We start from the raw sequence: 142,080 nt of genomic DNA on the forward strand, positions 1-142,080 counted from the left end.
GTTCGAGCTACCCACATCTCGGAACAAACATGGCTGCCTCCATGAACACGTTGCTGTGTGTTGTTGCTTTATATTTTAGCAGATTTGGAGTTTTCCAAATGAAGAAAATGGAGAAATTTAGATTTTTCCGAGAGACAAACAAGAAACACGAACTAGTCAAACCACATTAAAAGCTTTATAAAATATTTTAGTACATTCATAGCGATATTCTTTTTTCGAACAGTAAATAAACTACAAACAAACCAAGTCGCCATGTTGAAATTACGTCACAAGGGCAACTCGGGCAACAAAATCTTATCCGACTTCAACGTCATAAAAGGGGCGTGTTTCCGACGGGAAGTGATGTTTTTCGTGACGTATCGTGACGTTTTCATCCGAGTTCCGACTTGGAGAGAAATAATCGAACGCACCAAAAATCTTCTCCGACTTTAACGTCATAAAAGGGGCGTGTTTCCGACGGGAAGTGATGTTTTTCGTGACGTATCGTGACGTTTTCATCCGAGTTCCAACTTGGAGAGAAATAATCGAACGCACCATTAACCCTAACCCTAACCGGAGCTCCACTTTACGTCCTTAATGATCACGTGTTTCCTGTGGAGGTGACGTATTTCCACTTTACAGGCGTCTGCAGCTAGACCCTCTTGGTCCGAGTTGCCCCAGTGACGTAATTTCAACATGGCGGCTTACACACTCAACAGTAATTCAAATTCAAATTTTATTTGTCACATACACAGTCATATACAATACGATATGCAGTGAAATGCTTGGACGACTGCCCGTGACCTTAAAGAGACTAGTAATAAGAGAATAATAATAAAAAAGAGAGATTAGTAATAGGAAATAAATATGAAAAAGAAAATAGAAAGCAAAATTGACTAAGAGAGAATAAAGTATCTGTACAAATACAAAATGTACAATATAAGAAAAATATATAAAAAATCTTTGTGTGGGAATGAAGTGAATATAAATAGAACATAGAAATGTCTAGGGGGTGTGCAAATATGCCTGAAACAGTGCAAGAAGCATATGTGTGGATGTGCAAAATGGATCAGTACTGTGTGTTGTACTGATTTAGAGACCGTATCGCCTGCGGGAAGAAGCTCCTCCTCAGTCTTTCTGTATTGGTCTTCAGGGAGCGGAATCGCTTTCCACACCTCAACATAGAGAACAGTCCATTGCTGGGGTGGCTGAGGTCCTTCACGACCTTCCTGGCCCTGGTCCAGCACCGCTTGCTGTAGATTGAGTGCAGGTCAGGGAGCTTGGTGCGGATGATGCGCTCAGCTGATCGCACCACCCTCTGTAGAGCTCGTCTGTCATGCATGGTGCTATTTCCGAACCAGGTCGTGATGTTTCTATTTTATAAATCTTTAAAATTTTTATTTTGTTAAATGTATTGTTATAAGTGTAATTGCACGTGTTCGATTTAGAGCAGGGGTAGCCAATCTTATCCGCAAAGGGCCGGTGTGTATGCAGGTTTTTGGGATAACCTGTAGGTCAGCTGTTCAAACCCAGGTGTGAGGACTCTTTCAGCCAATCAGTCCTCTAATTAGGGAGTTGCAGCGAAAACCCGCATACACACTGCCCCTTTGCGGATAAGATTGGCTACCCCTGATTTAGAGAATATCATATCATAACAGTATCCTAGCATGAAATATCAGATTTTTACCAGACTTGTTAGTGTCTTTGGTTTGTTTGTAGTTTGTTTGCCTCTCGAAAAAAGAATATCGCTATGAATGTACTAAAATACTTTATAAAGCTTTTAATGCGGTTTGACTAGTTCGTGTTTCTTGTTTGTTTGTTTTCTTGTTTGAAAAAAATAATCTCACTCCAAATCTGCTAAAATATATAGCAACAACACACAGCAGCATGTTCATGGAGGCAGCCATGTTTGTTCCGAGATGTGGGTAGCTCGAACTGGAGATTGTCGGACGTGATGTCACTAAACTCGGAATTTCCGAGTTCCGAGAGAAAAACGAATGCACCAAAACAAAGTCGCAGGTGTGAAACGTATGTGCAATGATCGACTGCTGATGATATACAGTAAGCGAGTGGTGTCCCGATCCTTAGGTAAAGATTTCAAGCCCTACCCCTTGTGGCTACGATCTGTGAAGTCAACTTTGGAAGGGAGGGCCCTCGAAATCTAGTGGTAGGGCTAAGGGAGGTGGGCAGCTGCTACACCTGCTGCCCACCTGCCCGCTGCCGCCGCTACGCCCATGGTGGTCCCTGCTGCAGCCCTGCCTGCTGCGATGCCTGCAGCTCTGTCTGCCGCGGCGCCCGAGGTACCGGCACCACCCGAGCTCGCTGCTGCACCGGCCGCACCGCCCGAGCTCCCTGCTGCGGCTCCACTCACACCCGAGGTCCCGGTGCTGTCTACAGCCCCGCCTCCGCCTGCAGCTATACCCGAGGCCCCTGTGCCAGCCTCACCTCCGGCTGCGCCCGAGGCTTTTAGGCCTCCGCTGCCTGCTCTGCCCATCTCAGCTCCGCCTCCTGCTTTAGCGGAGGTCCAGGCTCCTCCAATAGCTCCGAGGGGGGTCCTGGTTGCACCTCCGTCTCCTGCTTCACCCGTCTCTGCTCCTTCCATGCCCGACGTCCCAGTCTCCGAGGAAGTCCCAGACTGTGGGATCATCGCTCCCTGTTATGTGCCGTAAGTTCCAGGGGGCGCCCTGCAGAATCTCCGGACCTGCCTCCTTCGTCATTCGCCGGCTGCATCTTGACTCTGCCTCCTTGACTGGACCCCGCCCACATATCCCCTGATGTATCACGCGTCACTTCCTAGTTCCGGGAGCTGAAAAGCCGACAGGAAGACACCTCAGGAGCTCTGCTCGTTTTGGTTTTTCTGTGATTGGTTTGCTTATTGGTTTGATTATATGTGTATGACTGGTTTTGGCTTCTGGACTACGACTTTCGCTTCTTCCCTCCCTGGTACTGTTGCTTTGATTTGTTTGATTTTCTGGTTTTCGAACTCTTGCTTGGCTCCTGACTATTCTCTTTGCCTCGCCCTTTTGGATACTGTGTTTTGGCTTGTGTGTTTTTTTGTACACGTCTGTTAGGTGCGTAAGGAGTGACTGCCTTGTTTTTGCGAACGTGGTTTATTGTGTGTTTTGGATAGGAAGTCAGGTGTAGACTTTGTCGTTTTGTTTGTTGGTTTTTCACTTAGAGTTAGCTTAGTTTGGGACGTGTTCGTTAGCTGTTTTGGTTGTTGTTTTGGCCTGGGTCACTCCTGAAGTTTGTTGCACCTTGTGTTTGTAACCGTCTCTGTGAATAAATATAAAAAAATTACAAAAAAAGATCCCTGTGTTTCCTGTGTTCCCCTTTCCCGTTCCCTGCTTATCTCGTCTTCCCCTCTCCCTCTCCTCTACCTTTCTGGCGATTCCCAACCCTAGACTGGGGATCGTAACACTCCCCCTCCCTTATTAGAAGGAGTGGAGGAGCTTGAATGGGACCCTTTGGGGATCTCCCTCATGGCCCCAAGGAACTCCTCCGGGAGGAGTACTCCCTTGCCATCGCCACAGCAGGGACTACCCAAGCCTAAGTCCCGCCTTTCAGTGTCCTGTAGAGGGAGGGTACACAGGCGCTGGGGCCGGGTTCCTCCCTTGCTGCCTTCTGGTTCACCCTCGCTCTCCCCGGCTGTAGTTCCGGGGCTGCATGCGGGTCCTCTAACTCCGGTTGGGCTGTCGCCTGCGGGTCCCCCTCCAAGGACTCGTCGGTCGCCTGCGGGTGCCCCCTTAGCGGCTCGTCATCTGCCGGTGGTCCCTCCTCTGACCCCTCGGCAACGGCCTCTGAGTTTCCCTTGGCTCATCGGCCGCCTGCGGGTCCCCCCACTGTGGCTTGGCGTCAGACGGTGCCTTCCCTGGCTCTGGCTGTCCCGTTGCCTGCTGCGGCTTCCCCCTCCTTCTCACCTGTGCCAGGGCCCCCTCTGCCTTCCTCTTCCCCTCTCCTGGTGCCCCCTCCGTCTTCCTCCTCGTTTCCTCCATTTTTCCCTCGGCTTGTCTCCTTGCCCCCTTCGTGGTCCCCTCCTGCTCCTGCCTCCCTGTCACCTGCGGCCCCTCTGGCCGCTGCCCGTCGTCCGCCTTGGCTCCCTCGGGCTCCCCTTTGTCCCCCGTCCATTCCTGTCTGGCCTTCCTTGTCTGCTCCTTGTCCCTTTGTTCCTCCTGTCTCATCCCCCTCTGGTTCCTTCGTTCACTACTGGCCCTTCTGTTTCGCCAGTCGGTGTTCCCTCTGTGTCTCCCTTCCTGGTCTGTCTGTCTGCATTTCCCGTTCTGTGTCAGATCTTGTCGTGGTTTCTGCCCCTGTGCCAGTTCTGTGTCTCTGTTTTGTTCCCTGTTCTTCGTTGATGCGTTTTGCTCTTGTTTTCCAGGTCCCGTGTCCCCGGTCTAGTTTCGTCCGTCATCTCCCCTGAGGCGCGCCTGGAGTGCGTGCCTTTGGGGGGGGGGGGGGGAAGGGGGTTCTGTCATGACCTGCTCGTCCGATCCTCCTGTGTGCCACACCTCCTTGTTACCTCCAGATTGTAATCACCTGTTGCCCGTTACGTTCAGTCTATCCTGTGTATTTAGTCCGCGTCTGAGTTAGTTTCCTCAGATCCGTCACTGATGTTTAATCACCATCTGCCCCGTGTTTTCCCAATAAACCGGTTTCATTTTGGATCCCCATCTGGATCCATTGTATTACTAAGTACAAGGCATTTTATTACCAAATATAATTTGACAGGTCACAGATAGCTAAGTTCACTTCTGCCAAATCAGTACAATAGATCATCACAATAACCTGAGTTTAATGAACTTAATGTACTGTAGGCCCCCACAATAATAATAATAATAATAATAACAATAATAATAATAGACATTTATACATTTTTCCATCATAGTTGCAAATAATCTGTTCAAAAATGAAATGTTATGAAGCAATTTATAAGCATGTATTAAAATACAAAATTAACTAACTTCGAGAAATTATAGAAATAACTCACTGGCAATTCAGTATTTCAGGGACATTAAACATACATGAATGCATAAATGCAACAAATAAAAGGCAAACTAAATGTTTAATTTAGAAATACACGTGTAATAATTATAAATGCCAGAAAATCAAAGTAACGTCAAATGAAAACTTTTGTTCTGACATGTTGAATGGATATAAAAATGCCCAGACATACTGTATGCATACTGCTCACTAATAAATCATGCTGTACAAAACAATCTAAATGAGCATCATCTAGTTAAAAGAGAACATTTATATTACCTTCATTAATTTAGCAGAGTAACAAGTTCATGCACAATACACAGCAACTGGAATACAAATAAGAGGACAGGCAATGCTAAGCTGGTTCAGAATTTTTAAAATTTCAGTTCATGTCGTTACCAAAAAGTTTCGATTCCCAGCTGCAGGGTGACACCTTTTGATGTATTCAAAATCCAGAGACTCTGGGCTGCTCACGGTCTGGGGATTTAGCGGTAGCGTGGTGGGAGCGGCATTAGCAGGGTTGGACTGGGAGTTCTTTTCAGAGCGCTTATACTGGTATAGCTTGTCGATTAATAGTACCAGCACCACGACACAGACAGCTTAAGGATGCGAGCTGAGTCACAAAAAAAGGAAAAATACACCAACAGGGAATGTTTACTGATGGTTGACAGTGGCCTGAAATAGTAGAAAGAGTCCGCGTTAAGTTTGTTTCCCCAGTCCGGTCATTGAAGTCTAACGTCGGTCCTTTTCATGGTGTGCCATGGTCCTTGTTGTCTTATAATTCAGATCCTTCGTTAGCCCGATTTCCCGGCTCCTGTGCTGCTTCCCCGCTCCGTGTTCGAGCACAATCAGAACACGAGCGATTTAGTGATACCTTGGCATCATCAGAGTTGGACTGGGAGTTCTTATCTTCAGAGCAGGTAAACTGGTATATCTTGTAGATTAATAGCGGCAGAATCACGACACAAAGACAGCTTAAGGATGTGATCTGAGGCACAAAAAAAGAAAAAATACACCAACAGGGAATGTTTACTGATGGTTGACAGTGTCCTGAAATAGTAGGAGTCTTTCTATGATGCCAAAGAATAGTCTGTATATGTGCACACTATTCAAATAAAGTAGAATGTAGCAAATATGGTACACGCTGTGCAGATGGTGCAGTGAGAGTCGGGATAGGGTTAATGCATGACAAGCCGTGCCTTAGCCAGGCAGCCCCTAGTTACGGACAAGATCCGTTCCCTAAATCTGTCTAAGTCGAATTTGTGGTGTGACAGTACAAATTAATAATAATTATACAGTAATACTAAAAGTACATGCGGTTCTGTACTGTACCTCGAGCTGACGAGTCGCGCAATGTTTACATGAGCATCACAAAGTATAGCCTAGTGTTTGTTCGTTATTACGAATCACTGTAGTTAACCCGAATATTTAATATAATAGGCTTTATGGCAGTCCGTTCTAAGTACGGCTTGTCCATAAGTTGGACGTTCTTAACCCGGGGGCTGCCAGTACACTAGTGGCCAAAATTATGGAAACGCCCGTCATTTCTGGCATTACGCTTTAAAAATTACTACACCAGTATTGACGGTAATGTTTATAAACAATCAAAGAATGTTACAAACAGCATACATTGGACAATTAAGTAACTGGAGCAACAGTTGAAAAGGTTCTGCAATCAATAAAAATTGTGTTTCCGCAATTTTGGCCACTAGATTACATTTACGCATGGCTGCGGAGGCGAAGAGTTATTTTACCTGTATGTGTATGTTTATGTGTAGGTCTTACCTGAGAATATGCAAAATATTTCTGAGTCTTAATCATCAGTTCCGTGGAATCATATCCCTTTGCATCAAGTGGTTCACACCATTTCTGATTACTTTTGTCCATTAAGACATACGATCCTTCCCAGTACGTAAGTGCACAAGACACATATCTTCCATCATATAACAACACGATCGCCCACGCAACTGGAAGATAAAAGCTTTGAATTGTCAAGCCAGTATTTCTCTTGCTTGTTTTAATCGTGATTAAGAATAATACGACGGCTGGAAATATAAAAATGAAACATCCCACATAGCAGACAGGTCTGGCCCGGATCTGGCGTCAAACCGGCACTGCTGGCTGAGTTCTGGCATGGCAAGTGGTATGTCAACCAGATATGGGCCAAGTCTGGCAATGATGGCACTGTTTACATTATGGCATGCCAGATGTGGCCCGATTGTGGTTTGGTCTATGTGGCCCAGGCACATAGAAGACAGGTCTGGCCCGGATCTGGCGTCAAACCGGCACTGCTGGCTGAGTTCTGGCATGGCAAGTGGTATGTCAACCAGATATGGGCCAAGTCTGGCAATGATGGCACTGTTTACATTATGGCATGCCAGATGTGGCCCGATTGTGGTTTGGTCTATGTGGCCCAGGCACATAGAAGACAGGTCTGGCCCGGATCTGGCGTCAAACCGGCACTGCTGGCTGAGTTCTGGCATGGCAAGTGGTATGTCAACCAGATATGGGCCAAGTCTGGCAATGATGGCACTGTTTACATTATGGCATGCCAGATGTGGCCCGATTGTGGTTTGGTCTATGTGGCCCAGGCACATAGAAGACAGGTCTGGCCCGGATCTGGCGTCAAACCGGCACTGCTGGCTGAGTTCTGGCATGGCAAGTGGTATGTCAACCAGATATGGGCCAAGTCTGGCAATGATGGCACTGTTTACATTATGGCATGCCAGATGTGGCCCGATTGTGGTTTGGTCTATGTGGCCCAGGCACATAGAAGACAGGTCTGGCCCGGATCTGGCGTCAAACCGGCACTGCTGGCTGAGTTCTGGCATGGCAAGTGGTATGTCAACCAGATATGGGCCAAGTCTGGCAATGATGGCACTGTTTACATTATGGCATGCCAGATGTGGCCCGATTGTGGTTTGGTCTATGTGGCCCAGGCACATAGAAGACAGGTCTGGCCCAGATCTGGCGTCAAGCCGGCGCTGCACGCTGAGTTCTGGTATAGCAAGTGGTATGTCAACCAGATATGGGCCAGGTCTGGCAATGATGGCACTGTTCCCAGTTACGCGCGGTGAGCGATTCTGGCTGACATTTGGCATTTTTCATCTGGGCCAGAACCGTTCTGGGCACGGCGAGCGATTCTGGCTGACTATCGCCATTTTCCGTGTGGGCCAGAACCGTTATAAGCACGGCGAGCGATTCTGGCTAACAGTCGGCACTTTTCGTGTGGGCCAGAACGGTTCTGAGCACGGTAAGGGATTCTGGCTGACAGTCGGCATTTTTCGTGTCGGACGACTTTGGCTGACAGTCATCCATTTCAGCATTGGTAACATGCTTTGTGCCGTACCTAGCCCTCACCTGCCGTAAAATTCTGGCCTGATGTCAGATAAATATTCCTAAAAAAATTCCAACCAGAACTAGTCTTAACATGGAAGATCATTCTGACTACAGTCTATATAGGAGGGGTCACCAACATGGTGCCCCCAAGGACCACATGAGTCACCCGCGGACCTGTTCTAAAAATACAGTAGCACAACTCACCATTGAGCAGTGTCTGAAATGTAATTTTATCCTGTTGCTATTCTTCTTTAATCACATTTGCATTTATATAGATTTGAAAATGGCAATATCTAAAAGAAAGCATTTAAAACATGTTTATTATACATGATTTAAGGAGAGTGTATCAAACTGGTAGCCCTTCGTATGGCTCAGTACCCGTGAAGTAGCTCCCAGTTTCAAAAAGGTTGGTGACCCCTGGTCTATGGCCTATATGAGAGTACCAGGTTCACATTTCACTATGTTGTATATGTAAATCTGCAAGATGTCACCTGGGTCTGCAAGATGTCATTCTGGGTCCCATACCTGACCCTCATCTGGCGTAAAATTATGGCTGAAGGGTCTGCTCTCAACTATATATTAAGCACTGTCTGCTTGGGATAAAACCTGTACTGAAGAGCACGAGAAACACAATAAAGAGCCAATGGCTGACATACAAAAAGACTCCAAGCTCCAGCTGCTGAAATAGTACAGTCCCACTGATATGATAATTTTTTGTTTAACATTGTAAACCCATTAAAACATATTGGATATTTTTGTTAACTATATCAACATTCAATATTTTTCTTCTGACTTATATGTTTACTTAAAAAAGGAAAAGTAAAAACAAATGAAAGCATTAGTTTATCTTCTCTAAAGTCTTGTCTTTTACAAATATAAATCCATTTGGAATACTTTGTGTATAGGGCTTTTTCTATTGAAAAATATTTATAGCGTATTTGATCGTCTACGCTGAACGGCCAATCCTGAAACATTCCAGTTTAAACCAATCAAAGTCCGTTAGGCGTCACTTCACCTCACTGTACTCCGTTTGAGGTTGTTGAATGTATCGGCTGTCGATTGCTGAAAAATAACGAGAGGTTTGTGGTAAGTAAAATACTTAAGTTAATGTTAAAGTTCCATTTAGCCGTTGTAGTCAGAGATTTTAGTTTAAGATTCTGGCGGGAATAGCTGGAATGGTGTGTTGGGATTTATCGTTCATTTTTAAAATCTAGTTAAGAGAGGTGGCTAACTGCCGTTAACATTAGCCGGTTCAAACAAGTCACACGCCTTGACATAACAAAACACCTACAGTGCTCTCAAGTTTAATGAGATGTTTAACATTAGATTACATCTGCATAGCTCTTAAGTAGGGGTGGAGCCGAACCCGAATACGGTATTCGGAAAAGCACAAATAATGTGTTTTTTACGAATACTTATTTCGAACAAATACTTTAAAAAATATTTGTATTCGGGAACAAGAAAAACTTTATATCAAAAAGCTGCGTTTCCTCTTGAGACCGCAGTGCATGCCCGGATGAGTGAGTGAGTGAGTTCAGGAGTCGGGGGGAAGTAAAAGAGGTGACTGACACAGGCTGCTCCACACAGTAACAGAGAAGGCTCGGCTGAGCGAAAAAAGACTTAACTGTATCACTGTTTTTGTTGAATAGATTTTTGTACCTTAACTGGGTTCCGGAGGCAGTTTATAACTTTCGGGAAGCGGAGTTTGATCGGGAGATTATTCCATTACGCTGCATTATTGACGTCTGCAGTCAGGTGCTCTCATGTTCGCTCTGTTTACGTAGCTCTGTTAGCTCGGTAATTTAGACAATAGGCTGTTGACAGAGTAACGTTAACGTTTGGTTAAAAAGGTTAAAACAATGCTTGTGTAGTTGTGTCGAATTGTATGCACTTGTAGGAGTTATATGGTACGTTTAAGTTACTCTGTCTACTGCATATCCATAATTATTATAATGGATATAATTAAAGAATACTTACACTATAACGTAAATTAGAAGTGCAACGCAAAAAAACTGGATTTTTACGCCTATTTTGAATTTTACTCGAATACGAATACAAATACAAATACTTTTCCCCCCTCAACAAATACAAATACAGATACAAATACCGGCTGCTTTGCACACCCCTACTCTTAAGTCTCACGTATTGACCGTGGGACGCGCATTTAGCACAACAATATCAAGCGTAACACGACATGATTTTTCATCCCGCTCCCGCGACTTACTTTCCCGCTCCCGCAGAAATGTGTAATATTTCGACCCGCTCCCGTATATGGTGGGCCAAAAATACCGAACACATTTTAAATGCTATATCTTGGCTTATAAAAATTAAATAAGGTACCAAATTTATTTGTTGCCTAACTAACTGAATTTATGAAAAATAGGATATATTATGTGGGCACGACTCCGTCTGCGAATTAAAGATGTCTTTTATATAAGGGTAGATTTGGCTAACCAGTTTTCCACAAAAATACAACCAACAACGTTTCTAATTAGGCTACAGACCTGAATTAAAAAATATCTAAACAGTCTCAATAGAAACATTTCAGTCAAAATGAGAGAAATATAGGGTAACATTTAAATTTTTGGCGCGGCTCTGCGTTTATTCCAACTAGAGTTCTGCGCGGGACTGATTTTTCATCCCGCTCCCGCCCCGCTCCGCTATAGACCTCTACCACACGACATTTATCTCTCAGAAGTGATAAAGCTTGCGCCACTGAAATTAACAGGCGAAGGCTGTGACAGATCGCACCTGAAACTGATGATCAGACTTGCGCGACAACTGGAAATGCTATTTTCTGATTGGCTTAAATTTCAATTTCAAAAGTCAGTTCCAATGCCTGAATGAATGGAATTACAAAAGCACAGACAACACCCAAAGGCCAAAACAGTGCACAATCTTTGACATTTAATTGTCATTTTGATCTATTAAAATAATATTTTATATTTGATACATATTATTTGTGGAATAGTTAATGAAGTAATGGTAATGTGGGCAGTGGTGGCTTAATGGTTAGGGAAGCACACTTGTAATCAAAAGATTGCATGTTCGAATCCTTGACTAGCAAGGCACCACTAAGGTACCCTGAGCAAGGTACTGCCCCAAAGCACTACTTCTCTGGGGCTGAATTAGTTCCCCCTCTTATGTCACATGTGGATTAAATGCAGAGGACACATTTTGCTGTGGTGTGTCACCAATGACAATTGATCACAATTGACAATTCTAAGTAAGTGATGACTGACAGTTCATATACATTAATTCAGTATTGAAATGAAAAAATGTGGCTTATTTGATGTATGAATGACGTGTTTTTGGTTTTATTGAATGACTGCTTTTTTTTTTTTTTTGCAGGGCAGTGTTGACATTTTTTGAGGTGGCAGAACTAGTCCCAGGTATTTATGGAGGGTGCATGGACCTACAATGAACGCAGCAATGCAAGAAAGCGAGCCAAAAAAAAAGTAGATATATTATTATAGAGTCAATACAAAACAAGCAAAGTAATACCACATTTGCAATAAACATGGAGGAAAGCTTGCCGGGTAAAGCTTCTGGTGGATATGACCATATGCTGATTGCTAGTGATGGGGAGCATGAGCTGGGTGCTGATGAGGAAGGAGAACATAGTTTTTATGACAACTGGTTTGATGAGTCTGATGAGGATGATATGGGACATGGAAACTCTAGTGATAGTGTTTCTGACTTAAGAAATTCTTTGGTGGACTGGGCTATTGAGTTTGGTATCTCCTTAATGGCTTTATCAGCTCTTCTGTCCATTCTGAAATGTTACCATCCTCTTTTGCCAAAAGATGGACGGACATTGCTCAAAACAAAAACAGTCTTTAAGGTTGAGACTTTAGCAGGTGGAGTTTTCTACTATTTTGGAATACTGAATTCATTTCAAAGGATACTTACTAAATTGTGTTCTGTTGTGCCAGACAGACATGTCTTTAGACTGCAGTTGAATTTTGATGGTCTGCCTCTCTTTAAAAGTACAAAGACTCAGTTTTGGCCAATTCTTGGTATGTTACAAGAGCATAGCATGAAACCGGTGGTAATTGGTCTTTTCTGTGGAACTTCTAAACCAAATTCTGTGTCTGAGTATTTGCAGCAGTTGGTGAATGAATTGAAAACAGTGAGTAATGGATTTGTTTTCATGGGAAAAACATTACTTTTGAATATTGCCTCTGTTATGTGTGACACTCCAGCTCGAGCTTTTATCAAAGGTGTTAAATCACATACTGCATATCATGGTTGTGATAAATGCCATCAAACTGGTGTACGAATAGGCAGCCGGATGACATTCCCAGAGGTCAATGCACCACTAAGGACTGATCAGGATTTTAGACAAAAAATAGATGAAGAACACCACCATGAGCACTCTCCATTATCTGATGTCAATATTGACATGGTTGCTACATTTCCTCTTGATTACATGCACTTGGTATGTTTAGGGGTAATGAGGCGTCTTCTTGACCTGTGGATGGGTCCACCTGGCCCTATTCGTTGCCGAGTATCCTCTAGTCAAGCTTCCTTGATTTCAAGTAGGCTAGTTGGGTTAAAGGATTACATTCCAGTAGAGTTTGCTAGAAGACCACGTGCATTGGCTGAGAGAAATAGATGGAAAGCAACAGAACTGCGTCAGTTTTTGTTATATACTGGGCCAGTTGTTCTTAAGGATGTTTTGAAATCTGCAGTTTATGACAACTTCATGTTATTGTCAGTTGGTATTTACATTTTAGCCAGCCCAGAATACTGTTTCATTATGAATGACCTTGCACATTCTCTTCTTGTTGGGTTTGTTGAACACTTTAGCAGTTTATATGGACCAGAATTTTTAGTTTATAATGTGCATGGTCTGATACATCTTAGTCAGGATGTAAAACAACATGGAAATTTGGATTTGATTTCTGGTTTCCCTTTTGAAAAATTTTTGGGACAGCTGAAAAAAATGGTTAGGGGGCCAAACAATCCATTGACTCAAGCAATCCGGAGATTATCTGAAATTGATGCCAGTAGTATTGGTGAGGTATCTGTCCAAGTACATACAGCATGTAAGCATGAACACACTGATGGGCCTGTGCCAAAGTCATTTACAAGGAAAATATGTCAGTTCAAGGAACTGACCAAGAATGGTGTGACTTTGAGTATCTCTAAAAGAGATTGCTGTGTCAGAATGAAAAGTAAAATAGTTTTAGTTGAAAATATAATTGTTGATGGACAGGAAGTATTTATTGTAGGGAAAGAATACAGAACCCAGGAACCATTTTATGGATATCCATTTGACTCTAGAGAGTTGGGGATTTACCTTGTTTCAGACTTGTCCATGACTAACAAATGCTTCAGATTAGAAATAGGATTGCAGAAATATGTCAGACTACCGTTCTATGATAAATTTGTTGTTGCACCTCTTCTACATTCAAAAGGAGAAAGTTACAAGAAGCATTGATTCCCTTTAGTTGCTATTTGGATGTTTTTGTAAAGCTCAGGTCTCATTATTTCCAGGAAATGTATCATATAGTTGTATTTGAAGCCACAAATGAAGTGGAACTGGTGCCTTCAACCTGGGTCAGAGATGGACAGTGTTTTTGGCCTCCAAACACTGTAGATATTGTTAAGTCCACAAAAGCTCAAGATAGCCCTGGTGATGGATGGACTCCATACAGTGTCAAAGTTATATTCACATCAGGTAAGTTCAGTTTTGTTAAATATATTTTAAAATGTTTGTTTTTGGGAACAGTATTTGTACGTAAAATGTATGAATATGGTCAGTTCTCCAACAAATTTGCCACTTTTACTTAATATTGGACTTATGAAAAATGATGAGTTGGTGGTATAGTGTGAGGGTGTGTATGTGTGTGTGTGTGTGCTCCTCTACTTACGAACTGTCAACTTACAAACTTTCAGACATACGAACAAAAAGGACTGTAAGTCCAAATTGTGTTCGTTGGGCTCCCATTTCCAGTCCGTAACATCATTTTTTTTTTAAGATTGCCATGTGAGAAGGTTCAGGAATATGAAGTGATTGGCTATTCTGTATATTGTATTTTGACATTCTGGCACTGTTCACACTAGGAATGAAAATTTATTTTGACAAACCAAACAATGTTTTTTTTTTTTCTTTCCTACAGCCACCTTTTAGAGATAGTTTGAGACTCATTTGGTCCATGTGCTTAGATGTAAGCAGAACCCATTTTACTAATTTGCATACAGAACTGCAAGATTCTGTGCTTTCCTGCGCCAACCATCATAACCTGAATGTAAAAAGTAGTATAATGTATACAAGGCATATGTCAAAATTGCTCAAACAAAAACAGGGAGAAGGCTCATTAATTCATCTTTTTAGATGACTACAATGAGGCACGTTTGAAACTTCCTGAAGCTGTTGTCAACACAGACCTTGATACAGATGGTGAGGATTCGCCAGTTAAATACAAACGAAGAAGGAGGTAAGATATTATTTTTCCATTTGATTATGTTGACAAAGTGACAATTGCGCCTTGTAACAATGACTGGTTCTTAAGACAAAAGCCTGTGTGCTTACCTGGAGAAGAAGATGATATGGAAGAACCCTTGCCAAAAGTGAAGGGAAGGAACAAGTATGTATATTCTTCTAATATTCATTTGACTTGCAAATCTTGACTACCTGTGTATGTTTAAAATGCTTGTGCTGTGTTTGGTATGTTGCTACAGACTAGGTTTGCTGCCTACTGCACCAAAAATTTTGCATTCTCTTGGCTCTAAAGGGATTGTCTCTTCCAAAGCAAAATCAAGGTTTGTATCCGCATTTTTATGTTTCTGTAACGGGATAACAGCTAAATTCTTTTTCACTCACTTTTTGTGAAAGTTAAGAATTACTCCATTTCAAAACCAATACGATTAAATTTTATAAATGAATTTCATGATAATTCAGTCCAGAGCAGTTAATGATCCAAACCAATACAGGCAAGGCAGTGCATCCCCATACCAGATCCCCAGAAGGCAAAAGCATGTCCACAGACATGCGTCCAAAGACCAGGCCCACAGAGGCGTGTTCCAAGAACAGGGACATAGCTTTTCTCCGGACCATGATCACAGAGCCAGCATGTCTCCGGACCAGGCCCACAGAGACGGTACTTCCGTAGACGAACGTTGTGAAGGGTTCATGTCTCCCCAATGCACTTTGCCAGACCAACACCAAAGAGATTGTGTCTTTGGACCAGCACCACTTACTCTGACAATACACTGTTTCTGCAGATCAGCACCAGAGAGGTCATGTGTCATCAAGCGCCAATCAGCAACAGTGTGATCTCTTCATTTGTAAGTATATAAAAATATAAATGGTGATTGAGTGTCATGCATTGCAATTCATATTACCAAGACTGCAAATGTTTACTTTTTTTCTCCCAGCACTACTTCGTGCTATCCTGACAAATCAGGAAATCATGCTGGAACAAATGAAATCTATATTCAAGACGGTTCAGGGTCTAAAATCCATAGCTGAAGAAGAAACTGGTATTGAACAGGATCTGCTACCAGTTGCTGATGTGCACGCCCTTGAGAACTTAGAAGAGAGACTAGGAAATAACGACTTCAAAAATCAATTGGTAAGTGTATCAATCAAATAATATTTAAATATTACTTGCCAGGAAAGTGAGCCGTAGAAGAAAAAACAAAACAGTAAAAAACAACATTCCTTGCGTTTTAGCAGGTGCCAATATTTTGAGACAATGTTTTTGAGACCACTGTTGTCAGAAAATGCTGCACATTTTTCCTCATTAGAGTCATATAATACAATCAAATTGTATTCCCTATCAGACTTTATTTTTAAACTTGTAAAACCCATGAAGATACAAAATGGGTCATAATTTAAATCGTCCTGTCTATTTATAATGTTTACCTCTGTAGATAGACTAAACTGTAGAGAAGCCAGTTAAATGGTTTTCTGCCTTTTCATTTAAAGATCCATTACCTGGCTCTGAAAGGAGGGTCAAATGTAAGGGAGAGTGTGTGGCGGATAATGAACGCACTCATCACAAACACACTGGCAAAGAGCATCAACATGCGAGGGATTAATGGAAAGATTGGCTTCCAGCGTTTGATGTTGAAAGAAGTTGTGATAGGTAAGTTGTTTCTAATCCAAACTGGCACCTTGTCTATTTTTTTCTGTTCATGCGGGACATCAGTTCAGTCCGTTGCTCCTTTGTTACTGGTGATATCTGAAACTCTTAAAAATGAGTCCTGCAAGTTCCAGTTTATGACTTTGTGTATTTAATTTCAAGTGCTAGAAATATCTTATTGTTATATATATAAAAATGAAATCCTGTGCGGTATTCGATATAGCAGCCTTCTGGACAGTTACAGTTCAAATGAGTGTGGTTTTTTTTTCCCCCAGACCAGAACAGAGATTAGACCAGATTGCATACCTACATGCATACAATTACTTTGACTTGTTATTGTGAATAAAACGGTGAAATGAATAACCCTGTTTAAAAATTGTTTACTTGTTTATATTCTGTCATGGATATAATGATTCATATCTCCTTATTTGTGTACTACTGTATGTGTTTTGGAATTGTTTTATCCTAAACTCCGGGTGCTGTCTTGATCTTGAAGGTATGATTTAATTTCAATGCCTTAGAACCAGGTGGCATTAATAGTGTTGTGTGTTTTAGCTGCTGTTAGAAAAAATTCTTTGACGAGGACTGCAACGGACCAGGAGGCGGAGAAAAACATCCAGAAGTGGCTTCAGTTGGCACCTGACAGGGATGGAGGAAGGAAGGAACGGGCAAGAAGGGCAAATGAGACTTGATTCACATTGTTTTGTTTTTGGATTTTCTTTGTGTCTGTTTTCGACCACCCAATTTTCAAATTTTATTAATCAGTTTTACAGGGCCATATTTTTTGATATTTTGTATGTTGTAAAGTGTTTTAAATGCCTCATCTGTGTGTTCAAGTTAAACTGAAGTGTAATTAAATATAATTATAGTAAAAATAAACTATTGAAATCAATTGTGTAGCCATTGTGGTTTATGACATCACTGGGCCTGTTATGGCCCAAATCAGGTAGAACCATGTCTGGGCCATCACTGGGCCCGTTGTGGCCCAAATCAGAAAATCCACGTCTGGGCCGTCACTGGGCCCGTTGTGGCCCAAATCAGAAAATCCACGTCTGGGCCGTCACTGGGCCCGTTGTGGCCCAAATCAGAAAATCCACGTCTGGGCCATCACTGGGCCTGTTGTGGCCCAAATCAGAAAATCCACGTCTGGGCCGTCACTGGGCCCGTTGTGGCCCAAATCAGAAAATCCACGTCTGGGCCGTCACTGGGCCCGTTGTGGCCCAAATCAGAAAATCCACGTCTGGGCCGTCACTGGGCCCGTTGTGGCCCAAATCAGAAAATCCACGTCTGGGCCGTCACTGGGCCTGTTGTGGCCCAAATCAGAAAATCCACGTCTGGGCCGTCACAGGGCCGTCATTCTTTGCGGTATCTGGGCCAGAGGAAAATGTTTAAGCATCCCAGATAGCAAAATTCTTCTGGGCCAGATCTGGCCCACAGTATTCATTTTCCTCTGGCCCAGATACCGCAAAGAATGACGGCCCAGACGTGGACTTTCTGATTTGGGCCACAACCCACATAGCAGACAGGTCTGGCCCGGATCTGGCGTCAAACCGGCACTGCTGGATGAGTTCTGGCATGGCAAGTGGTATGTCAACCAGATATGGGCCAAGTCTGGCAATGATGGCACTGTTTACATTATGGCATGCCAGATGTGGCCCGATTGTGGTTTGGTCTATGTGGCCCAGGCACATAGAAGACAGGTCTGGCCCAGATCTGGCGTCAAGCCGGCGCTGCACGCTGAGTTCTGGTATAGCAAGTGGTATGTCAACCAGATATGGGCCAGGTCTGGCAATGATGGCACTGTTCCCAGTTACGCGCGGTGAGCGATTCTGGCTGACATTTGGCATTTTTCATCTGGGCCAGAACCGTTCTGGGCACGGCGAGCGATTCTGGCTGACTATCGCCATTTTCCGTGTGGGCCAGAACCGTTATAAGCACGGCGAGCCATTCTGGCTAACAGTCGGCACTTTTCGTGTGGGCCAGAACGGTTCTGAGCACGGTAAGGGATTCTGGCTGACAGTCGGCATTTTTCGTGTCGGACGACTTTGGCTGACAGTCATCCATTTCAGCATTGGTAACATGCTTTGTGCCGTACCTAGCCCTCACCTGCCGTAAAATTCTGGCCTGATGTCAGATAAATATTCCTAAAAAAATTCCAACCAGAACTAGTCTTAACATGGAAGATCATTCTGACTACAGTCTATAGGACCACATGAGTCACCCGCGGACCTGTTCTAAAAATACAGTAGCACAACTCACCATTGAGCAGTGTCTGAAATGTAATTTTATCCTGTTGCTATTCTTCTTTAATCACATTTGCATTTATATAGATTTGAAAATGGCAATATCTAAAAGAAAGCATTTAAAACATGTTTATTATACATGATTTAAGGAGAGTGTATCAAACTGGTAGCCCTTCGTATGGCTCAGTACCCGTGAAGTAGCTCCCAGTTTCAAAAAGGTTGGTGACCCCTGGTCTATGGCCTATATGAGAGTACCAGGTTCACATTTCACTATGTTGTATATGTAAATCTGCAAGATGTCACCTGGGTCTGCAAGATGTCATTCTGGGTCCCATACCTGACCCTCATCTGGCGTAAAATTATGGCTGAAGGGTCTGCTCTCAACTATATATTAAGCACTGTCTGCTTGGGATAAAACCTGTACTGAAGAGCACGAGAAACACAATAAAGAGCCAATGGCTGACATACAAAAAGACTCCAAGCTCCAGCTGCTGAAATAGTACAGTCCCACTGATATGATAATTTTTTGTTTAACATTGTAAACCCATTAAAACATATTGGATATTTTTGTTAACTATATCAACATTCAATATTTTTCTTCTGACTTATATGTTTACTTAAAAAAGGAAAAGTAAAAACAAATGAAAGCATTAGTTTATCTTCTCTAAAGTCTTGTCTTTTACAAATATAAATCCATTTGGAATACTTTGTGTATAGGGCTTTTTCTATTGAAAAATATTTATAGCGTATTTGATCGTCTACGCTGAACGGCCAATCCTGAAACATTCCAGTTTAAACCAATCAAAGTCCGTTAGGCGTCACTTCACCTCACTGTACTCCGTTTGAGGTTGTTGAATGTATCGGCTGTCGATTGCTGAAAAATAACGAGAGGTTTGTGGTAAGTAAAATACTTAAGTTAATGTTAAAGTTCCATTTAGCCGTTGTAGTCAGAGATTTTAGTTTAAGATTCTGGCGGGAATAGCTGGAATGGTGTGTTGGGATTTATCGTTCATTTTTAAAATCTAGTTAAGAGAGGTGGCTAACTGCCGTTAACATTAGCCGGTTCAAACAAGTCACACGCCTTGACATAACAAAACACCTACAGTGCTCTCAAGTTTAATGAGATGTTTAACATTAGATTACATCTGCATAGCTCTTAAGTAGGGGTGGAGCCGAACCCGAATACGGTATTCGGAAAAGCACAAATAATGTGTTTTTTACGAATACTTATTTCGAACAAATACTTTAAAAAATATTTGTATTCGGGAACAAGAAAAACTTTATATCAAAAAGCTGCGTTTCCTCTTGAGACCGCAGTGCATGCCCGGATGAGTGAGTGAGTGAGTTCAGGAGTCGGGGGGAAGTAAAAGAGGTGACTGACACAGGCTGCTCCACACAGTAACAGAGAAGGCTCGGCTGAGCGAAAAAAGACTTAACTGTATCACTGTTTTTGTTGAATAGATTTTTGTACCTTAACTGGGTTCCGGAGGCAGTTTATAACTTTCGGGAAGCGGAGTTTGATCGGGAGATTATTCCATTACGCTGCATTATTGACGTCTGCAGTCAGGTGCTCTCATGTTCGCTCTGTTTACGTAGCTCTGTTAGCTCGGTAATTTAGACAATAGGCTGTTGACAGAGTAACGTTAACGTTTGGTTAAAAAGGTTAAAACAATGCTTGTGTAGTTGTGTCGAATTGTATGCACTTGTAGGAGTTATATGGTACGTTTAAGTTACTCTGTCTACTGCATATCCATAATTATTATAATGGATATAATTAAAGAATACTTACACTATAACGTAAATTAGAAGTGCAACGCAAAAAAACTGGATTTTTACGCCTATTTTGAATTTTACTCGAATACGAATACAAATACAAATACTTTTCCCCCCTCAACAAATACAAATACAGATACAAATACCGGCTGCTTTGCACACCCCTACTCTTAAGTCTCACGTATTGACCGTGGGACGCGCATTTAGCACAACAATATCAAGCGTAACACGACATGATTTTTCATCCCGCTCCCGCGACTTACTTTCCCGCTCCCGCAGAAATGTGTAATATTTCGACCCGCTCCCGTATATGGTGGGCCAAAAATACCGAACACATTTTAAATGCTATATCTTGGCTTATAAAAATTAAATAAGGTACCAAATTTATTTGTTGCCTAACTAACTGAATTTATGAAAAATAGGATATACCCAGTGGGCACACACTCATGGAATCCACGTGGAAAAGATGTGTTTTCACCACGTGGAAAAGATGGGTAATTTAGGCGTAAAAGGCAAGTTGAATTCCACGTGGATGTTGACACATGGAATCCACGTGTTTTCACCACGTGGAAAAGACGTGGAATTTAGGTGTAAAGGCAAGTTGAATTCACGTGGATGTTGGCCCGTGGAAAATACATGTTGTGTTCAACGTAAATTCCACAAAGTTCAAAATGTCTACAAAGCAGACACAAATCACATAAAAGTTTTGTCATATTTTTATCAATTATTTAGTCATATTTCAAAACAAACAATACAAAATGCACATAAAAACTGGGTGTAGTGCATAATACTGACATAACTTATAAAAATGCCAATACTAATTAAGACTAATGAAACAAACAGAACAGCTAAGACAAGATAGACAACTGTCTAAAACACCAAAATAAACAAAAATACAATAACATTTACACTGTGTCCAGTCTTTCTTTCCTCTTAGGTGCATTTCTCAACCGGTTGGCAATGATGCTGAGGGCAAAGGCTTCTGTAACATCATGGGCCTTTACTACACTGTCTGTCAATCAAAGGACAAAAATGTTTAGTATAATTCAGATGCATGGACTTCAATGTATCAATACAATCATTATGTCGATATAAAAAAAGACACGACCACATAAGGCACTGTTCAATTACTTACCAGTTATTAATTTGCACAGCGCTGTCTTCTCAAATGATATTTTATCCCCTCGTGATCCCTTCATGTTTAGTTGACGCATAAGTGAATTGGTAAAGAATCTAGAAGAGAACAGAACTATTTCACATGATTAACAAAAGGCAAATAAGATCTACCTGGTATTCAAACTATGATCTAAGGAAATTATTGTATCAATTAATGTCTGACACAATTGTTGTAGATACGAGTGTGATTTCATATTATAAGCAGATATTTTAGTGAGGGATACAAGATAACATCAAAATCACATCAGAATCGACCGAAATTGCTTATTTTTAAAATGTAATATTATGCGCTAGTCACTTTTATAAGTGATTTTAGCTGAAATTTAAAATAAGAAAATTCAATAAAAAACAGTCTTGAAAATTACTAAAATCTGAATTACTCACATGGGAAAACCTGATAATCGCTCAGGAGGTAACAGCAGACAGGAGAAACCAGCGCGTAAGACTACTTTCAGGGATGCAGTTTGCGTACGTTAAAACTAGTTAATACCGGTTCAAAATTGGATGGCGTCAAACGTTTGCGACGCTTATACGACGAAATGTATAAGCCCCGCCCCCACCAGTCTCCTGCTTGTTAATGCTTACCGTTTGCCAGCTTATGATGTCAATCCAAAAAAAAAAAAACTGTTAAACAGTGATTAGAATATCAAATAAAAATAATTGAACTAAATGAATGTTTAATATGTAGAACAAAGTATTATATTATATTGTTTGTAGGATATTGACTTCCATGTTCAGAGGGTGAAGGAAATGGATCTAAATGGATTTCACGTGGATTGCACATGGATTCCACATGAATTCCACGTTAATTTAGAACATGCTGCATGTCTATAACATCACGTGGAATCTACGTGGATAAAATCACTTGGATCCGCCACTTCACCAAATATCCACCAAAAATCCACGGGTTGCCAGCTTGAGTTTAAGCTGTCCAGGGCAAGTAAAGCCTATCTGTATTATTTGTATTAGCACAAAAATACAAAAAGTTAAAAACTAGATATTTCAGATGTTAATATATTTTGCAAAAGAGGGGATGTGTTCTAGTCTTTTAATTTACTGAATTACATTATACAATCACACACACAAAACACACAAAATGTTTGACATTTATGAATTTTCTAATTCTCTGTTCTCTGATTTTCTTTTCACAGATTTACAATTAGGATTGAATGTGCAATTGCAATGGTAAATATTCTATAATTATACCCAAATACACAAGAAATGAATAGATGTATATGCAATTAATACATCTATTAATACTTATGAACACTAAGTTTGCTTTATTCCATCAGTGTGCACCAGCTAGGGCTTTGGACAATTTTGGTAGTGAGATGTTTAATGTTTAATTAATGATTGCCACATTTATGTAAAACATACAAAAATTCTTGTTTGAACTGAGATTATACCACAAATTAGGTCAATCAACCATCAACAGGATGAGTACGAGAATGGTTCCTTATTTTCCACGTGATATCTACGTGAGTTCCACGTACAGTGGAATGAGATGTAAAACTCCACATGTATTCCACGTTAATTTAGAACAGGTTTTCCACGTGCCTAAAATCACATGGAATCTACGTGGATATCAGGTGAAAACTGGTGGATCCACCACTTCACCAAATATCCACCAAAAATCCACGTGGATTACACATGTTGTGCCCACTGGGTATTATGTGGGCACGACTCCGTCTGCGAATTAAAGATGTCTTTTATATAAGGGTAGATTTGGCTAACCAGTTTTCCACAAAAATACAACCAACAACGTTTCTAATTAGGCTACAGACCTGAATTAAAAAATATCTAAACAGTCTCAATAGAAACATTTCAGTCAAAATGAGAGAAATATAGGGTAACATTTAAATTTTTGGCGCGGCTCTGCGTTTATTCCAACTAGAGTTCTGCGCGGGACTGATTTTTCATCCCGCTCCCGCCCCGCTCCGCTATAGACCTCTACCACACGACATTTATCTCTCAGAAGTGATAAAGCTTGCGCCACTGAAATTAACAGGCGAAGGCTGTGACAGATCGCACCTGAAACTGATGATCAGACTTGCGCGACAACTGGAAATGCTATTTTCTGATTGGCTTAAATTTCAATTTCAAAAGTCAGTTCCAATGCCTGAATGAATGGAATTACAAAAGCACAGACAACACCCAAAGGCCAAAACAGTGCACAATCTTTGACATTTAATTGTCATTTTGATCTATTAAAATAATATTTTATATTTGATACATATTATTTGTGGAATAGTTAATGAAGTAATGGTAATGTGGGCAGTGGTGGCTTAATGGTTAGGGAAGCACACTTGTAATCAAAAGATTGCATGTTCGAATCCTTGACTAGCAAGGCACCACTAAGGTACCCTGAGCAAGGTACTGCCCCAAAGCACTACTTCTCTGGGGCTGAATTAGTTCCCCCTCTTATGTCACATGTGGATTAAATGCAGAGGACACATTTTGCTGTGGTGTGTCACCAATGACAATTGATCACAATTGACAATTCTAAGTAAGTGATGACTGACAGTTCATATACATTAATTCAGTATTGAAATGAAAAAATGTGGCTTATTTGATGTATGAATGACGTGTTTTTGGTTTTATTGAATGACTGCTTTTTTTTTTTTTTTGCAGGGCAGTGTTGACATTTTTTGAGGTGGCAGAACTAGTCCCAGGTATTTATGGAGGGTGCATGGACCTACAATGAACGCAGCAATGCAAGAAAGCGAGCCAAAAAAAAAGTAGATATTATTATAGAGTCAATACAAAACAAGCAAAGTAATACCACATTTGCAATAAACATGGAGGAAAGCTTGCCGGGTAAAGCTTCTGGTGGATATGACCATATGCTGATTGCTAGTGATGGGGAGCATGAGCTGGGTGCTGATGAGGAAGGAGAACATAGTTTTTATGACAACTGGTTTGATGAGTCTGATGAGGATGATATGGGACATGGAAACTCTAGTGATAGTGTTTCTGACTTAAGAAATTCTTTGGTGGACTGGGCTATTGAGTTTGGTATCTCCTTAATGGCTTTATCAGCTCTTCTGTCCATTCTGAAATGTTACCATCCTCTTTTGCCAAAAGATGGACGGACATTGCTCAAAACAAAAACAGTCTTTAAGGTTGAGACTTTAGCAGGTGGAGTTTTCTACTATTTTGGAATACTGAATTCATTTCAAAGGATACTTACTAAATTGTGTTCTGTTGTGCCAGACAGACATGTCTTTAGACTGCAGTTGAATTTTGATGGTCTGCCTCTCTTTAAAAGTACAAAGACTCAGTTTTGGCCAATTCTTGGTATGTTACAAGAGCATAGCATGAAACCGGTGGTAATTGGTCTTTTCTGTGGAACTTCTAAACCAAATTCTGTGTCTGAGTATTTGCAGCAGTTGGTGAATGAATTGAAAACAGTGAGTAATGGATTTGTTTTCATGGGAAAAACATTACTTTTGAATATTGCCTCTGTTATGTGTGACACTCCAGCTCGAGCTTTTATCAAAGGTGTTAAATCACATACTGCATATCATGGTTGTGATAAATGCCATCAAACTGGTGTACGAATAGGCAGCCGGATGACATTCCCAGAGGTCAATGCACCACTAAGGACTGATCAGGATTTTAGACAAAAAATAGATGAAGAACACCACCATGAGCACTCTCCATTATCTGATGTCAATATTGACATGGTTGCTACATTTCCTCTTGATTACATGCACTTGGTATGTTTAGGGGTAATGAGGCGTCTTCTTGACCTGTGGATGGGTCCACCTGGCCCTATTCGTTGCCGAGTATCCTCTAGTCAAGCTTCCTTGATTTCAAGTAGGCTAGTTGGGTTAAAGGATTACATTCCAGTAGAGTTTGCTAGAAGACCACGTGCATTGGCTGAGAGAAATAGATGGAAAGCAACAGAACTGCGTCAGTTTTTGTTATATACTGGGCCAGTTGTTCTTAAGGATGTTTTGAAATCTGCAGTTTATGACAACTTCATGTTATTGTCAGTTGGTATTTACATTTTAGCCAGCCCAGAATACTGTTTCATTATGAATGACCTTGCACATTCTCTTCTTGTTGGGTTTGTTGAACACTTTAGCAGTTTATATGGACCAGAATTTTTAGTTTATAATGTGCATGGTCTGATACATCTTAGTCAGGATGTAAAACAACATGGAAATTTGGATTTGATTTCTGGTTTCCCTTTTGAAAAATTTTTGGGACAGCTGAAAAAAATGGTTAGGGGGCCAAACAATCCATTGACTCAAGCAATCCGGAGATTATCTGAAATTGATGCCAGTAGTATTGGTGAGGTATCTGTCCAAGTACATACAGCATGTAAGCATGAACACACTGATGGGCCTGTGCCAAAGTCATTTACAAGGAAAATATGTCAGTTCAAGGAACTGACCAAGAATGGTGTGACTTTGAGTATCTCTAAAAGAGATTGCTGTGTCAGAATGAAAAGTAAAATAGTTTTAGTTGAAAATATAATTGTTGATGGACAGGAAGTATTTATTGTAGGGAAAGAATACAGAACCCAGGAACCATTTTATGGATATCCATTTGACTCTAGAGAGTTGGGGATTTACCTTGTTTCAGACTTGTCCATGACTAACAAATGCTTCAGATTAGAAATAGGATTGCAGAAATATGTCAGACTACCGTTCTATGATAAATTTGTTGTTGCACCTCTTCTACATTCAAAAGGAGAAAGTTACAAGAAGCATTGATTCCCTTTAGTTGCTATTTGGATGTTTTTGTAAAGCTCAGGTCTCATTATTTCCAGGAAATGTATCATATAGTTGTATTTGAAGCCACAAATGAAGTGGAACTGGTGCCTTCAACCTGGGTCAGAGATGGACAGTGTTTTTGGCCTCCAAACACTGTAGATATTGTTAAGTCCACAAAAGCTCAAGATAGCCCTGGTGATGGATGGACTCCATACAGTGTCAAAGTTATATTCACATCAGGTAAGTTCAGTTTTGTTAAATATATTTTAAAATGTTTGTTTTTGGGAACAGTATTTGTACGTAAAATGTATGAATATGGTCAGTTCTCCAACAAATTTGCCACTTTTACTTAATATTGGACTTATGAAAAATGATGAGTTGGTGGTATAGTGTGAGGGTGTGTATGTGTGTGTGTGTGTGCTCCTCTACTTACGAACTGTCAACTTACAAACTTTCAGACATACGAACAAAAAGGACTGTAAGTCCAAATTGTGTTCGTTGGGCTCCCATTTCCAGTCCGTAACATCATTTTTTTTTTAAGATTGCCATGTGAGAAGGTTCAGGAATATGAAGTGATTGGCTATTCTGTATATTGTATTTTGACATTCTGGCACTGTTCACACTAGGAATGAAAATTTATTTTGACAAACCAAACAATGTTTTTTTTTTTTCTTTCCTACAGCCACCTTTTAGAGATAGTTTGAGACTCATTTGGTCCATGTGCTTAGATGTAAGCAGAACCCATTTTACTAATTTGCATACAGAACTGCAAGATTCTGTGCTTTCCTGCGCCAACCATCATAACCTGAATGTAAAAAGTAGTATAATGTATACAAGGCATATGTCAAAATTGCTCAAACAAAAACAGGGAGAAGGCTCATTAATTCATCTTTTTAGATGACTACAATGAGGCACGTTTGAAACTTCCTGAAGCTGTTGTCAACACAGACCTTGATACAGATGGTGAGGATTCGCCAGTTAAATACAAACGAAGAAGGAGGTAAGATATTATTTTTCCATTTGATTATGTTGACAAAGTGACAATTGCGCCTTGTAACAATGACTGGTTCTTAAGACAAAAGCCTGTGTGCTTACCTGGAGAAGAAGATGATATGGAAGAACCCTTGCCAAAAGTGAAGGGAAGGAACAAGTATGTATATTCTTCTAATATTCATTTGACTTGCAAATCTTGACTACCTGTGTATGTTTAAAATGCTTGTGCTGTGTTTGGTATGTTGCTACAGACTAGGTTTGCTGCCTACTGCACCAAAAATTTTGCATTCTCTTGGCTCTAAAGGGATTGTCTCTTCCAAAGCAAAATCAAGGTTTGTATCCGCATTTTTATGTTTCTGTAACGGGATAACAGCTAAATTCTTTTTCACTCACTTTTTGTGAAAGTTAAGAATTACTCCATTTCAAAACCAATACGATTAAATTTTATAAATGAATTTCATGATAATTCAGTCCAGAGCAGTTAATGATCCAAACCAATACAGGCAAGGCAGTGCATCCCCATACCAGATCCCCAGAAGGCAAAAGCATGTCCACAGACATGCGTCCAAAGACCAGGCCCACAGAGGCGTGTTCCAAGAACAGGGACATAGCTTTTCTCCGGACCATGATCACAGAGCCAGCATGTCTCCGGACCAGGCCCACAGAGACGGTACTTCCGTAGACGAACGTTGTGAAGGGTTCATGTCTCCCCAATGCACTTTGCCAGACCAACACCAAAGAGATTGTGTCTTTGGACCAGCACCACTTACTCTGACAATACACTGTTTCTGCAGATCAGCACCAGAGAGGTCATGTGTCATCAAGCGCCAATCAGCAACAGTGTGATCTCTTCATTTGTAAGTATATAAAAATATAAATGGTGATTGAGTGTCATGCATTGCAATTCATATTACCAAGACTGCAAATGTTTACTTTTTTTCTCCCAGCACTACTTCGTGCTATCCTGACAAATCAGGAAATCATGCTGGAACAAATGAAATCTATATTCAAGACGGTTCAGGGTCTAAAATCCATAGCTGAAGAAGAAACTGGTATTGAACAGGATCTGCTACCAGTTGCTGATGTGCACGCCCTTGAGAACTTAGAAGAGAGACTAGGAAATAACGACTTCAAAAATCAATTGGTAAGTGTATCAATCAAATAATATTTAAATATTACTTGCCAGGAAAGTGAGCCGTAGAAGAAAAAACAAAACAGTAAAAAACAACATTCCTTGCGTTTTAGCAGGTGCCAATATTTTGAGACAATGTTTTTGAGACCACTGTTGTCAGAAAATGCTGCACATTTTTCCTCATTAGAGTCATATAATACAATCAAATTGTATTCCCTATCAGACTTTATTTTTAAACTTGTAAAACCCATGAAGATACAAAATGGGTCATAATTTAAATCGTCCTGTCTATTTATAATGTTTACCTCTGTAGATAGACTAAACTGTAGAGAAGCCAGTTAAATGGTTTTCTGCCTTTTCATTTAAAGATCCATTACCTGGCTCTGAAAGGAGGGTCAAATGTAAGGGAGAGTGTGTGGCGGATAATGAACGCACTCATCACAAACACACTGGCAAAGAGCATCAACATGCGAGGGATTAATGGAAAGATTGGCTTCCAGCGTTTGATGTTGAAAGAAGTTGTGATAGGTAAGTTGTTTCTAATCCAAACTGGCACCTTGTCTATTTTTTTCTGTTCATGCGGGACATCAGTTCAGTCCGTTGCTCCTTTGTTACTGGTGATATCTGAAACTCTTAAAAATGAGTCCTGCAAGTTCCAGTTTATGACTTTGTGTATTTAATTTCAAGTGCTAGAAATATCTTATTGTTATATATATATATATATATATATATATATATATATATAAAAAAATGAAATCCTGTGCGGTATTCGATATAGCAGCCTTCTGGACAGTTACAGTTCAAATGAGTGTGTTTTTTTTTTCCCCCAGACCAGAACAGAGATTAGACCAGATTGCATACCTACATGCATACAATTACTTTGACTTGTTATTGTGAATAAAACGGTGAAATGAATAACCCTGTTTAAAAATTGTTTACTTGTTTATATTCTGTCATGGATATAATGATTCATATCTCCTTATTTGTGTACTACTGTATGTGTTTTGGAATTGTTTTATCCTAAACTCCGGGTGCTGTCTTGATCTTGAAGGTATGATTTAATTTCAATGCCTTAGAACCAGGTGGCATTAATAGTGTTGTGTGTTTTAGCTGCTGTTAGAAAAAATTCTTTGACGAGGACTGCAACGGACCAGGAGGCGGAGAAAAACATCCAGAAGTGGCTTCAGTTGGCACCTGACAGGGATGGAGGAAGGAAGGAACGGGCAAGAAGGGCAAATGAGACTTGATTCACATTGTTTTGTTTTTGGATTTTCTTTGTGTCTGTTTTCGACCACCCAATTTTCAAATTTTATTAATCAGTTTTACAGGGCCATATTTTTTGATATTTTGTATGTTGTAAAGTGTTTTAAATGCCTCATCTGTGTGTTCAAGTTAAACTGAAGTGTAATTAAATATAATTATAGTAAAAATAAACTATTGAAATCAATTGTGTAGCCATTGTGGTTTATGACATCACTGGGCCTGTTATGGCCCAAATCAGGTAGAACCATGTCTGGGCCATCACTGGGCCCGTTGTGGCCCAAATCAGAAAATCCACGTCTGGGCCGTCACTGGGCCCGTTGTGGCCCAAATCAGAAAATCCACGTCTGGGCCGTCACTGGGCCCGTTGTGGCCCAAATCAGAAAATCCACGTCTGGGCCGTCACTGGGCCCGTTGTGGCCCAAATCAGAAAATCCACGTCTGGGCCGTCACTGGGCCCGTTGTGGCCCAAATCAGAAAATCCACGTCTGGGCCGTCACTGGGCCTGTTGTGGCCCAAATCAGAAAATCCACGTCTGGGCCGTCACTGGGCCTGTTGTGGCCCAAATCAGAAAATCCACGTCTGGGCCGTCACAGGGCCGTCATTCTTTGCGGTATCTGGGCCAGAGGAAAATGTTTAAGCATCCCAGATAGCAAAATTCTTCTGGGCCAGATCTGGCCCACAGTATTCATTTTCCTCTGGCCCAGATACCGCAAAGAATGACGGCCCTGTGACGGCCCAGACGTGGACTTTCTGATTTGGGCCACAACCCACATAGCAGACAGGTCTGGCCCGGATCTGGCGTCAAACCGGCACTGCTGGATGAGTTCTGGCATGGCAAGTGGTATGTCAACCAGATATGGGCCAAGTCTGGCAATGATGGCACTGTTTACATTATGGCATGCCAGATGTGGCCCGATTGTGGTTTGGTCTATGTGGCCCAGGCACATAGAAGACAGGTCTGGCCCAGATCTGGCGTCAAGCCGGCGCTGCACGCTGAGTTCTGGTATAGCAAGTGGTATGTCAACCAGATATGGGCCAGGTCTGGCAATGATGGCACTGTTCCCAGTTACGCGCGGTGAGCGATTCTGGCTGACATTTGGCATTTTTCATCTGGGCCAGAACCGTTCTGGGCACGGCGAGCGATTCTGGCTGACTATCGCCATTTTCCGTGTGGGCCAGAACCGTTATAAGCACGGCGAGCGATTCTGGCTAACAGTCGGCACTTTTCGTGTGGGCCAGAACGGTTCTGAGCACGGTAAGGGATTCTGGCTGACAGTCGGCATTTTTCGTGTCGGACGACTTTGGCTGACAGTCATCCATTTCAGCATTGGTAACATGCTTTGTGCCGTACCTAGCCCTCACCTGCCGTAAAATTCTGGCCTGATGTCAGATAAATATTCCTAAAAAAATTCCAACCAGAACTAGTCTTAACATGGAAGATCATTCTGACTACAGTCTATATAGGAGGGGTCACCAACATGGTGCCCCCAAGGACCACATGAGTCACCCGCGGACCTGTTCTAAAAATACAGTAGCACAACTCACCATTGAGCAGTGTCTGAAATGTAATTTTATCCTGTTGCTATTCTTCTTTAATCACATTTGCATTTATATAGATTTGAAAATGGCAATATCTAAAAGAAAGCATTTAAAACATGTTTATTATACATGATTTAAGGAGAGTGTATCAAACTGGTAGCCCTTCGTATGGCTCAGTACCCGTGAAGTAGCTCCCAGTTTCAAAAAGGTTGGTGACCCCTGGTCTATGGCCTATATGAGAGTACCAGGTTCACATTTCACTATGTTGTATATGTAAATCTGCAAGATGTCACCTGGGTCTGCAAGATGTCATTCTGGGTCCCATACCTGACCCTCATCTGGCGTAAAATTATGGCTGAAGGGTCTGCTCTCAACTATATATTAAGCACTGTCTGCTTGGGATAAAACCTGTACTGAAGAGCACGAGAAACACAATAAAGAGCCAATGGCTGACATACAAAAAGACTCCAAGCTCCAGCTGCTGAAATAGTACAGTCCCACTGATATGATAATTTTTTGTTTAACATTGTAAACCCATTAAAACATATTGGATATTTTTGTTAACTATATCAACATTCAATATTTTTCTTCTGACTTATATGTTTACTTAAAAAAGGAAAAGTAAAAACAAATGAAAGCATTAGTTTATCTTCTCTAAAGTCTTGTCTTTTACAAATATAAATCCATTTGGAATACTTTGTGTATAGGGCTTTTTCTATTGAAAAATATTTATAGCGTATTTGATCGTCTACGCTGAACGGCCAATCCTGAAACATTCCAGTTTAAACCAATCAAAGTCCGTTAGGCGTCACTTCACCTCACTGTACTCCGTTTGAGGTTGTTGAATGTATCGGCTGTCGATTGCTGAAAAATAACGAGAGGTTTGTGGTAAGTAAAATACTTAAGTTAATGTTAAAGTTCCATTTAGCCGTTGTAGTCAGAGATTTTAGTTTAAGATTCTGGCGGGAATAGCTGGAATGGTGTGTTGGGATTTATCGTTCATTTTTAAAATCTAGTTAAGAGAGGTGGCTAACTGCCGTTAACATTAGCCGGTTCAAACAAGTCACACGCCTTGACATAACAAAACACCTACAGTGCTCTCAAGTTTAATGAGATGTTTAACATTAGATTACATCTGCATAGCTCTTAAGTAGGGGTGGAGCCGAACCCGAATACGGTATTCGGAAAAGCACAAATAATGTGTTTTTTACGAATACTTATTTCGAACAAATACTTTAAAAAATATTTGTATTCGGGAACAAGAAAAACTTTATATCAAAAAGCTGCGTTTCCTCTTGAGACCGCAGTGCATGCCCGGATGAGTGAGTGAGTGAGTTCAGGAGTCGGGGGGAAGTAAAAGAGGTGACTGACACAGGCTGCTCCACACAGTAACAGAGAAGGCTCGGCTGAGCGAAAAAAGACTTAACTGTATCACTGTTTTTGTTGAATAGATTTTTGTACCTTAACTGGGTTCCGGAGGCAGTTTATAACTTTCGGGAAGCGGAGTTTGATCGGGAGATTATTCCATTACGCTGCATTATTGACGTCTGCAGTCAGGTGCTCTCATGTTCGCTCTGTTTACGTAGCTCTGTTAGCTCGGTAATTTAGACAATAGGCTGTTGACAGAGTAACGTTAACGTTTGGTTAAAAAGGTTAAAACAATGCTTGTGTAGTTGTGTCGAATTGTATGCACTTGTAGGAGTTATATGGTACGTTTAAGTTACTCTGTCTACTGCATATCCATAATTATTATAATGGATATAATTAAAGAATACTTACACTATAACGTAAATTAGAAGTGCAACGCAAAAAAACTGGATTTTTACGCCTATTTTGAATTTTACTCGAATACGAATACAAATACAAATACTTTTCCCCCCTCAACAAATACAAATACAGATACAAATACCGGCTGCTTTGCACACCCCTACTCTTAAGTCTCACGTATTGACCGTGGGACGCGCATTTAGCACAACAATATCAAGCGTAACACGACATGATTTTTCATCCCGCTCCCGCGACTTACTTTCCCGCTCCCGCAGAAATGTGTAATATTTCGACCCGCTCCCGTATATGGTGGGCCAAAAATACCGAACACATTTTAAATGCTATATCTTGGCTTATAAAAATTAAATAAGGTACCAAATTTATTTGTTGCCTAACTAACTGAATTTATGAAAAATAGGATATATTATGTGGGCACGACTCCGTCTGCGAATTAAAGATGTCTTTTATATAAGGGTAGATTTGGCTAACCAGTTTTCCACAAAAATACAACCAACAACGTTTCTAATTAGGCTACAGACCTGAATTAAAAAATATCTAAACAGTCTCAATAGAAACATTTCACAGTCAAAATGAGAGAAATATAGGGTAACATTTAAATTTTTGGCGCGGCTCTGCGTTTATTCCAACTAGAGTTCTGCGCGGGACTGATTTTTCATCCCGCTCCCGCCCCGCCCCGCTCCGCTATAGACCTCTACCACACGACATTTATCTCTCAGAAGTGATAAAGCTTGCGCCACTGAAATTAACAGGCGAAGGCTGTGACAGATCGCACCTGAAACTGATGATCAGACTTGCGCGACAACTGGAAATGCTATTTTCTGATTGGCTTAAATTTCAATTTCAAAAGTCAGTTCCAATGCCTGAATGAATGGAATTACAAAAGCACAGACAACACCCAAAGGCCAAAACAGTGCACAATCTTTGACATTTAATTGTCATTTTGATCTATTAAAATAATATTTTATATTTGATACATATTATTTGTGGAATAGTTAATGAAGTAATGGTAATGTGGGCAGTGGTGGCTTAATGGTTAGGGAAGCACACTTGTAATCAAAAGATTGCATGTTCGAATCCTTGACTAGCAAGGCACCACTAAGGTACCCTGAGCAAGGTACTGCCCCAAAGCACTACTTCTCTGGGGCTGAATTAGTTCCCCCTCTTATGTCACATGTGGATTAAATGCAGAGGACACATTTTGCTGTGGTGTGTCACCAATGACAATTGATCACAATTGACAATTCTAAGTAAGTGATGACTGACAGTTCATATACATTAATTCAGTATTGAAATGAAAAAATGTGGCTTATTTGATGTATGAATGACGTGTTTTTGGTTTTATTGAATGACTGCTTTTTTTTTTTTTTTGCAGGGCAGTGTTGACATTTTTTGAGGTGGCAGAACTAGTCCCAGGTATTTATGGAGGGTGCATGGACCTACAATGAACGCAGCAATGCAAGAAAGCGAGCCAAAAAAAAAGTAGATATTATTATAGAGTCAATACAAAACAAGCAAAGTAATACCACATTTGCAATAAACATGGAGGAAAGCTTGCCGGGTAAAGCTTCTGGTGGATATGACCATATGCTGATTGCTAGTGATGGGGAGCATGAGCTGGGTGCTGATGAGGAAGGAGAACATAGTTTTTATGACAACTGGTTTGATGAGTCTGATGAGGATGATATGGGACATGGAAACTCTAGTGATAGTGTTTCTGACTTAAGAAATTCTTTGGTGGACTGGGCTATTGAGTTTGGTATCTCCTTAATGGCTTTATCAGCTCTTCTGTCCATTCTGAAATGTTACCATCCTCTTTTGCCAAAAGATGGACGGACATTGCTCAAAACAAAAACAGTCTTTAAGGTTGAGACTTTAGCAGGTGGAGTTTTCTACTATTTTGGAATACTGAATTCATTTCAAAGGATACTTACTAAATTGTGTTCTGTTGTGCCAGACAGACATGTCTTTAGACTGCAGTTGAATTTTGATGGTCTGCCTCTCTTTAAAAGTACAAAGACTCAGTTTTGGCCAATTCTTGGTATGTTACAAGAGCATAGCATGAAACCGGTGGTAATTGGTCTTTTCTGTGGAACTTCTAAACCAAATTCTGTGTCTGAGTATTTGCAGCAGTTGGTGAATGAATTGAAAACAGTGAGTAATGGATTTGTTTTCATGGGAAAAACATTACTTTTGAATATTGCCTCTGTTATGTGTGACACTCCAGCTCGAGCTTTTATCAAAGGTGTTAAATCACATACTGCATATCATGGTTGTGATAAATGCCATCAAACTGGTGTACGAATAGGCAGCCGGATGACATTCCCAGAGGTCAATGCACCACTAAGGACTGATCAGGATTTTAGACAAAAAATAGATGAAGAACACCACCATGAGCACTCTCCATTATCTGATGTCAATATTGACATGGTTGCTACATTTCCTCTTGATTACATGCACTTGGTATGTTTAGGGGTAATGAGGCGTCTTCTTGACCTGTGGATGGGTCCACCTGGCCCTATTCGTTGCCGAGTATCCTCTAGTCAAGCTTCCTTGATTTCAAGTAGGCTAGTTGGGTTAAAGGATTACATTCCAGTAGAGTTTGCTAGAAGACCACGTGCATTGGCTGAGAGAAATAGATGGAAAGCAACAGAACTGCGTCAGTTTTTGTTATATACTGGGCCAGTTGTTCTTAAGGATGTTTTGAAATCTGCAGTTTATGACAACTTCATGTTATTGTCAGTTGGTATTTACATTTTAGCCAGCCCAGAATACTGTTTCATTATGAATGACCTTGCACATTCTCTTCTTGTTGGGTTTGTTGAACACTTTAGCAGTTTATATGGACCAGAATTTTTAGTTTATAATGTGCATGGTCTGATACATCTTAGTCAGGATGTAAAACAACATGGAAATTTGGATTTGATTTCTGGTTTCCCTTTTGAAAAATTTTTGGGACAGCTGAAAAAAATGGTTAGGGGGCCAAACAATCCATTGACTCAAGCAATCCGGAGATTATCTGAAATTGATGCCAGTAGTATTGGTGAGGTATCTGTCCAAGTACATACAGCATGTAAGCATGAACACACTGATGGGCCTGTGCCAAAGTCATTTACAAGGAAAATATGTCAGTTCAAGGAACTGACCAAGAATGGTGTGACTTTGAGTATCTCTAAAAGAGATTGCTGTGTCAGAATGAAAAGTAAAATAGTTTTAGTTGAAAATATAATTGTTGATGGACAGGAAGTATTTATTGTAGGGAAAGAATACAGAACCCAGGAACCATTTTATGGATATCCATTTGACTCTAGAGAGTTGGGGATTTACCTTGTTTCAGACTTGTCCATGACTAACAAATGCTTCAGATTAGAAATAGGATTGCAGAAATATGTCAGACTACCGTTCTATGATAAATTTGTTGTTGCACCTCTTCTACATTCAAAAGGAGAAAGTTACAAGAAGCATTGATTCCCTTTAGTTGCTATTTGGATGTTTTTGTAAAGCTCAGGTCTCATTATTTCCAGGAAATGTATCATATAGTTGTATTTGAAGCCACAAATGAAGTGGAACTGGTGCCTTCAACCTGGGTCAGAGATGGACAGTGTTTTTGGCCTCCAAACACTGTAGATATTAGGGGTGCACCGATTGCAGTTTTCTGGCCGATCAACGATCACCGATCCTTAGGCAACCTTACCTGCCGATCTCGATTTTTTTTTGCCGATCTTGTTTCTTTCATAACTAAGAGACAGTTACTTCAATGTTTCCATTTTTATTGAGTAAATTGATATGAATACTCACAAAACATGAGGTAGTGTCCTCAAATATAAACGAACATATAAATGAGCATTGCTGTTTGAACTACAAAATCATATTTTTTCTTCCAGACTTTAATTTCTCTAATTTTGTAAAAAAAATATATATATATAGCTGTTATGACACACTTGTCCAAAAAATAGGGAGGGAGGCAGCCTGCACTGCACCTCTCTCGGGAATGGGAGAAAAGGCTGATTTAACCCTCTGGGGCCTAGGGGTAGGAAACATACTTTCACTGACTGGGGCATGATCACACATTTCATCACACTTAATTCATGGCAAATAAATTATTTCTTATATATTTGTTTTGCCATTACACTCATCTTTATTTTAATAGATATTGTAAATATGTCAGATTTTTGTTAAGTTTGAAATTTGACATCAAAGTATAGACATTGCAAAATGCAGTTTGGAACACTTGCAGAAACATTATAAAAGTACATAGTAAGCAATGCTGGCAGTTTGTTTTGATCCCAGATATCTGATCACCAAAGTCTTGGCTACATGAAGATGACTAAATGGTGTAGATGCAACATTAATTTGGATAAATAAATAAGAAAAACCTAACTCATGTAACTATTTCTGGCTCCTTTCATTGAATATGTAGCAACTTTCATGTGTATGAATGAGCCATTGTCACCTGGCCACGTCCCCAACCCCCTTTTATGGCGCTGAAGGGGTTTGTATCTGGATCGCGTTTCACCGTTGCGCTGTTAATCAAATTACCATGCGAATGCGATTTGAATACGCGCTAATGCGGCTATTTAGAATGTGAATAGCGATCTTCGGGTGAGAGCGGTACTACACGCCCCCGATGCAGGTAAAACAAAGTAAGATGACATGGTTTACTTTTTTTGCCGATTTAACCTAATTAAAAAAACTTTAATACTTCCGACAATGGACGTTTTGAAAAGAAGACAGATTACGGATTTAGCCAGCGTTTTTTTCATGATTATACATTAAGATTTCAGCGAGATATTTATAAACTGAAATAGACGCGAAAAGTACGCGATGTCGTCGACGACATACTCGACCCCAAAGAGTTAAAAGCATATAACTAAGATCGGTGGATCTCATGGGAATATGGTCGATTTCTGATCCCCTCAAATTAACGTGATCGAGGCCGATCGATCGGTGCGCCGATCGATCGGTGCACCTCTAGTAGATATTGTTAAGTCCACAAAAGCTCAAGATAGCCCTGGTGATGGATGGACTCCATACAGTGTCAAAGTTATATTCACATCAGGTAAGTTCAGTTTTGTTAAATATATTTTAAAATGTTTGTTTTTGGGAACAGTATTTGTACGTAAAATGTATGAATATGGTCAGTTCTCCAACAAATTTGCCACTTTTACTTAATATTGGAATTATGAAAAATGATGAGTTGGTGGTATAGTGTGAGGGTGTGTATGTGTGTGTGTGTGTGCTCCTCTACTTACGAACTGTCAACTTACAAACTTTCAGACATACGAACAAAAAGGACTGTAAGTCCAAATTGTGTTCGTTGGGCTCCCATTTCCAGTCCGTAACATCATTTTTTTTTTAAGATTGCCATGTGAGAAGGTTCAGGAATATGAAGTGATTGGCTATTCTGTATATTGTATTTTGACATTCTGGCACTGTTCACACTAGGAATGAAAATTTATTTTGACAAACCAAACAATGTTTTTTTTTTTTCTTTCCTACAGCCACCTTTTAGAGATAGTTTGAGACTCATTTGGTCCATGTGCTTAGATGTAAGCAGAACCCATTTTACTAATTTGCATACAGAACTGCAAGATTCTGTGCTTTCCTGCGCCAACCATCATAACCTGAATGTAAAAAGTAGTATAATGTATACAAGGCATATGTCAAAATTGCTCAAACAAAAACAGGGAGAAGGCTCATTAATTCATCTTTTTAGATGACTACAGTGAGGCACGTTTGAAACTTCCTGAAGCTGTTGTCAACACAGACCTTGATACAGATGGTGAGGATTCGCCAGTTAAATACAAACGAAGAAGGAGGTAAGATATTATTTTTCCATTTGATTATGTTGACAAAGTGACAATTGCGCCTTGTAACAATGACTGGTTCTTAAGACAAAAGCCTGTGTGCTTACCTGGAGAAGAAGATGATATGGAAGAACCCTTGCCAAAAGTGAAGGGAAGGAACAAGTATGTATATTCTTCTAATATTCATTTGACTTGCAAATCTTGACTACCTGTGTATGTTTAAAATGCTTGTGCTGTGTTTGGTATGTTGCTACAGACTAGGTTTGCTGCCTACTGCACCAAAAATTTTGCATTCTCTTGGCTCTAAAGGGATTGTCTCTTCCAAAGCAAAATCAAGGTTTGTATCCGCATTTTTATGTTTCTGTAACGGGATAACAGCTAAATTCTTTTTCACTCACTTTTTGTGAAAGTTAAGAATTACTCCATTTCAAAACCAATACGATTAAATTTTATAAATGAATTTCATGATAATTCAGTCCAGAGCAGTTAATGATCCAAACCAATACAGGCAAGGCAGTGCATCCCCATACCAGATCCCCAGAAGGCAAAAGCATGTCCACAGACATGCGTCCAAAGACCAGGCCCACAGAGGCGTGTTCCAAGAACAGGGACATAGCTTTTCTCCGGACCATGATCACAGAGCCAGCATGTCTCCGGACCAGGCCCACAGAGACGGTACTTCCGTAGACGAACGTTGTGAAGGGTTCATGTCTCCCCAATGCACTTTGCCAGACCAACACCAAAGAGATTGTGTCTTTGGACCAGCACCACTTACTCTGACAATACACTGTTTCTGCAGATCAGCACCAGAGAGGTCATGTGTCATCAAGCGCCAATCAGCAACAGTGTGATCTCTTCATTTGTAAGTATATAAAAATATAAATGGTGATTGAGTGTCATGCATTGCAATTCATATTACCAAGACTGCAAATGTTTACTTTTTTTCTCCCAGCACTACTTCGTGCTATCCTGACAAATCAGGAAATCATGCTGGAACAAATGAAATCTATATTCAAGACGGTTCAGGGTCTAAAATCCATAGCTGAAGAAGAAACTGGTATTGAACAGGATCTGCTACCAGTTGCTGATGTGCACGCCCTTGAGAACTTAGAAGAGAGACTAGGAAATAACGACTTCAAAAATCAATTGGTAAGTGTATCAATCAAATAATATTTAAATATTACTTGCCAGGAAAGTGAGCCGTAGAAGAAAAAACAAAACAGTAAAAAACAACATTCCTTGCGTTTTAGCAGGTGCCAATATTTTGAGACAATGTTTTTGAGACCACTGTTGTCAGAAAATGCTGCACATTTTTCCTCATTAGAGTCATATAATACAATCAAATTGTATTCCCTATCAGACTTTATTTTTAAACTTGTAAAACCCATGAAGATACAAAATGGGTCATAATTTAAATCGTCCTGTCTATTTATAATGTTTACCTCTGTAGATAGACTAAACTGTAGAGAAGCCAGTTAAATGGTTTTCTGCCTTTTCATTTAAAGATCCATTATCTGGCTCTGAAAGGAGGGTCAAATGTAAGGGAGAGTGTGTGGCGGATAATGAACGCACTCATCACAAACACACTGGCAAAGAGCATCAACATGCGAGGGATTAATGGAAAGATTGGCTTCCAGCGTTTGATGTTGAAAGAAGTTGTGATAGGTAAGTTGTTTCTAATCCAAACTGGCACCTTGTCTATTTTTTTCTGTTCATGCGGGACATCAGTTCAGTCCGTTGCTCCTTTGTTACTGGTGATATCTGAAACTCTTAAAAATGAGTCCTGCAAGTTCCAGTTTATGACTTTGTGTATTTAATTTCAAGTGCTAGAAATATCTTATTGTTATATATATATATATATATATATATATATATATATATAAAATGAAATCCTGTGCGGTATTCGATATAGCAGCCTTCTGGACAGTTACAGTTCAAATGAGTGTGTTTTTTTTTTCCCCCAGACCAGAACAGAGATTAGACCAGATTGCATACCTACATGCATACAATTACTTTGACTTGTTATTGTGAATAAAACGGTGAAATGAATAACCCTGTTTAAAAATTGTTTACTTGTTTATATTCTGTCATGGATATAATGATTCATATCTCCTTATTTGTGTACTACTGTATGTGTTTTGGAATTGTTTTATCCTAAACTCCGGGTGCTGTCTTGATCTTGAAGGTATGATTTAATTTCAATGCCTTAGAACCAGGTGGCATTAATAGTGTTGTGTGTTTTAGCTGCTGTTAGAAAAAATTCTTTGACGAGGACTGCAACGGACCAGGAGGCGGAGAAAAACATCCAGAAGTGGCTTCAGTTGGCACCTGACAGGGATGGAGGAAGGAAGGAACGGGCAAGAAGGGCAAATGAGACTTGATTCACATTGTTTTGTTTTTGGATTTTCTTTGTGTCTGTTTTCGACCACCCAATTTTCAAATTTTATTAATCAGTTTTACAGGGCCATATTTTTTGATATTTTGTATGTTGTAAAGTGTTTTAAATGCCTCATCTGTGTGTTCAAGTTAAACTGAAGTGTAATTAAATATAATTATAGTAAAAATAAACTATTGAAATCAATTGTGTAGCCATTGTGGTTTATGACATCACTGGGCCTGTTATGGCCCAAATCAGGTAGAACCATGTCTGGGCCATCACTGGGCCCGTTGTGGCCCAAATCAGAAAATCCACGTCTGGGCCGTCACTGGGCCCGTTGTGGCCCAAATCAGAAAATCCACGTCTGGGCCGTCACTGGGCCCGTTGTGGCCCAAATCAGAAAATCCACGTCTGGGCCATCACTGGGCCTGTTGTGGCCCAAATCAGAAAATCCACGTCTGGGCCGTCACTGGGCCCGTTGTGGCCCAAATCAGAAAATCCACGTCTGGGCCGTCACTGGGCCCGTTGTGGCCCAAATCAGAAAATCCACGTCTGGGCCGTCACTGGGCCCGTTGTGGCCCAAATCAGAAAATCCACGTCTGGGCCGTCACTGGGCCTGTTGTGGCCCAAATCAGAAAATCCACGTCTGGGCCGTCACAGGGCCGTCATTCTTTGCGGTATCTGGGCCAGAGGAAAATGTTTAAGCATCCCAGATAGCAAAATTCTTCTGGGCCAGATCTGGCCCACAGTATTCATTTTCCTCTGGCCCAGATACCGCAAAGAATGACGGCCCTGTGACGGCCCAGACGTGGACTTTCTGATTTGGGCCACAACCCACATAGCAGACAGGTCTGGCCCGGATCTGGCGTCAAACCGGCACTGCTGGATGAGTTCTGGCATGGCAAGTGGTATGTCAACCAGATATGGGCCAAGTCTGGCAATGATGGCACTGTTTACATTATGGCATGCCAGATGTGGCCCGATTGTGGTTTGGTCTATGTGGCCCAGGCACATAGAAGACAGGTCTGGCCCAGATCTGGCGTCAAGCCGGCGCTGCACGCTGAGTTCTGGTATAGCAAGTGGTATGTCAACCAGATATGGGCCAGGTCTGGCAATGATGGCACTGTTCCCAGTTACGCGCGGTGAGCGATTCTGGCTGACATTTGGCATTTTTCATCTGGGCCAGAACCGTTCTGGGCACGGCGAGCGATTCTGGCTGACTATCGCCATTTTCCGTGTGGGCCAGAACCGTTATAAGCACGGCGAGCCATTCTGGCTAACAGTCGGCACTTTTCGTGTGGGCCAGAACGGTTCTGAGCACGGTAAGGGATTCTGGCTGACAGTCGGCATTTTTCGTGTCGGACGACTTTGGCTGACAGTCATCCATTTCAGCATTGGTAACATGCTTTGTGCCGTACCTAGCCCTCACCTGCCGTAAAATTCTGGCCTGATGTCAGATAAATATTCCTAAAAAAATTCCAACCAGAACTAGTCTTAACATGGAAGATCATTCTGACTACAGTCTATAGGACCACATGAGTCACCCGCGGACCTGTTCTAAAAATACAGTAGCACAACTCACCATTGAGCAGTGTCTGAAATGTAATTTTATCCTGTTGCTATTCTTCTTTAATCACATTTGCATTTATATAGATTTGAAAATGGCAATATCTAAAAGAAAGCATTTAAAACATGTTTATTATACATGATTTAAGGAGAGTGTATCAAACTGGTAGCCCTTCGTATGGCTCAGTACCCGTGAAGTAGCTCCCAGTTTCAAAAAGGTTGGTGACCCCTGGTCTATGGCCTATATGAGAGTACCAGGTTCACATTTCACTATGTTGTATATGTAAATCTGCAAGATGTCACCTGGGTCTGCAAGATGTCATTCTGGGTCCCATACCTGACCCTCATCTGGCGTAAAATTATGGCTGAAGGGTCTGCTCTCAACTATATATTAAGCACTGTCTGCTTGGGATAAAACCTGTACTGAAGAGCACGAGAAACACAATAAAGAGCCAATGGCTGACATACAAAAAGACTCCAAGCTCCAGCTGCTGAAATAGTACAGTCCCACTGATATGATAATTTTTTGTTTAACATTGTAAACCCATTAAAACATATTGGATATTTTTGTTAACTATATCAACATTCAATATTTTTCTTCTGACTTATATGTTTACTTAAAAAAGGAAAAGTAAAAACAAATGAAAGCATTAGTTTATCTTCTCTAAAGTCTTGTCTTTTACAAATATAAATCCATTTGGAATACTTTGTGTATAGGGCTTTTTCTATTGAAAAATATTTATAGCGTATTTGATCGTCTACGCTGAACGGCCAATCCTGAAACATTCCAGTTTAAACCAATCAAAGTCCGTTAGGCGTCACTTCACCTCACTGTACTCCGTTTGAGGTTGTTGAATGTATCGGCTGTCGATTGCTGAAAAATAACGAGAGGTTTGTGGTAAGTAAAATACTTAAGTTAATGTTAAAGTTCCATTTAGCCGTTGTAGTCAGAGATTTTAGTTTAAGATTCTGGCGGGAATAGCTGGAATGGTGTGTTGGGATTTATCGTTCATTTTTAAAATCTAGTTAAGAGAGGTGGCTAACTGCCGTTAACATTAGCCGGTTCAAACAAGTCACACGCCTTGACATAACAAAACACCTACAGTGCTCTCAAGTTTAATGAGATGTTTAACATTAGATTACATCTGCATAGCTCTTAAGTAGGGGTGGAGCCGAACCCGAATACGGTATTCGGAAAAGCACAAATAATGTGTTTTTTACGAATACTTATTTCGAACAAATACTTTAAAAAATATTTGTATTCGGGAACAAGAAAAACTTTATATCAAAAAGCTGCGTTTCCTCTTGAGACCGCAGTGCATGCCCGGATGAGTGAGTGAGTGAGTTCAGGAGTCGGGGGGAAGTAAAAGAGGTGACTGACACAGGCTGCTCCACACAGTAACAGAGAAGGCTCGGCTGAGCGAAAAAAGACTTAACTGTATCACTGTTTTTGTTGAATAGATTTTTGTACCTTAACTGGGTTCCGGAGGCAGTTTATAACTTTCGGGAAGCGGAGTTTGATCGGGAGATTATTCCATTACGCTGCATTATTGACGTCTGCAGTCAGGTGCTCTCATGTTCGCTCTGTTTACGTAGCTCTGTTAGCTCGGTAATTTAGACAATAGGCTGTTGACAGAGTAACGTTAACGTTTGGTTAAAAAGGTTAAAACAATGCTTGTGTAGTTGTGTCGAATTGTATGCACTTGTAGGAGTTATATGGTACGTTTAAGTTACTCTGTCTACTGCATATCCATAATTATTATAATGGATATAATTAAAGAATACTTACACTATAACGTAAATTAGAAGTGCAACGCAAAAAAACTGGATTTTTACGCCTATTTTGAATTTTACTCGAATACGAATACAAATACAAATACTTTTCCCCCCTCAACAAATACAAATACAGATACAAATACCGGCTGCTTTGCACACCCCTACTCTTAAGTCTCACGTATTGACCGTGGGACGCGCATTTAGCACAACAATATCAAGCGTAACACGACATGATTTTTCATCCCGCTCCCGCGACTTACTTTCCCGCTCCCGCAGAAATGTGTAATATTTCGACCCGCTCCCGTATATGGTGGGCCAAAAATACCGAACACATTTTAAATGCTATATCTTGGCTTATAAAAATTAAATAAGGTACCAAATTTATTTGTTGCCTAACTAACTGAATTTATGAAAAATAGGATATATTATGTGGGCACGACTCCGTCTGCGAATTAAAGATGTCTTTTATATAAGGGTAGATTTGGCTAACCAGTTTTCCACAAAAATACAACCAACAACGTTTCTAATTAGGCTACAGACCTGAATTAAAAAATATCTAAACAGTCTCAATAGAAACATTTCAGTCAAAATGAGAGAAATATAGGGTAACATTTAAATTTTTGGCGCGGCTCTGCGTTTATTCCAACTAGAGTTCTGCGCGGGACTGATTTTTCATCCCGCTCCCGCCCCGCTCCGCTATAGACCTCTACCACACGACATTTATCTCTCAGAAGTGATAAAGCTTGCGCCACTGAAATTAACAGGCGAAGGCTGTGACAGATCGCACCTGAAACTGATGATCAGACTTGCGCGACAACTGGAAATGCTATTTTCTGATTGGCTTAAATTTCAATTTCAAAAGTCAGTTCCAATGCCTGAATGAATGGAATTACAAAAGCACAGACAACACCCAAAGGCCAAAACAGTGCACAATCTTTGACATTTAATTGTCATTTTGATCTATTAAAATAATATTTTATATTTGATACATATTATTTGTGGAATAGTTAATGAAGTAATGGTAATGTGGGCAGTGGTGGCTTAATGGTTAGGGAAGCACACTTGTAATCAAAAGATTGCATGTTCGAATCCTTGACTAGCAAGGCACCACTAAGGTACCCTGAGCAAGGTACTGCCCCAAAGCACTACTTCTCTGGGGCTGAATTAGTTCCCCCTCTTATGTCACATGTGGATTAAATGCAGAGGACACATTTTGCTGTGGTGTGTCACCAATGACAATTGATCACAATTGACAATTCTAAGTAAGTGATGACTGACAGTTCATATACATTAATTCAGTATTGAAATGAAAAAATGTGGCTTATTTGATGTATGAATGACGTGTTTTTGGTTTTATTGAATGACTGCTTTTTTTTTTTTTTTGCAGGGCAGTGTTGACATTTTTTGAGGTGGCAGAACTAGTCCCAGGTATTTATGGAGGGTGCATGGACCTACAATGAACGCAGCAATGCAAGAAAGCGAGCCAAAAAAAAAGTAGATATATTATTATAGAGTCAATACAAAACAAGCAAAGTAATACCACATTTGCAATAAACATGGAGGAAAGCTTGCCGGGTAAAGCTTCTGGTGGATATGACCATATGCTGATTGCTAGTGATGGGGAGCATGAGCTGGGTGCTGATGAGGAAGGAGAACATAGTTTTTATGACAACTGGTTTGATGAGTCTGATGAGGATGATATGGGACATGGAAACTCTAGTGATAGTGTTTCTGACTTAAGAAATTCTTTGGTGGACTGGGCTATTGAGTTTGGTATCTCCTTAATGGCTTTATCAGCTCTTCTGTCCATTCTGAAATGTTACCATCCTCTTTTGCCAAAAGATGGACGGACATTGCTCAAAACAAAAACAGTCTTTAAGGTTGAGACTTTAGCAGGTGGAGTTTTCTACTATTTTGGAATACTGAATTCATTTCAAAGGATACTTACTAAATTGTGTTCTGTTGTGCCAGACAGACATGTCTTTAGACTGCAGTTGAATTTTGATGGTCTGCCTCTCTTTAAAAGTACAAAGACTCAGTTTTGGCCAATTCTTGGTATGTTACAAGAGCATAGCATGAAACCGGTGGTAATTGGTCTTTTCTGTGGAACTTCTAAACCAAATTCTGTGTCTGAGTATTTGCAGCAGTTGGTGAATGAATTGAAAACAGTGAGTAATGGATTTGTTTTCATGGGAAAAACATTACTTTTGAATATTGCCTCTGTTATGTGTGACACTCCAGCTCGAGCTTTTATCAAAGGTGTTAAATCACATACTGCATATCATGGTTGTGATAAATGCCATCAAACTGGTGTACGAATAGGCAGCCGGATGACATTCCCAGAGGTCAATGCACCACTAAGGACTGATCAGGATTTTAGACAAAAAATAGATGAAGAACACCACCATGAGCACTCTCCATTATCTGATGTCAATATTGACATGGTTGCTACATTTCCTCTTGATTACATGCACTTGGTATGTTTAGGGGTAATGAGGCGTCTTCTTGACCTGTGGATGGGTCCACCTGGCCCTATTCGTTGCCGAGTATCCTCTAGTCAAGCTTCCTTGATTTCAAGTAGGCTAGTTGGGTTAAAGGATTACATTCCAGTAGAGTTTGCTAGAAGACCACGTGCATTGGCTGAGAGAAATAGATGGAAAGCAACAGAACTGCGTCAGTTTTTGTTATATACTGGGCCAGTTGTTCTTAAGGATGTTTTGAAATCTGCAGTTTATGACAACTTCATGTTATTGTCAGTTGGTATTTACATTTTAGCCAGCCCAGAATACTGTTTCATTATGAATGACCTTGCACATTCTCTTCTTGTTGGGTTTGTTGAACACTTTAGCAGTTTATATGGACCAGAATTTTTAGTTTATAATGTGCATGGTCTGATACATCTTAGTCAGGATGTAAAACAACATGGAAATTTGGATTTGATTTCTGGTTTCCCTTTTGAAAAATTTTTGGGACAGCTGAAAAAAATGGTTAGGGGGCCAAACAATCCATTGACTCAAGCAATCCGGAGATTATCTGAAATTGATGCCAGTAGTATTGGTGAGGTATCTGTCCAAGTACATACAGCATGTAAGCATGAACACACTGATGGGCCTGTGCCAAAGTCATTTACAAGGAAAATATGTCAGTTCAAGGAACTGACCAAGAATGGTGTGACTTTGAGTATCTCTAAAAGAGATTGCTGTGTCAGAATGAAAAGTAAAATAGTTTTAGTTGAAAATATAATTGTTGATGGACAGGAAGTATTTATTGTAGGGAAAGAATACAGAACCCAGGAACCATTTTATGGATATCCATTTGACTCTAGAGAGTTGGGGATTTACCTTGTTTCAGACTTGTCCATGACTAACAAATGCTTCAGATTAGAAATAGGATTGCAGAAATATGTCAGACTACCGTTCTATGATAAATTTGTTGTTGCACCTCTTCTACATTCAAAAGGAGAAAGTTACAAGAAGCATTGATTCCCTTTAGTTGCTATTTGGATGTTTTTGTAAAGCTCAGGTCTCATTATTTCCAGGAAATGTATCATATAGTTGTATTTGAAGCCACAAATGAAGTGGAACTGGTGCCTTCAACCTGGGTCAGAGATGGACAGTGTTTTTGGCCTCCAAACACTGTAGATATTGTTAAGTCCACAAAAGCTCAAGATAGCCCTGGTGATGGATGGACTCCATACAGTGTCAAAGTTATATTCACATCAGGTAAGTTCAGTTTTGTTAAATATATTTTAAAATGTTTGTTTTTGGGAACAGTATTTGTACGTAAAATGTATGAATATGGTCAGTTCTCCAACAAATTTGCCACTTTTACTTAATATTGGACTTATGAAAAATGATGAGTTGGTGGTATAGTGTGAGGGTGTGTATGTGTGTGTGTGTGTGCTCCTCTACTTACGAACTGTCAACTTACAAACTTTCAGACATACGAACAAAAAGGACTGTAAGTCCAAATTGTGTTCGTTGGGCTCCCATTTCCAGTCCGTAACATCATTTTTTTTTTAAGATTGCCATGTGAGAAGGTTCAGGAATATGAAGTGATTGGCTATTCTGTATATTGTATTTTGACATTCTGGCACTGTTCACACTAGGAATGAAAATTTATTTTGACAAACCAAACAATGTTTTTTTTTTTTCTTTCCTACAGCCACCTTTTAGAGATAGTTTGAGACTCATTTGGTCCATGTGCTTAGATGTAAGCAGAACCCATTTTACTAATTTGCATACAGAACTGCAAGATTCTGTGCTTTCCTGCGCCAACCATCATAACCTGAATGTAAAAAGTAGTATAATGTATACAAGGCATATGTCAAAATTGCTCAAACAAAAACAGGGAGAAGGCTCATTAATTCATCTTTTTAGATGACTACAATGAGGCACGTTTGAAACTTCCTGAAGCTGTTGTCAACACAGACCTTGATACAGATGGTGAGGATTCGCCAGTTAAATACAAACGAAGAAGGAGGTAAGATATTATTTTTCCATTTGATTATGTTGACAAAGTGACAATTGCGCCTTGTAACAATGACTGGTTCTTAAGACAAAAGCCTGTGTGCTTACCTGGAGAAGAAGATGATATGGAAGAACCCTTGCCAAAAGTGAAGGGAAGGAACAAGTATGTATATTCTTCTAATATTCATTTGACTTGCAAATCTTGACTACCTGTGTATGTTTAAAATGCTTGTGCTGTGTTTGGTATGTTGCTACAGACTAGGTTTGCTGCCTACTGCACCAAAAATTTTGCATTCTCTTGGCTCTAAAGGGATTGTCTCTTCCAAAGCAAAATCAAGGTTTGTATCCGCATTTTTATGTTTCTGTAACGGGATAACAGCTAAATTCTTTTTCACTCACTTTTTGTGAAAGTTAAGAATTACTCCATTTCAAAACCAATACGATTAAATTTTATAAATGAATTTCATGATAATTCAGTCCAGAGCAGTTAATGATCCAAACCAATACAGGCAAGGCAGTGCATCCCCATACCAGATCCCCAGAAGGCAAAAGCATGTCCACAGACATGCGTCCAAAGACCAGGCCCACAGAGGCGTGTTCCAAGAACAGGGACATAGCTTTTCTCCGGACCATGATCACAGAGCCAGCATGTCTCCGGACCAGGCCCACAGAGACGGTACTTCCGTAGACGAACGTTGTGAAGGGTTCATGTCTCCCCAATGCACTTTGCCAGACCAACACCAAAGAGATTGTGTCTTTGGACCAGCACCACTTACTCTGACAATACACTGTTTCTGCAGATCAGCACCAGAGAGGTCATGTGTCATCAAGCGCCAATCAGCAACAGTGTGATCTCTTCATTTGTAAGTATATAAAAATATAAATGGTGATTGAGTGTCATGCATTGCAATTCATATTACCAAGACTGCAAATGTTTACTTTTTTTCTCCCAGCACTACTTCGTGCTATCCTGACAAATCAGGAAATCATGCTGGAACAAATGAAATCTATATTCAAGACGGTTCAGGGTCTAAAATCCATAGCTGAAGAAGAAACTGGTATTGAACAGGATCTGCTACCAGTTGCTGATGTGCACGCCCTTGAGAACTTAGAAGAGAGACTAGGAAATAACGACTTCAAAAATCAATTGGTAAGTGTATCAATCAAATAATATTTAAATATTACTTGCCAGGAAAGTGAGCCGTAGAAGAAAAAACAAAACAGTAAAAAACAACATTCCTTGCGTTTTAGCAGGTGCCAATATTTTGAGACAATGTTTTTGAGACCACTGTTGTCAGAAAATGCTGCACATTTTTCCTCATTAGAGTCATATAATACAATCAAATTGTATTCCCTATCAGACTTTATTTTTAAACTTGTAAAACCCATGAAGATACAAAATGGGTCATAATTTAAATCGTCCTGTCTATTTATAATGTTTACCTCTGTAGATAGACTAAACTGTAGAGAAGCCAGTTAAATGGTTTTCTGCCTTTTCATTTAAAGATCCATTACCTGGCTCTGAAAGGAGGGTCAAATGTAAGGGAGAGTGTGTGGCGGATAATGAACGCACTCATCACAAACACACTGGCAAAGAGCATCAACATGCGAGGGATTAATGGAAAGATTGGCTTCCAGCGTTTGATGTTGAAAGAAGTTGTGATAGGTAAGTTGTTTCTAATCCAAACTGGCACCTTGTCTATTTTTTTCTGTTCATGCGGGACATCAGTTCAGTCCGTTGCTCCTTTGTTACTGGTGATATCTGAAACTCTTAAAAATGAGTCCTGCAAGTTCCAGTTTATGACTTTGTGTATTTAATTTCAAGTGCTAGAAATATCTTATTGTTATATATATAAAAATGAAATCCTGTGCGGTATTCGATATAGCAGCCTTCTGGACAGTTACAGTTCAAATGAGTGTGTTTTTTTTTTCCCCCAGACCAGAACAGAGATTAGACCAGATTGCATACCTACATGCATACAATTACTTTGACTTGTTATTGTGAATAAAACGGTGAAATGAATAACCCTGTTTAAAAATTGTTTACTTGTTTATATTCTGTCATGGATATAATGATTCATATCTCCTTATTTGTGTACTACTGTATGTGTTTTGGAATTGTTTTATCCTAAACTCCGGGTGCTGTCTTGATCTTGAAGGTATGATTTAATTTCAATGCCTTAGAACCAGGTGGCATTAATAGTGTTGTGTGTTTTAGCTGCTGTTAGAAAAAATTCTTTGACGAGGACTGCAACGGACCAGGAGGCGGAGAAAAACATCCAGAAGTGGCTTCAGTTGGCACCTGACAGGGATGGAGGAAGGAAGGAACGGGCAAGAAGGGCAAATGAGACTTGATTCACATTGTTTTGTTTTTGGATTTTCTTTGTGTCTGTTTTCGACCACCCAATTTTCAAATTTTATTAATCAGTTTTACAGGGCCATATTTTTTGATATTTTGTATGTTGTAAAGTGTTTTAAATGCCTCATCTGTGTGTTCAAGTTAAACTGAAGTGTAATTAAATATAATTATAGTAAAAATAAACTATTGAAATCAATTGTGTAGCCATTGTGGTTTATGACATCACTGGGCCTGTTATGGCCCAAATCAGGTAGAACCATGTCTGGGCCATCACTGGGCCCGTTGTGGCCCAAATCAGAAAATCCACGTCTGGGCCGTCACTGGGCCCGTTGTGGCCCAAATCAGAAAATCCACGTCTGGGCCGTCACTGGGCCCGTTGTGGCCCAAATCAGAAAATCCACGTCTGGGCCATCACTGGGCCTGTTGTGGCCCAAATCAGAAAATCCACGTCTGGGCCGTCACTGGGCCCGTTGTGGCCCAAATCAGAAAATCCACGTCTGGGCCGTCACTGGGCCCGTTGTGGCCCAAATCAGAAAATCCACGTCTGGGCCGTCACTGGGCCCGTTGTGGCCCAAATCAGAAAATCCACGTCTGGGCCGTCACTGGGCCTGTTGTGGCCCAAATCAGAAAATCCACGTCTGGGCCGTCACAGGGCCGTCATTCTTTGCGGTATCTGGGCCAGAGGAAAATGTTTAAGCATCCCAGATAGCAAAATTCTTCTGGGCCAGATCTGGCCCACAGTATTCATTTTCCTCTGGCCCAGATACCGCAAAGAATGACGGCCCTGTGACGGCCCAGACGTGGACTTTCTGATTTGGGCCACAACCCACATAGCAGACAGGTCTGGCCCGGATCTGGCGTCAAACCGGCACTGCTGGATGAGTTCTGGCATGGCAAGTGGTATGTCAACCAGATATGGGCCAAGTCTGGCAATGATGGCACTGTTTACATTATGGCATGCCAGATGTGGCCCGATTGTGGTTTGGTCTATGTGGCCCAGGCACATAGAAGACAGGTCTGGCCCAGATCTGGCGTCAAGCCGGCGCTGCACGCTGAGTTCTGGTATAGCAAGTGGTATGTCAACCAGATATGGGCCAGGTCTGGCAATGATGGCACTGTTCCCAGTTACGCGCGGTGAGCGATTCTGGCTGACATTTGGCATTTTTCATCTGGGCCAGAACCGTTCTGGGCACGGCGAGCGATTCTGGCTGACTATCGCCATTTTCCGTGTGGGCCAGAACCGTTATAAGCACGGCGAGCCATTCTGGCTAACAGTCGGCACTTTTCGTGTGGGCCAGAACGGTTCTGAGCACGGTAAGGGATTCTGGCTGACAGTCGGCATTTTTCGTGTCGGACGACTTTGGCTGACAGTCATCCATTTCAGCATTGGTAACATGCTTTGTGCCGTACCTAGCCCTCACCTGCCGTAAAATTCTGGCCTGATGTCAGATAAATATTCCTAAAAAAATTCCAACCAGAACTAGTCTTAACATGGAAGATCATTCTGACTACAGTCTATATAGGAGGGGTCACCAACATGGTGCCCCCAAGGACCACATGAGTCACCCGCGGACCTGTTCTAAAAATACAGTAGCACAACTCACCATTGAGCAGTGTCTGAAATGTAATTTTATCCTGTTGCTATTCTTCTTTAATCACATTTGCATTTATATAGATTTGAAAATGGCAATATCTAAAAGAAAGCATTTAAAACATGTTTATTATACATGATTTAAGGAGAGTGTATCAAACTGGTAGCCCTTCGTATGGCTCAGTACCCGTGAAGTAGCTCCCAGTTTCAAAAAGGTTGGTGACCCCTGGTCTATGGCCTATATGAGAGTACCAGGTTCACATTTCACTATGTTGTATATGTAAATCTGCAAGATGTCACCTGGGTCTGCAAGATGTCATTCTGGGTCCCATACCTGACCCTCATCTGGCGTAAAATTATGGCTGAAGGGTCTGCTCTCAACTATATATTAAGCACTGTCTGCTTGGGATAAAACCTGTACTGAAGAGCACGAGAAACACAATAAAGAGCCAATGGCTGACATACAAAAAGACTCCAAGCTCCAGCTGCTGAAATAGTACAGTCCCACTGATATGATAATTTTTTGTTTAACATTGTAAACCCATTAAAACATATTGGATATTTTTGTTAACTATATCAACATTCAATATTTTTCTTCTGACTTATATGTTTACTTAAAAAAGGAAAAGTAAAAACAAATGAAAGCATTAGTTTATCTTCTCTAAAGTCTTGTCTTTTACAAATATAAATCCATTTGGAATACTTTGTGTATAGGGCTTTTTCTATTGAAAAATATTTATAGCGTATTTGATCGTCTACGCTGAACGGCCAATCCTGAAACATTCCAGTTTAAACCAATCAAAGTCCGTTAGGCGTCACTTCACCTCACTGTACTCCGTTTGAGGTTGTTGAATGTATCGGCTGTCGATTGCTGAAAAATAACGAGAGGTTTGTGGTAAGTAAAATACTTAAGTTAATGTTAAAGTTCCATTTAGCCGTTGTAGTCAGAGATTTTAGTTTAAGATTCTGGCGGGAATAGCTGGAATGGTGTGTTGGGATTTATCGTTCATTTTTAAAATCTAGTTAAGAGAGGTGGCTAACTGCCGTTAACATTAGCCGGTTCAAACAAGTCACACGCCTTGACATAACAAAACACCTACAGTGCTCTCAAGTTTAATGAGATGTTTAACATTAGATTACATCTGCATAGCTCTTAAGTAGGGGTGGAGCCGAACCCGAATACGGTATTCGGAAAAGCACAAATAATGTGTTTTTTACGAATACTTATTTCGAACAAATACTTTAAAAAATATTTGTATTCGGGAACAAGAAAAACTTTATATCAAAAAGCTGCGTTTCCTCTTGAGACCGCAGTGCATGCCCGGATGAGTGAGTGAGTGAGTTCAGGAGTCGGGGGGAAGTAAAAGAGGTGACTGACACAGGCTGCTCCACACAGTAACAGAGAAGGCTCGGCTGAGCGAAAAAAGACTTAACTGTATCACTGTTTTTGTTGAATAGATTTTTGTACCTTAACTGGGTTCCGGAGGCAGTTTATAACTTTCGGGAAGCGGAGTTTGATCGGGAGATTATTCCATTACGCTGCATTATTGACGTCTGCAGTCAGGTGCTCTCATGTTCGCTCTGTTTACGTAGCTCTGTTAGCTCGGTAATTTAGACAATAGGCTGTTGACAGAGTAACGTTAACGTTTGGTTAAAAAGGTTAAAACAATGCTTGTGTAGTTGTGTCGAATTGTATGCACTTGTAGGAGTTATATGGTACGTTTAAGTTACTCTGTCTACTGCATATCCATAATTATTATAATGGATATAATTAAAGAATACTTACACTATAACGTAAATTAGAAGTGCAACGCAAAAAAACTGGATTTTTACGCCTATTTTGAATTTTACTCGAATACGAATACAAATACAAATACTTTTCCCCCCTCAACAAATACAAATACAGATACAAATACCGGCTGCTTTGCACACCCCTACTCTTAAGTCTCACGTATTGACCGTGGGACGCGCATTTAGCACAACAATATCAAGCGTAACACGACATGATTTTTCATCCCGCTCCCGCGACTTACTTTCCCGCTCCCGCAGAAATGTGTAATATTTCGACCCGCTCCCGTATATGGTGGGCCAAAAATACCGAACACATTTTAAATGCTATATCTTGGCTTATAAAAATTAAATAAGGTACCAAATTTATTTGTTGCCTAACTAACTGAATTTATGAAAAATAGGATATATTATGTGGGCACGACTCCGTCTGCGAATTAAAGATGTCTTTTATATAAGGGTAGATTTGGCTAACCAGTTTTCCACAAAAATACAACCAACAACGTTTCTAATTAGGCTACAGACCTGAATTAAAAAATATCTAAACAGTCTCAATAGAAACATTTCAGTCAAAATGAGAGAAATATAGGGTAACATTTAAATTTTTGGCGCGGCTCTGCGTTTATTCCAACTAGAGTTCTGCGCGGGACTGATTTTTCATCCCGCTCCCGCCCCGCTCCGCTATAGACCTCTACCACACGACATTTATCTCTCAGAAGTGATAAAGCTTGCGCCACTGAAATTAACAGGCGAAGGCTGTGACAGATCGCACCTGAAACTGATGATCAGACTTGCGCGACAACTGGAAATGCTATTTTCTGATTGGCTTAAATTTCAATTTCAAAAGTCAGTTCCAATGCCTGAATGAATGGAATTACAAAAGCACAGACAACACCCAAAGGCCAAAACAGTGCACAATCTTTGACATTTAATTGTCATTTTGATCTATTAAAATAATATTTTATATTTGATACATATTATTTGTGGAATAGTTAATGAAGTAATGGTAATGTGGGCAGTGGTGGCTTAATGGTTAGGGAAGCACACTTGTAATCAAAAGATTGCATGTTCGAATCCTTGACTAGCAAGGCACCACTAAGGTACCCTGAGCAAGGTACTGCCCCAAAGCACTACTTCTCTGGGGCTGAATTAGTTCCCCCTCTTATGTCACATGTGGATTAAATGCAGAGGACACATTTTGCTGTGGTGTGTCACCAATGACAATTGATCACAATTGACAATTCTAAGTAAGTGATGACTGACAGTTCATATACATTAATTCAGTATTGAAATGAAAAAATGTGGCTTATTTGATGTATGAATGACGTGTTTTTGGTTTTATTGAATGACTGCTTTTTTTTTTTTTTTGCAGGGCAGTGTTGACATTTTTTGAGGTGGCAGAACTAGTCCCAGGTATTTATGGAGGGTGCATGGACCTACAATGAACGCAGCAATGCAAGAAAGCGAGCCAAAAAAAAAGTAGATATATTATTATAGAGTCAATACAAAACAAGCAAAGTAATACCACATTTGCAATAAACATGGAGGAAAGCTTGCCGGGTAAAGCTTCTGGTGGATATGACCATATGCTGATTGCTAGTGATGGGGAGCATGAGCTGGGTGCTGATGAGGAAGGAGAACATAGTTTTTATGACAACTGGTTTGATGAGTCTGATGAGGATGATATGGGACATGGAAACTCTAGTGATAGTGTTTCTGACTTAAGAAATTCTTTGGTGGACTGGGCTATTGAGTTTGGTATCTCCTTAATGGCTTTATCAGCTCTTCTGTCCATTCTGAAATGTTACCATCCTCTTTTGCCAAAAGATGGACGGACATTGCTCAAAACAAAAACAGTCTTTAAGGTTGAGACTTTAGCAGGTGGAGTTTTCTACTATTTTGGAATACTGAATTCATTTCAAAGGATACTTACTAAATTGTGTTCTGTTGTGCCAGACAGACATGTCTTTAGACTGCAGTTGAATTTTGATGGTCTGCCTCTCTTTAAAAGTACAAAGACTCAGTTTTGGCCAATTCTTGGTATGTTACAAGAGCATAGCATGAAACCGGTGGTAATTGGTCTTTTCTGTGGAACTTCTAAACCAAATTCTGTGTCTGAGTATTTGCAGCAGTTGGTGAATGAATTGAAAACAGTGAGTAATGGATTTGTTTTCATGGGAAAAACATTACTTTTGAATATTGCCTCTGTTATGTGTGACACTCCAGCTCGAGCTTTTATCAAAGGTGTTAAATCACATACTGCATATCATGGTTGTGATAAATGCCATCAAACTGGTGTACGAATAGGCAGCCGGATGACATTCCCAGAGGTCAATGCACCACTAAGGACTGATCAGGATTTTAGACAAAAAATAGATGAAGAACACCACCATGAGCACTCTCCATTATCTGATGTCAATATTGACATGGTTGCTACATTTCCTCTTGATTACATGCACTTGGTATGTTTAGGGGTAATGAGGCGTCTTCTTGACCTGTGGATGGGTCCACCTGGCCCTATTCGTTGCCGAGTATCCTCTAGTCAAGCTTCCTTGATTTCAAGTAGGCTAGTTGGGTTAAAGGATTACATTCCAGTAGAGTTTGCTAGAAGACCACGTGCATTGGCTGAGAGAAATAGATGGAAAGCAACAGAACTGCGTCAGTTTTTGTTATATACTGGGCCAGTTGTTCTTAAGGATGTTTTGAAATCTGCAGTTTATGACAACTTCATGTTATTGTCAGTTGGTATTTACATTTTAGCCAGCCCAGAATACTGTTTCATTATGAATGACCTTGCACATTCTCTTCTTGTTGGGTTTGTTGAACACTTTAGCAGTTTATATGGACCAGAATTTTTAGTTTATAATGTGCATGGTCTGATACATCTTAGTCAGGATGTAAAACAACATGGAAATTTGGATTTGATTTCTGGTTTCCCTTTTGAAAAATTTTTGGGACAGCTGAAAAAAATGGTTAGGGGGCCAAACAATCCATTGACTCAAGCAATCCGGAGATTATCTGAAATTGATGCCAGTAGTATTGGTGAGGTATCTGTCCAAGTACATACAGCATGTAAGCATGAACACACTGATGGGCCTGTGCCAAAGTCATTTACAAGGAAAATATGTCAGTTCAAGGAACTGACCAAGAATGGTGTGACTTTGAGTATCTCTAAAAGAGATTGCTGTGTCAGAATGAAAAGTAAAATAGTTTTAGTTGAAAATATAATTGTTGATGGACAGGAAGTATTTATTGTAGGGAAAGAATACAGAACCCAGGAACCATTTTATGGATATCCATTTGACTCTAGAGAGTTGGGGATTTACCTTGTTTCAGACTTGTCCATGACTAACAAATGCTTCAGATTAGAAATAGGATTGCAGAAATATGTCAGACTACCGTTCTATGATAAATTTGTTGTTGCACCTCTTCTACATTCAAAAGGAGAAAGTTACAAGAAGCATTGATTCCCTTTAGTTGCTATTTGGATGTTTTTGTAAAGCTCAGGTCTCATTATTTCCAGGAAATGTATCATATAGTTGTATTTGAAGCCACAAATGAAGTGGAACTGGTGCCTTCAACCTGGGTCAGAGATGGACAGTGTTTTTGGCCTCCAAACACTGTAGATATTGTTAAGTCCACAAAAGCTCAAGATAGCCCTGGTGATGGATGGACTCCATACAGTGTCAAAGTTATATTCACATCAGGTAAGTTCAGTTTTGTTAAATATATTTTAAAATGTTTGTTTTTGGGAACAGTATTTGTACGTAAAATGTATGAATATGGTCAGTTCTCCAACAAATTTGCCACTTTTACTTAATATTGGACTTATGAAAAATGATGAGTTGGTGGTATAGTGTGAGGGTGTGTATGTGTGTGTGTGTGTGCTCCTCTACTTACGAACTGTCAACTTACAAACTTTCAGACATACGAACAAAAAGGACTGTAAGTCCAAATTGTGTTCGTTGGGCTCCCATTTCCAGTCCGTAACATCATTTTTTTTTTAAGATTGCCATGTGAGAAGGTTCAGGAATATGAAGTGATTGGCTATTCTGTATATTGTATTTTGACATTCTGGCACTGTTCACACTAGGAATGAAAATTTATTTTGACAAACCAAACAATGTTTTTTTTTTTTCTTTCCTACAGCCACCTTTTAGAGATAGTTTGAGACTCATTTGGTCCATGTGCTTAGATGTAAGCAGAACCCATTTTACTAATTTGCATACAGAACTGCAAGATTCTGTGCTTTCCTGCGCCAACCATCATAACCTGAATGTAAAAAGTAGTATAATGTATACAAGGCATATGTCAAAATTGCTCAAACAAAAACAGGGAGAAGGCTCATTAATTCATCTTTTTAGATGACTACAATGAGGCACGTTTGAAACTTCCTGAAGCTGTTGTCAACACAGACCTTGATACAGATGGTGAGGATTCGCCAGTTAAATACAAACGAAGAAGGAGGTAAGATATTATTTTTCCATTTGATTATGTTGACAAAGTGACAATTGCGCCTTGTAACAATGACTGGTTCTTAAGACAAAAGCCTGTGTGCTTACCTGGAGAAGAAGATGATATGGAAGAACCCTTGCCAAAAGTGAAGGGAAGGAACAAGTATGTATATTCTTCTAATATTCATTTGACTTGCAAATCTTGACTACCTGTGTATGTTTAAAATGCTTGTGCTGTGTTTGGTATGTTGCTACAGACTAGGTTTGCTGCCTACTGCACCAAAAATTTTGCATTCTCTTGGCTCTAAAGGGATTGTCTCTTCCAAAGCAAAATCAAGGTTTGTATCCGCATTTTTATGTTTCTGTAACGGGATAACAGCTAAATTCTTTTTCACTCACTTTTTGTGAAAGTTAAGAATTACTCCATTTCAAAACCAATACGATTAAATTTTATAAATGAATTTCATGATAATTCAGTCCAGAGCAGTTAATGATCCAAACCAATACAGGCAAGGCAGTGCATCCCCATACCAGATCCCCAGAAGGCAAAAGCATGTCCACAGACATGCGTCCAAAGACCAGGCCCACAGAGGCGTGTTCCAAGAACAGGGACATAGCTTTTCTCCGGACCATGATCACAGAGCCAGCATGTCTCCGGACCAGGCCCACAGAGACGGTACTTCCGTAGACGAACGTTGTGAAGGGTTCATGTCTCCCCAATGCACTTTGCCAGACCAACACCAAAGAGATTGTGTCTTTGGACCAGCACCACTTACTCTGACAATACACTGTTTCTGCAGATCAGCACCAGAGAGGTCATGTGTCATCAAGCGCCAATCAGCAACAGTGTGATCTCTTCATTTGTAAGTATATAAAAATATAAATGGTGATTGAGTGTCATGCATTGCAATTCATATTACCAAGACTGCAAATGTTTACTTTTTTTCTCCCAGCACTACTTCGTGCTATCCTGACAAATCAGGAAATCATGCTGGAACAAATGAAATCTATATTCAAGACGGTTCAGGGTCTAAAATCCATAGCTGAAGAAGAAACTGGTATTGAACAGGATCTGCTACCAGTTGCTGATGTGCACGCCCTTGAGAACTTAGAAGAGAGACTAGGAAATAACGACTTCAAAAATCAATTGGTAAGTGTATCAATCAAATAATATTTAAATATTACTTGCCAGGAAAGTGAGCCGTAGAAGAAAAAACAAAACAGTAAAAAACAACATTCCTTGCGTTTTAGCAGGTGCCAATATTTTGAGACAATGTTTTTGAGACCACTGTTGTCAGAAAATGCTGCACATTTTTCCTCATTAGAGTCATATAATACAATCAAATTGTATTCCCTATCAGACTTTATTTTTAAACTTGTAAAACCCATGAAGATACAAAATGGGTCATAATTTAAATCGTCCTGTCTATTTATAATGTTTACCTCTGTAGATAGACTAAACTGTAGAGAAGCCAGTTAAATGGTTTTCTGCCTTTTCATTTAAAGATCCATTACCTGGCTCTGAAAGGAGGGTCAAATGTAAGGGAGAGTGTGTGGCGGATAATGAACGCACTCATCACAAACACACTGGCAAAGAGCATCAACATGCGAGGGATTAATGGAAAGATTGGCTTCCAGCGTTTGATGTTGAAAGAAGTTGTGATAGGTAAGTTGTTTCTAATCCAAACTGGCACCTTGTCTATTTTTTTCTGTTCATGCGGGACATCAGTTCAGTCCGTTGCTCCTTTGTTACTGGTGATATCTGAAACTCTTAAAAATGAGTCCTGCAAGTTCCAGTTTATGACTTTGTGTATTTAATTTCAAGTGCTAGAAATATCTTATTGTTATATATATATATATATATATATATATATATATATATATAAAAAAATGAAATCCTGTGCGGTATTCGATATAGCAGCCTTCTGGACAGTTACAGTTCAAATGAGTGTGTTTTTTTTTTCCCCCAGACCAGAACAGAGATTAGACCAGATTGCATACCTACATGCATACAATTACTTTGACTTGTTATTGTGAATAAAACGGTGAAATGAATAACCCTGTTTAAAAATTGTTTACTTGTTTATATTCTGTCATGGATATAATGATTCATATCTCCTTATTTGTGTACTACTGTATGTGTTTTGGAATTGTTTTATCCTAAACTCCGGGTGCTGTCTTGATCTTGAAGGTATGATTTAATTTCAATGCCTTAGAACCAGGTGGCATTAATAGTGTTGTGTGTTTTAGCTGCTGTTAGAAAAAATTCTTTGACGAGGACTGCAACGGACCAGGAGGCGGAGAAAAACATCCAGAAGTGGCTTCAGTTGGCACCTGACAGGGATGGAGGAAGGAAGGAACGGGCAAGAAGGGCAAATGAGACTTGATTCACATTGTTTTGTTTTTGGATTTTCTTTGTGTCTGTTTTCGACCACCCAATTTTCAAATTTTATTAATCAGTTTTACAGGGCCATATTTTTTGATATTTTGTATGTTGTAAAGTGTTTTAAATGCCTCATCTGTGTGTTCAAGTTAAACTGAAGTGTAATTAAATATAATTATAGTAAAAATAAACTATTGAAATCAATTGTGTAGCCATTGTGGTTTATGACATCACTGGGCCTGTTATGGCCCAAATCAGGTAGAACCATGTCTGGGCCATCACTGGGCCCGTTGTGGCCCAAATCAGAAAATCCACGTCTGGGCCGTCACTGGGCCCGTTGTGGCCCAAATCAGAAAATCCACGTCTGGGCCGTCACTGGGCCCGTTGTGGCCCAAATCAGAAAATCCACGTCTGGGCCGTCACTGGGCCCGTTGTGGCCCAAATCAGAAAATCCACGTCTGGGCCGTCACTGGGCCCGTTGTGGCCCAAATCAGAAAATCCACGTCTGGGCCGTCACTGGGCCTGTTGTGGCCCAAATCAGAAAATCCACGTCTGGGCCGTCACTGGGCCTGTTGTGGCCCAAATCAGAAAATCCACGTCTGGGCCGTCACAGGGCCGTCATTCTTTGCGGTATCTGGGCCAGAGGAAAATGTTTAAGCATCCCAGATAGCAAAATTCTTCTGGGCCAGATCTGGCCCACAGTATTCATTTTCCTCTGGCCCAGATACCGCAAAGAATGACGGCCCTGTGACGGCCCAGACGTGGACTTTCTGATTTGGGCCACAACCCACATAGCAGACAGGTCTGGCCCGGATCTGGCGTCAAACCGGCACTGCTGGATGAGTTCTGGCATGGCAAGTGGTATGTCAACCAGATATGGGCCAAGTCTGGCAATGATGGCACTGTTTACATTATGGCATGCCAGATGTGGCCCGATTGTGGTTTGGTCTATGTGGCCCAGGCACATAGAAGACAGGTCTGGCCCAGATCTGGCGTCAAGCCGGCGCTGCACGCTGAGTTCTGGTATAGCAAGTGGTATGTCAACCAGATATGGGCCAGGTCTGGCAATGATGGCACTGTTCCCAGTTACGCGCGGTGAGCGATTCTGGCTGACATTTGGCATTTTTCATCTGGGCCAGAACCGTTCTGGGCACGGCGAGCGATTCTGGCTGACTATCGCCATTTTCCGTGTGGGCCAGAACCGTTATAAGCACGGCGAGCGATTCTGGCTAACAGTCGGCACTTTTCGTGTGGGCCAGAACGGTTCTGAGCACGGTAAGGGATTCTGGCTGACAGTCGGCATTTTTCGTGTCGGACGACTTTGGCTGACAGTCATCCATTTCAGCATTGGTAACATGCTTTGTGCCGTACCTAGCCCTCACCTGCCGTAAAATTCTGGCCTGATGTCAGATAAATATTCCTAAAAAAATTCCAACCAGAACTAGTCTTAACATGGAAGATCATTCTGACTACAGTCTATATAGGAGGGGTCACCAACATGGTGCCCCCAAGGACCACATGAGTCACCCGCGGACCTGTTCTAAAAATACAGTAGCACAACTCACCATTGAGCAGTGTCTGAAATGTAATTTTATCCTGTTGCTATTCTTCTTTAATCACATTTGCATTTATATAGATTTGAAAATGGCAATATCTAAAAGAAAGCATTTAAAACATGTTTATTATACATGATTTAAGGAGAGTGTATCAAACTGGTAGCCCTTCGTATGGCTCAGTACCCGTGAAGTAGCTCCCAGTTTCAAAAAGGTTGGTGACCCCTGGTCTATGGCCTATATGAGAGTACCAGGTTCACATTTCACTATGTTGTATATGTAAATCTGCAAGATGTCACCTGGGTCTGCAAGATGTCATTCTGGGTCCCATACCTGACCCTCATCTGGCGTAAAATTATGGCTGAAGGGTCTGCTCTCAACTATATATTAAGCACTGTCTGCTTGGGATAAAACCTGTACTGAAGAGCACGAGAAACACAATAAAGAGCCAATGGCTGACATACAAAAAGACTCCAAGCTCCAGCTGCTGAAATAGTACAGTCCCACTGATATGATAATTTTTTGTTTAACATTGTAAACCCATTAAAACATATTGGATATTTTTGTTAACTATATCAACATTCAATATTTTTCTTCTGACTTATATGTTTACTTAAAAAAGGAAAAGTAAAAACAAATGAAAGCATTAGTTTATCTTCTCTAAAGTCTTGTCTTTTACAAATATAAATCCATTTGGAATACTTTGTGTATAGGGCTTTTTCTATTGAAAAATATTTATAGCGTATTTGATCGTCTACGCTGAACGGCCAATCCTGAAACATTCCAGTTTAAACCAATCAAAGTCCGTTAGGCGTCACTTCACCTCACTGTACTCCGTTTGAGGTTGTTGAATGTATCGGCTGTCGATTGCTGAAAAATAACGAGAGGTTTGTGGTAAGTAAAATACTTAAGTTAATGTTAAAGTTCCATTTAGCCGTTGTAGTCAGAGATTTTAGTTTAAGATTCTGGCGGGAATAGCTGGAATGGTGTGTTGGGATTTATCGTTCATTTTTAAAATCTAGTTAAGAGAGGTGGCTAACTGCCGTTAACATTAGCCGGTTCAAACAAGTCACACGCCTTGACATAACAAAACACCTACAGTGCTCTCAAGTTTAATGAGATGTTTAACATTAGATTACATCTGCATAGCTCTTAAGTAGGGGTGGAGCCGAACCCGAATACGGTATTCGGAAAAGCACAAATAATGTGTTTTTTACGAATACTTATTTCGAACAAATACTTTAAAAAATATTTGTATTCGGGAACAAGAAAAACTTTATATCAAAAAGCTGCGTTTCCTCTTGAGACCGCAGTGCATGCCCGGATGAGTGAGTGAGTGAGTTCAGGAGTCGGGGGGAAGTAAAAGAGGTGACTGACACAGGCTGCTCCACACAGTAACAGAGAAGGCTCGGCTGAGCGAAAAAAGACTTAACTGTATCACTGTTTTTGTTGAATAGATTTTTGTACCTTAACTGGGTTCCGGAGGCAGTTTATAACTTTCGGGAAGCGGAGTTTGATCGGGAGATTATTCCATTACGCTGCATTATTGACGTCTGCAGTCAGGTGCTCTCATGTTCGCTCTGTTTACGTAGCTCTGTTAGCTCGGTAATTTAGACAATAGGCTGTTGACAGAGTAACGTTAACGTTTGGTTAAAAAGGTTAAAACAATGCTTGTGTAGTTGTGTCGAATTGTATGCACTTGTAGGAGTTATATGGTACGTTTAAGTTACTCTGTCTACTGCATATCCATAATTATTATAATGGATATAATTAAAGAATACTTACACTATAACGTAAATTAGAAGTGCAACGCAAAAAAACTGGATTTTTACGCCTATTTTGAATTTTACTCGAATACGAATACAAATACAAATACTTTTCCCCCCTCAACAAATACAAATACAGATACAAATACCGGCTGCTTTGCACACCCCTACTCTTAAGTCTCACGTATTGACCGTGGGACGCGCATTTAGCACAACAATATCAAGCGTAACACGACATGATTTTTCATCCCGCTCCCGCGACTTACTTTCCCGCTCCCGCAGAAATGTGTAATATTTCGACCCGCTCCCGTATATGGTGGGCCAAAAATACCGAACACATTTTAAATGCTATATCTTGGCTTATAAAAATTAAATAAGGTACCAAATTTATTTGTTGCCTAACTAACTGAATTTATGAAAAATAGGATATATTATGTGGGCACGACTCCGTCTGCGAATTAAAGATGTCTTTTATATAAGGGTAGATTTGGCTAACCAGTTTTCCACAAAAATACAACCAACAACGTTTCTAATTAGGCTACAGACCTGAATTAAAAAATATCTAAACAGTCTCAATAGAAACATTTCAGTCAAAATGAGAGAAATATAGGGTAACATTTAAATTTTTGGCGCGGCTCTGCGTTTATTCCAACTAGAGTTCTGCGCGGGACTGATTTTTCATCCCGCTCCCGCCCCGCTCCGCTATAGACCTCTACCACACGACATTTATCTCTCAGAAGTGATAAAGCTTGCGCCACTGAAATTAACAGGCGAAGGCTGTGACAGATCGCACCTGAAACTGATGATCAGACTTGCGCGACAACTGGAAATGCTATTTTCTGATTGGCTTAAATTTCAATTTCAAAAGTCAGTTCCAATGCCTGAATGAATGGAATTACAAAAGCACAGACAACACCCAAAGGCCAAAACAGTGCACAATCTTTGACATTTAATTGTCATTTTGATCTATTAAAATAATATTTTATATTTGATACATATTATTTGTGGAATAGTTAATGAAGTAATGGTAATGTGGGCAGTGGTGGCTTAATGGTTAGGGAAGCACACTTGTAATCAAAAGATTGCATGTTCGAATCCTTGACTAGCAAGGCACCACTAAGGTACCCTGAGCAAGGTACTGCCCCAAAGCACTACTTCTCTGGGGCTGAATTAGTTCCCCCTCTTATGTCACATGTGGATTAAATGCAGAGGACACATTTTGCTGTGGTGTGTCACCAATGACAATTGATCACAATTGACAATTCTAAGTAAGTGATGACTGACAGTTCATATACATTAATTCAGTATTGAAATGAAAAAATGTGGCTTATTTGATGTATGAATGACGTGTTTTTGGTTTTATTGAATGACTGCTTTTTTTTTTTTTTTGCAGGGCAGTGTTGACATTTTTTGAGGTGGCAGAACTAGTCCCAGGTATTTATGGAGGGTGCATGGACCTACAATGAACGCAGCAATGCAAGAAAGCGAGCCAAAAAAAAAGTAGATATATTATTATAGAGTCAATACAAAACAAGCAAAGTAATACCACATTTGCAATAAACATGGAGGAAAGCTTGCCGGGTAAAGCTTCTGGTGGATATGACCATATGCTGATTGCTAGTGATGGGGAGCATGAGCTGGGTGCTGATGAGGAAGGAGAACATAGTTTTTATGACAACTGGTTTGATGAGTCTGATGAGGATGATATGGGACATGGAAACTCTAGTGATAGTGTTTCTGACTTAAGAAATTCTTTGGTGGACTGGGCTATTGAGTTTGGTATCTCCTTAATGGCTTTATCAGCTCTTCTGTCCATTCTGAAATGTTACCATCCTCTTTTGCCAAAAGATGGACGGACATTGCTCAAAACAAAAACAGTCTTTAAGGTTGAGACTTTAGCAGGTGGAGTTTTCTACTATTTTGGAATACTGAATTCATTTCAAAGGATACTTACTAAATTGTGTTCTGTTGTGCCAGACAGACATGTCTTTAGACTGCAGTTGAATTTTGATGGTCTGCCTCTCTTTAAAAGTACAAAGACTCAGTTTTGGCCAATTCTTGGTATGTTACAAGAGCATAGCATGAAACCGGTGGTAATTGGTCTTTTCTGTGGAACTTCTAAACCAAATTCTGTGTCTGAGTATTTGCAGCAGTTGGTGAATGAATTGAAAACAGTGAGTAATGGATTTGTTTTCATGGGAAAAACATTACTTTTGAATATTGCCTCTGTTATGTGTGACACTCCAGCTCGAGCTTTTATCAAAGGTGTTAAATCACATACTGCATATCATGGTTGTGATAAATGCCATCAAACTGGTGTACGAATAGGCAGCCGGATGACATTCCCAGAGGTCAATGCACCACTAAGGACTGATCAGGATTTTAGACAAAAAATAGATGAAGAACACCACCATGAGCACTCTCCATTATCTGATGTCAATATTGACATGGTTGCTACATTTCCTCTTGATTACATGCACTTGGTATGTTTAGGGGTAATGAGGCGTCTTCTTGACCTGTGGATGGGTCCACCTGGCCCTATTCGTTGCCGAGTATCCTCTAGTCAAGCTTCCTTGATTTCAAGTAGGCTAGTTGGGTTAAAGGATTACATTCCAGTAGAGTTTGCTAGAAGACCACGTGCATTGGCTGAGAGAAATAGATGGAAAGCAACAGAACTGCGTCAGTTTTTGTTATATACTGGGCCAGTTGTTCTTAAGGATGTTTTGAAATCTGCAGTTTATGACAACTTCATGTTATTGTCAGTTGGTATTTACATTTTAGCCAGCCCAGAATACTGTTTCATTATGAATGACCTTGCACATTCTCTTCTTGTTGGGTTTGTTGAACACTTTAGCAGTTTATATGGACCAGAATTTTTAGTTTATAATGTGCATGGTCTGATACATCTTAGTCAGGATGTAAAACAACATGGAAATTTGGATTTGATTTCTGGTTTCCCTTTTGAAAAATTTTTGGGACAGCTGAAAAAAATGGTTAGGGGGCCAAACAATCCATTGACTCAAGCAATCCGGAGATTATCTGAAATTGATGCCAGTAGTATTGGTGAGGTATCTGTCCAAGTACATACAGCATGTAAGCATGAACACACTGATGGGCCTGTGCCAAAGTCATTTACAAGGAAAATATGTCAGTTCAAGGAACTGACCAAGAATGGTGTGACTTTGAGTATCTCTAAAAGAGATTGCTGTGTCAGAATGAAAAGTAAAATAGTTTTAGTTGAAAATATAATTGTTGATGGACAGGAAGTATTTATTGTAGGGAAAGAATACAGAACCCAGGAACCATTTTATGGATATCCATTTGACTCTAGAGAGTTGGGGATTTACCTTGTTTCAGACTTGTCCATGACTAACAAATGCTTCAGATTAGAAATAGGATTGCAGAAATATGTCAGACTACCGTTCTATGATAAATTTGTTGTTGCACCTCTTCTACATTCAAAAGGAGAAAGTTACAAGAAGCATTGATTCCCTTTAGTTGCTATTTGGATGTTTTTGTAAAGCTCAGGTCTCATTATTTCCAGGAAATGTATCATATAGTTGTATTTGAAGCCACAAATGAAGTGGAACTGGTGCCTTCAACCTGGGTCAGAGATGGACAGTGTTTTTGGCCTCCAAACACTGTAGATATTGTTAAGTCCACAAAAGCTCAAGATAGCCCTGGTGATGGATGGACTCCATACAGTGTCAAAGTTATATTCACATCAGGTAAGTTCAGTTTTGTTAAATATATTTTAAAATGTTTGTTTTTGGGAACAGTATTTGTACGTAAAATGTATGAATATGGTCAGTTCTCCAACAAATTTGCCACTTTTACTTAATATTGGACTTATGAAAAATGATGAGTTGGTGGTATAGTGTGAGGGTGTGTATGTGTGTGTGTGTGTGCTCCTCTACTTACGAACTGTCAACTTACAAACTTTCAGACATACGAACAAAAAGGACTGTAAGTCCAAATTGTGTTCGTTGGGCTCCCATTTCCAGTCCGTAACATCATTTTTTTTTTAAGATTGCCATGTGAGAAGGTTCAGGAATATGAAGTGATTGGCTATTCTGTATATTGTATTTTGACATTCTGGCACTGTTCACACTAGGAATGAAAATTTATTTTGACAAACCAAACAATGTTTTTTTTTTTTCTTTCCTACAGCCACCTTTTAGAGATAGTTTGAGACTCATTTGGTCCATGTGCTTAGATGTAAGCAGAACCCATTTTACTAATTTGCATACAGAACTGCAAGATTCTGTGCTTTCCTGCGCCAACCATCATAACCTGAATGTAAAAAGTAGTATAATGTATACAAGGCATATGTCAAAATTGCTCAAACAAAAACAGGGAGAAGGCTCATTAATTCATCTTTTTAGATGACTACAATGAGGCACGTTTGAAACTTCCTGAAGCTGTTGTCAACACAGACCTTGATACAGATGGTGAGGATTCGCCAGTTAAATACAAACGAAGAAGGAGGTAAGATATTATTTTTCCATTTGATTATGTTGACAAAGTGACAATTGCGCCTTGTAACAATGACTGGTTCTTAAGACAAAAGCCTGTGTGCTTACCTGGAGAAGAAGATGATATGGAAGAACCCTTGCCAAAAGTGAAGGGAAGGAACAAGTATGTATATTCTTCTAATATTCATTTGACTTGCAAATCTTGACTACCTGTGTATGTTTAAAATGCTTGTGCTGTGTTTGGTATGTTGCTACAGACTAGGTTTGCTGCCTACTGCACCAAAAATTTTGCATTCTCTTGGCTCTAAAGGGATTGTCTCTTCCAAAGCAAAATCAAGGTTTGTATCCGCATTTTTATGTTTCTGTAACGGGATAACAGCTAAATTCTTTTTCACTCACTTTTTGTGAAAGTTAAGAATTACTCCATTTCAAAACCAATACGATTAAATTTTATAAATGAATTTCATGATAATTCAGTCCAGAGCAGTTAATGATCCAAACCAATACAGGCAAGGCAGTGCATCCCCATACCAGATCCCCAGAAGGCAAAAGCATGTCCACAGACATGCGTCCAAAGACCAGGCCCACAGAGGCGTGTTCCAAGAACAGGGACATAGCTTTTCTCCGGACCATGATCACAGAGCCAGCATGTCTCCGGACCAGGCCCACAGAGACGGTACTTCCGTAGACGAACGTTGTGAAGGGTTCATGTCTCCCCAATGCACTTTGCCAGACCAACACCAAAGAGATTGTGTCTTTGGACCAGCACCACTTACTCTGACAATACACTGTTTCTGCAGATCAGCACCAGAGAGGTCATGTGTCATCAAGCGCCAATCAGCAACAGTGTGATCTCTTCATTTGTAAGTATATAAAAATATAAATGGTGATTGAGTGTCATGCATTGCAATTCATATTACCAAGACTGCAAATGTTTACTTTTTTTCTCCCAGCACTACTTCGTGCTATCCTGACAAATCAGGAAATCATGCTGGAACAAATGAAATCTATATTCAAGACGGTTCAGGGTCTAAAATCCATAGCTGAAGAAGAAACTGGTATTGAACAGGATCTGCTACCAGTTGCTGATGTGCACGCCCTTGAGAACTTAGAAGAGAGACTAGGAAATAACGACTTCAAAAATCAATTGGTAAGTGTATCAATCAAATAATATTTAAATATTACTTGCCAGGAAAGTGAGCCGTAGAAGAAAAAACAAAACAGTAAAAAACAACATTCCTTGCGTTTTAGCAGGTGCCAATATTTTGAGACAATGTTTTTGAGACCACTGTTGTCAGAAAATGCTGCACATTTTTCCTCATTAGAGTCATATAATACAATCAAATTGTATTCCCTATCAGACTTTATTTTTAAACTTGTAAAACCCATGAAGATACAAAATGGGTCATAATTTAAATCGTCCTGTCTATTTATAATGTTTACCTCTGTAGATAGACTAAACTGTAGAGAAGCCAGTTAAATGGTTTTCTGCCTTTTCATTTAAAGATCCATTACCTGGCTCTGAAAGGAGGGTCAAATGTAAGGGAGAGTGTGTGGCGGATAATGAACGCACTCATCACAAACACACTGGCAAAGAGCATCAACATGCGAGGGATTAATGGAAAGATTGGCTTCCAGCGTTTGATGTTGAAAGAAGTTGTGATAGGTAAGTTGTTTCTAATCCAAACTGGCACCTTGTCTATTTTTTTCTGTTCATGCGGGACATCAGTTCAGTCCGTTGCTCCTTTGTTACTGGTGATATCTGAAACTCTTAAAAATGAGTCCTGCAAGTTCCAGTTTATGACTTTGTGTATTTAATTTCAAGTGCTAGAAATATCTTATTGTTATATATATAAAAATGAAATCCTGTGCGGTATTCGATATAGCAGCCTTCTGGACAGTTACAGTTCAAATGAGTGTGTTTTTTTTTTCCCCCAGACCAGAACAGAGATTAGACCAGATTGCATACCTACATGCATACAATTACTTTGACTTGTTATTGTGAATAAAACGGTGAAATGAATAACCCTGTTTAAAAATTGTTTACTTGTTTATATTCTGTCATGGATATAATGATTCATATCTCCTTATTTGTGTACTACTGTATGTGTTTTGGAATTGTTTTATCCTAAACTCCGGGTGCTGTCTTGATCTTGAAGGTATGATTTAATTTCAATGCCTTAGAACCAGGTGGCATTAATAGTGTTGTGTGTTTTAGCTGCTGTTAGAAAAAATTCTTTGACGAGGACTGCAACGGACCAGGAGGCGGAGAAAAACATCCAGAAGTGGCTTCAGTTGGCACCTGACAGGGATGGAGGAAGGAAGGAACGGGCAAGAAGGGCAAATGAGACTTGATTCACATTGTTTTGTTTTTGGATTTTCTTTGTGTCTGTTTTCGACCACCCAATTTTCAAATTTTATTAATCAGTTTTACAGGGCCATATTTTTTGATATTTTGTATGTTGTAAAGTGTTTTAAATGCCTCATCTGTGTGTTCAAGTTAAACTGAAGTGTAATTAAATATAATTATAGTAAAAATAAACTATTGAAATCAATTGTGTAGCCATTGTGGTTTATGACATCACTGGGCCTGTTATGGCCCAAATCAGGTAGAACCATGTCTGGGCCATCACTGGGCCCGTTGTGGCCCAAATCAGAAAATCCACGTCTGGGCCGTCACTGGGCCCGTTGTGGCCCAAATCAGAAAATCCACGTCTGGGCCGTCACTGGGCCCGTTGTGGCCCAAATCAGAAAATCCACGTCTGGGCCATCACTGGGCCTGTTGTGGCCCAAATCAGAAAATCCACGTCTGGGCCGTCACTGGGCCCGTTGTGGCCCAAATCAGAAAATCCACGTCTGGGCCGTCACTGGGCCCGTTGTGGCCCAAATCAGAAAATCCACGTCTGGGCCGTCACTGGGCCCGTTGTGGCCCAAATCAGAAAATCCACGTCTGGGCCGTCACTGGGCCTGTTGTGGCCCAAATCAGAAAATCCACGTCTGGGCCGTCACAGGGCCGTCATTCTTTGCGGTATCTGGGCCAGAGGAAAATGTTTAAGCATCCCAGATAGCAAAATTCTTCTGGGCCAGATCTGGCCCACAGTATTCATTTTCCTCTGGCCCAGATACCGCAAAGAATGACGGCCCTGTGACGGCCCAGACGTGGACTTTCTGATTTGGGCCACAACCCACATAGCAGACAGGTCTGGCCCGGATCTGGCGTCAAACCGGCACTGCTGGATGAGTTCTGGCATGGCAAGTGGTATGTCAACCAGATATGGGCCAAGTCTGGCAATGATGGCACTGTTTACATTATGGCATGCCAGATGTGGCCCGATTGTGGTTTGGTCTATGTGGCCCAGGCACATAGAAGACAGGTCTGGCCCAGATCTGGCGTCAAGCCGGCGCTGCACGCTGAGTTCTGGTATAGCAAGTGGTATGTCAACCAGATATGGGCCAGGTCTGGCAATGATGGCACTGTTCCCAGTTACGCGCGGTGAGCGATTCTGGCTGACATTTGGCATTTTTCATCTGGGCCAGAACCGTTCTGGGCACGGCGAGCGATTCTGGCTGACTATCGCCATTTTCCGTGTGGGCCAGAACCGTTATAAGCACGGCGAGCCATTCTGGCTAACAGTCGGCACTTTTCGTGTGGGCCAGAACGGTTCTGAGCACGGTAAGGGATTCTGGCTGACAGTCGGCATTTTTCGTGTCGGACGACTTTGGCTGACAGTCATCCATTTCAGCATTGGTAACATGCTTTGTGCCGTACCTAGCCCTCACCTGCCGTAAAATTCTGGCCTGATGTCAGATAAATATTCCTAAAAAAATTCCAACCAGAACTAGTCTTAACATGGAAGATCATTCTGACTACAGTCTATATAGGAGGGGTCACCAACATGGTGCCCCCAAGGACCACATGAGTCACCCGCGGACCTGTTCTAAAAATACAGTAGCACAACTCACCATTGAGCAGTGTCTGAAATGTAATTTTATCCTGTTGCTATTCTTCTTTAATCACATTTGCATTTATATAGATTTGAAAATGGCAATATCTAAAAGAAAGCATTTAAAACATGTTTATTATACATGATTTAAGGAGAGTGTATCAAACTGGTAGCCCTTCGTATGGCTCAGTACCCGTGAAGTAGCTCCCAGTTTCAAAAAGGTTGGTGACCCCTGGTCTATGGCCTATATGAGAGTACCAGGTTCACATTTCACTATGTTGTATATGTAAATCTGCAAGATGTCACCTGGGTCTGCAAGATGTCATTCTGGGTCCCATACCTGACCCTCATCTGGCGTAAAATTATGGCTGAAGGGTCTGCTCTCAACTATATATTAAGCACTGTCTGCTTGGGATAAAACCTGTACTGAAGAGCACGAGAAACACAATAAAGAGCCAATGGCTGACATACAAAAAGACTCCAAGCTCCAGCTGCTGAAATAGTACAGTCCCACTGATATGATAATTTTTTGTTTAACATTGTAAACCCATTAAAACATATTGGATATTTTTGTTAACTATATCAACATTCAATATTTTTCTTCTGACTTATATGTTTACTTAAAAAAGGAAAAGTAAAAACAAATGAAAGCATTAGTTTATCTTCTCTAAAGTCTTGTCTTTTACAAATATAAATCCATTTGGAATACTTTGTGTATAGGGCTTTTTCTATTGAAAAATATTTATAGCGTATTTGATCGTCTACGCTGAACGGCCAATCCTGAAACATTCCAGTTTAAACCAATCAAAGTCCGTTAGGCGTCACTTCACCTCACTGTACTCCGTTTGAGGTTGTTGAATGTATCGGCTGTCGATTGCTGAAAAATAACGAGAGGTTTGTGGTAAGTAAAATACTTAAGTTAATGTTAAAGTTCCATTTAGCCGTTGTAGTCAGAGATTTTAGTTTAAGATTCTGGCGGGAATAGCTGGAATGGTGTGTTGGGATTTATCGTTCATTTTTAAAATCTAGTTAAGAGAGGTGGCTAACTGCCGTTAACATTAGCCGGTTCAAACAAGTCACACGCCTTGACATAACAAAACACCTACAGTGCTCTCAAGTTTAATGAGATGTTTAACATTAGATTACATCTGCATAGCTCTTAAGTAGGGGTGGAGCCGAACCCGAATACGGTATTCGGAAAAGCACAAATAATGTGTTTTTTACGAATACTTATTTCGAACAAATACTTTAAAAAATATTTGTATTCGGGAACAAGAAAAACTTTATATCAAAAAGCTGCGTTTCCTCTTGAGACCGCAGTGCATGCCCGGATGAGTGAGTGAGTGAGTTCAGGAGTCGGGGGGAAGTAAAAGAGGTGACTGACACAGGCTGCTCCACACAGTAACAGAGAAGGCTCGGCTGAGCGAAAAAAGACTTAACTGTATCACTGTTTTTGTTGAATAGATTTTTGTACCTTAACTGGGTTCCGGAGGCAGTTTATAACTTTCGGGAAGCGGAGTTTGATCGGGAGATTATTCCATTACGCTGCATTATTGACGTCTGCAGTCAGGTGCTCTCATGTTCGCTCTGTTTACGTAGCTCTGTTAGCTCGGTAATTTAGACAATAGGCTGTTGACAGAGTAACGTTAACGTTTGGTTAAAAAGGTTAAAACAATGCTTGTGTAGTTGTGTCGAATTGTATGCACTTGTAGGAGTTATATGGTACGTTTAAGTTACTCTGTCTACTGCATATCCATAATTATTATAATGGATATAATTAAAGAATACTTACACTATAACGTAAATTAGAAGTGCAACGCAAAAAAACTGGATTTTTACGCCTATTTTGAATTTTACTCGAATACGAATACAAATACAAATACTTTTCCCCCCTCAACAAATACAAATACAGATACAAATACCGGCTGCTTTGCACACCCCTACTCTTAAGTCTCACGTATTGACCGTGGGACGCGCATTTAGCACAACAATATCAAGCGTAACACGACATGATTTTTCATCCCGCTCCCGCGACTTACTTTCCCGCTCCCGCAGAAATGTGTAATATTTCGACCCGCTCCCGTATATGGTGGGCCAAAAATACCGAACACATTTTAAATGCTATATCTTGGCTTATAAAAATTAAATAAGGTACCAAATTTATTTGTTGCCTAACTAACTGAATTTATGAAAAATAGGATATATTATGTGGGCACGACTCCGTCTGCGAATTAAAGATGTCTTTTATATAAGGGTAGATTTGGCTAACCAGTTTTCCACAAAAATACAACCAACAACGTTTCTAATTAGGCTACAGACCTGAATTAAAAAATATCTAAACAGTCTCAATAGAAACATTTCAGTCAAAATGAGAGAAATATAGGGTAACATTTAAATTTTTGGCGCGGCTCTGCGTTTATTCCAACTAGAGTTCTGCGCGGGACTGATTTTTCATCCCGCTCCCGCCCCGCTCCGCTATAGACCTCTACCACACGACATTTATCTCTCAGAAGTGATAAAGCTTGCGCCACTGAAATTAACAGGCGAAGGCTGTGACAGATCGCACCTGAAACTGATGATCAGACTTGCGCGACAACTGGAAATGCTATTTTCTGATTGGCTTAAATTTCAATTTCAAAAGTCAGTTCCAATGCCTGAATGAATGGAATTACAAAAGCACAGACAACACCCAAAGGCCAAAACAGTGCACAATCTTTGACATTTAATTGTCATTTTGATCTATTAAAATAATATTTTATATTTGATACATATTATTTGTGGAATAGTTAATGAAGTAATGGTAATGTGGGCAGTGGTGGCTTAATGGTTAGGGAAGCACACTTGTAATCAAAAGATTGCATGTTCGAATCCTTGACTAGCAAGGCACCACTAAGGTACCCTGAGCAAGGTACTGCCCCAAAGCACTACTTCTCTGGGGCTGAATTAGTTCCCCCTCTTATGTCACATGTGGATTAAATGCAGAGGACACATTTTGCTGTGGTGTGTCACCAATGACAATTGATCACAATTGACAATTCTAAGTAAGTGATGACTGACAGTTCATATACATTAATTCAGTATTGAAATGAAAAAATGTGGCTTATTTGATGTATGAATGACGTGTTTTTGGTTTTATTGAATGACTGCTTTTTTTTTTTTTTTGCAGGGCAGTGTTGACATTTTTTGAGGTGGCAGAACTAGTCCCAGGTATTTATGGAGGGTGCATGGACCTACAATGAACGCAGCAATGCAAGAAAGCGAGCCAAAAAAAAAGTAGATATATTATTATAGAGTCAATACAAAACAAGCAAAGTAATACCACATTTGCAATAAACATGGAGGAAAGCTTGCCGGGTAAAGCTTCTGGTGGATATGACCATATGCTGATTGCTAGTGATGGGGAGCATGAGCTGGGTGCTGATGAGGAAGGAGAACATAGTTTTTATGACAACTGGTTTGATGAGTCTGATGAGGATGATATGGGACATGGAAACTCTAGTGATAGTGTTTCTGACTTAAGAAATTCTTTGGTGGACTGGGCTATTGAGTTTGGTATCTCCTTAATGGCTTTATCAGCTCTTCTGTCCATTCTGAAATGTTACCATCCTCTTTTGCCAAAAGATGGACGGACATTGCTCAAAACAAAAACAGTCTTTAAGGTTGAGACTTTAGCAGGTGGAGTTTTCTACTATTTTGGAATACTGAATTCATTTCAAAGGATACTTACTAAATTGTGTTCTGTTGTGCCAGACAGACATGTCTTTAGACTGCAGTTGAATTTTGATGGTCTGCCTCTCTTTAAAAGTACAAAGACTCAGTTTTGGCCAATTCTTGGTATGTTACAAGAGCATAGCATGAAACCGGTGGTAATTGGTCTTTTCTGTGGAACTTCTAAACCAAATTCTGTGTCTGAGTATTTGCAGCAGTTGGTGAATGAATTGAAAACAGTGAGTAATGGATTTGTTTTCATGGGAAAAACATTACTTTTGAATATTGCCTCTGTTATGTGTGACACTCCAGCTCGAGCTTTTATCAAAGGTGTTAAATCACATACTGCATATCATGGTTGTGATAAATGCCATCAAACTGGTGTACGAATAGGCAGCCGGATGACATTCCCAGAGGTCAATGCACCACTAAGGACTGATCAGGATTTTAGACAAAAAATAGATGAAGAACACCACCATGAGCACTCTCCATTATCTGATGTCAATATTGACATGGTTGCTACATTTCCTCTTGATTACATGCACTTGGTATGTTTAGGGGTAATGAGGCGTCTTCTTGACCTGTGGATGGGTCCACCTGGCCCTATTCGTTGCCGAGTATCCTCTAGTCAAGCTTCCTTGATTTCAAGTAGGCTAGTTGGGTTAAAGGATTACATTCCAGTAGAGTTTGCTAGAAGACCACGTGCATTGGCTGAGAGAAATAGATGGAAAGCAACAGAACTGCGTCAGTTTTTGTTATATACTGGGCCAGTTGTTCTTAAGGATGTTTTGAAATCTGCAGTTTATGACAACTTCATGTTATTGTCAGTTGGTATTTACATTTTAGCCAGCCCAGAATACTGTTTCATTATGAATGACCTTGCACATTCTCTTCTTGTTGGGTTTGTTGAACACTTTAGCAGTTTATATGGACCAGAATTTTTAGTTTATAATGTGCATGGTCTGATACATCTTAGTCAGGATGTAAAACAACATGGAAATTTGGATTTGATTTCTGGTTTCCCTTTTGAAAAATTTTTGGGACAGCTGAAAAAAATGGTTAGGGGGCCAAACAATCCATTGACTCAAGCAATCCGGAGATTATCTGAAATTGATGCCAGTAGTATTGGTGAGGTATCTGTCCAAGTACATACAGCATGTAAGCATGAACACACTGATGGGCCTGTGCCAAAGTCATTTACAAGGAAAATATGTCAGTTCAAGGAACTGACCAAGAATGGTGTGACTTTGAGTATCTCTAAAAGAGATTGCTGTGTCAGAATGAAAAGTAAAATAGTTTTAGTTGAAAATATAATTGTTGATGGACAGGAAGTATTTATTGTAGGGAAAGAATACAGAACCCAGGAACCATTTTATGGATATCCATTTGACTCTAGAGAGTTGGGGATTTACCTTGTTTCAGACTTGTCCATGACTAACAAATGCTTCAGATTAGAAATAGGATTGCAGAAATATGTCAGACTACCGTTCTATGATAAATTTGTTGTTGCACCTCTTCTACATTCAAAAGGAGAAAGTTACAAGAAGCATTGATTCCCTTTAGTTGCTATTTGGATGTTTTTGTAAAGCTCAGGTCTCATTATTTCCAGGAAATGTATCATATAGTTGTATTTGAAGCCACAAATGAAGTGGAACTGGTGCCTTCAACCTGGGTCAGAGATGGACAGTGTTTTTGGCCTCCAAACACTGTAGATATTGTTAAGTCCACAAAAGCTCAAGATAGCCCTGGTGATGGATGGACTCCATACAGTGTCAAAGTTATATTCACATCAGGTAAGTTCAGTTTTGTTAAATATATTTTAAAATGTTTGTTTTTGGGAACAGTATTTGTACGTAAAATGTATGAATATGGTCAGTTCTCCAACAAATTTGCCACTTTTACTTAATATTGGAATTATGAAAAATGATGAGTTGGTGGTATAGTGTGAGGGTGTGTATGTGTGTGTGTGTGTGCTCCTCTACTTACGAACTGTCAACTTACAAACTTTCAGACATACGAACAAAAAGGACTGTAAGTCCAAATTGTGTTCGTTGGGCTCCCATTTCCAGTCCGTAACATCATTTTTTTTTTAAGATTGCCATGTGAGAAGGTTCAGGAATATGAAGTGATTGGCTATTCTGTATATTGTATTTTGACATTCTGGCACTGTTCACACTAGGAATGAAAATTTATTTTGACAAACCAAACAATGTTTTTTTTTTTTCTTTCCTACAGCCACCTTTTAGAGATAGTTTGAGACTCATTTGGTCCATGTGCTTAGATGTAAGCAGAACCCATTTTACTAATTTGCATACAGAACTGCAAGATTCTGTGCTTTCCTGCGCCAACCATCATAACCTGAATGTAAAAAGTAGTATAATGTATACAAGGCATATGTCAAAATTGCTCAAACAAAAACAGGGAGAAGGCTCATTAATTCATCTTTTTAGATGACTACAATGAGGCACGTTTGAAACTTCCTGAAGCTGTTGTCAACACAGACCTTGATACAGATGGTGAGGATTCGCCAGTTAAATACAAACGAAGAAGGAGGTAAGATATTATTTTTCCATTTGATTATGTTGACAAAGTGACAATTGCGCCTTGTAACAATGACTGGTTCTTAAGACAAAAGCCTGTGTGCTTACCTGGAGAAGAAGATGATATGGAAGAACCCTTGCCAAAAGTGAAGGGAAGGAACAAGTATGTATATTCTTCTAATATTCATTTGACTTGCAAATCTTGACTACCTGTGTATGTTTAAAATGCTTGTGCTGTGTTTGGTATGTTGCTACAGACTAGGTTTGCTGCCTACTGCACCAAAAATTTTGCATTCTCTTGGCTCTAAAGGGATTGTCTCTTCCAAAGCAAAATCAAGGTTTGTATCCGCATTTTTATGTTTCTGTAACGGGATAACAGCTAAATTCTTTTTCACTCACTTTTTGTGAAAGTTAAGAATTACTCCATTTCAAAACCAATACGATTAAATTTTATAAATGAATTTCATGATAATTCAGTCCAGAGCAGTTAATGATCCAAACCAATACAGGCAAGGCAGTGCATCCCCATACCAGATCCCCAGAAGGCAAAAGCATGTCCACAGACATGCGTCCAAAGACCAGGCCCACAGAGGCGTGTTCCAAGAACAGGGACATAGCTTTTCTCCGGACCATGATCACAGAGCCAGCATGTCTCCGGACCAGGCCCACAGAGACGGTACTTCCGTAGACGAACGTTGTGAAGGGTTCATGTCTCCCCAATGCACTTTGCCAGACCAACACCAAAGAGATTGTGTCTTTGGACCAGCACCACTTACTCTGACAATACACTGTTTCTGCAGATCAGCACCAGAGAGGTCATGTGTCATCAAGCGCCAATCAGCAACAGTGTGATCTCTTCATTTGTAAGTATATAAAAATATAAATGGTGATTGAGTGTCATGCATTGCAATTCATATTACCAAGACTGCAAATGTTTACTTTTTTTCTCCCAGCACTACTTCGTGCTATCCTGACAAATCAGGAAATCATGCTGGAACAAATGAAATCTATATTCAAGACGGTTCAGGGTCTAAAATCCATAGCTGAAGAAGAAACTGGTATTGAACAGGATCTGCTACCAGTTGCTGATGTGCACGCCCTTGAGAACTTAGAAGAGAGACTAGGAAATAACGACTTCAAAAATCAATTGGTAAGTGTATCAATCAAATAATATTTAAATATTACTTGCCAGGAAAGTGAGCCGTAGAAGAAAAAACAAAACAGTAAAAAACAACATTCCTTGCGTTTTAGCAGGTGCCAATATTTTGAGACAATGTTTTTGAGACCACTGTTGTCAGAAAATGCTGCACATTTTTCCTCATTAGAGTCATATAATACAATCAAATTGTATTCCCTATCAGACTTTATTTTTAAACTTGTAAAACCCATGAAGATACAAAATGGGTCATAATTTAAATCGTCCTGTCTATTTATAATGTTTACCTCTGTAGATAGACTAAACTGTAGAGAAGCCAGTTAAATGGTTTTCTGCCTTTTCATTTAAAGATCCATTACCTGGCTCTGAAAGGAGGGTCAAATGTAAGGGAGAGTGTGTGGCGGATAATGAACGCACTCATCACAAACACACTGGCAAAGAGCATCAACATGCGAGGGATTAATGGAAAGATTGGCTTCCAGCGTTTGATGTTGAAAGAAGTTGTGATAGGTAAGTTGTTTCTAATCCAAACTGGCACCTTGTCTATTTTTTTCTGTTCATGCGGGACATCAGTTCAGTCCGTTGCTCCTTTGTTACTGGTGATATCTGAAACTCTTAAAAATGAGTCCTGCAAGTTCCAGTTTATGACTTTGTGTATTTAATTTCAAGTGCTAGAAATATCTTATTGTTATATATATAAAAATGAAATCCTGTGCGGTATTCGATATAGCAGCCTTCTGGACAGTTACAGTTCAAATGAGTGTGGTTTTTTTTTCCCCCAGACCAGAACAGAGATTAGACCAGATTGCATACCTACATGCATACAATTACTTTGACTTGTTATTGTGAATAAAACGGTGAAATGAATAACCCTGTTTAAAAATTGTTTACTTGTTTATATTCTGTCATGGATATAATGATTCATATCTCCTTATTTGTGTACTACTGTATGTGTTTTGGAATTGTTTTATCCTAAACTCCGGGTGCTGTCTTGATCTTGAAGGTATGATTTAATTTCAATGCCTTAGAACCAGGTGGCATTAATAGTGTTGTGTGTTTTAGCTGCTGTTAGAAAAAATTCTTTGACGAGGACTGCAACGGACCAGGAGGCGGAGAAAAACATCCAGAAGTGGCTTCAGTTGGCACCTGACAGGGATGGAGGAAGGAAGGAACGGGCAAGAAGGGCAAATGAGACTTGATTCACATTGTTTTGTTTTTGGATTTTCTTTGTGTCTGTTTTCGACCACCCAATTTTCAAATTTTATTAATCAGTTTTACAGGGCCATATTTTTTGATATTTTGTATGTTGTAAAGTGTTTTAAATGCCTCATCTGTGTGTTCAAGTTAAACTGAAGTGTAATTAAATATAATTATAGTAAAAATAAACTATTGAAATCAATTGTGTAGCCATTGTGGTTTATGACATCACTGGGCCTGTTATGGCCCAAATCAGGTAGAACCATGTCTGGGCCATCACTGGGCCCGTTGTGGCCCAAATCAGAAAATCCACGTCTGGGCCGTCACTGGGCCCGTTGTGGCCCAAATCAGAAAATCCACGTCTGGGCCGTCACTGGGCCCGTTGTGGCCCAAATCAGAAAATCCACGTCTGGGCCATCACTGGGCCTGTTGTGGCCCAAATCAGAAAATCCACGTCTGGGCCGTCACTGGGCCCGTTGTGGCCCAAATCAGAAAATCCACGTCTGGGCCGTCACTGGGCCCGTTGTGGCCCAAATCAGAAAATCCACGTCTGGGCCGTCACTGGGCCCGTTGTGGCCCAAATCAGAAAATCCACGTCTGGGCCGTCACTGGGCCTGTTGTGGCCCAAATCAGAAAATCCACGTCTGGGCCGTCACAGGGCCGTCATTCTTTGCGGTATCTGGGCCAGAGGAAAATGTTTAAGCATCCCAGATAGCAAAATTCTTCTGGGCCAGATCTGGCCCACAGTATTCATTTTCCTCTGGCCCAGATACCGCAAAGAATGACGGCCCTGTGACGGCCCAGACGTGGACTTTCTGATTTGGGCCACAACCCACATAGCAGACAGGTCTGGCCCGGATCTGGCGTCAAACCGGCACTGCTGGATGAGTTCTGGCATGGCAAGTGGTATGTCAACCAGATATGGGCCAAGTCTGGCAATGATGGCACTGTTTACATTATGGCATGCCAGATGTGGCCCGATTGTGGTTTGGTCTATGTGGCCCAGGCACATAGAAGACAGGTCTGGCCCAGATCTGGCGTCAAGCCGGCGCTGCACGCTGAGTTCTGGTATAGCAAGTGGTATGTCAACCAGATATGGGCCAGGTCTGGCAATGATGGCACTGTTCCCAGTTACGCGCGGTGAGCGATTCTGGCTGACATTTGGCATTTTTCATCTGGGCCAGAACCGTTCTGGGCACGGCGAGCGATTCTGGCTGACTATCGCCATTTTCCGTGTGGGCCAGAACCGTTATAAGCACGGCGAGCCATTCTGGCTAACAGTCGGCACTTTTCGTGTGGGCCAGAACGGTTCTGAGCACGGTAAGGGATTCTGGCTGACAGTCGGCATTTTTCGTGTCGGACGACTTTGGCTGACAGTCATCCATTTCAGCATTGGTAACATGCTTTGTGCCGTACCTAGCCCTCACCTGCCGTAAAATTCTGGCCTGATGTCAGATAAATATTCCTAAAAAAATTCCAACCAGAACTAGTCTTAACATGGAAGATCATTCTGACTACAGTCTATATAGGAGGGGTCACCAACATGGTGCCCCCAAGGACCACATGAGTCACCCGCGGACCTGTTCTAAAAATACAGTAGCACAACTCACCATTGAGCAGTGTCTGAAATGTAATTTTATCCTGTTGCTATTCTTCTTTAATCACATTTGCATTTATATAGATTTGAAAATGGCAATATCTAAAAGAAAGCATTTAAAACATGTTTATTATACATGATTTAAGGAGAGTGTATCAAACTGGTAGCCCTTCGTATGGCTCAGTACCCGTGAAGTAGCTCCCAGTTTCAAAAAGGTTGGTGACCCCTGGTCTATGGCCTATATGAGAGTACCAGGTTCACATTTCACTATGTTGTATATGTAAATCTGCAAGATGTCACCTGGGTCTGCAAGATGTCATTCTGGGTCCCATACCTGACCCTCATCTGGCGTAAAATTATGGCTGAAGGGTCTGCTCTCAACTATATATTAAGCACTGTCTGCTTGGGATAAAACCTGTACTGAAGAGCACGAGAAACACAATAAAGAGCCAATGGCTGACATACAAAAAGACTCCAAGCTCCAGCTGCTGAAATAGTACAGTCCCACTGATATGATAATTTTTTGTTTAACATTGTAAACCCATTAAAACATATTGGATATTTTTGTTAACTATATCAACATTCAATATTTTTCTTCTGACTTATATGTTTACTTAAAAAAGGAAAAGTAAAAACAAATGAAAGCATTAGTTTATCTTCTCTAAAGTCTTGTCTTTTACAAATATAAATCCATTTGGAATACTTTGTGTATAGGGCTTTTTCTATTGAAAAATATTTATAGCGTATTTGATCGTCTACGCTGAACGGCCAATCCTGAAACATTCCAGTTTAAACCAATCAAAGTCCGTTAGGCGTCACTTCACCTCACTGTACTCCGTTTGAGGTTGTTGAATGTATCGGCTGTCGATTGCTGAAAAATAACGAGAGGTTTGTGGTAAGTAAAATACTTAAGTTAATGTTAAAGTTCCATTTAGCCGTTGTAGTCAGAGATTTTAGTTTAAGATTCTGGCGGGAATAGCTGGAATGGTGTGTTGGGATTTATCGTTCATTTTTAAAATCTAGTTAAGAGAGGTGGCTAACTGCCGTTAACATTAGCCGGTTCAAACAAGTCACACGCCTTGACATAACAAAACACCTACAGTGCTCTCAAGTTTAATGAGATGTTTAACATTAGATTACATCTGCATAGCTCTTAAGTAGGGGTGGAGCCGAACCCGAATACGGTATTCGGAAAAGCACAAATAATGTGTTTTTTACGAATACTTATTTCGAACAAATACTTTAAAAAATATTTGTATTCGGGAACAAGAAAAACTTTATATCAAAAAGCTGCGTTTCCTCTTGAGACCGCAGTGCATGCCCGGATGAGTGAGTGAGTGAGTTCAGGAGTCGGGGGGAAGTAAAAGAGGTGACTGACACAGGCTGCTCCACACAGTAACAGAGAAGGCTCGGCTGAGCGAAAAAAGACTTAACTGTATCACTGTTTTTGTTGAATAGATTTTTGTACCTTAACTGGGTTCCGGAGGCAGTTTATAACTTTCGGGAAGCGGAGTTTGATCGGGAGATTATTCCATTACGCTGCATTATTGACGTCTGCAGTCAGGTGCTCTCATGTTCGCTCTGTTTACGTAGCTCTGTTAGCTCGGTAATTTAGACAATAGGCTGTTGACAGAGTAACGTTAACGTTTGGTTAAAAAGGTTAAAACAATGCTTGTGTAGTTGTGTCGAATTGTATGCACTTGTAGGAGTTATATGGTACGTTTAAGTTACTCTGTCTACTGCATATCCATAATTATTATAATGGATATAATTAAAGAATACTTACACTATAACGTAAATTAGAAGTGCAACGCAAAAAAACTGGATTTTTACGCCTATTTTGAATTTTACTCGAATACGAATACAAATACAAATACTTTTCCCCCCTCAACAAATACAAATACAGATACAAATACCGGCTGCTTTGCACACCCCTACTCTTAAGTCTCACGTATTGACCGTGGGACGCGCATTTAGCACAACAATATCAAGCGTAACACGACATGATTTTTCATCCCGCTCCCGCGACTTACTTTCCCGCTCCCGCAGAAATGTGTAATATTTCGACCCGCTCCCGTATATGGTGGGCCAAAAATACCGAACACATTTTAAATGCTATATCTTGGCTTATAAAAATTAAATAAGGTACCAAATTTATTTGTTGCCTAACTAACTGAATTTATGAAAAATAGGATATATTATGTGGGCACGACTCCGTCTGCGAATTAAAGATGTCTTTTATATAAGGGTAGATTTGGCTAACCAGTTTTCCACAAAAATACAACCAACAACGTTTCTAATTAGGCTACAGACCTGAATTAAAAAATATCTAAACAGTCTCAATAGAAACATTTCAGTCAAAATGAGAGAAATATAGGGTAACATTTAAATTTTTGGCGCGGCTCTGCGTTTATTCCAACTAGAGTTCTGCGCGGGACTGATTTTTCATCCCGCTCCCGCCCCGCTCCGCTATAGACCTCTACCACACGACATTTATCTCTCAGAAGTGATAAAGCTTGCGCCACTGAAATTAACAGGCGAAGGCTGTGACAGATCGCACCTGAAACTGATGATCAGACTTGCGCGACAACTGGAAATGCTATTTTCTGATTGGCTTAAATTTCAATTTCAAAAGTCAGTTCCAATGCCTGAATGAATGGAATTACAAAAGCACAGACAACACCCAAAGGCCAAAACAGTGCACAATCTTTGACATTTAATTGTCATTTTGATCTATTAAAATAATATTTTATATTTGATACATATTATTTGTGGAATAGTTAATGAAGTAATGGTAATGTGGGCAGTGGTGGCTTAATGGTTAGGGAAGCACACTTGTAATCAAAAGATTGCATGTTCGAATCCTTGACTAGCAAGGCACCACTAAGGTACCCTGAGCAAGGTACTGCCCCAAAGCACTACTTCTCTGGGGCTGAATTAGTTCCCCCTCTTATGTCACATGTGGATTAAATGCAGAGGACACATTTTGCTGTGGTGTGTCACCAATGACAATTGATCACAATTGACAATTCTAAGTAAGTGATGACTGACAGTTCATATACATTAATTCAGTATTGAAATGAAAAAATGTGGCTTATTTGATGTATGAATGACGTGTTTTTGGTTTTATTGAATGACTGCTTTTTTTTTTTTTTTGCAGGGCAGTGTTGACATTTTTTGAGGTGGCAGAACTAGTCCCAGGTATTTATGGAGGGTGCATGGACCTACAATGAACGCAGCAATGCAAGAAAGCGAGCCAAAAAAAAAGTAGATATATTATTATAGAGTCAATACAAAACAAGCAAAGTAATACCACATTTGCAATAAACATGGAGGAAAGCTTGCCGGGTAAAGCTTCTGGTGGATATGACCATATGCTGATTGCTAGTGATGGGGAGCATGAGCTGGGTGCTGATGAGGAAGGAGAACATAGTTTTTATGACAACTGGTTTGATGAGTCTGATGAGGATGATATGGGACATGGAAACTCTAGTGATAGTGTTTCTGACTTAAGAAATTCTTTGGTGGACTGGGCTATTGAGTTTGGTATCTCCTTAATGGCTTTATCAGCTCTTCTGTCCATTCTGAAATGTTACCATCCTCTTTTGCCAAAAGATGGACGGACATTGCTCAAAACAAAAACAGTCTTTAAGGTTGAGACTTTAGCAGGTGGAGTTTTCTACTATTTTGGAATACTGAATTCATTTCAAAGGATACTTACTAAATTGTGTTCTGTTGTGCCAGACAGACATGTCTTTAGACTGCAGTTGAATTTTGATGGTCTGCCTCTCTTTAAAAGTACAAAGACTCAGTTTTGGCCAATTCTTGGTATGTTACAAGAGCATAGCATGAAACCGGTGGTAATTGGTCTTTTCTGTGGAACTTCTAAACCAAATTCTGTGTCTGAGTATTTGCAGCAGTTGGTGAATGAATTGAAAACAGTGAGTAATGGATTTGTTTTCATGGGAAAAACATTACTTTTGAATATTGCCTCTGTTATGTGTGACACTCCAGCTCGAGCTTTTATCAAAGGTGTTAAATCACATACTGCATATCATGGTTGTGATAAATGCCATCAAACTGGTGTACGAATAGGCAGCCGGATGACATTCCCAGAGGTCAATGCACCACTAAGGACTGATCAGGATTTTAGACAAAAAATAGATGAAGAACACCACCATGAGCACTCTCCATTATCTGATGTCAATATTGACATGGTTGCTACATTTCCTCTTGATTACATGCACTTGGTATGTTTAGGGGTAATGAGGCGTCTTCTTGACCTGTGGATGGGTCCACCTGGCCCTATTCGTTGCCGAGTATCCTCTAGTCAAGCTTCCTTGATTTCAAGTAGGCTAGTTGGGTTAAAGGATTACATTCCAGTAGAGTTTGCTAGAAGACCACGTGCATTGGCTGAGAGAAATAGATGGAAAGCAACAGAACTGCGTCAGTTTTTGTTATATACTGGGCCAGTTGTTCTTAAGGATGTTTTGAAATCTGCAGTTTATGACAACTTCATGTTATTGTCAGTTGGTATTTACATTTTAGCCAGCCCAGAATACTGTTTCATTATGAATGACCTTGCACATTCTCTTCTTGTTGGGTTTGTTGAACACTTTAGCAGTTTATATGGACCAGAATTTTTAGTTTATAATGTGCATGGTCTGATACATCTTAGTCAGGATGTAAAACAACATGGAAATTTGGATTTGATTTCTGGTTTCCCTTTTGAAAAATTTTTGGGACAGCTGAAAAAAATGGTTAGGGGGCCAAACAATCCATTGACTCAAGCAATCCGGAGATTATCTGAAATTGATGCCAGTAGTATTGGTGAGGTATCTGTCCAAGTACATACAGCATGTAAGCATGAACACACTGATGGGCCTGTGCCAAAGTCATTTACAAGGAAAATATGTCAGTTCAAGGAACTGACCAAGAATGGTGTGACTTTGAGTATCTCTAAAAGAGATTGCTGTGTCAGAATGAAAAGTAAAATAGTTTTAGTTGAAAATATAATTGTTGATGGACAGGAAGTATTTATTGTAGGGAAAGAATACAGAACCCAGGAACCATTTTATGGATATCCATTTGACTCTAGAGAGTTGGGGATTTACCTTGTTTCAGACTTGTCCATGACTAACAAATGCTTCAGATTAGAAATAGGATTGCAGAAATATGTCAGACTACCGTTCTATGATAAATTTGTTGTTGCACCTCTTCTACATTCAAAAGGAGAAAGTTACAAGAAGCATTGATTCCCTTTAGTTGCTATTTGGATGTTTTTGTAAAGCTCAGGTCTCATTATTTCCAGGAAATGTATCATATAGTTGTATTTGAAGCCACAAATGAAGTGGAACTGGTGCCTTCAACCTGGGTCAGAGATGGACAGTGTTTTTGGCCTCCAAACACTGTAGATATTGTTAAGTCCACAAAAGCTCAAGATAGCCCTGGTGATGGATGGACTCCATACAGTGTCAAAGTTATATTCACATCAGGTAAGTTCAGTTTTGTTAAATATATTTTAAAATGTTTGTTTTTGGGAACAGTATTTGTACGTAAAATGTATGAATATGGTCAGTTCTCCAACAAATTTGCCACTTTTACTTAATATTGGACTTATGAAAAATGATGAGTTGGTGGTATAGTGTGAGGGTGTGTATGTGTGTGTGTGTGTGCTCCTCTACTTACGAACTGTCAACTTACAAACTTTCAGACATACGAACAAAAAGGACTGTAAGTCCAAATTGTGTTCGTTGGGCTCCCATTTCCAGTCCGTAACATCATTTTTTTTTTAAGATTGCCATGTGAGAAGGTTCAGGAATATGAAGTGATTGGCTATTCTGTATATTGTATTTTGACATTCTGGCACTGTTCACACTAGGAATGAAAATTTATTTTGACAAACCAAACAATGTTTTTTTTTTTTCTTTCCTACAGCCACCTTTTAGAGATAGTTTGAGACTCATTTGGTCCATGTGCTTAGATGTAAGCAGAACCCATTTTACTAATTTGCATACAGAACTGCAAGATTCTGTGCTTTCCTGCGCCAACCATCATAACCTGAATGTAAAAAGTAGTATAATGTATACAAGGCATATGTCAAAATTGCTCAAACAAAAACAGGGAGAAGGCTCATTAATTCATCTTTTTAGATGACTACAATGAGGCACGTTTGAAACTTCCTGAAGCTGTTGTCAACACAGACCTTGATACAGATGGTGAGGATTCGCCAGTTAAATACAAACGAAGAAGGAGGTAAGATATTATTTTTCCATTTGATTATGTTGACAAAGTGACAATTGCGCCTTGTAACAATGACTGGTTCTTAAGACAAAAGCCTGTGTGCTTACCTGGAGAAGAAGATGATATGGAAGAACCCTTGCCAAAAGTGAAGGGAAGGAACAAGTATGTATATTCTTCTAATATTCATTTGACTTGCAAATCTTGACTACCTGTGTATGTTTAAAATGCTTGTGCTGTGTTTGGTATGTTGCTACAGACTAGGTTTGCTGCCTACTGCACCAAAAATTTTGCATTCTCTTGGCTCTAAAGGGATTGTCTCTTCCAAAGCAAAATCAAGGTTTGTATCCGCATTTTTATGTTTCTGTAACGGGATAACAGCTAAATTCTTTTTCACTCACTTTTTGTGAAAGTTAAGAATTACTCCATTTCAAAACCAATACGATTAAATTTTATAAATGAATTTCATGATAATTCAGTCCAGAGCAGTTAATGATCCAAACCAATACAGGCAAGGCAGTGCATCCCCATACCAGATCCCCAGAAGGCAAAAGCATGTCCACAGACATGCGTCCAAAGACCAGGCCCACAGAGGCGTGTTCCAAGAACAGGGACATAGCTTTTCTCCGGACCATGATCACAGAGCCAGCATGTCTCCGGACCAGGCCCACAGAGACGGTACTTCCGTAGACGAACGTTGTGAAGGGTTCATGTCTCCCCAATGCACTTTGCCAGACCAACACCAAAGAGATTGTGTCTTTGGACCAGCACCACTTACTCTGACAATACACTGTTTCTGCAGATCAGCACCAGAGAGGTCATGTGTCATCAAGCGCCAATCAGCAACAGTGTGATCTCTTCATTTGTAAGTATATAAAAATATAAATGGTGATTGAGTGTCATGCATTGCAATTCATATTACCAAGACTGCAAATGTTTACTTTTTTTCTCCCAGCACTACTTCGTGCTATCCTGACAAATCAGGAAATCATGCTGGAACAAATGAAATCTATATTCAAGACGGTTCAGGGTCTAAAATCCATAGCTGAAGAAGAAACTGGTATTGAACAGGATCTGCTACCAGTTGCTGATGTGCACGCCCTTGAGAACTTAGAAGAGAGACTAGGAAATAACGACTTCAAAAATCAATTGGTAAGTGTATCAATCAAATAATATTTAAATATTACTTGCCAGGAAAGTGAGCCGTAGAAGAAAAAACAAAACAGTAAAAAACAACATTCCTTGCGTTTTAGCAGGTGCCAATATTTTGAGACAATGTTTTTGAGACCACTGTTGTCAGAAAATGCTGCACATTTTTCCTCATTAGAGTCATATAATACAATCAAATTGTATTCCCTATCAGACTTTATTTTTAAACTTGTAAAACCCATGAAGATACAAAATGGGTCATAATTTAAATCGTCCTGTCTATTTATAATGTTTACCTCTGTAGATAGACTAAACTGTAGAGAAGCCAGTTAAATGGTTTTCTGCCTTTTCATTTAAAGATCCATTACCTGGCTCTGAAAGGAGGGTCAAATGTAAGGGAGAGTGTGTGGCGGATAATGAACGCACTCATCACAAACACACTGGCAAAGAGCATCAACATGCGAGGGATTAATGGAAAGATTGGCTTCCAGCGTTTGATGTTGAAAGAAGTTGTGATAGGTAAGTTGTTTCTAATCCAAACTGGCACCTTGTCTATTTTTTTCTGTTCATGCGGGACATCAGTTCAGTCCGTTGCTCCTTTGTTACTGGTGATATCTGAAACTCTTAAAAATGAGTCCTGCAAGTTCCAGTTTATGACTTTGTGTATTTAATTTCAAGTGCTAGAAATATCTTATTGTTATATATATAAAAATGAAATCCTGTGCGGTATTCGATATAGCAGCCTTCTGGACAGTTACAGTTCAAATGAGTGTGGTTTTTTTTTCCCCCAGACCAGAACAGAGATTAGACCAGATTGCATACCTACATGCATACAATTACTTTGACTTGTTATTGTGAATAAAACGGTGAAATGAATAACCCTGTTTAAAAATTGTTTACTTGTTTATATTCTGTCATGGATATAATGATTCATATCTCCTTATTTGTGTACTACTGTATGTGTTTTGGAATTGTTTTATCCTAAACTCCGGGTGCTGTCTTGATCTTGAAGGTATGATTTAATTTCAATGCCTTAGAACCAGGTGGCATTAATAGTGTTGTGTGTTTTAGCTGCTGTTAGAAAAAATTCTTTGACGAGGACTGCAACGGACCAGGAGGCGGAGAAAAACATCCAGAAGTGGCTTCAGTTGGCACCTGACAGGGATGGAGGAAGGAAGGAACGGGCAAGAAGGGCAAATGAGACTTGATTCACATTGTTTTGTTTTTGGATTTTCTTTGTGTCTGTTTTCGACCACCCAATTTTCAAATTTTATTAATCAGTTTTACAGGGCCATATTTTTTGATATTTTGTATGTTGTAAAGTGTTTTAAATGCCTCATCTGTGTGTTCAAGTTAAACTGAAGTGTAATTAAATATAATTATAGTAAAAATAAACTATTGAAATCAATTGTGTAGCCATTGTGGTTTATGACATCACTGGGCCTGTTATGGCCCAAATCAGGTAGAACCATGTCTGGGCCATCACTGGGCCCGTTGTGGCCCAAATCAGAAAATCCACGTCTGGGCCGTCACTGGGCCCGTTGTGGCCCAAATCAGAAAATCCACGTCTGGGCCGTCACTGGGCCCGTTGTGGCCCAAATCAGAAAATCCACGTCTGGGCCATCACTGGGCCTGTTGTGGCCCAAATCAGAAAATCCACGTCTGGGCCGTCACTGGGCCCGTTGTGGCCCAAATCAGAAAATCCACGTCTGGGCCGTCACTGGGCCCGTTGTGGCCCAAATCAGAAAATCCACGTCTGGGCCGTCACTGGGCCCGTTGTGGCCCAAATCAGAAAATCCACGTCTGGGCCGTCACTGGGCCTGTTGTGGCCCAAATCAGAAAATCCACGTCTGGGCCGTCACAGGGCCGTCATTCTTTGCGGTATCTGGGCCAGAGGAAAATGTTTAAGCATCCCAGATAGCAAAATTCTTCTGGGCCAGATCTGGCCCACAGTATTCATTTTCCTCTGGCCCAGATACCGCAAAGAATGACGGCCCAGACGTGGACTTTCTGATTTGGGCCACAACCCACATAGCAGACAGGTCTGGCCCGGATCTGGCGTCAAACCGGCACTGCTGGATGAGTTCTGGCATGGCAAGTGGTATGTCAACCAGATATGGGCCAAGTCTGGCAATGATGGCACTGTTTACATTATGGCATGCCAGATGTGGCCCGATTGTGGTTTGGTCTATGTGGCCCAGGCACATAGAAGACAGGTCTGGCCCAGATCTGGCGTCAAGCCGGCGCTGCACGCTGAGTTCTGGTATAGCAAGTGGTATGTCAACCAGATATGGGCCAGGTCTGGCAATGATGGCACTGTTCCCAGTTACGCGCGGTGAGCGATTCTGGCTGACATTTGGCATTTTTCATCTGGGCCAGAACCGTTCTGGGCACGGCGAGCGATTCTGGCTGACTATCGCCATTTTCCGTGTGGGCCAGAACCGTTATAAGCACGGCGAGCCATTCTGGCTAACAGTCGGCACTTTTCGTGTGGGCCAGAACGGTTCTGAGCACGGTAAGGGATTCTGGCTGACAGTCGGCATTTTTCGTGTCGGACGACTTTGGCTGACAGTCATCCATTTCAGCATTGGTAACATGCTTTGTGCCGTACCTAGCCCTCACCTGCCGTAAAATTCTGGCCTGATGTCAGATAAATATTCCTAAAAAAATTCCAACCAGAACTAGTCTTAACATGGAAGATCATTCTGACTACAGTCTATATAGGAGGGGTCACCAACATGGTGCCCCCAAGGACCACATGAGTCACCCGCGGACCTGTTCTAAAAATACAGTAGCACAACTCACCATTGAGCAGTGTCTGAAATGTAATTTTATCCTGTTGCTATTCTTCTTTAATCACATTTGCATTTATATAGATTTGAAAATGGCAATATCTAAAAGAAAGCATTTAAAACATGTTTATTATACATGATTTAAGGAGAGTGTATCAAACTGGTAGCCCTTCGTATGGCTCAGTACCCGTGAAGTAGCTCCCAGTTTCAAAAAGGTTGGTGACCCCTGGTCTATGGCCTATATGAGAGTACCAGGTTCACATTTCACTATGTTGTATATGTAAATCTGCAAGATGTCACCTGGGTCTGCAAGATGTCATTCTGGGTCCCATACCTGACCCTCATCTGGCGTAAAATTATGGCTGAAGGGTCTGCTCTCAACTATATATTAAGCACTGTCTGCTTGGGATAAAACCTGTACTGAAGAGCACGAGAAACACAATAAAGAGCCAATGGCTGACATACAAAAAGACTCCAAGCTCCAGCTGCTGAAATAGTACAGTCCCACTGATATGATAATTTTTTGTTTAACATTGTAAACCCATTAAAACATATTGGATATTTTTGTTAACTATATCAACATTCAATATTTTTCTTCTGACTTATATGTTTACTTAAAAAAGGAAAAGTAAAAACAAATGAAAGCATTAGTTTATCTTCTCTAAAGTCTTGTCTTTTACAAATATAAATCCATTTGGAATACTTTGTGTATAGGGCTTTTTCTATTGAAAAATATTTATAGCGTATTTGATCGTCTACGCTGAACGGCCAATCCTGAAACATTCCAGTTTAAACCAATCAAAGTCCGTTAGGCGTCACTTCACCTCACTGTACTCCGTTTGAGGTTGTTGAATGTATCGGCTGTCGATTGCTGAAAAATAACGAGAGGTTTGTGGTAAGTAAAATACTTAAGTTAATGTTAAAGTTCCATTTAGCCGTTGTAGTCAGAGATTTTAGTTTAAGATTCTGGCGGGAATAGCTGGAATGGTGTGTTGGGATTTATCGTTCATTTTTAAAATCTAGTTAAGAGAGGTGGCTAACTGCCGTTAACATTAGCCGGTTCAAACAAGTCACACGCCTTGACATAACAAAACACCTACAGTGCTCTCAAGTTTAATGAGATGTTTAACATTAGATTACATCTGCATAGCTCTTAAGTAGGGGTGGAGCCGAACCCGAATACGGTATTCGGAAAAGCACAAATAATGTGTTTTTTACGAATACTTATTTCGAACAAATACTTTAAAAAATATTTGTATTCGGGAACAAGAAAAACTTTATATCAAAAAGCTGCGTTTCCTCTTGAGACCGCAGTGCATGCCCGGATGAGTGAGTGAGTGAGTTCAGGAGTCGGGGGGAAGTAAAAGAGGTGACTGACACAGGCTGCTCCACACAGTAACAGAGAAGGCTCGGCTGAGCGAAAAAAGACTTAACTGTATCACTGTTTTTGTTGAATAGATTTTTGTACCTTAACTGGGTTCCGGAGGCAGTTTATAACTTTCGGGAAGCGGAGTTTGATCGGGAGATTATTCCATTACGCTGCATTATTGACGTCTGCAGTCAGGTGCTCTCATGTTCGCTCTGTTTACGTAGCTCTGTTAGCTCGGTAATTTAGACAATAGGCTGTTGACAGAGTAACGTTAACGTTTGGTTAAAAAGGTTAAAACAATGCTTGTGTAGTTGTGTCGAATTGTATGCACTTGTAGGAGTTATATGGTACGTTTAAGTTACTCTGTCTACTGCATATCCATAATTATTATAATGGATATAATTAAAGAATACTTACACTATAACGTAAATTAGAAGTGCAACGCAAAAAAACTGGATTTTTACGCCTATTTTGAATTTTACTCGAATACGAATACAAATACAAATACTTTTCCCCCCTCAACAAATACAAATACAGATACAAATACCGGCTGCTTTGCACACCCCTACTCTTAAGTCTCACGTATTGACCGTGGGACGCGCATTTAGCACAACAATATCAAGCGTAACACGACATGATTTTTCATCCCGCTCCCGCGACTTACTTTCCCGCTCCCGCAGAAATGTGTAATATTTCGACCCGCTCCCGTATATGGTGGGCCAAAAATACCGAACACATTTTAAATGCTATATCTTGGCTTATAAAAATTAAATAAGGTACCAAATTTATTTGTTGCCTAACTAACTGAATTTATGAAAAATAGGATATATTATGTGGGCACGACTCCGTCTGCGAATTAAAGATGTCTTTTATATAAGGGTAGATTTGGCTAACCAGTTTTCCACAAAAATACAACCAACAACGTTTCTAATTAGGCTACAGACCTGAATTAAAAAATATCTAAACAGTCTCAATAGAAACATTTCAGTCAAAATGAGAGAAATATAGGGTAACATTTAAATTTTTGGCGCGGCTCTGCGTTTATTCCAACTAGAGTTCTGCGCGGGACTGATTTTTCATCCCGCTCCCGCCCCGCTCCGCTATAGACCTCTACCACACGACATTTATCTCTCAGAAGTGATAAAGCTTGCGCCACTGAAATTAACAGGCGAAGGCTGTGACAGATCGCACCTGAAACTGATGATCAGACTTGCGCGACAACTGGAAATGCTATTTTCTGATTGGCTTAAATTTCAATTTCAAAAGTCAGTTCCAATGCCTGAATGAATGGAATTACAAAAGCACAGACAACACCCAAAGGCCAAAACAGTGCACAATCTTTGACATTTAATTGTCATTTTGATCTATTAAAATAATATTTTATATTTGATACATATTATTTGTGGAATAGTTAATGAAGTAATGGTAATGTGGGCAGTGGTGGCTTAATGGTTAGGGAAGCACACTTGTAATCAAAAGATTGCATGTTCGAATCCTTGACTAGCAAGGCACCACTAAGGTACCCTGAGCAAGGTACTGCCCCAAAGCACTACTTCTCTGGGGCTGAATTAGTTCCCCCTCTTATGTCACATGTGGATTAAATGCAGAGGACACATTTTGCTGTGGTGTGTCACCAATGACAATTGATCACAATTGACAATTCTAAGTAAGTGATGACTGACAGTTCATATACATTAATTCAGTATTGAAATGAAAAAATGTGGCTTATTTGATGTATGAATGACGTGTTTTTGGTTTTATTGAATGACTGCTTTTTTTTTTTTTTTGCAGGGCAGTGTTGACATTTTTTGAGGTGGCAGAACTAGTCCCAGGTATTTATGGAGGGTGCATGGACCTACAATGAACGCAGCAATGCAAGAAAGCGAGCCAAAAAAAAAGTAGATATTATTATAGAGTCAATACAAAACAAGCAAAGTAATACCACATTTGCAATAAACATGGAGGAAAGCTTGCCGGGTAAAGCTTCTGGTGGATATGACCATATGCTGATTGCTAGTGATGGGGAGCATGAGCTGGGTGCTGATGAGGAAGGAGAACATAGTTTTTATGACAACTGGTTTGATGAGTCTGATGAGGATGATATGGGACATGGAAACTCTAGTGATAGTGTTTCTGACTTAAGAAATTCTTTGGTGGACTGGGCTATTGAGTTTGGTATCTCCTTAATGGCTTTATCAGCTCTTCTGTCCATTCTGAAATGTTACCATCCTCTTTTGCCAAAAGATGGACGGACATTGCTCAAAACAAAAACAGTCTTTAAGGTTGAGACTTTAGCAGGTGGAGTTTTCTACTATTTTGGAATACTGAATTCATTTCAAAGGATACTTACTAAATTGTGTTCTGTTGTGCCAGACAGACATGTCTTTAGACTGCAGTTGAATTTTGATGGTCTGCCTCTCTTTAAAAGTACAAAGACTCAGTTTTGGCCAATTCTTGGTATGTTACAAGAGCATAGCATGAAACCGGTGGTAATTGGTCTTTTCTGTGGAACTTCTAAACCAAATTCTGTGTCTGAGTATTTGCAGCAGTTGGTGAATGAATTGAAAACAGTGAGTAATGGATTTGTTTTCATGGGAAAAACATTACTTTTGAATATTGCCTCTGTTATGTGTGACACTCCAGCTCGAGCTTTTATCAAAGGTGTTAAATCACATACTGCATATCATGGTTGTGATAAATGCCATCAAACTGGTGTACGAATAGGCAGCCGGATGACATTCCCAGAGGTCAATGCACCACTAAGGACTGATCAGGATTTTAGACAAAAAATAGATGAAGAACACCACCATGAGCACTCTCCATTATCTGATGTCAATATTGACATGGTTGCTACATTTCCTCTTGATTACATGCACTTGGTATGTTTAGGGGTAATGAGGCGTCTTCTTGACCTGTGGATGGGTCCACCTGGCCCTATTCGTTGCCGAGTATCCTCTAGTCAAGCTTCCTTGATTTCAAGTAGGCTAGTTGGGTTAAAGGATTACATTCCAGTAGAGTTTGCTAGAAGACCACGTGCATTGGCTGAGAGAAATAGATGGAAAGCAACAGAACTGCGTCAGTTTTTGTTATATACTGGGCCAGTTGTTCTTAAGGATGTTTTGAAATCTGCAGTTTATGACAACTTCATGTTATTGTCAGTTGGTATTTACATTTTAGCCAGCCCAGAATACTGTTTCATTATGAATGACCTTGCACATTCTCTTCTTGTTGGGTTTGTTGAACACTTTAGCAGTTTATATGGACCAGAATTTTTAGTTTATAATGTGCATGGTCTGATACATCTTAGTCAGGATGTAAAACAACATGGAAATTTGGATTTGATTTCTGGTTTCCCTTTTGAAAAATTTTTGGGACAGCTGAAAAAAATGGTTAGGGGGCCAAACAATCCATTGACTCAAGCAATCCGGAGATTATCTGAAATTGATGCCAGTAGTATTGGTGAGGTATCTGTCCAAGTACATACAGCATGTAAGCATGAACACACTGATGGGCCTGTGCCAAAGTCATTTACAAGGAAAATATGTCAGTTCAAGGAACTGACCAAGAATGGTGTGACTTTGAGTATCTCTAAAAGAGATTGCTGTGTCAGAATGAAAAGTAAAATAGTTTTAGTTGAAAATATAATTGTTGATGGACAGGAAGTATTTATTGTAGGGAAAGAATACAGAACCCAGGAACCATTTTATGGATATCCATTTGACTCTAGAGAGTTGGGGATTTACCTTGTTTCAGACTTGTCCATGACTAACAAATGCTTCAGATTAGAAATAGGATTGCAGAAATATGTCAGACTACCGTTCTATGATAAATTTGTTGTTGCACCTCTTCTACATTCAAAAGGAGAAAGTTACAAGAAGCATTGATTCCCTTTAGTTGCTATTTGGATGTTTTTGTAAAGCTCAGGTCTCATTATTTCCAGGAAATGTATCATATAGTTGTATTTGAAGCCACAAATGAAGTGGAACTGGTGCCTTCAACCTGGGTCAGAGATGGACAGTGTTTTTGGCCTCCAAACACTGTAGATATTGTTAAGTCCACAAAAGCTCAAGATAGCCCTGGTGATGGATGGACTCCATACAGTGTCAAAGTTATATTCACATCAGGTAAGTTCAGTTTTGTTAAATATATTTTAAAATGTTTGTTTTTGGGAACAGTATTTGTACGTAAAATGTATGAATATGGTCAGTTCTCCAACAAATTTGCCACTTTTACTTAATATTGGAATTATGAAAAATGATGAGTTGGTGGTATAGTGTGAGGGTGTGTATGTGTGTGTGTGTGTGCTCCTCTACTTACGAACTGTCAACTTACAAACTTTCAGACATACGAACAAAAAGGACTGTAAGTCCAAATTGTGTTCGTTGGGCTCCCATTTCCAGTCCGTAACATCATTTTTTTTTTAAGATTGCCATGTGAGAAGGTTCAGGAATATGAAGTGATTGGCTATTCTGTATATTGTATTTTGACATTCTGGCACTGTTCACACTAGGAATGAAAATTTATTTTGACAAACCAAACAATGTTTTTTTTTTTTCTTTCCTACAGCCACCTTTTAGAGATAGTTTGAGACTCATTTGGTCCATGTGCTTAGATGTAAGCAGAACCCATTTTACTAATTTGCATACAGAACTGCAAGATTCTGTGCTTTCCTGCGCCAACCATCATAACCTGAATGTAAAAAGTAGTATAATGTATACAAGGCATATGTCAAAATTGCTCAAACAAAAACAGGGAGAAGGCTCATTAATTCATCTTTTTAGATGACTACAATGAGGCACGTTTGAAACTTCCTGAAGCTGTTGTCAACACAGACCTTGATACAGATGGTGAGGATTCGCCAGTTAAATACAAACGAAGAAGGAGGTAAGATATTATTTTTCCATTTGATTATGTTGACAAAGTGACAATTGCGCCTTGTAACAATGACTGGTTCTTAAGACAAAAGCCTGTGTGCTTACCTGGAGAAGAAGATGATATGGAAGAACCCTTGCCAAAAGTGAAGGGAAGGAACAAGTATGTATATTCTTCTAATATTCATTTGACTTGCAAATCTTGACTACCTGTGTATGTTTAAAATGCTTGTGCTGTGTTTGGTATGTTGCTACAGACTAGGTTTGCTGCCTACTGCACCAAAAATTTTGCATTCTCTTGGCTCTAAAGGGATTGTCTCTTCCAAAGCAAAATCAAGGTTTGTATCCGCATTTTTATGTTTCTGTAACGGGATAACAGCTAAATTCTTTTTCACTCACTTTTTGTGAAAGTTAAGAATTACTCCATTTCAAAACCAATACGATTAAATTTTATAAATGAATTTCATGATAATTCAGTCCAGAGCAGTTAATGATCCAAACCAATACAGGCAAGGCAGTGCATCCCCATACCAGATCCCCAGAAGGCAAAAGCATGTCCACAGACATGCGTCCAAAGACCAGGCCCACAGAGGCGTGTTCCAAGAACAGGGACATAGCTTTTCTCCGGACCATGATCACAGAGCCAGCATGTCTCCGGACCAGGCCCACAGAGACGGTACTTCCGTAGACGAACGTTGTGAAGGGTTCATGTCTCCCCAATGCACTTTGCCAGACCAACACCAAAGAGATTGTGTCTTTGGACCAGCACCACTTACTCTGACAATACACTGTTTCTGCAGATCAGCACCAGAGAGGTCATGTGTCATCAAGCGCCAATCAGCAACAGTGTGATCTCTTCATTTGTAAGTATATAAAAATATAAATGGTGATTGAGTGTCATGCATTGCAATTCATATTACCAAGACTGCAAATGTTTACTTTTTTTCTCCCAGCACTACTTCGTGCTATCCTGACAAATCAGGAAATCATGCTGGAACAAATGAAATCTATATTCAAGACGGTTCAGGGTCTAAAATCCATAGCTGAAGAAGAAACTGGTATTGAACAGGATCTGCTACCAGTTGCTGATGTGCACGCCCTTGAGAACTTAGAAGAGAGACTAGGAAATAACGACTTCAAAAATCAATTGGTAAGTGTATCAATCAAATAATATTTAAATATTACTTGCCAGGAAAGTGAGCCGTAGAAGAAAAAACAAAACAGTAAAAAACAACATTCCTTGCGTTTTAGCAGGTGCCAATATTTTGAGACAATGTTTTTGAGACCACTGTTGTCAGAAAATGCTGCACATTTTTCCTCATTAGAGTCATATAATACAATCAAATTGTATTCCCTATCAGACTTTATTTTTAAACTTGTAAAACCCATGAAGATACAAAATGGGTCATAATTTAAATCGTCCTGTCTATTTATAATGTTTACCTCTGTAGATAGACTAAACTGTAGAGAAGCCAGTTAAATGGTTTTCTGCCTTTTCATTTAAAGATCCATTACCTGGCTCTGAAAGGAGGGTCAAATGTAAGGGAGAGTGTGTGGCGGATAATGAACGCACTCATCACAAACACACTGGCAAAGAGCATCAACATGCGAGGGATTAATGGAAAGATTGGCTTCCAGCGTTTGATGTTGAAAGAAGTTGTGATAGGTAAGTTGTTTCTAATCCAAACTGGCACCTTGTCTATTTTTTTCTGTTCATGCGGGACATCAGTTCAGTCCGTTGCTCCTTTGTTACTGGTGATATCTGAAACTCTTAAAAATGAGTCCTGCAAGTTCCAGTTTATGACTTTGTGTATTTAATTTCAAGTGCTAGAAATATCTTATTGTTATATATATATATATATATATATATATATATATAAAAAAATGAAATCCTGTGCGGTATTCGATATAGCAGCCTTCTGGACAGTTACAGTTCAAATGAGTGTGGTTTTTTTTTCCCCCAGACCAGAACAGAGATTAGACCAGATTGCATACCTACATGCATACAATTACTTTGACTTGTTATTGTGAATAAAACGGTGAAATGAATAACCCTGTTTAAAAATTGTTTACTTGTTTATATTCTGTCATGGATATAATGATTCATATCTCCTTATTTGTGTACTACTGTATGTGTTTTGGAATTGTTTTATCCTAAACTCCGGGTGCTGTCTTGATCTTGAAGGTATGATTTAATTTCAATGCCTTAGAACCAGGTGGCATTAATAGTGTTGTGTGTTTTAGCTGCTGTTAGAAAAAATTCTTTGACGAGGACTGCAACGGACCAGGAGGCGGAGAAAGACATCCAGAAGTGGCTTCAGTTGGCACCTGACAGGGATGGAGGAAGGAAGGAACGGGCAAGAAGGGCAAATGAGACTTGATTCACATTGTTTTGTTTTTGGATTTTCTTTGTGTCTGTTTTCGACCACCCAATTTTCAAATTTTATTAATCAGTTTTACAGGGCCATATTTTTTGATATTTTGTATGTTGTAAAGTGTTTTAAATGCCTCATCTGTGTGTTCAAGTTAAACTGAAGTGTAATTAAATATAATTATAGTAAAAATAAACTATTGAAATCAATTGTGTAGCCATTGTGGTTTATGACATCACTGGGCCTGTTATGGCCCAAATCAGGTAGAACCATGTCTGGGCCATCACTGGGCCCGTTATGGCCCAAATCAGGTAGAACCACGTCTGGGCCGTCACTGGGCCCGTTGTGGCCCAAATCAGAAAATCCACGTCTGGGCCGTCACAGGGCCGTCATTCTTTGCGGTATCTGGGCCAGAGGAAAATGAATACTGTGGGCCAGATCTGGCCCAGAAGAATTTTGCTATCTGGGATGCTTAAACATTTTCCTCTGGCCCAGATACCGCAAAGAATGACGGCCCTGTGACGGCCCAGACGTGGATTTTCTGATTTGGGCCACAACGGGCCCAGTGACGGCCCAGACGTGGATTTTCTGATTTGGGCCACAACGGGCCCAGTGACGGCCCAGACGTGGATTTTCTGATTTGGGCCACAACGGGCCCAGTGACGGCCCAGACGTGGATTTTCTGATTTGGGCCACAACGGGCCCAGTGACGGCCCAGACGTGGATTTTCTGATTTGGGCCACAACGGGCCCAGTGATGGCCCAGACATGGTTCTACCTGATTTGGGCCATAACAGGCCCAGTGATGGCCCAGACATGGTTCTACCTGATTTGGGCCATAACAGGCCCAGTGATGTCATAAACCACAATGGCTACACAATTGATTTCAATAGTTTATTTTTACTATAATTATATTTAATTACACTTCAGTTTAACTTGAACACACAGATGAGGCATTTAAAACACTTTACAACATACAAAATATCAAAAAATATGGCCCTGTAAAACTGATTAATAAAATTTGAAAATTGGGTGGTCGAAAACAGACACAAAGAAAATCCAAAAACAAAACAATGTGAATCAAGTCTCATTTGCCCTTCTTGCCCGTTCCTTCCTTCCTCCATCCCTGTCAGGTGCCAACTGAAGCCACTTCTGGATGTTTTTCTCCGCCTCCTGGTCCGTTGCAGTCCTCGTCAAAGAATTTTTTCTAACAGCAGCTAAAACACACAACACTATTAATGCCACCTGGTTCTAAGGCATTGAAATTAAATCATACCTTCAAGATCAAGACAGCACCCGGAGTTTAGGATAAAACAATTCCAAAACACATACAGTAGTACACAAATAAGGAGATATGAATCATTATATCCATGACAGAATATAAACAAGTAAACAATTTTTAAACAGGGTTATTCATTTCACCGTTTTATTCACAATAACAAGTCAAAGTAATTGTATGCATGTAGGTATGCAATCTGGTCTAATCTCTGTTCTGGTCTGGGGGAAAAAAAAACACACTCATTTGAACTGTAACTGTCCAGAAGGCTGCTATATCGAATACCGCACAGGATTTCATTTATATATATATATATATATATATATATATATATATATATATATATATATATATATATATATATATATATATAACAATAAGATATTTCTAGCACTTGAAATTAAATACACAAAGTCATAAACTGGAACTTGCAGGACTCATTTTTAAGAGTTTCAGATATCACCAGTAACAAAGGAGCAACGGACTGAACTGATGTCCCGCATGAACAGAAAAAAATAGACAAGGTGCCAGTTTGGATTAGAAACAACTTACCTATTACAACTTCTTTCAACATCAAACGCTGGAAGCCAATCTTTCCATTAATCCCTCGCATGTTGATGCTCTTTGCCAGTGTGTTTGTGATGAGTGCGTTCATTATCCGCCACACACTCTCCCTTAACTAGATTTTAAAAATGAACGATAAATCCCAACACACCATTCCAGCTATTCCCGTCAGAATCTTAAACTAAAATCTCTGACTACAACGGCTAAATGGAACTTTAACATTAACTTAAGTATTTTACTTACCACAAACCTCTCGTTATTTTTCAGCAATCGACAGCCGATACATTCAACAACCTCAAACGGAGTACAGTGAGGTGAAGTGACGCCTAACGGACTTTGATTGGTTTAAACTGGAATGTTTCAGGATTGGCCGTTCAGCGTAGACGATCAAATACGCTATAAATATTTTTCAATAGAAAAAGCCCTATACACAAAGTATTCCAAATGGATTTATATTTGTAAAAGACAAGACTTTAGAGAAGATAAACTAATGCTTTCATTTGTTTTTACTTTTCCTTTTTTAAGTAAACATATAAGTCAGAAGAAAAATATTGAATGTTGATATAGTTAAAAATATCCAATATGTTTTAATGGGTTTACAATGTTAAACAAAAAATTATCATATCAGTGGGACTGTACTATTTCAGCAGCTGGAGCTTGGAGTCTTTTTGTATGTCAGCCATTGGCTCTTTATTGTGTTTCTCGTGCTCTTCAGTACAGGTTTTATCCCAAACAGACAGTGCTTAATATATAGTTGAGAGCAGACCCTTCAGCCATAATTTTACGCCAGATGAGGGTCAGGTATGGGACCCAGAATGACATCTTGCAGACCCAGGTGACATCTTGCAGATTTACATATACAACATAGTGAAATGTGAACCTGGTACTCTCATATAGGCCATAGACCAGGGGTCACCAACCTTTTTGAAACTGGGAGCTACTTCACGGGTACTGAGCCATACGAAGGGCTACCAGTTTGATACACTCTCCTTAAATCATGTATAATAAACATGTTTTAAATGCTTTCTTTTAGATATTGCCATTTTCAAATCTATATAAATGCAAATGTGATTAAAGAAGAATAGCAACAGGATAAAATTACATTTCAGACACTGCTCAATGGTGAGTTGTGCTACTGTATTTTTAGAACAGGTCCGCGGGTGACTCATGTGGTCCTTGGGGGCACCATGTTGGTGACCCCTCCTATATAGACTGTAGTCAGAATGATCTTCCATGTTAAGACTAGTTCTGGTTGGAATTTTTTTAGGAATATTTATCTGACATCAGGCCAGAATTTTACGGCAGGTGAGGGCTAGGTACGGCACAAAGCATGTTACCAATGCTGAAATGGATGACTGTCAGCCAAAGTCGTCCGACACGAAAAATGCCGACTGTCAGCCAGAATCCCTTACCGTGCTCAGAACCGTTCTGGCCCACACGAAAAGTGCCGACTGTTAGCCAGAATCGCTCGCCGTGCTTATAACGGTTCTGGCCCACACGGAAAATGGCGATAGTCAGCCAGAATCGCTCGCCGTGCCCAGAACGGTTCTGGCCCAGATGAAAAATGCCAAATGTCAGCCAGAATCGCTCACCGCGCGTAACTGGGAACAGTGCCATCATTGCCAGACCTGGCCCATATCTGGTTGACATACCACTTGCTATACCAGAACTCAGCGTGCAGCGCCGGCTTGACGCCAGATCTGGGCCAGACCTGTCTTCTATGTGCCTGGGCCACATAGACCAAACCACAATCGGGCCACATCTGGCATGCCATAATGTAAACAGTGCCATCATTGCCAGACTTGGCCCATATCTGGTTGACATACCACTTGCCATGCCAGAACTCATCCAGCAGTGCCGGTTTGATGCCAGATCCGGGCCAGACCTGTCTGCTATGTGGGTTGTGGCCCAAATCAGAAAGTCCACGTCTGGGCCGTCACAGGGCCGTCATTCTTTGCGGTATCTGGGCCAGAGGAAAATGAATACTGTGGGCCAGATCTGGCCCAGAAGAATTTTGCTATCTGGGATGCTTAAACATTTTCCTCTGGCCCAGATACCGCAAAGAATGACGGCCCTGTGACGGCCCAGACGTGGATTTTCTGATTTGGGCCACAACGGGCCCAGTGACGGCCCAGACGTGGATTTTCTGATTTGGGCCACAACGGGCCCAGTGACGGCCCAGACGTGGATTTTCTGATTTGGGCCACAACGGGCCCAGTGACGGCCCAGACGTGGATTTTCTGATTTGGGCCACAACGGGCCCAGTGACGGCCCAGACGTGGATTTTCTGATTTGGGCCACAACGGGCCCAGTGATGGCCCAGACATGGTTCTACCTGATTTGGGCCATAACAGGCCCAGTGATGGCCCAGACATGGTTCTACCTGATTTGGGCCATAACAGGCCCAGTGATGTCATAAACCACAATGGCTACACAATTGATTTCAATAGTTTATTTTTACTATAATTATATTTAATTACACTTCAGTTTAACTTGAACACACAGATGAGGCATTTAAAACACTTTACAACATACAAAATATCAAAAAATATGGCCCTGTAAAACTGATTAATAAAATTTGAAAATTGGGTGGTCGAAAACAGACACAAAGAAAATCCAAAAACAAAACAATGTGAATCAAGTCTCATTTGCCCTTCTTGCCCGTTCCTTCCTTCCTCCATCCCTGTCAGGTGCCAACTGAAGCCACTTCTGGATGTTTTTCTCCGCCTCCTGGTCCGTTGCAGTCCTCGTCAAAGAATTTTTTCTAACAGCAGCTAAAACACACAACACTATTAATGCCACCTGGTTCTAAGGCATTGAAATTAAATCATACCTTCAAGATCAAGACAGCACCCGGAGTTTAGGATAAAACAATTCCAAAACACATACAGTAGTACACAAATAAGGAGATATGAATCATTATATCCATGACAGAATATAAACAAGTAAACAATTTTTAAACAGGGTTATTCATTTCACCGTTTTATTCACAATAACAAGTCAAAGTAATTGTATGCATGTAGGTATGCAATCTGGTCTAATCTCTGTTCTGGTCTGGGGGAAAAAAAAACACACTCATTTGAACTGTAACTGTCCAGAAGGCTGCTATATCGAATACCGCACAGGATTTCATTTATATATATATATATATATATATATATATATATATATATATATATATATATATATATATATATATATATATATATATAACAATAAGATATTTCTAGCACTTGAAATTAAATACACAAAGTCATAAACTGGAACTTGCAGGACTCATTTTTAAGAGTTTCAGATATCACCAGTAACAAAGGAGCAACGGACTGAACTGATGTCCCGCATGAACAGAAAAAAATAGACAAGGTGCCAGTTTGGATTAGAAACAACTTACCTATTACAACTTCTTTCAACATCAAACGCTGGAAGCCAATCTTTCCATTAATCCCTCGCATGTTGATGCTCTTTGCCAGTGTGTTTGTGATGAGTGCGTTCATTATCCGCCACACACTCTCCCTTAACTAGATTTTAAAAATGAACGATAAATCCCAACACACCATTCCAGCTATTCCCGTCAGAATCTTAAACTAAAATCTCTGACTACAACGGCTAAATGGAACTTTAACATTAACTTAAGTATTTTACTTACCACAAACCTCTCGTTATTTTTCAGCAATCGACAGCCGATACATTCAACAACCTCAAACGGAGTACAGTGAGGTGAAGTGACGCCTAACGGACTTTGATTGGTTTAAACTGGAATGTTTCAGGATTGGCCGTTCAGCGTAGACGATCAAATACGCTATAAATATTTTTCAATAGAAAAAGCCCTATACACAAAGTATTCCAAATGGATTTATATTTGTAAAAGACAAGACTTTAGAGAAGATAAACTAATGCTTTCATTTGTTTTTACTTTTCCTTTTTTAAGTAAACATATAAGTCAGAAGAAAAATATTGAATGTTGATATAGTTAAAAATATCCAATATGTTTTAATGGGTTTACAATGTTAAACAAAAAATTATCATATCAGTGGGACTGTACTATTTCAGCAGCTGGAGCTTGGAGTCTTTTTGTATGTCAGCCATTGGCTCTTTATTGTGTTTCTCGTGCTCTTCAGTACAGGTTTTATCCCAAACAGACAGTGCTTAATATATAGTTGAGAGCAGACCCTTCAGCCATAATTTTACGCCAGATGAGGGTCAGGTATGGGACCCAGAATGACATCTTGCAGACCCAGGTGACATCTTGCAGATTTACATATACAACATAGTGAAATGTGAACCTGGTACTCTCATATAGGCCATAGACCAGGGGTCACCAACCTTTTTGAAACTGGGAGCTACTTCACGGGTACTGAGCCATACGAAGGGCTACCAGTTTGATACACTCTCCTTAAATCATGTATAATAAACATGTTTTAAATGCTTTCTTTTAGATATTGCCATTTTCAAATCTATATAAATGCAAATGTGATTAAAGAAGAATAGCAACAGGATAAAATTACATTTCAGACACTGCTCAATGGTGAGTTGTGCTACTGTATTTTTAGAACAGGTCCGCGGGTGACTCATGTGGTCCTTGGGGGCACCATGTTGGTGACCCCTCCTATATAGACTGTAGTCAGAATGATCTTCCATGTTAAGACTAGTTCTGGTTGGAATTTTTTTAGGAATATTTATCTGACATCAGGCCAGAATTTTACGGCAGGTGAGGGCTAGGTACGGCACAAAGCATGTTACCAATGCTGAAATGGATGACTGTCAGCCAAAGTCGTCCGACACGAAAAATGCCGACTGTCAGCCAGAATCCCTTACCGTGCTCAGAACCGTTCTGGCCCACACGAAAAGTGCCGACTGTTAGCCAGAATCGCTCGCCGTGCTTATAACGGTTCTGGCCCACACGGAAAATGGCGATAGTCAGCCAGAATCGCTCGCCGTGCCCAGAACGGTTCTGGCCCAGATGAAAAATGCCAAATGTCAGCCAGAATCGCTCACCGCGCGTAACTGGGAACAGTGCCATCATTGCCAGACCTGGCCCATATCTGGTTGACATACCACTTGCTATACCAGAACTCAGCGTGCAGCGCCGGCTTGACGCCAGATCTGGGCCAGACCTGTCTTCTATGTGCCTGGGCCACATAGACCAAACCACAATCGGGCCACATCTGGCATGCCATAATGTAAACAGTGCCATCATTGCCAGACTTGGCCCATATCTGGTTGACATACCACTTGCCATGCCAGAACTCATCCAGCAGTGCCGGTTTGATGCCAGATCCGGGCCAGACCTGTCTGCTATGTGGGTTGTGGCCCAAATCAGAAAGTCCACGTCTGGGCCGTCACAGGGCCGTCATTCTTTGCGGTATCTGGGCCAGAGGAAAATGAATACTGTGGGCCAGATCTGGCCCAGAAGAATTTTGCTATCTGGGATGCTTAAACATTTTCCTCTGGCCCAGATACCGCAAAGAATGACGGCCCTGTGACGGCCCAGACGTGGATTTTCTGATTTGGGCCACAACGGGCCCAGTGACGGCCCAGACGTGGATTTTCTGATTTGGGCCACAACGGGCCCAGTGACGGCCCAGACGTGGATTTTCTGATTTGGGCCACAACGGGCCCAGTGACGGCCCAGACGTGGATTTTCTGATTTGGGCCACAACGGGCCCAGTGACGGCCCAGACGTGGATTTTCTGATTTGGGCCACAACGGGCCCAGTGATGGCCCAGACATGGTTCTACCTGATTTGGGCCATAACAGGCCCAGTGATGGCCCAGACATGGTTCTACCTGATTTGGGCCATAACAGGCCCAGTGATGTCATAAACCACAATGGCTACACAATTGATTTCAATAGTTTATTTTTACTATAATTATATTTAATTACACTTCAGTTTAACTTGAACACACAGATGAGGCATTTAAAACACTTTACAACATACAAAATATCAAAAAATATGGCCCTGTAAAACTGATTAATAAAATTTGAAAATTGGGTGGTCGAAAACAGACACAAAGAAAATCCAAAAACAAAACAATGTGAATCAAGTCTCATTTGCCCTTCTTGCCCGTTCCTTCCTTCCTCCATCCCTGTCAGGTGCCAACTGAAGCCACTTCTGGATGTTTTTCTCCGCCTCCTGGTCCGTTGCAGTCCTCGTCAAAGAATTTTTTCTAACAGCAGCTAAAACACACAACACTATTAATGCCACCTGGTTCTAAGGCATTGAAATTAAATCATACCTTCAAGATCAAGACAGCACCCGGAGTTTAGGATAAAACAATTCCAAAACACATACAGTAGTACACAAATAAGGAGATATGAATCATTATATCCATGACAGAATATAAACAAGTAAACAATTTTTAAACAGGGTTATTCATTTCACCGTTTTATTCACAATAACAAGTCAAAGTAATTGTATGCATGTAGGTATGCAATCTGGTCTAATCTCTGTTCTGGTCTGGGGGAAAAAAAAAAACACACTCATTTGAACTGTAACTGTCCAGAAGGCTGCTATATCGAATACCGCACAGGATTTCATTTATATATATATATATATATATATATATATATATATATATATATATATATATATATATATATATATATATAACAATAAGATATTTCTAGCACTTGAAATTAAATACACAAAGTCATAAACTGGAACTTGCAGGACTCATTTTTAAGAGTTTCAGATATCACCAGTAACAAAGGAGCAACGGACTGAACTGATGTCCCGCATGAACAGAAAAAAATAGACAAGGTGCCAGTTTGGATTAGAAACAACTTACCTATCACAACTTCTTTCAACATCAAACGCTGGAAGCCAATCTTTCCATTAATCCCTCGCATGTTGATGCTCTTTGCCAGTGTGTTTGTGATGAGTGCGTTCATTATCCGCCACACACTCTCCCTTACATTTGACCCTCCTTTCAGAGCCAGGTAATGGATCTTTAAATGAAAAGGCAGAAAACCATTTAACTGGCTTCTCTACAGTTTAGTCTATCTACAGAGGTAAACATTATAAATAGACAGGACGATTTAAATTATGACCCATTTTGTATCTTCATGGGTTTTACAAGTTTAAAAATAAAGTCTGATAGGGAATACAATTTGATTGTATTATATGACTCTAATGAGGAAAAATGTGCAGCATTTTCTGACAACAGTGGTCTCAAAAACATTGTCTCAAAATATTGGCACCTGCTAAAACGCAAGGAATGTTGTTTTTTACTGTTTTGTTTTTTCTTCTACGGCTCACTTTCCTGGCAAGTAATATTTAAATATTATTTGATTGATACACTTACCAATTGATTTTTGAAGTCGTTATTTCCTAGTCTCTCTTCTAAGTTCTCAAGGGCGTGCACATCAGCAACTGGTAGCAGATCCTGTTCAATACCAGTTTCTTCTTCAGCTATGGATTTTAGACCCTGAACCGTCTTGAATATAGATTTCATTTGTTCCAGCATGATTTCCTGATTTGTCAGGATAGCACGAAGTAGTGCTGGGAGAAAAAAAGTAAACATTTGCAGTCTTGGTAATATGAATTGCAATGCATGACACTCAATCACCATTTATATTTTTATATACTTACAAATGAAGAGATCACACTGTTGCTGATTGGCGCTTGATGACACATGACCTCTCTGGTGCTGATCTGCAGAAACAGTGTATTGTCAGAGTAAGTGGTGCTGGTCCAAAGACACAATCTCTTTGGTGTTGGTCTGGCAAAGTGCATTGGGGAGACATGAACCCTTCACAACGTTCGTCTACGGAAGTACCGTCTCTGTGGGCCTGGTCCGGAGACATGCTGGCTCTGTGATCATGGTCCGGAGAAAAGCTATGTCCCTGTTCTTGGAACACGCCTCTGTGGGCCTGGTCTTTGGACGCATGTCTGTGGACATGCTTTTGCCTTCTGGGGATCTGGTATGGGGATGCACTGCCTTGCCTGTATTGGTTTGGATCATTAACTGCTCTGGACTGAATTATCATGAAATTCATTTATAAAATTTAATCGTATTGGTTTTGAAATGGAGTAATTCTTAACTTTCACAAAAAGTGAGTGAAAAAGAATTTAGCTGTTATCCCGTTACAGAAACATAAAAATGCGGATACAAACCTTGATTTTGCTTTGGAAGAGACAATCCCTTTAGAGCCAAGAGAATGCAAAATTTTTGGTGCAGTAGGCAGCAAACCTAGTCTGTAGCAACATACCAAACACAGCACAAGCATTTTAAACATACACAGGTAGTCAAGATTTGCAAGTCAAATGAATATTAGAAGAATATACATACTTGTTCCTTCCCTTCACTTTTGGCAAGGGTTCTTCCATATCATCTTCTTCTCCAGGTAAGCACACAGGCTTTTGTCTTAAGAACCAGTCATTGTTACAAGGCGCAATTGTCACTTTGTCAACATAATCAAATGGAAAAATAATATCTTACCTCCTTCTTCGTTTGTATTTAACTGGCGAATCCTCACCATCTGTATCAAGGTCTGTGTTGACAACAGCTTCAGGAAGTTTCAAACGTGCCTCATTGTAGTCATCTAAAAAGATGAATTAATGAGCCTTCTCCCTGTTTTTGTTTGAGCAATTTTGACATATGCCTTGTATACATTATACTACTTTTTACATTCAGGTTATGATGGTTGGCGCAGGAAAGCACAGAATCTTGCAGTTCTGTATGCAAATTAGTAAAATGGGTTCTGCTTACATCTAAGCACATGGACCAAATGAGTCTCAAACTATCTCTAAAAGGTGGCTGTAGGAAAGAAAAAAAAAAAACATTGTTTGGTTTGTCAAAATAAATTTTCATTCCTAGTGTGAACAGTGCCAGAATGTCAAAATACAATATACAGAATAGCCAATCACTTCATATTCCTGAACCTTCTCACATGGCAATCTTAAAAAAAAAATGATGTTACGGACTGGAAATGGGAGCCCAACGAACACAATTTGGACTTACAGTCCTTTTTGTTCGTATGTCTGAAAGTTTGTAAGTTGACAGTTCGTAAGTAGAGGAGCACACACACACACACATACACACCCTCACACTATACCACCAACTCATCATTTTTCATAATTCCAATATTAAGTAAAAGTGGTAAATTTGTTGGAGAACTGACCATATTCATACATTTTACGTACAAATACTGTTCCCAAAAACAAACATTTTAAAATATATTTAACAAAACTGAACTTACCTGATGTGAATATAACTTTGACACTGTATGGAGTCCATCCATCACCAGGGCTATCTTGAGCTTTTGTGGACTTAACAATATCTACAGTGTTTGGAGGCCAAAAACACTGTCCATCTCTGACCCAGGTTGAAGGCACCAGTTCCACTTCATTTGTGGCTTCAAATACAACTATATGATACATTTCCTGGAAATAATGAGACCTGAGCTTTACAAAAACATCCAAATAGCAACTAAAGGGAATCAATGCTTCTTGTAACTTTCTCCTTTTGAATGTAGAAGAGGTGCAACAACAAATTTATCATAGAACGGTAGTCTGACATATTTCTGCAATCCTATTTCTAATCTGAAGCATTTGTTAGTCATGGACAAGTCTGAAACAAGGTAAATCCCCAACTCTCTAGAGTCAAATGGATATCCATAAAATGGTTCCTGGGTTCTGTATTCTTTCCCTACAATAAATACTTCCTGTCCATCAACAATTATATTTTCAACTAAAACTATTTTACTTTTCATTCTGACACAGCAATCTCTTTTAGAGATACTCAAAGTCACACCATTCTTGGTCAGTTCCTTGAACTGACATATTTTCCTTGTAAATGACTTTGGCACAGGCCCATCAGTGTGTTCATGCTTACATGCTGTATGTACTTGGACAGATACCTCACCAATACTACTGGCATCAATTTCAGATAATCTCCGGATTGCTTGAGTCAATGGATTGTTTGGCCCCCTAACCATTTTTTTCAGCTGTCCCAAAAATTTTTCAAAAGGGAAACCAGAAATCAAATCCAAATTTCCATGTTGTTTTACATCCTGACTAAGATGTATCAGACCATGCACATTATAAACTAAAAATTCTGGTCCATATAAACTGCTAAAGTGTTCAACAAACCCAACAAGAAGAGAATGTGCAAGGTCATTCATAATGAAACAGTATTCTGGGCTGGCTAAAATGTAAATACCAACTGACAATAACATGAAGTTGTCATAAACTGCAGATTTCAAAACATCCTTAAGAACAACTGGCCCAGTATATAACAAAAACTGACGCAGTTCTGTTGCTTTCCATCTATTTCTCTCAGCCAATGCACGTGGTCTTCTAGCAAACTCTACTGGAATGTAATCCTTTAACCCAACTAGCCTACTTGAAATCAAGGAAGCTTGACTAGAGGATACTCGGCAACGAATAGGGCCAGGTGGACCCATCCACAGGTCAAGAAGACGCCTCATTACCCCTAAACATACCAAGTGCATGTAATCAAGAGGAAATGTAGCAACCATGTCAATATTGACATCAGATAATGGAGAGTGCTCATGGTGGTGTTCTTCATCTATTTTTTGTCTAAAATCCTGATCAGTCCTTAGTGGTGCATTGACCTCTGGGAATGTCATCCGGCTGCCTATTCGTACACCAGTTTGATGGCATTTATCACAACCATGATATGCAGTATGTGATTTAACACCTTTGATAAAAGCTCGAGCTGGAGTGTCACACATAACAGAGGCAATATTCAAAAGTAATGTTTTTCCCATGAAAACAAATCCATTACTCACTGTTTTCAATTCATTCACCAACTGCTGCAAATACTCAGACACAGAATTTGGTTTAGAAGTTCCACAGAAAAGACCAATTACCACCGGTTTCATGCTATGCTCTTGTAACATACCAAGAATTGGCCAAAACTGAGTCTTTGTACTTTTAAAGAGAGGCAGACCATCAAAATTCAACTGCAGTCTAAAGACATGTCTGTCTGGCACAACAGAACACAATTTAGTAAGTATCCTTTGAAATGAATTCAGTATTCCAAAATAGTAGAAAACTCCACCTGCTAAAGTCTCAACCTTAAAGACTGTTTTTGTTTTGAGCAATGTCCGTCCATCTTTTGGCAAAAGAGGATGGTAACATTTCAGAATGGACAGAAGAGCTGATAAAGCCATTAAGGAGATACCAAACTCAATAGCCCAGTCCACCAAAGAATTTCTTAAGTCAGAAACACTATCACTAGAGTTTCCATGTCCCATATCATCCTCATCAGACTCATCAAACCAGTTGTCATAAAAACTATGTTCTCCTTCCTCATCAGCACCCAGCTCATGCTCCCCATCACTAGCAATCAGCATATGGTCATATCCACCAGAAGCTTTACCCGGCAAGCTTTCCTCCATGTTTATTGCAAATGTGGTATTACTTTGCTTGTTTTGTATTGACTCTATAATAATATCTACTTTTTTTTTGGCTCGCTTTCTTGCATTGCTGCGTTCATTGTAGGTCCATGCACCCTCCATAAATACCTGGGACTAGTTCTGCCACCTCAAAAAATGTCAACACTGCCCTGCAAAAAAAAAAAAAAAGCAGTCATTCAATAAAACCAAAAACACGTCATTCATACATCAAATAAGCCACATTTTTTCATTTCAATACTGAATTAATGTATATGAACTGTCAGTCATCACTTACTTAGAATTGTCAATTGTGATCAATTGTCATTGGTGACACACCACAGCAAAATGTGTCCTCTGCATTTAATCCACATGTGACATAAGAGGGGGAACTAATTCAGCCCCAGAGAAGTAGTGCTTTGGGGCAGTACCTTGCTCAGGGTACCTTAGTGGTGCCTTGCTAGTCAAGGATTCGAACATGCAATCTTTTGATTACAAGTGTGCTTCCCTAACCATTAAGCCACCACTGCCCACATTACCATTACTTCATTAACTATTCCACAAATAATATGTATCAAATATAAAATATTATTTTAATAGATCAAAATGACAATTAAATGTCAAAGATTGTGCACTGTTTTGGCCTTTGGGTGTTGTCTGTGCTTTTGTAATTCCATTCATTCAGGCATTGGAACTGACTTTTGAAATTGAAATTTAAGCCAATCAGAAAATAGCATTTCCAGTTGTCGCGCAAGTCTGATCATCAGTTTCAGGTGCGATCTGTCACAGCCTTCGCCTGTTAATTTCAGTGGCGCAAGCTTTATCACTTCTGAGAGATAAATGTCGTGTGGTAGAGGTCTATAGCGGGGCGGGGCGGGATGAAAAATCAGTCCCGCGCAGAACTCTAGTTGGAATAAACGCAGAGCCGCGCCAAAAATTTAAATGTTACCCTATATTTCTCTCATTTTGACTGTGAAATGTTTCTATTGAGACTGTTTAGATATTTTTTAATTCAGGTCTGTAGCCTAATTAGAAACGTTGTTGGTTGTATTTTTGTGGAAAACTGGTTAGCCAAGTCTACCCTTATATAAAAGACATCTTTAATTCGCAGACGGAGTCGTGCCCACATAATATATCCTATTTTTCATAAATTCAGTTAGTTAGGCAACAAATAAATTTGGTACCTTATTTAATTTTTATAAGCCAAGATATAGCATTTAAAATGTGTTCGGTATTTTTGGCCCACCATATACGGGAGCGGGTCGAAATATTACACATTTCTGCGGGAGCGGGAAAGTAAGTCGCGGGAGCGGGATGAAAAATCATGTCGTTACGCTTGATATTGTTGTGCTAAATGCGCGTCCCACGGTCAATACGTGAGACTTAAGAGCTATGCAGATGTAATCTAATGTTAAACATCTCATTAAACTTGAGAGCACTGTAGGTGTTTTGTTATGTCAAGGCGTGTGACTTGTTTGAACCGGCTAATGTTAACGGCAGTTAGCCACCTCTCTTAACTAGATTTTAAAAATGAACGATAAATCCCAACACACCATTCCAGCTATTCCCGTCAGAATCTTAAACTAAAATCTCTGACTACAACGGCTAAATGGAACTTTAACATTAACTTAAGTATTTTACTTACCACAAACCTCTCGTTATTTTTCAGCAATCGACAGCCGATACATTCAACAACCTCAAACGGAGTACAGTGAGGTGAAGTGACGCCTAACGGACTTTGATTGGTTTAAACTGGAATGTTTCAGGATTGGCCGTTCAGCGTAGACGATCAAATACGCTATAAATATTTTTCAATAGAAAAAGCTCCCTATACACAAAGTATTCCAAATGGATTTATATTTGTAAAAGACAAGACTTTAGAGAAGATAAACTAATGCTTTCATTTGTTTTTACTTTTCCTTTTTTAAGTAAACATATAAGTCAGAAGAAAAATATTGAATGTTGATATAGTTAACAAAAATATCCAATATGTTTTAATGGGTTTACAATGTTAAACAAAAAATTATCATATCAGTGGGACTGTACTATTTCAGCAGCTGGAGCTTGAAGTCTTTTTGTATGTCAGCCATTGGCTCTTTATTGTGTTTCTCGTGCTCTTCAGTACAGGTTTTATCCCAAACAGACAGTGCTTAATATATAGTTGAGAGCAGACCCTTCAGCCATAATTTTACGCCAGATGAGGGTCAGGTATGGGACCCAGAATGACATCTTGCAGACCCAGGTGACATCTTGCAGATTTACATATACAACATAGTGAAATGTGAACCTGGTACTCTCATATAGGCCATAGACCAGGGGTCACCAACCTTTTTGAAACTGGGAGCTACTTCACGGGTACTGAGCCATACGAAGGGCTACCAGTTTGATACACTCTCCTTAAATCATGTATAATAAACATGTTTTAAATGCTTTCTTTTAGATATTGCCATTTTCAAATCTATATAAATGCAAATGTGATTAAAGAAGAATAGCAACAGGATAAAATTACATTTCAGACACTGCTCAATGGTGAGTTGTGCTACTGTATTTTTAGAACAGGTCCGCGGGTGACTCATGTGGTCCTTGGGGGCACCATGTTGGTGACCCCTCCTATATAGACTGTAGTCAGAATGATCTTCCATGTTAAGACTAGTTCTGGTTGGAATTTTTTTAGGAATATTTATCTGACATCAGGCCAGAATTTTACGGCAGGTGAGGGCTAGGTACGGCACAAAGCATGTTACCAATGCTGAAATGGATGACTGTCAGCCAAAGTCGTCCGACACGAAAAATGCCGACTGTCAGCCAGAATCCCTTACCGTGCTCAGAACCGTTCTGGCCCACACGAAAAGTGCCGACTGTTAGCCAGAATCGCTCGCCGTGCTTATAACGGTTCTGGCCCACACGGAAAATGGCGATAGTCAGCCAGAATCGCTCGCCGTGCCCAGAACGGTTCTGGCCCAGATGAAAAATGCCAAATGTCAGCCAGAATCGCTCACCGCGCGTAACTGGGAACAGTGCCATCATTGCCAGACCTGGCCCATATCTGGTTGACATACCACTTGCTATACCAGAACTCAGCGTGCAGCGCCGGCTTGACGCCAGATCTGGGCCAGACCTGTCTTCTATGTGCCTGGGCCACATAGACCAAACCACAATCGGGCCACATCTGGCATGCCATAATGTAAACAGTGCCATCATTGCCAGACTTGGCCCATATCTGGTTGACATACCACTTGCCATGCCAGAACTCATCCAGCAGTGCCGGTTTGACGCCAGATCCGGGCCAGACCTGTCTGCTATGTGGGTTGTGGCCCAAATCAGAAAGTCCACGTCTGGGCCGTCACAGGGCCGTCATTCTTTGCGGTATCTGGGCCAGAGGAAAATGAATACTGTGGGCCAGATCTGGCCCAGAAGAATTTTGCTATCTGGGATGCTTAAACATTTTCCACAATTGATTTCAATAGTTTATTTTTACTATAATTATATTTAATTACACTTCAGTTTAACTTGAACACACAGATGAGGCATTTAAAACACTTTACAACATACAAAATATCAAAAAATATGGCCCTGTAAAACTGATTAATAAAATTTGAAAATTGGGTGGTCGAAAACAGACACAAAGAAAATCCAAAAACAAAACAATGTGAATCAAGTCTCATTTGCCCTTCTTGCCCGTTCCTTCCTTCCTCCATCCCTGTCAGGTGCCAACTGAAGCCACTTCTGGATGTTTTTCTCCGCCTCCTGGTCCGTTGCAGTCCTCGTCAAAGAATTTTTTCTAACAGCAGCTAAAACACACAACACTATTAATGCCACCTGGTTCTAAGGCATTGAAATTAAATCATACCTTCAAGATCAAGACAGCACCCGGAGTTTAGGATAAAACAATTCCAAAACACATACAGTAGTACACAAATAAGGAGATATGAATCATTATATCCATGACAGAATATAAACAAGTAAACAATTTTTAAACAGGGTTATTCATTTCACCGTTTTATTCACAATAACAAGTCAAAGTAATTGTATGCATGTAGGTATGCAATCTGGTCTAATCTCTGTTCTGGTCTGGGGGAAAAAAAAAAACACACTCATTTGAACTGTAACTGTCCAGAAGGCTGCTATATCGAATACCGCACAGGATTTCATTTATATATATATATATATATATATATATATATATATATATATAACAATAAGATATTTCTAGCACTTGAAATTAAATACACAAAGTCATAAACTGGAACTTGCAGGACTCATTTTTAAGAGTTTCAGATATCACCAGTAACAAAGGAGCAACGGACTGAACTGATGTCCCGCATGAACAGAAAAAAATAGACAAGGTGCCAGTTTGGATTAGAAACAACTTACCTATCACAACTTCTTTCAACATCAAACGCTGGAAGCCAATCTTTCCATTAATCCCTCGCATGTTGATGCTCTTTGCCAGTGTGTTTGTGATGAGTGCGTTCATTATCCGCCACACACTCTCCCTTACATTTGACCCTCCTTTCAGAGCCAGGTAATGGATCTTTAAATGAAAAGGCAGAAAACCATTTAACTGGCTTCTCTACAGTTTAGTCTATCTACAGAGGTAAACATTATAAATAGACAGGACGATTTAAATTATGACCCATTTTGTATCTTCATGGGTTTTACAAGTTTAAAAATAAAGTCTGATAGGGAATACAATTTGATTGTATTATATGACTCTAATGAGGAAAAATGTGCAGCATTTTCTGACAACAGTGGTCTCAAAAACATTGTCTCAAAATATTGGCACCTGCTAAAACGCAAGGAATGTTGTTTTTTACTGTTTTGTTTTTTCTTCTACGGCTCACTTTCCTGGCAAGTAATATTTAAATATTATTTGATTGATACACTTACCAATTGATTTTTGAAGTCGTTATTTCCTAGTCTCTCTTCTAAGTTCTCAAGGGCGTGCACATCAGCAACTGGTAGCAGATCCTGTTCAATACCAGTTTCTTCTTCAGCTATGGATTTTAGACCCTGAACCGTCTTGAATATAGATTTCATTTGTTCCAGCATGATTTCCTGATTTGTCAGGATAGCACGAAGTAGTGCTGGGAGAAAAAAAGTAAACATTTGCAGTCTTGGTAATATGAATTGCAATGCATGACACTCAATCACCATTTATATTTTTATATACTTACAAATGAAGAGATCACACTGTTGCTGATTGGCGCTTGATGACACATGACCTCTCTGGTGCTGATCTGCAGAAACAGTGTATTGTCAGAGTAAGTGGTGCTGGTCCAAAGACACAATCTCTTTGGTGTTGGTCTGGCAAAGTGCATTGGGGAGACATGAACCCTTCACAACGTTCGTCTACGGAAGTACCGTCTCTGTGGGCCTGGTCCGGAGACATGCTGGCTCTGTGATCATGGTCCGGAGAAAAGCTATGTCCCTGTTCTTGGAACACGCCTCTGTGGGCCTGGTCTTTGGACGCATGTCTGTGGACATGCTTTTGCCTTCTGGGGATCTGGTATGGGGATGCACTGCCTTGCCTGTATTGGTTTGGATCATTAACTGCTCTGGACTGAATTATCATGAAATTCATTTATAAAATTTAATCGTATTGGTTTTGAAATGGAGTAATTCTTAACTTTCACAAAAAGTGAGTGAAAAAGAATTTAGCTGTTATCCCGTTACAGAAACATAAAAATGCGGATACAAACCTTGATTTTGCTTTGGAAGAGACAATCCCTTTAGAGCCAAGAGAATGCAAAATTTTTGGTGCAGTAGGCAGCAAACCTAGTCTGTAGCAACATACCAAACACAGCACAAGCATTTTAAACATACACAGGTAGTCAAGATTTGCAAGTCAAATGAATATTAGAAGAATATACATACTTGTTCCTTCCCTTCACTTTTGGCAAGGGTTCTTCCATATCATCTTCTTCTCCAGGTAAGCACACAGGCTTTTGTCTTAAGAACCAGTCATTGTTACAAGGCGCAATTGTCACTTTGTCAACATAATCAAATGGAAAAATAATATCTTACCTCCTTCTTCGTTTGTATTTAACTGGCGAATCCTCACCATCTGTATCAAGGTCTGTGTTGACAACAGCTTCAGGAAGTTTCAAACGTGCCTCATTGTAGTCATCTAAAAAGATGAATTAATGAGCCTTCTCCCTGTTTTTGTTTGAGCAATTTTGACATATGCCTTGTATACATTATACTACTTTTTACATTCAGGTTATGATGGTTGGCGCAGGAAAGCACAGAATCTTGCAGTTCTGTATGCAAATTAGTAAAATGGGTTCTGCTTACATCTAAGCACATGGACCAAATGAGTCTCAAACTATCTCTAAAAGGTGGCTGTAGGAAAGAAAAAAAAAAAACATTGTTTGGTTTGTCAAAATAAATTTTCATTCCTAGTGTGAACAGTGCCAGAATGTCAAAATACAATATACAGAATAGCCAATCACTTCATATTCCTGAACCTTCTCACATGGCAATCTTAAAAAAAAAATGATGTTACGGACTGGAAATGGGAGCCCAACGAACACAATTTGGACTTACAGTCCTTTTTGTTCGTATGTCTGAAAGTTTGTAAGTTGACAGTTCGTAAGTAGAGGAGCACACACACACACACATACACACCCTCACACTATACCACCAACTCATCATTTTTCATAATTCCAATATTAAGTAAAAGTGGCAAATTTGTTGGAGAACTGACCATATTCATACATTTTACGTACAAATACTGTTCCCAAAAACAAACATTTTAAAATATATTTAACAAAACTGAACTTACCTGATGTGAATATAACTTTGACACTGTATGGAGTCCATCCATCACCAGGGCTATCTTGAGCTTTTGTGGATTTAACAATATCTACAGTGTTTGGAGGCCAAAAACACTGTCCATCTCTGACCCAGGTTGAAGGCACCAGTTCCACTTCATTTGTGGCTTCAAATACAACTATATGATACATTTCCTGGAAATAATGAGACCTGAGCTTTACAAAAACATCCAAATAGCAACTAAAGGGAATCAATGCTTCTTGTAACTTTCTCCTTTTGAATGTAGAAGAGGTGCAACAACAAATTTATCATAGAACGGTAGTCTGACATATTTCTGCAATCCTATTTCTAATCTGAAGCATTTGTTAGTCATGGACAAGTCTGAAACAAGGTAAATCCCCAACTCTCTAGAGTCAAATGGATATCCATAAAATGGTTCCTGGGTTCTGTATTCTTTCCCTACAATAAATACTTCCTGTCCATCAACAATTATATTTTCAACTAAAACTATTTTACTTTTCATTCTGACACAGCAATCTCTTTTAGAGATACTCAAAGTCACACCATTCTTGGTCAGTTCCTTGAACTGACATATTTTCCTTGTAAATGACTTTGGCACAGGCCCATCAGTGTGTTCATGCTTACATGCTGTATGTACTTGGACAGATACCTCACCAATACTACTGGCATCAATTTCAGATAATCTCCGGATTGCTTGAGTCAATGGATTGTTTGGCCCCCTAACCATTTTTTTCAGCTGTCCCAAAAATTTTTCAAAAGGGAAACCAGAAATCAAATCCAAATTTCCATGTTGTTTTACATCCTGACTAAGATGTATCAGACCATGCACATTATAAACTAAAAATTCTGGTCCATATAAACTGCTAAAGTGTTCAACAAACCCAACAAGAAGAGAATGTGCAAGGTCATTCATAATGAAACAGTATTCTGGGCTGGCTAAAATGTAAATACCAACTGACAATAACATGAAGTTGTCATAAACTGCAGATTTCAAAACATCCTTAAGAACAACTGGCCCAGTATATAACAAAAACTGACGCAGTTCTGTTGCTTTCCATCTATTTCTCTCAGCCAATGCACGTGGTCTTCTAGCAAACTCTACTGGAATGTAATCCTTTAACCCAACTAGCCTACTTGAAATCAAGGAAGCTTGACTAGAGGATACTCGGCAACGAATAGGGCCAGGTGGACCCATCCACAGGTCAAGAAGACGCCTCATTACCCCTAAACATACCAAGTGCATGTAATCAAGAGGAAATGTAGCAACCATGTCAATATTGACATCAGATAATGGAGAGTGCTCATGGTGGTGTTCTTCATCTATTTTTTGTCTAAAATCCTGATCAGTCCTTAGTGGTGCATTGACCTCTGGGAATGTCATCCGGCTGCCTATTCGTACACCAGTTTGATGGCATTTATCACAACCATGATATGCAGTATGTGATTTAACACCTTTGATAAAAGCTCGAGCTGGAGTGTCACACATAACAGAGGCAATATTCAAAAGTAATGTTTTTCCCATGAAAACAAATCCATTACTCACTGTTTTCAATTCATTCACCAACTGCTGCAAATACTCAGACACAGAATTTGGTTTAGAAGTTCCACAGAAAAGACCAATTACCACCGGTTTCATGCTATGCTCTTGTAACATACCAAGAATTGGCCAAAACTGAGTCTTTGTACTTTTAAAGAGAGGCAGACCATCAAAATTCAACTGCAGTCTAAAGACATGTCTGTCTGGCACAACAGAACACAATTTAGTAAGTATCCTTTGAAATGAATTCAGTATTCCAAAATAGTAGAAAACTCCACCTGCTAAAGTCTCAACCTTAAAGACTGTTTTTGTTTTGAGCAATGTCCGTCCATCTTTTGGCAAAAGAGGATGGTAACATTTCAGAATGGACAGAAGAGCTGATAAAGCCATTAAGGAGATACCAAACTCAATAGCCCAGTCCACCAAAGAATTTCTTAAGTCAGAAACACTATCACTAGAGTTTCCATGTCCCATATCATCCTCATCAGACTCATCAAACCAGTTGTCATAAAAACTATGTTCTCCTTCCTCATCAGCACCCAGCTCATGCTCCCCATCACTAGCAATCAGCATATGGTCATATCCACCAGAAGCTTTACCCGGCAAGCTTTCCTCCATGTTTATTGCAAATGTGGTATTACTTTGCTTGTTTTGTATTGACTCTATAATAATATCTACTTTTTTTTTGGCTCGCTTTCTTGCATTGCTGCGTTCATTGTAGGTCCATGCACCCTCCATAAATACCTGGGACTAGTTCTGCCACCTCAAAAAATGTCAACACTGCCCTGCAAAAAAAAAAAAAAAGCAGTCATTCAATAAAACCAAAAACACGTCATTCATACATCAAATAAGCCACATTTTTTCATTTCAATACTGAATTAATGTATATGAACTGTCAGTCATCACTTACTTAGAATTGTCAATTGTGATCAATTGTCATTGGTGACACACCACAGCAAAATGTGTCCTCTGCATTTAATCCACATGTGACATAAGAGGGGGAACTAATTCAGCCCCAGAGAAGTAGTGCTTTGGGGCAGTACCTTGCTCAGGGTACCTTAGTGGTGCCTTGCTAGTCAAGGATTCGAACATGCAATCTTTTGATTACAAGTGTGCTTCCCTAACCATTAAGCCACCACTGCCCACATTACCATTACTTCATTAACTATTCCACAAATAATATGTATCAAATATAAAATATTATTTTAATAGATCAAAATGACAATTAAATGTCAAAGATTGTGCACTGTTTTGGCCTTTGGGTGTTGTCTGTGCTTTTGTAATTCCATTCATTCAGGCATTGGAACTGACTTTTGAAATTGAAATTTAAGCCAATCAGAAAATAGCATTTCCAGTTGTCGCGCAAGTCTGATCATCAGTTTCAGGTGCGATCTGTCACAGCCTTCGCCTGTTAATTTCAGTGGCGCAAGCTTTATCACTTCTGAGAGATAAATGTCGTGTGGTAGAGGTCTATAGCGGAGCGGGGCGGGGCGGGGCGGGATGAAAAATCAGTCCCGCGCAGAACTCTAGTTGGAATAAACGCAGAGCCGCGCCAAAAATTTAAATGTTACCCTATATTTCTCTCATTTTGACTGTGAAATGTTTCTATTGAGACTGTTTAGATATTTTTTAATTCAGGTCTGTAGCCTAATTAGAAACGTTGTTGGTTGTATTTTTGTGGAAAACTGGTTAGCCAAATCTACCCTTATATAAAAGACATCTTTAATTCGCAGACGGAGTCGTGCCCACATAATATATCCTATTTTTCATAAATTCAGTTAGTTAGGCAACAAATAAATTTGGTACCTTATTTAATTTTTATAAGCCAAGATATAGCATTTAAAATGTGTTCGGTATTTTTGGCCCACCATATACGGGAGCGGGTCGAAATATTACACATTTCTGCGGGAGCGGGAAAGTAAGTCGCGGGAGCGGGATGAAAAATCATGTCGTGTTACGCTTGATATTGTTGTGCTAAATGCGCGTCCCACGGTCAATACGTGAGACTTAAGAGTAGGGGTGTGCAAAGCAGCCGGTATTTGTATCTGTATTTGTATTTGTTGAGGGGGGAAAAGTATTTGTATTTGTATTCGAGTAAAATTCAAAATAGGCGTAAAAATCCAGTTTTTTTGCGTTGCACTTCTAATTTACGTTATAGTGTAAGTATTCTTTAATTATATCCATTATAATAATTATGGATATGCAGTAGACAGAGTAACTTAAACGTACCATATAACTCCTACAAGTGCATACAATTCGACACAACTACACAAGCATTGTTTTAACCTTTTTAACCAAACGTTAACGTTACTCTGTCAACAGCCTATTGTCTAAATTACCGAGCTAACAGAGCTACGTAAACAGAGCGAACATGAGAGCACCTGACTGCAGACGTCAATAATGCAGCGTAATGGAATAATCTCCCGATCAAACTCCGCTTCCCGAAAGTTATAAACTGCCTCCGGAACCCAGTTAAGGTACAAAAATCTATTCAACAAAAACAGTGATACAGTTAAGTCTTTTTTCGCTCAGCCGAGCCTTCTCTGTTACTGTGTGGAGCAGCCTGTGTCAGTCACCTCTTTTACTTCCCCCCGACTCCTGAACTCACTCACTCACTCATCCGGGCATGCACTGCGGTCTCAAGAGGAAACGCAGCTTTTTGATATAAAGTTTTTCTTGTTCCCGAATACAAATATTTTTTAAAGTATTTGTTCGAAATAAGTATTCGTAAAAAACACATTATTTGTGCTTTTCCGAATACCGTATTCGGGTTCGGCTCCACCCCTACTTAAGAGCTATGCAGATGTAATCTAATGTTAAACATCTCATTAAACTTGAGAGCACTGTAGGTGTTTTGTTATGTCAAGGCGTGTGACTTGTTTGAACCGGCTAATGTTAACGGCAGTTAGCCACCTCTCTTAACTAGATTTTAAAAATGAACGATAAATCCCAACACACCATTCCAGCTATTCCCGCCAGAATCTTAAACTAAAATCTCTGACTACAACGGCTAAATGGAACTTTAACATTAACTTAAGTATTTTACTTACCACAAACCTCTCGTTATTTTTCAGCAATCGACAGCCGATACATTCAACAACCTCAAACGGAGTACAGTGAGGTGAAGTGACGCCTAACGGACTTTGATTGGTTTAAACTGGAATGTTTCAGGATTGGCCGTTCAGCGTAGACGATCAAATACGCTATAAATATTTTTCAATAGAAAAAGCCCTATACACAAAGTATTCCAAATGGATTTATATTTGTAAAAGACAAGACTTTAGAGAAGATAAACTAATGCTTTCATTTGTTTTTACTTTTCCTTTTTTAAGTAAACATATAAGTCAGAAGAAAAATATTGAATGTTGATATAGTTAACAAAAATATCCAATATGTTTTAATGGGTTTACAATGTTAAACAAAAAATTATCATATCAGTGGGACTGTACTATTTCAGCAGCTGGAGCTTGGAGTCTTTTTGTATGTCAGCCATTGGCTCTTTATTGTGTTTCTCGTGCTCTTCAGTACAGGTTTTATCCCAAGCAGACAGTGCTTAATATATAGTTGAGAGCAGACCCTTCAGCCATAATTTTACGCCAGATGAGGGTCAGGTATGGGACCCAGAATGACATCTTGCAGACCCAGGTGACATCTTGCAGATTTACATATACAACATAGTGAAATGTGAACCTGGTACTCTCATATAGGCCATAGACCAGGGGTCACCAACCTTTTTGAAACTGGGAGCTACTTCACGGGTACTGAGCCATACGAAGGGCTACCAGTTTGATACACTCTCCTTAAATCATGTATAATAAACATGTTTTAAATGCTTTCTTTTAGATATTGCCATTTTCAAATCTATATAAATGCAAATGTGATTAAAGAAGAATAGCAACAGGATAAAATTACATTTCAGACACTGCTCAATGGTGAGTTGTGCTACTGTATTTTTAGAACAGGTCCGCGGGTGACTCATGTGGTCCTTGGGGGCACCATGTTGGTGACCCCTCCTATATAGACTGTAGTCAGAATGATCTTCCATGTTAAGACTAGTTCTGGTTGGAATTTTTTTAGGAATATTTATCTGACATCAGGCCAGAATTTTACGGCAGGTGAGGGCTAGGTACGGCACAAAGCATGTTACCAATGCTGAAATGGATGACTGTCAGCCAAAGTCGTCCGACACGAAAAATGCCGACTGTCAGCCAGAATCCCTTACCGTGCTCAGAACCGTTCTGGCCCACACGAAAAGTGCCGACTGTTAGCCAGAATGGCTCGCCGTGCTTATAACGGTTCTGGCCCACACGGAAAATGGCGATAGTCAGCCAGAATCGCTCGCCGTGCCCAGAACGGTTCTGGCCCAGATGAAAAATGCCAAATGTCAGCCAGAATCGCTCACCGCGCGTAACTGGGAACAGTGCCATCATTGCCAGACCTGGCCCATATCTGGTTGACATACCACTTGCTATACCAGAACTCAGCGTGCAGCGCCGGCTTGACGCCAGATCTGGGCCAGACCTGTCTTCTATGTGCCTGGGCCACATAGACCAAACCACAATCGGGCCACATCTGGCATGCCATAATGTAAACAGTGCCATCATTGCCAGACTTGGCCCATATCTGGTTGACATACCACTTGCCATGCCAGAACTCAGCGTGCAGCGCCGGCTTGACGCCAGATCTGGGCCAGACCTGTCTTCTATGTGCCTGGGCCACATAGACCAAACCACAATCGGGCCACATCTGGCATGCCATAATGTAAACAGTGCCATCATTGCCAGACTTGGCCCATATCTGGTTGACATACCACTTGCCATGCCAGAACTCAGCCAGCAGTGCCGGTTTGACGCCAGATCCGGGCCAGACCTGTCTGCTATGTGGGATGTTTGGTTGATAAGTGTGGGCGGGAGCACTTAAGATATTACCCTGACAGATTTTGAGAACCAATCGTCTGAAAAAATGCAACCAAAAGTAAAACCCTCTTACTTTCACAAACCAATGAGTGTGAAAGAATAGATATTTAAGCAAATGTGTACTGTACACCTCTACGGATACCTTTTTCTTTGGTATTAACGATATCGCGCACTTTCCTTCGTGGTCTGAAAAAGGAAACTTTTAAACTTTTTACTGAGTATCCAAGCTTTACTTTTACTATTAGCATTGTGATACTGGAGAAGTTACTTGAGATAGAGTTTTTGTGTCCCTGCAATGGAAATTATTTGAATATAGTATTAACATATGTTAATACTATATTCAAATAATTTCCATTGCAGGGACACAAAAACTCTATCTCAAGTAACCTCTCCAGTATCACAATGCTAATAGTAAAAGTAAAGCTTGGATACTCAGTAAAAAGTTTGGCTATCAGATTATGAAAACAATTTAGCGACATCGCTAATACCACAGAAATAGGTATCCGTAGAGGTGTACAAGACACATTGTCTTAAATATCTATTCTTTCACATTCATTGGTTAATGAAAATAAGATGGTTTTACTTTTGGTTGCAGTCGATTTCAGACGATTGGTTCTCAAAATCTGTCAGGGTAATATCTTAAGTGCTCCCGCCCACTCTTATTAACCAAATGCTTAAACATAACTTTAAACAGTACACTTTCTATCTTAATAAACTTATTCTATTATTGTGCAGAATTTTGTCAATACAACTATTACATTAATTCAGTGCCACCAACTTTGGCCAGCTGACTGGCGTGAGATTTTCAGTTCGAGACAAGTTTGCACACATTTAAATGTATGTTACAGTTTTTGTTAACTTGTAAATAGTATGCAAGTGTCACACCCCGCTCGTCCAATCCTCCTGTGTGCCACGCCCCCTCGTTAACTTCGTGTGGAATCCCTGTGTCATCAGCTGTTTTGAGTCGTTTTCTATTAGTCTGGTGTATTTAAGTCCGCGTCAGAGTACGTTTACCTAGATCTGTCATTGAAGTCTTGTACTGTACCATCATCGCGTGTTATCTGCCTGTTCCATGTTCCTGCTCCGTTTCCCTATTAAATCCCGTATTCCCCGAGCCTTTGTGTTCCTCTCCTGCCTGCCCGGTCCGTGTGCCCAGCAACATCACGACAGATCTAGGGAAACATACTCTGACGCGGACTTAAATACACCAGACTAATGGGAAACGACTCAAAACAGCTGATGCCACAAGGATAACACACGAGGTTAACAAGGAGGCGTGGCACACAGGAGGCTCGGACGAGCAGGGTATGACGGTAAGCTTTGCAAACTACCCCAACACTTTTTATGCAGCTAATTTTAATTTTATAATTGAATAATATAAATTTGCCGTAAGATATCTTGCATGAGCGTGAGAGTCTGAAAGCCTGAGTGTAACGTCAGATGCGTGAGAGTTGGCAGCCCTGCATATAATAGGCCTATATATAAGTCGATCCGCCGGTGGGATGGCTCTGCATGTAGGGGCTAATTGGCATATCCCATCGTTCTCTCTCGTATTGTAAATAGCCCCTTTGTGTTATTGTAGTACTTGTTGTGTTCCCGATTGTCGTGTGTCCGCTTGGGTGTGTCATGTGTGAATCTGGCGTGTCTATATCCATTGTGTAAATTTCCCACCGTTTGTGTGCTTCATTTCCGGGTTTGTTGTCATCTGTGGATGCTTGGTGCCCATGTTTGTCTTTGTTAAGAAAAGTGTTGTTTAAACTTCCTTGTCTTTTAACACTGCACTGATGCCTCCTCTGCTCGATATTGTGTAATTTATATAGGTGAGTATGTAAATTTGCATTATTTAAAATACATAAAGAGACTGAGAACTGGTGTGCATAGCCTTTGGGACACTGACAGTCAGCCAGCCTCTCACTTAGACCCCCACTGATACAGGTGACGATCACACACTCACACTGCCCACCATGCCTGTCGCCTCATTTACTCCTAACACGCATGGTAGACACAAACACACACAGACACACACACAGACACACACACACACACACACATGCACATACCTGCCATTTACAATGATTAACAGTTAATATTACACATGACTTTACAATATAGCATAATGGCATTAGATTACATGGTGACTACAGGGGACTATTTACAAAGGTGTCACCAGTTCAACCTTTCGCAGTAGCCAACGGTACCTCAATGCTATACTGTCCGGGCAGTGAGTCCTCTGTGGCCACGAGGCCCCAAGTCCCCCTCTGTCCTGATCAGTCCCTGCTCCCAGGGTACTCACCACCGGTCCTGGCAGTGGCCGCTCTGAGTTGGCCAGGGCTGGTATGATGCCAGGTGGTCGTGGTGCCTGATGGGACAGTGCACCTAAACAGGGTCCCAGGGCTGGAAGGCCTGTCCCTGGCAGTGGACGTCATATGCCCCCTTGAACTTGGCTGTGACTGCACCCTGATGATCCATGGCCAGTTTGTGCATGATGTGTATGTGCAGGGAGTCCAGTCACAATGTCACCAGCAGCTCTGACTCAGGGGGCAAGCCAAACGCCAAAAAGCCAAACACCAGCCCCAACGGGGTTCATGGCTCACGGCCTAGCATGAAGGCTGCGGCGGTACAGCTGGTACTCTCCTGTTCCACAGCGCGATAAGCCCACAGGATCAGGAGAAGGTGAGCATCCTAGTCACACTGGTGCTCATCCATGAGGATCGGCAGTTGTGTGGCTAGTGTACAGTGAATCTGCTCCACCAGCCCGTCACTCTGAGGCTGAAGGGGGGGTGATGCGGGTCTTCATAATCCCCAGCCGCCGGCAGACTTCACTGAACACCTGCACCTTGAAGTTCCTCCCCTGGTCACTGTGCAGCTCCTCAGGGGCCCTGAACTGGCAAAAGATCTCCTCCAGGAGGTTAGCCACTGTGGTGGTGGTGCTCTGGTTGGGAACCACGTACGCCTCAGACTACTTTGTGAAGTAGTCCATAGCCACGAGTATGTAGCGGTTCCCAGCCGTGGTGCAGGGGAAGGGGCACAGGACATCCCACCTCACACGCTCCATGGGAGCGCCCACTAGGTACAGCTGCAGGGGAGCCCAGGATTGCCGGCTGGGACCCTTCTGAGCCGACCCTGGGTCACAGCAATGCACAAATAGCTCAGTGTCCTGCCGGCAACCGGGCCAGTAGAATCGCTGCCGCAACGATTCTGCTGGCCCATCCCTGACGGCCCTGTGTCCTCAACATGGCAGAGCGCAGGCTCTGGGGCACCAGCAGCTGCAGCAGCTCTCCTGCACCGTTCAGCAGTCAACAGAGCCGATACAGCAGACTCTCGTGCTCTTCCAGGGTGTTCCACTGGGAGTGATCGGCTATGGTTTCTGGGCTGGAGGCCGAGATCACTTCCCAGCCTTATGACCCTTACCATGGGTCGCTGTGCTGCTCCGTGGTGAGCTGCTGATGATTGAAATCCTGGAGGGCTTGGTCTTCCAGTGCATTGCGTACTGCAGCTACTGCCACAGTGAGTTGGTCTTACTCTTCTTCCCAGCAGCAGTGATGGCAACTCTCAGCAGTGCAGAGCCAGCGAGACAGAGCGTCTGCATTTCTGTACAGCTTCCCGGGGCGATGCAGGATAAGAGGGCAGTCTCCCTGCGCTTTCGGGTCGGGGAGAGGTCTCTGACTGTCATTTGCGCTTATGTGCTGAATGACAGTTCGGAGTACCCAGCCTTCTTGGACACCTCCAGTCTCAGGCCCCTTCTGGTTCATGCATACGCAGAGCAATGTTTAAAATAGAACAACATTTAAACAATGTTTAATGCTACACTCAAGCCTCACCAGTCTCAGGACCCCAAATGTGCAAAATGAAGCTGACGGTGCCAACGATGCTGATAATAAGAGGATGACATAGTCTTCATGCTTTGGGTTATGTTATGGTTTCTTGGCTGTACCTGGATTGTTCTGTTACAGATTCAACCTGTTTTTTTAATATATAAATTTTACACTGATCTGTTTGTAGTCTTGAATTCAGTGTTTTGCATGTTTACTCTCCAGGCCTGTAGGACTTCCATAAATCCTTCCATTCATCCATCCATCAATTTTCCATACCCATTTATTCACAGGGGTCTGGATCTCAGAAACAATGGACACAAGCTGCAAGTCTTCTATATTTCTTCATTACAGTTTAACTGACTGATATAAGATGTAATTTCCTCTCTCAGCTCATTCTGGTAAGTCACACAGCAGTAGGTCTTGTATCCGATTTTTACAAACCACCACATTACTGAGCTTCCTCCTTTCTTGGTAAGAAACAAGACATTCATGTGCAGATAGTACGTTATATACAACACAACAGAGCAAACAGGTTACCCAGTACCACAGTAAGGTTTGATGAAAACAGTTTAAAGAATTCATCTTAGAAACAGTCACACAGAACCACATGCATAAAAAAAACAGATTATAAGCAATAAAAAGTTATATACTCCCCACAACAAAATTGTAAAATGTAATTTTTGCACAATTTGCACCAGAGTAGGATGAAGTTTACTAACCCTAAATAATAATTTAATATTTTAAGTGTGGGGCTGTTTTCATGACAGGAAAGTGTGGGAGGGTGCATTTAAAAAAATGTACAGCTTCATCTCCATAAACCAATGAGTATGAAAAAACTGACCCCTGGCCCCTCCCCCCAGCCATAAGAGGCCCCTCCCATATACTAAATACACATAAAGTTATACTATTATTTCTCCCAAGCTCTTGACAGCTAAAATACATTACTTATACTTTTAATTGTGACTTGCGATTTTATATATCTGTCATTTTGGTATACATTCTTATTATGGTGGGTGTCTGGTGTAATTTTTTACTTTAAAAAAAAAAAAAAATCTGTAAAATCTCTACAACAAACTTAAAATATAATACATAGTAATGTTTTGAAGTCAAAGTAAGCTGTTCCTTTTGTATTTAATGGTTTTTCGTTAGAGGAATTTGCAAAAAACTGCAGCGCATAATGGGTAGGATCTAAAGGCTGCCTGACGTCCTCATCCGTCTGACGACATACATCAAGACTAGGAGGGTGCATGCCTTGTTGCGTTTGTTGGTCCAGAAAGTAATTCAACATGTTTAAAAGTAAAAGTGGGGCACAAAAGAGGAAGGAAAAGAAAAATAAAAAAACTTTGAGCAAGTTCTGTTCTAATAGGCTATTATATGCTGCAGGCCTTCTGTTTGTTTGCAATTTCTTCATGCAAGGTCCTCTTTATGGACCTTGCTTTGTGCACTGGGACACAGTCATGCTGGAATTTCTTTATTTCAAATTGATTCTCTGGCATTAGGACTCTTTCTAGCATGTTATGGTACTGTCAGTCATCAGTAAACATTCCTTGATGGTGCATTTTTTTTTCTTTTTTGTGACTCATGCTGTCTTGTCATCTTGGTGGGAATAATCACCTGCAAGGCCAAAAAATGTCCCACAGCAGAAGAGGACAGCCAGCCCAACACCTCTGCAATGAGACATCTTAGAATGTTTTAAAAAGAATGTAAACAACTGCTAACAACAGCTCAAAGTTACTGGAATTCAAGTACATGAAAAGGTGCCACTTTGTAAGTGGGAATCAAAACTTTGAATTACCAATATGAAACAACATTTTTGCTAATTTCGAACCAATTTAGCTTTGTCTGTCCACTTATTTGCTTTCCAGTTAGTAAGTACTGTGCATGAATGCGGTACTCTGATAACAAATAAAAGTATTGTAAATGTTCTATATTAACTGAATGATGCTCATTTAGATTTTTTAGTGCATGATGCATGACGAGCAGACTTGACAAATTGCCTGCATAAGCATGGGCGTAAATTAGGGGGAGTATGGAGGGCTTATAACCCCCCAGTAATCAGAATCGGCCAGAACACCCCCCCAATAATCATGTTTAATCCAAAGTTACGCCTTTGTTTTGTGCATAAGTCATTTGAGGTTTAAGCCACATCCTGTAAGGCCTTGGGTGGTAGGACTTGTTTTATATACGTATGTTCAGCATGCCTGAAGACAAAAAACAGGATTTAACCGGGATTTAAAAATGCAGATTCCTTAAAAATATAGAGTGGTCTATATATGTGCCTACCCTTGCCATGCTCCCCAGTAGTGTCATTGTGTCATTTAATGTGTCTGAAATTCTGCAGACCAATTGTCAATTAAAACTAATTATAGGGGTCTTTCATACTCTCTCTCTTTTAAAAGAAATTACTTTCCTTGTTTCAACCGACTTATCTAGCTGAAAACACATTCATTTTCTCTGATATTATTTTCACATTCATTTTTCAATGTCCACTGTGTGGCCTACTTTTTCCAGGAATGTCTGAAATTTTCAAGCCATTTATTTGAAGGACCAACTCCACGCCTTTCTCCGATGCATCCCATGAGCAAAGTGAACCGTTATTACTCTCCAGCACAGAGTTAGATAACGTCCGTAGAAAGATTATGTGACTGTGGCAGACACAGGAAGACATCAGAGCTGACCTCAAGCCACTACAGATAGCCAAAGTCAAGATGACTGAGCATATGGAGAAAATCAGCAGACTTCAGGCCCAACATTAACATATGGCCTGCTACACAGCAATGTACTGGAGTCTCCTGAAGACCTAGGTGATCCAGAGGAGAATGAGGATTGGTCTGACCCATCCAGTCCTAGGATATGGAAGGCCAATCAGAGAACAGGTACCTACACCTGCCTCGTACTGTAAACACTCTGCCTGTGGGTGACATGCGTCAGCTATCCACCACCTTTCCCTCACCAGACCCCCAACCCATTTCCTGATGAACATTGCAGCCAGACCTCACCACCAGCATGGCAGCTGCAGTAATAGTGAGAAAGTATTACTGAGGACTATCTCCAACCATTCCACATCTCCACAGCAAAGGTCTAAGTGAGTTTGCTGCACTGAAGATGTTGCTAAACAATCTACTGTCCCCTGATAGTATAGAGATGTTGAAGTTCTTGTATACAACTTGAAGGTGGTGGACGCTTCGCAATAGCTGACTCCTATCTGCATTGTCCCACACTGTATTCAGACACTATGTCAACCCTCAATGAGGACTGGACAGCAGCACCAGCCTGCTCTGAAGATGATTGCTAGTATCATGGACTGAACTGCAACGACCTGTCAGCCTTTGAGTATTTTGCCCTCCAAGTACTATCACTGGTTGGCATACTTAAGGCATTAGGCCCTGCAGGGGGTGTTCAGTTGAGTATGGCTCTCAAGTAGCTTGTCTCATGAATAAATTACCAAGAAACAGCGGAGCAGACTTTTGTCACTATTGAGTATTTCAAGTTAAGGTCGCAGGTCATGTGACTGTTACTTATACCACCATATTCAAACAAACTCACGGTCTCCCCGAATGCTAAGCCTTACAACGCAGAAGCATCAGGACTGACATATTTAGCTTTCATTTAGACTTTTATTAAATATGCCTGAGACGTCAGAAAGGTGATAAACCTGGTTTAAAATATCATAGATTTCCAGAAGACCCAGAAAGACACAAAAATTGGATTGCGGTGCTCAGACAAGAGAATTGGCAGCCTACTCTATACATGTGTTTAGGGATTTATATGTATGTAATATTAATGTAAATTAATATGATGAAATGTCTAACTAGTGCTGACGAAGACCGAACTATTGGGCGAAACTGACATCTGATATCAAGGATATCGAATAATAGCCCAAACGGCTTTCCATACAAACTGGATGTGACAGCACACGCAGTAGTATGTTTTTAAGGGGATAGTACGTGACCACAACTGAGGAAAGTATTAACAATTTTTAAAAACTATTAACAGAAAACAAAAAACAAAAATATAAACGAAGTGACCGACATAAGATTACGTCGATTAGAGATTCTGAATGTCGGTTTCGATTAATTGCCCAGCCCTATAACACATCCATGTAAGGTGCTTTGAGGTGACTGTTGTGAAAGGTGCTATATAAAAATGAATTGAGAACAAGTAATATGATGCCGGGAATGGTGAAGAATGCAAAATGCTATTTTCAGTAGTATGAACATACTCCCCAGAACAAATGTGTAATATGTAATTTTTGCTCAGACATAATTTGCAGTACAGTAGAGCAAGTGTATTAAACCTGAACGTTTAATATTTTAGGTGTGGAAACATTGCACTTCTGCCCTCATCCTTTTTGTGTGATATTTAAAATGCCACAAGAATGGCTTACGGAGCTGAACTTGGTTCTCACGGTTCAAACTCCCCATTTATACCATCAGCATCTTGATACTGGAGCGGTTACTGGGGCAGACATTTTGTGTCCCTGCACCTGATCAGGCACATTTTTGAAAATGGGCCCTGCCACTTACCTGGCATGTGAACATAGTCCCTGACCTAAGATATTAAACTTTAAAGCTTAATACGCTTGTTTATTAAGGATGCAAAATGCAGCTATGTGGTTTCATACTGTAAAAGAGGAAGTTCAGCGATGTGGTTCTTATTAGAAATTAGAAAAAAAGTTATATAACCAGAACTAGATACTGCTGCTACTGCTGTGTCACTTTCAAAGATGTGCCAAGGAGGGAAATTACAGCATAAATCAATCAGCTTGTCTTCTTGGCATTGAACCAAGGTAATGTTGAGATCCTTAGTTAGGGTTTGTAACAAGGCCATAGTACAGAAAGTAACAAACCACCACTAGACGGACTTGAGAAATGTAAGCCCAAGACCAGAGCATGTCTAGAAATATGAAACAGAAACTTTACTGAAGGAGATACACAAAGGTACTTACTGAAGGTAATTACACAAAGACTCAAGATTGCGCAAAGACTGAGCAGAGACTAGGGTAGAATTTATATAGGGAAACAGTTTGACTCCATAACAACACAGGTGTAGACAAGAAACCATAAAAAATTCAAAGCATGAAGACCTTGTCATCCTCTTATGCTCAGCAAAAGAAGCTGCCACTAAACGTCTCACAATGTTTATCCTCTGATTGATGTGGCACATGTGAAGATAAACTTACTCAGCTGCATTCTCACAATGTAACACCACTATCTGTGCAACTGACTGGAGAAGTAGGTATTGACTTATTTCAGTAGGAAATGAAGACCTTCCTGCTTATAGATTCTTTCATGGGATTTTGCTCGTCACAGCATCCTTGAGAAGGTTCTCTCTATTAATGGTCCCCAACTGACACCTTTCCAGACTTTGCAAATGAGTACAACTTCATGCATCAACTTCATAGCACTGCTACGGTGGAGCATGACAAAGTGGAGGATGATCTATGTAGCGGCTCCAACAAATAGGTGTTTATTAAACAGAACAGAACACAAAGGGAAAATCCATAAAATAAATGGACCATGAGGGGTCAAAACCAAACATCATGCATATTATGTGGCCCTGTGACATGCTACTTTTACTTGCCTCATTTTTATGTATACAACCTCATTATGGTGGGAAGCAACACACAAAAAAATTGGTACAATACTTAAAACAATTTTGAAATGTCATAGTTCGTAATGTTTTGTAGTCGAACTATGTTGTTGAGGTGTGTATTTAATGAAAAATGCATGTTTGTGGAATTTGCTAACTACTGCAAGTGTATAATGGGTAAGATATTTGGAGGCTACTTAAATTTCTTCATCTGTAACTGCTGCACCTGCCATAGGCAGGTCCTAGGTATGAATTTGGAAAGGGGGTGCGTGGTCCATTTTTGCCCCAAGGTCCAGTGTACAGTTGTTCCATCACTGAATACAAGCCACTAACTAAATCAATCACAAATAAAATGAACACTAATCAGGGAACTGGAGCTAAACTTGGAGCAGGACTGGGATACAAACATGCAGAAATAACACCACAGGAAAACAGCCACAGTGACCAACTGAAGAAAAGAACAAAGGCAAGCACCATAATGCACGGACAACAAGGGGCAGGTGAGGACTACTATGGACAACTAGGGGCAACGAGGGGCAAGTGAGTCAGTTAATAGAGAGAGTCAACACACGAAGGGAGACTAGAAAACAAGGGCAAATAAACATAAGAACATAAGAACATAAGAACTATACAAACGAGAGGAGGCCATTCGGCCCATCGAGCTCGCTTGGGGAGAACTTAACTAATATCTTAGACTTGTTAAAATCTTATCTAGCTCTGATTTAAAGGAACCCAAGGATTCAGCTTGCACTACGTTATCAGGAAGACTATTCCATACTCTGACTACACGCTGTGTAAAGAAGTGCTTCCTTAAATCCTGTTTGAAATGAAAACATTACTGAAAACAGAGAACAGCAAGGAACCATAACACAAATACATAGACCAAGAAACACAAGTAACACAGAGCATAGACAAGACATAAATTAAACTTACACCAGGGGGGATTTCCAAGAAGCAGGATTTCTCAGTTAGCTGGGTTAACTTAACCTAGAAATCATGGTTATCCAACAGGAATGCTCCTTACCACAGGCCAGCCATAATAGGAGGGTGTCAGCCTCTGAGACACATGTTTAATCCATTGAGCTACACAACAGCTCACAGGGCTTGGAAATGCAGGAGGAGAACACTAAAAGGGATGGCCAGCGGGAGCTGCTGACCAAACTGGGAATAACAGAACAGAACACAATAAATGAACTTGAACTTGAACTTGAACTTGAACACATGTAAAAGGGCCAGACGGGCACCAAAGGACTATGGGGTCTGGAGGAAGACCACAGAATGAGAATCAGGTTAATTTGGCCCAATATGTTCACATGTACAGGGAATTTGTCTCTGGTTGTCAATATTCACATACATACAGTAGGTACAGACCTAGTTAAAATAAGATATGTCACATACAATTCTGATGAGATATACAATTCAAAGCTTAGTTAGCTGACAGACCAACACCCTTGTAACTGGCCAAAGGTTTTGACATGTTACAAAGCTGATTCATGGCTGTCAGAGGCTCAGCTCACACACCAATACTCTACCCATGCACAGAGGGATATTTAGCTTGACTTTCTCCCTGCTATTGTAGGGACTGCTGAGATAAGAAATCTTATGCACAGTACATAAAATATACAGCCATGAGAGATAACTGTTAACTTATTCAACAGTTTCTCATGAGTCAGAGGATGACATCCAGTGACCTTCAAAAGGAACGGGGAGCATTAAATGCAGGTGTGAAGTGCACTGCTAGGACAGTTCGTATCAGGCTCCTATAGGCAGGAGTGAAGTCCCATAAAGCAAAACAGACGCCCTTCATTAATGAGAAACAGGGAAGAGCCAGGCTGCTGTTTGCAGAAAAATATATATTATTCACAGACGAAAAGCCATAAATTGAGAAATGAGTGAAACAAAAAATTGTGCTGTGGTGGCTAAATTTGTTCCAGAGCTGTATATATGTAAAATCAATATGAATTTCACAGAGTCGTGACCTGAACTGATTCACATTTATTCTTATTTGTCTTCTGACATGTTGAATAGACAGATACTGTAAGCCCTAGACCCCAAGGGGTATACAGGATGTGGCATAAACCACAGACTGCTTGACAAGAGAAATCATGCTGTACTAAAAATGTATATGAAGATGACCCAGTTAATGTATAACATTTACATTACATTTATTTTTTAGCATGTACCACATTCAGTTACATTACCCAGCCACTGGAAAGCAAATATGAGCACAAGCAATGCTAAAGTGGTTCAGAATAAACAAAAATGTCAGTAAATGTTAGTAACTCAAATTATTGATTCTCAATTAGAAAGGAAACCTTTTCATGTGCTTCAGTCCCAGTGGTTTTGAGCTGCTAATAACAATTGTTTTATATTATTTTTCAGCATTTCAGGGATGGCTCATTTCAGTGGTATTTTAAGTCCCGTAACATTTAAGCACATGTGTACTCTGCACATAACCTTCTTCTGAGATTTTTAAAATGCCACAAGAATGGCTTAGGGAGCTGAGCGCTAATCTTGGCTCTCATGGTTCAAATTTAATTTTTACTGTAAGCCTCTTGATACGGGAGAGGTTACTGGGAGCAGACTTTTTGTGTCCCTGCTCTCCTGGATGGAATTTAACATTTTCAGTTGCGCTCATCACCATTCCAGCCTTCATATTATTTGTTCTCATGCTTAACACAGGCAACTGTCGTCAAACAATTCAGTTTTTTTTATTCACCATTTGCATGGGTTAACTGTGCTGTTGTCTGATGGAAAATATTTGTCATGTGGGCTTACTGACGGGGTAGAAGTATAAGTGCCCATGCACAAAAGTGCATTTCTCAGAAATGGTGCAAACCGCATTTTGCAGATGAACCTTTGATGTTTCATTCTCAGGGCTAGACTGAAATTAAAAATTAATCCTGTACTTTTGCCCATCACACATATGTCACCCATGTGGGAGCTCCTCTACCCCCTACAATGCATTTAGATGCAAGACAACCTATGAGATTTGCATGAGACTTGATACTTGTGAACCACCTTGGGTAAAACAAAAAAAAGACGCTGCTTGCATTTTCATTAGTGATGTATTTTGGACCCCCTCTGTAAATGTTAGCGTAGCCCCCACAATAACATTTTTTTAGAGCAGGAGCTCCCCCACGGTGAATTTTGGCACAACTGAGATTTATGTGACATGTCAAAATGATCTGAAAACCATGAGACTTGACACCTGTCCACCACCTTGGGTAAAAAAGGATGTAGAACCTGCTGGCCCACAAACTCATGCCCCCCCGGGAAGGTGCAGGTCTGCCAGATAGCTAGTCCAGGCCTCCTCACTCTCAAAGTTATACATTTATTGTTAGGTAAGAACTACACATGATGGCCTGTAGCTTAAAGGTAATAATGCCTGTAGTTCTTTGCACAAACACACTATTCTTTGACGCCTTTTGCGAATGCCATGATACTGTCAACCATCAGAAAAATTCGCAGACAGGGTTGTAATATGTACCAAACAGCAGCTCGGATTATCAGGCCTTCTTTGAGACCTGGGAAGGGGTGCTTGAAGGTGCCCCTTCAGGGGACTTCATTGCTCTGCTGGGGAACTTAACGCCTATGTGGGTAATGACAGTGAAGCCTGGAAGGGTGTGATTAGTTGGAAAGGCCTGTCCGATCGTAAATGAAACAGGGATCAGTTACTGGACTTCTGTGCTAACCACAGTTCATCCATAATAAGCACCATGTTTGAACATAAAGGGGTTCATAAGTGCACCTGGCACCAGAGCACCCTAAGCAGCAGTTTGATGATCGATTTTATAATCGTATAGCTGGATCTGCATCTGCATGTTTTGGACACTTGGGTGAAGAGAGGAGCTGAGCTGTCAACTGATCACCACCTGGTGGTGAGTTGGATTCAGTGGCG

General features: G+C 40.3%; 11 protein-coding genes and 1 long non-coding RNA gene across 15 annotated transcripts; 9 read left to right on the forward strand and 3 right to left on the reverse strand.

The window, feature by feature from the left end:
* The first annotated feature begins 9,286 nt into the window (after positions 1-9,286).
* On the forward strand, positions 9,287-17,286 carry LOC140578170 (uncharacterized). 4 transcript variants are annotated; one of them, XM_072698249.1, is made up of 11 exons: positions 9,287-9,384; positions 11,650-11,756; positions 13,801-13,984; positions 14,642-14,744; positions 14,820-14,894; positions 14,989-15,069; positions 15,241-15,407; positions 15,532-15,594; positions 15,685-15,881; positions 16,238-16,397; positions 16,950-17,286. In XM_072698249.1, exons 2-11 carry the CDS (start codon positions 11,697-11,699, stop codon positions 17,084-17,086), a joined length of 1,227 nt encoding a protein of 408 aa, XP_072554350.1. In that variant the 5' UTR covers positions 9,287-9,384; positions 11,650-11,696; the 3' UTR covers positions 17,087-17,286. The 4 variants fall into 4 exon arrangements, with proteins under 4 accessions (XP_072554350.1, XP_072554352.1, XP_072554351.1 ...); XM_072698251.1 differs by having other exon boundaries at positions 9,307-9,384; positions 11,650-11,690; XM_072698250.1 differs by lacking the exon at positions 9,287-9,384 and adding an exon at positions 9,422-11,524.
* A 2,174-nt stretch (positions 17,287-19,460) lies between these two features.
* Positions 19,461-29,882, forward strand: LOC140578171 (uncharacterized). The gene is made up of 10 exons (XM_072698253.1): positions 19,461-19,535; positions 26,367-26,550; positions 27,208-27,310; positions 27,386-27,460; positions 27,555-27,635; positions 27,807-27,973; positions 28,098-28,160; positions 28,251-28,447; positions 28,804-28,963; positions 29,546-29,882. Exons 2-10 carry the CDS (start codon positions 26,370-26,372, stop codon positions 29,680-29,682), a joined length of 1,164 nt encoding a protein of 387 aa, XP_072554354.1. The 5' UTR covers positions 19,461-19,535; positions 26,367-26,369; the 3' UTR covers positions 29,683-29,882.
* Positions 20,881-22,130, reverse strand: LOC140578172 (uncharacterized). The gene is made up of 3 exons (XR_011982231.1): positions 21,971-22,130; positions 21,546-21,643; positions 20,881-21,422 (listed from the first exon to the last, which is right to left on the reverse strand). It is a non-coding gene; the product is annotated as an uncharacterized lncRNA (long non-coding RNA).
* Positions 29,883-37,942: 8,060 nt separating the features above from the next.
* LOC140578173 (uncharacterized) lies at positions 37,943-41,410 on the forward strand. The gene is made up of 9 exons (XM_072698254.1): positions 37,943-38,081; positions 38,739-38,841; positions 38,917-38,991; positions 39,086-39,166; positions 39,338-39,504; positions 39,629-39,691; positions 39,782-39,978; positions 40,335-40,494; positions 41,074-41,410. The coding sequence occupies exons 3-9, from the start codon at positions 38,954-38,956 to the stop codon at positions 41,208-41,210; spliced, it is 843 nt and encodes a 280-aa protein (XP_072554355.1). The 5' UTR covers positions 37,943-38,081; positions 38,739-38,841; positions 38,917-38,953; the 3' UTR covers positions 41,211-41,410.
* Positions 41,411-43,595: 2,185 nt separating this feature from the next.
* LOC140578174 (uncharacterized) lies at positions 43,596-51,572 on the forward strand. Its single transcript, XM_072698255.1, has 10 exons — positions 43,596-43,670; positions 48,087-48,270; positions 48,928-49,030; positions 49,106-49,180; positions 49,275-49,355; positions 49,527-49,693; positions 49,818-49,880; positions 49,971-50,167; positions 50,524-50,683; positions 51,236-51,572. The coding sequence occupies exons 2-10, from the start codon at positions 48,090-48,092 to the stop codon at positions 51,370-51,372; spliced, it is 1,164 nt and encodes a 387-aa protein (XP_072554356.1). The 5' UTR covers positions 43,596-43,670; positions 48,087-48,089; the 3' UTR covers positions 51,373-51,572.
* A 2,215-nt stretch (positions 51,573-53,787) lies between these two features.
* LOC140578175 (uncharacterized) lies at positions 53,788-61,796 on the forward strand. Its single transcript, XM_072698256.1, has 10 exons — positions 53,788-53,862; positions 58,279-58,462; positions 59,120-59,222; positions 59,298-59,372; positions 59,467-59,547; positions 59,719-59,885; positions 60,010-60,072; positions 60,163-60,359; positions 60,716-60,875; positions 61,460-61,796. Exons 2-10 carry the CDS (start codon positions 58,282-58,284, stop codon positions 61,594-61,596), a joined length of 1,164 nt encoding a protein of 387 aa, XP_072554357.1. The 5' UTR covers positions 53,788-53,862; positions 58,279-58,281; the 3' UTR covers positions 61,597-61,796.
* Positions 61,797-63,964: 2,168 nt separating this feature from the next.
* LOC140578176 (uncharacterized) lies at positions 63,965-71,941 on the forward strand. The gene is made up of 10 exons (XM_072698257.1): positions 63,965-64,039; positions 68,456-68,639; positions 69,297-69,399; positions 69,475-69,549; positions 69,644-69,724; positions 69,896-70,062; positions 70,187-70,249; positions 70,340-70,536; positions 70,893-71,052; positions 71,605-71,941. The coding sequence occupies exons 2-10, from the start codon at positions 68,459-68,461 to the stop codon at positions 71,739-71,741; spliced, it is 1,164 nt and encodes a 387-aa protein (XP_072554358.1). The 5' UTR covers positions 63,965-64,039; positions 68,456-68,458; the 3' UTR covers positions 71,742-71,941.
* A 2,215-nt stretch (positions 71,942-74,156) lies between these two features.
* On the forward strand, positions 74,157-82,133 carry LOC140578177 (uncharacterized). The gene is made up of 10 exons (XM_072698258.1): positions 74,157-74,231; positions 78,648-78,831; positions 79,489-79,591; positions 79,667-79,741; positions 79,836-79,916; positions 80,088-80,254; positions 80,379-80,441; positions 80,532-80,728; positions 81,085-81,244; positions 81,797-82,133. The coding sequence occupies exons 2-10, from the start codon at positions 78,651-78,653 to the stop codon at positions 81,931-81,933; spliced, it is 1,164 nt and encodes a 387-aa protein (XP_072554359.1). The 5' UTR covers positions 74,157-74,231; positions 78,648-78,650; the 3' UTR covers positions 81,934-82,133.
* Positions 82,134-84,348: 2,215 nt separating this feature from the next.
* Positions 84,349-92,325, forward strand: LOC140578178 (uncharacterized). The gene is made up of 10 exons (XM_072698259.1): positions 84,349-84,423; positions 88,840-89,023; positions 89,681-89,783; positions 89,859-89,933; positions 90,028-90,108; positions 90,280-90,446; positions 90,571-90,633; positions 90,724-90,920; positions 91,277-91,436; positions 91,989-92,325. Exons 2-10 carry the CDS (start codon positions 88,843-88,845, stop codon positions 92,123-92,125), a joined length of 1,164 nt encoding a protein of 387 aa, XP_072554360.1. The 5' UTR covers positions 84,349-84,423; positions 88,840-88,842; the 3' UTR covers positions 92,126-92,325.
* A 2,204-nt stretch (positions 92,326-94,529) lies between these two features.
* Positions 94,530-102,530, forward strand: LOC140578179 (uncharacterized). Its single transcript, XM_072698260.1, has 10 exons — positions 94,530-94,604; positions 99,019-99,202; positions 99,860-99,962; positions 100,038-100,112; positions 100,207-100,287; positions 100,459-100,625; positions 100,750-100,812; positions 100,903-101,099; positions 101,456-101,615; positions 102,194-102,530. Exons 2-10 carry the CDS (start codon positions 99,022-99,024, stop codon positions 102,328-102,330), a joined length of 1,164 nt encoding a protein of 387 aa, XP_072554361.1. The 5' UTR covers positions 94,530-94,604; positions 99,019-99,021; the 3' UTR covers positions 102,331-102,530.
* A 7,470-nt stretch (positions 102,531-110,000) lies between these two features.
* Positions 110,001-117,241, reverse strand: LOC140578180 (uncharacterized). Its single transcript, XM_072698261.1, has 10 exons — positions 117,167-117,241; positions 113,362-113,545; positions 112,602-112,704; positions 112,452-112,526; positions 112,277-112,357; positions 111,939-112,105; positions 111,752-111,814; positions 111,465-111,661; positions 110,949-111,108; positions 110,001-110,337 (listed from the first exon to the last, which is right to left on the reverse strand). The coding sequence occupies exons 2-10, from the start codon at positions 113,540-113,542 to the stop codon at positions 110,201-110,203; spliced, it is 1,164 nt and encodes a 387-aa protein (XP_072554362.1). The 5' UTR covers positions 113,543-113,545; positions 117,167-117,241; the 3' UTR covers positions 110,001-110,200.
* Positions 117,242-118,975: 1,734 nt separating this feature from the next.
* Positions 118,976-126,968, reverse strand: LOC140578181 (uncharacterized). Its single transcript, XM_072698262.1, has 11 exons — positions 126,907-126,968; positions 124,601-124,641; positions 122,309-122,492; positions 121,549-121,651; positions 121,399-121,473; positions 121,224-121,304; positions 120,886-121,052; positions 120,699-120,761; positions 120,412-120,608; positions 119,896-120,055; positions 118,976-119,312 (listed from the first exon to the last, which is right to left on the reverse strand). The coding sequence occupies exons 3-11, from the start codon at positions 122,487-122,489 to the stop codon at positions 119,176-119,178; spliced, it is 1,164 nt and encodes a 387-aa protein (XP_072554363.1). The 5' UTR covers positions 122,490-122,492; positions 124,601-124,641; positions 126,907-126,968; the 3' UTR covers positions 118,976-119,175.
* Between the last annotated feature and the right edge of the window lie 15,112 nt (positions 126,969-142,080).

Source organism: Paramormyrops kingsleyae, chromosome 13 (genome assembly GCF_048594095.1).
Source record: "Paramormyrops kingsleyae isolate MSU_618 chromosome 13, PKINGS_0.4, whole genome shotgun sequence".
Classification (NCBI taxonomy): domain Eukaryota; kingdom Metazoa; phylum Chordata; class Actinopteri; order Osteoglossiformes; family Mormyridae; genus Paramormyrops; species Paramormyrops kingsleyae.

Coding starts and splice junctions, on each gene's coding strand:
- LOC140578170 (XM_072698249.1), top strand. CDS start 11,697: ATGGAGGGTGCATGGACCTACAATGAACGCAGCAATGCAAGAAAGCGA. Junction 11,757..13,800: donor GAAAGCGAGCCAAAAAAAAA/GTAGATATATTA, acceptor CATTATTTCCAG/GAAATGTATCATATAGTTGT. Junction 14,895..14,988: donor AAAGTGAAGGGAAGGAACAA/GTATGTATATTC, acceptor ATGTTGCTACAG/ACTAGGTTTGCTGCCTACTG.
- LOC140578171 (XM_072698253.1), top strand. CDS start 26,370: ATGTATCATATAGTTGTATTTGAAGCCACAAATGAAGTGGAACTGGTG. Junction 27,461..27,554: donor AAAGTGAAGGGAAGGAACAA/GTATGTATATTC, acceptor ATGTTGCTACAG/ACTAGGTTTGCTGCCTACTG. Junction 27,974..28,097: donor GGACCAGGCCCACAGAGACG/GTACTTCCGTAG, acceptor CTGTTTCTGCAG/ATCAGCACCAGAGAGGTCAT.
- LOC140578173 (XM_072698254.1), top strand. CDS start 38,954: ATGGAAGAACCCTTGCCAAAAGTGAAGGGAAGGAACAA. Junction 39,979..40,334: donor ACGACTTCAAAAATCAATTG/GTAAGTGTATCA, acceptor TTTCATTTAAAG/ATCCATTATCTGGCTCTGAA. Junction 40,495..41,073: donor GTTGAAAGAAGTTGTGATAG/GTAAGTTGTTTC, acceptor TGTGTGTTTTAG/CTGCTGTTAGAAAAAATTCT.
- LOC140578174 (XM_072698255.1), top strand. CDS start 48,090: ATGTATCATATAGTTGTATTTGAAGCCACAAATGAAGTGGAACTGGTG. Junction 49,356..49,526: donor TCTTCCAAAGCAAAATCAAG/GTTTGTATCCGC, acceptor AAACCAATACAG/GCAAGGCAGTGCATCCCCAT. Junction 49,694..49,817: donor GGACCAGGCCCACAGAGACG/GTACTTCCGTAG, acceptor CTGTTTCTGCAG/ATCAGCACCAGAGAGGTCAT.
- LOC140578175 (XM_072698256.1), top strand. CDS start 58,282: ATGTATCATATAGTTGTATTTGAAGCCACAAATGAAGTGGAACTGGTG. Junction 59,223..59,297: donor AAATACAAACGAAGAAGGAG/GTAAGATATTAT, acceptor CTGGTTCTTAAG/ACAAAAGCCTGTGTGCTTAC. Junction 60,073..60,162: donor ACAGTGTGATCTCTTCATTT/GTAAGTATATAA, acceptor TTTTTCTCCCAG/CACTACTTCGTGCTATCCTG.
- LOC140578176 (XM_072698257.1), top strand. CDS start 68,459: ATGTATCATATAGTTGTATTTGAAGCCACAAATGAAGTGGAACTGGTG. Junction 68,640..69,296: donor CAAAGTTATATTCACATCAG/GTAAGTTCAGTT, acceptor TCATCTTTTTAG/ATGACTACAATGAGGCACGT. Junction 71,053..71,604: donor GTTGAAAGAAGTTGTGATAG/GTAAGTTGTTTC, acceptor TGTGTGTTTTAG/CTGCTGTTAGAAAAAATTCT.
- LOC140578177 (XM_072698258.1), top strand. CDS start 78,651: ATGTATCATATAGTTGTATTTGAAGCCACAAATGAAGTGGAACTGGTG. Junction 79,742..79,835: donor AAAGTGAAGGGAAGGAACAA/GTATGTATATTC, acceptor ATGTTGCTACAG/ACTAGGTTTGCTGCCTACTG. Junction 80,255..80,378: donor GGACCAGGCCCACAGAGACG/GTACTTCCGTAG, acceptor CTGTTTCTGCAG/ATCAGCACCAGAGAGGTCAT.
- LOC140578178 (XM_072698259.1), top strand. CDS start 88,843: ATGTATCATATAGTTGTATTTGAAGCCACAAATGAAGTGGAACTGGTG. Junction 89,784..89,858: donor AAATACAAACGAAGAAGGAG/GTAAGATATTAT, acceptor CTGGTTCTTAAG/ACAAAAGCCTGTGTGCTTAC. Junction 90,447..90,570: donor GGACCAGGCCCACAGAGACG/GTACTTCCGTAG, acceptor CTGTTTCTGCAG/ATCAGCACCAGAGAGGTCAT.
- LOC140578179 (XM_072698260.1), top strand. CDS start 99,022: ATGTATCATATAGTTGTATTTGAAGCCACAAATGAAGTGGAACTGGTG. Junction 100,626..100,749: donor GGACCAGGCCCACAGAGACG/GTACTTCCGTAG, acceptor CTGTTTCTGCAG/ATCAGCACCAGAGAGGTCAT. Junction 101,100..101,455: donor ACGACTTCAAAAATCAATTG/GTAAGTGTATCA, acceptor TTTCATTTAAAG/ATCCATTACCTGGCTCTGAA.
- LOC140578180 (XM_072698261.1), bottom strand. CDS start 113,542: ATGTATCATATAGTTGTATTTGAAGCCACAAATGAAGTGGAACTGGTG. Junction 111,662..111,751: donor ACAGTGTGATCTCTTCATTT/GTAAGTATATAA, acceptor TTTTTCTCCCAG/CACTACTTCGTGCTATCCTG. Junction 111,109..111,464: donor ACGACTTCAAAAATCAATTG/GTAAGTGTATCA, acceptor TTTCATTTAAAG/ATCCATTACCTGGCTCTGAA.
- LOC140578181 (XM_072698262.1), bottom strand. CDS start 122,489: ATGTATCATATAGTTGTATTTGAAGCCACAAATGAAGTGGAACTGGTG. Junction 120,762..120,885: donor GGACCAGGCCCACAGAGACG/GTACTTCCGTAG, acceptor CTGTTTCTGCAG/ATCAGCACCAGAGAGGTCAT. Junction 120,609..120,698: donor ACAGTGTGATCTCTTCATTT/GTAAGTATATAA, acceptor TTTTTCTCCCAG/CACTACTTCGTGCTATCCTG.